The following is a 144179-nucleotide window of genomic DNA, read 5'->3' on the forward strand; positions in this document are numbered from 1 at the left end:
ACCCTTTCTCCATTAAGGGGTGGAGTTAAAAATAATTAATATTATTTTGTATTAATGGAGAAAATGGTTACATTTTTGTAACGTTCTCCCTAGTTTAGGATTAGTTCCTAAAGTTTAGGGGTTTGGGTGCAACTTCTTAATTCCTAGTATTGTATTTAATGACGTAATCCTTCATTGATGGATAATAGAGTGTACGAGAGTGATCTCTCTATTTTGTGAGTGTAGTCTCCAGGTGCAGGCCACACCTGAGAGCTACATCTCTTTCTTTTCAATTATGTTCACATTTTATCTATAGCATCACTTGTAATTACCAAATCATCTACATCTAATGAAGTCAGCACTACGCACCCTTGTTCACCTTTCATGGTGTAAATATTAGGGTCATTCTTGCTTCTATTGTAGCCAGCTTATGAAAAAAATGAATCAATTTTCTCATACCACGACCTCGGAGTTTGTTTTAGTCCATAGAGTGCTTTCTTCAACCTACAGACTAAATGTTGCTTTCCCTTATGGACAAATCCTTCCGGTTGCTCTAAATAAACCTCTTCTTTCAGTTCTCCATTCAGAAATGCAGACTTTACATCTAGTTGGTGCATCATCCAATGTTTCTTAGTAGCTAGAGCAATTGACATTCTGATAGTGTTCAATTTAGCTACAGGGGCAAAGGTTTCATCATAATCTATCTCTTCTTTCTATGTGTACTCCTTTGCAACCAACCTAGCTTTCAGTTTTTCTATAGTTCCATCTACATTAATTTTCTGTTTATATAACCATTTGCAACCTATGACCTGTTTTCCTCTAGGGTGTTTTACCAATTCTCAAGTGTTTTTTCTGATTATTGAATCATATTCCTGTTCCATTGCTATTTTCCATTCATTACTTTCATTTTCCTCTTTATAACTAGACGGTTCAACAACATTCATCATACTAGTTATAAACGCATTTACCCTATATATTGTAGGCATTTGGGCTTTCCTACCTGATCTCCTAGGTGGTGGGGTGGTGTATTCAAACCTTTTTTCTTCTTGTTGATGTTGTTGATGTTGTTGTTTCTATTGTCGTTCATCCTTTGCCTTTGTTTCATGTTGATCCTGATTGTTCTCTACATCTTCTTCTTCCTCAAAGTACGGAATGTCCCATCCATCATAGTGCTCATCAGTTTCTTCACTATCTTGCTCATGGAATTTAAAATCTGTACTAACAAATATCTTGTGAGTAGAGGGATTAAATAATCGGTATGCTTTATATGACGAACAATACCCTATAAAAGTACATCTAATGGCTTTTGAGTCTAATTTCTATCTTCCTTTGGTATGTGGGCAAATGATTTACATCCAAATATCCTTAAGTGTTTTACTACAGGCTTATATCCATATAAAGCTTCAAAAGGAGTTTTAAACTCAAGACATCTTGTAGGACTCCTATTTTTTAAATAAACCGCAGTATTCATTGCTTCAACCCAAAAACCATTTGAAAGATTCTTACCTTTAAGCATACTTCTAGCACATTCCACCAGAGTTCTATTGTTCCTTTTTGTTACTCCATTTTGATGTTGAGTATGGGGTACTATAAACTACTACAAAATTCCATGATCTTTACAATATGTGATGAGTTCATCTTTCCTATATTCTCCCCCTTGATCAGAGTGGAGAATTTTTATCTATTTCCCTATTTGTCTTTCAATCATATTTTAAAACTTTTTAAAGTATTCAAATGTATGACTCTTCTTACTTAAGAAATACACCAAAAAAAACTTTGTACAGTCATAAATAAACAGTAGGAAATACACTACAACTCCTAATGTTTTTGTCTGCATAGGACCACAAAGGTGTGTGTGCACTAACTCTAGTATATCCCTCTGTTTATTTTCTATTCTAACAATGAATTCTTATCTATGCATTTTTCCTAAAGTACAAGCATCACAATCATTATGTACTTGCTTTAGCATAGGAAGATATCTTACCATTTCTTTCGTCTGTAATAACATCAAATCATTGTAATTGATGTGGCCGAATCTCTGGTGCCAAAGCTCTTCTATAGTCAGGCTCGCTATTGTCAATTCTCGAACTGGTGTAGGTCTCACATCCAACTTGTATAGTCCTCCTATTCAGATCCATGTAGTAATTGTCTTCATGCCATCTAGCAAATCCTTAATGTAACAGTTAGATTTTAAAAATTCAACTTTCAAATCTTGATCTATAATCATTGATACAGAAATCAAGTTCTTTGTTATGCCAAGCACATACATTACATTGTAATTTGTTTAATATTACAATAAGGTACAATGATAAAAACTTTCCCACATCCTTTGATTTGATGACTTCTATCATCTCCTAGGTAAATCTGTGTGCCTTCATTGATCTCTTCAAAATTCTCCAGCCAATGCTTGCTCCCTGTCATGTTCGTTGACATTCCTAAATCTACATACCAGATGTCTGCATCAACATTTTCATCACGATCTGCCATGAACAACCTCAAATTCTGCACCTGATCACCATTCGTGAGATGACTTGCATGTCTCCGTGGCTTCTGTTGTTCTTCATGATACTTCTTTTTCCTACACTCCCTCAAAATGTGACCCAATTTTCCACAATAAAAACATTTGGTCGTTTATGTGAACTTGCACCATTTTGCTGTTGTGGACTCCCTTTTCCTTTCTAGAAGTTCTTCGTCACCATTAATGCAAGGTCGGCACTTTGGGGCTTCAGAGTCGATCTCTTTTCTTCTTCCTGCATCAGTATACTATTAGCAATTCAAAGTGCAAGATCTTCTCTCTGGCATTGATCCCAGTGATGAACATCTGATAATCATCAGTGACACCATTCATTGTAATGGTGACAAGATTTATATTGTCCATTGTATGACCAATGTCTGATAATTTAGTTTTCAGATCCTTAATCCTTGCTAGGAATGTAGTAATCTTTTCATTCTCCTCCATTTTCATGGACATAATCTTTCTCTTGAGGAACAAAAGACTATTTGAATTTCTAATCTCGTACAATTCCTTCAGAATTCCCCTGATCTCGTTAGCTGACTTACCTTCTCTGATATGTGGTATAATACAGTCTTTCACTGACATCTTTAACATTGTCCTTGCTCTGCTTTCTCATTTCTCCCAATCTAGGACCGATGTTGATCTAGCTGCAGGCCTTGGCTCATTTCCATTCACAATCTGCCAAGCATTATGCACTTCTAGCCGAGTCTACATCTTAAACTTCCAATTTGCATAATTAGAACCATCGAGCTTGTTATGCTTGTTCATGCATGCTTCAAATATGTTGTTATTCATCTTGGCGATTTAAAAAAAAAATTGACACCTAAAAGATGTTAAATTTACCTTAGATCCGTGACAGAAATAGATCACTATTGTTTGATCTCGCAACACACACGCAAATCTCCGTGGCTTTCTTCTCAACCTTCAGACAAACTCCTATTGTCAGTTATAACCTTGTTCTTGGCTTCCCCACTCAAATTCTCTGACAAATACAACCTTGTTCTTGGCTTCCTCATGCAGTTTATTTGATTTACACGATCGTCACAGATATACGCCCAATATCCTAGACCGTTGCAGAAATACACCAATTTTCTGAGACTAGTCACAGATATACGCCCAATATCCAAGACGGTCGCAGAAATACACCAATTTTTTGATAACGTCACAGCGATACACTGGAAAACTGCGACGATTGAAAAATAAAAATATCGAGAAGTATAATAGTGCTATCGTCGCGGCCATCCACTCAAAACCTGCGATGATTTCGGTTCAAAGAACCACCCACCAGGCAGTGTATAGCTTCCTCAGCCTTGACTCTCTCATACCATGATAAAAATGGCGATGCTTGTATCAAAATGAAACCCACTGGTGAGCTCTACGAAAGCACATTAAATAGAATACATAGTTTTAGGGAAGTTAAAAAAACATCCTAAAAAATAGAAACTAATTCTTATCGTGAGGCTACATGAACCAACTCTACCTATTCTAGGATATTCTCCATTATCTTCAACATGAAATCCTATAAATTAAACTAAATCCTTTAAAACAAATTAGTAATAACAAAAACACCATGTACTCATTGCCACAGTCATGAAAAAAACATCCATCCATTGCAAACTGCGTTGTAGAGAAGCAAAATAAATCGAAACCTCAACACATACAGTATTTTTCCAAATAAAATTTGGCTGTCTATGGTAACGTGTAATGAAAAGTCCGTCTGGCATAGCTTGCATAATAAGCACGTAAAAATAAATCAGAAAAGTAAACATTCTCACGACAGTTCGAGTGCCCCATGTTCATGTAACAAAGAGATGCGTCAAGAGACAGGGTTGGTGTGGACTGAAGAGATGGTCTTTCCTGTTGGAATTTAATTACAACTGCAACAATGAACAGCTGGATTTACAGTAAATACTCCAGCCTGTTCGATGCCTTAAATTAAATCCCGATATTTTTGCACATTAATATGCATTAAAGTTTCAATTGAATTCCCCTACAGACAGCCGACTTGTTTTTTGATAGAAGAATCACCGCCTTACTGCATTAAATTCGGTGATAGGCATTAGAAGATATTCTGTAATATTTTACTGTTTAAATCAGATATGTTTTAGCATATAAATACCACACAGCAGTTCTATTTTAAGGTTAGCAGCAGATTGATAGAGAGCAGAGGAGAGCACGTAGTAGCGTGAAGATAATACTTGCCAGATAGTGAAACGCACAGTAGTGCACAACAGGAGTAGATGCAACAACGCAGCAGAGAGCAGAAAAAGGAAAAAAATGCACAGCAGTGCAGATATTTGAATGAAATTTGTTTAACAGATGTTTATTTGTGTGGAACAGAAGCGTTCCTTGGTGAATCTGTTTTGTAATAGAAGTTGTGAAATTCCCTCAGTATGAGGAAGACAAATCTGTAACAATTAGTTTATTTTTAATAAACGCAAGTTAATTTTTCCTGTTGCTGTTACACCGTAACTCAAAAAATACTTGACGTAAAAAATTTACGTTGCTGCAACACCACGAACAGCATTGCTGCAACACAAGTTACAGCAACTGAAAAAAAAAAACTGTGTTGCTAAAACACCGTTTCCAGCAAGCGATTTTCTGTTTTTCTGTGCAAAAACAGAGTGCAAAAACAGAGCAATTTTTGTCTGTCTGTTATGGAATTTATCAGAAAATTCCAACATGGTATCAGAGCTGGTCTAGGCACTCAGTGAGTCAAAAAAGAGATTGTTTTTCACTGTAGGAGCTGTAAGAAGTTTGTTGAGCTGACTTTTTCCAGCAGAGAAAGTTTTTGCTTGTTTTCATTTTACAGTCAGTATCTCTTCTTTACCAATACTGGTTAAGATGGCAGATGCTGGAACAGGTTTGACAAATTCCCAACTACCACAGTTTAATGGGAAAAATCACAGTTATTGGTCCATAACAATGAAAGCATTGTTTGCTTCTCAAGGAATATGGGAGCTGGTTGAAACTGCTATGTTGAACCTGTAGATGCAACAACACTCGCTGCTTTGACAGTAGCAGAAAGAGACCAGTTGAAGGGCGACAGAAAGAAGGATGCCAAAGCCCTCTTTTTCCTCTTCCAATCAGTACATGAAAGTGTTTTTCCGTGGATTGCAGCAGCAACAAAATCTAAGGAGGCATGGGATATTCTCAAAACTGCCTATCAAGGCATGGAGAAGGTGAAGACTGCAAAGTTGCAGATGTTGAGGAGAGACTTTGAAAATCTCAGCATGAAGGAATCTGATACAATAGATTCATTCTTCACTCAGGTTATTGGCTTGATAACCCAGATAAGATCTCATGGTGAGATTCTTGAAGATAGAAGGATTGTAGAGAAAATCTTAAGATGTTTACCCTCAAGGTTTGAATCTATTGTGGTAGCAATAGAAGAAACAAAAGATCTCTCACAATTCACGGTAGATGAGCTGAGTGCTTCTCTTTTGTCATGAACACAGACTGAGTAGAGGAATAGATTCCTCTTTTGAGCAAGCATTCAAGACTCAGATGTCTTTTGGCCAAAGAAGAGGTCGAGGCAGAGCAAATAACAGAGGTCGTGGAAGAAGCCAAAACAGAGGCAGAAATTACCCTGCTAGCACAAGCGGAAGGAGCTGCAATCAGAACCAAGCTGAAGGTTCGAGCAAACAGCAAGCTCATGGACAAAGGTATGACAAATCCCAAGTCCAATGTCATTATTGTAAAAAATTTGGGCACTACGCCAATGAATGTAAGAAAAAACAAAATGACATGAATAATAGGCAGAATGCTAATTTTGCAAATGAAGAAGATAAGAACCCAAAGAACGTGCTGTTAACATGTAACATAGCACAAGACAAACAAGAAGATTTTTGGTTCTTAGACTCAGGTTGTAGTAATCACATGACTGGAAATATTGCAATGTTTGCCAATCTGGATGAAAATGTGAAATCTGAGGTAACAATAGGGACTGATGATAAGATAACTGTCAAGGGTAAGGGCAGAGTCAGTATTCGAGCAAAAAATGGAGAACAGATGATTGTGCCAGAGGTATACTATGTACCTGGTCTGAAATGTAATCTTTTGAGCATTGGACATCTCATAAACAAAGGTTACAACATGTTCTTCAAAAATGATTTGTGTACTATCAGAGACATACCTCCCAGTAAGAAGATCATTGCACAGGTGTAGATGACCAGCAATAGAATGTTTCCTCTCAAACTCAGGGCAGATTTGAAGGAAGGCAGAACTATTGCGGCTGTAACAAAAGAAGTCTTTCAGGAACAAGTGAAAGATGTGAATTGGTTATGGCACTTGAGATTTGGACATCTCAATTTCGGAGGCCTGAATCTGTTGCACAGAAAGGGAATGGTAAAGGGATTGTCGTTGATTGAGAAACGGACAGCCTTTGTGAAGGCTGCATCTTGGGCAAGCAACACAAAGAAAGCTTTCTAGCAGGAAAGAGTATAAGGGAAAAGAACCCTTGGAAATTGTGCACTCTGATGTGTGTGGACCGATGCAAATACCATCATTTGCTGGAAATAAATATGTTTTAACCTTCATTGATGATTACACCAGAAAGACATGGGTGTATATGCTGAAACAGAAGAGTGAAGTGTTTGAGAAATTCCGGCACTTCAAAACTCTTGTTGAAAAGCAGTGTGGGCATTATATCAAAGTGCTCAGAACAAATAGAGGAGGAGAGTACATCTCCCAAGACTTTCTGCATTTTTGCAGAGAGAATGGCATACAAAAGCAGCTTATCGCAAGGTATACACCTCAGCAAAACGGTGTTGCCGAAAGAAAGAATAGGACCATTCTTTACATGGTCAGAAGTATGTTGAAGGCAAAACACTTGCCGCATGAGTATTGGGAAGAAGTTGTTACTTGCGCAGTTTACATCTTGAATAGATGCCCAACTAAAGCTGTCATGAACAGAATACCAGAAGAGGCATGGAGTGGTCAAAATCAAACTATCACTCACATGAGAGTATTCGCTTGTGTGGCATATGCACATGTACCGGATCAGCTAAGGCAAAAGCTTGATAGTAAGGGGGAGAAGTGTGTCTTTGTTGGCTATTGTGATGAGTCAAAAGCATACAAACTCTATAATCCATCCACCAAGAAGTTAATAGTAAGCAGAGATGTGCAGTTCATTGAAGATGAAGCTTGGGATGGAAGCTTGGAAAAAACAGTGAATGTGAAGACAATTTTATCTCATGAAGAACAAGAGGAAGGCATAGCAGCAAATAATCCTTCCTTGGTGGCTCCTCCTCCACCACAGCAAGTACAACAAACCACACCACAAGCTGGAATTCGAACAGCCTTGAGAAGTCAAGGAAGGACACTTGTTGTTACACCACAAACAGCTGTTGCTGAAACACCACAGGGATCAGATATATCCTCAAGTTCGGATGGAACTCCAAGCACACCAAGAAGACCAAGATTCAGAAATCTGAATGAGATTTATGAACAAGGAGAGGTAAGTAACAATACCGGTCTGAATTCATTATTCGCTTTGTATTGTCATATTGATGACCCAATCCATTTTGAAGATGTTGTAAATGAAGATAAATGGATTGAAGCAATGAATGAAGAAATTGGTGCAATTGAGAAGAGTAAAGCATGGGAGTTAGTGGACCTCCCTAAAGGCAAGGATGCCATTGGAGTTAAGTGGGTCTATAAGACCAAAAGCAATGCTGAAGGCAAGATTGACAGGCACAAAGCAAGACTTGTTGTGAAAGGATACAAGCAGCAACAAGGCAAAGACTATGATGAAACCTTTGCACCAGTAGCAAGGATGGAAACAGTGAGAACAGTGTTGTCTATTGCAGCACAACACAAATGGAAGATTTATCAGATGGATGTTAAATCTGCATTCCTCAATGGAGTGTTAAAGGAAGAGGTTTATGTTGCTCAACCTCCGGGCTATGAAGTTGAAGGCCAAGAGCATAAAGTTTGTAAACTGAAGAAGGCTCTTTATGGGCTGAAGCAAGCTCCAAGAGCATGGTATAGCAGAATTGATGCTTATCTGATTGAGAATGGGTTTGATAAGTGTGATGGTGAACCCACACTCTACATAAAACAGAATGACGGTAAGATTATTATTGTTGTTTTATATGTAGATGATCTGATTTTTACTAGCAATGATGCTTCTCTCATTGCTGATTTTAAAGCAGTCATGAAGAGTGAATTTGAAATGACTGACTTGGGCTTCTTAAGATATTTTATTGGAATTGAAGTAGACCAAAGTGAAAATGGTGTTTTCATTTCTCAAGATAAATATGTAGAAGCTGTGTGTTGAAGAGATTTAACATGTAGAACAACAAAGCAGCTGTGACTCCAACAGTAGTGGGGCTGAAATTAACCAAAGAAGACAACAACAAATATTTTGATCCAAAACTGTACAAGAGCATAGTTGATAGCGTTATGTACTTGACTGCAACTAGGCCGGACATTATGCACGCTGTGAGTTTAATCTCCAGATTTATGGAAAGACCGAAAGAGACTCATTGGTAGGTAGCCAAGAGGATTCTAAGGTATGTGAATGGAATGAAGGGGTTTGGTAGTTTATACTCCTCTTCTGAAAGTTTCATGTTGACAGGTTACACTAACAGTGATTGGGCTCGAAGTGTTGATGATAAGAAAAGCACATCGGGATATGTGTTTCATATGGGATCGAGAGCCATCTCATGGGTTTCCAAGAAGCAACCAGTTGTGGCTTTGTCAACAGCAGAGGCAGAGTATGTGGCAGCAACAGCAACATCATGCCAAGCAGTATGGCTGAGAAGAGTTCTCAACGATTTGTGTCATGAACAAGAAAAGGGCACAACCATTTACTGTGACAATAGCTCAGCAATAGCATTGTCTAAAAACTCTGTTTTTCATAAAAGAACAAAGCACATAGACACCAAATTTCACTTCATACGTGAATTGGTTAACAATGGTGAGATTGTTTTCTAGCATTGCAAAACAGAGGATCAGCTTGCTGACATCTTGACAAAACCATTAGCAAATAAAGGTTTTGATCATTTCAGGAAATGTCTGGGTATGCAGCAGTTGAAATTAAGGGGGAGTGTTGGAATTTAATTCCAACTGCAACAATGAACAGCTGGATTTGCAGTAAATAATCCAGCCTGTTCGATGCCTTAAAGTCAAGCCCAATATTTTTGCACATTAATATGCATTAAAGTTTCAATTGAATTCCCCTGCACACAGCCCACTTGTTTTTTGATAGAAGCATCACCGCCTTGCTGCATTAAATTCGGTGATAGGCATTAGAAGATATTCTATAATATTTTACTGTTTAAATTAGATATGTTTTAGCATATAAATACCACACAGCAGTTCTATTTTAAGGTTAGCAGCAGATTGATAGAGAGCAGAGGAGAGCACCCAGCAGCGTGAAGATAATACTTGCGAGATAGTGAAACGCACAATAGTGCACAGCAGGAGTAGATGCAACAGCACAACAGAGAGCTGAAAAGGGAAAAATGTACAGCAGTGTAAATATTTGAATGAAATTTGTTTAACAGATGTTTATTTGTGTGGAACTTAAGCGTTCCTTGATAAATCTGTTTTGTAATAGAAGTTGTGAAATTCCCGCAGTATGAGGAAGACAAATCTGTAACAATTAGTTTATTTTTAATAAACGCAAGTTAATTTTTCCTGTCGCTGTTACACTGTAACTCAAAAAATACTTGACGTAAAAAATTTACGTTGCTGCAACACCACGAACAGGGTTGCTGCAACAAGTTACAACAACTGAAAGGAATACTTTTTGATTTATTCTTTACCCATAGAATTTGTGATGGTGTAAGGGCGATATTAGAGTGGTAAAATATTACTATAAGTTCGTATGAGTTTTTTTTTTAATAATGCGACCAAAACTAATCACTAACTTGAATGTTGGATGGAACCCATTGATAGTCACACAATTAGTTGTAATTAGCATTGGACTTCTATATGATATCATGAACCCATTTATGTATATCTTTCATTGTTTGAATAGATATTTTTGTTTTATTTTCCTCATGCTAGATGTGGGAGGACTTTGTAAATAATATGTAATGATAAAATATATAACAATGGTAGCTAGTGGCTAGAACTGAAGCACACCTAAAAAGAGCTATGGTCTATGGAGTCCTGGAGACCACTAATATTACTATTTTAAACATATGGAAGGCTGCCAACCCATGTACCTTGATTTTTAGAGTTGTCTACACATAGGACATGCATAATCATTGTATCAATCCCTTTCATTTATCCATTTTCTTTGGGGCATAAGGAAATTGATTTGGTTAGCTTGATTTCCTTGAGAGGCCATGTTGGACCCAAAGGTACTCAAAAAATGTTGTACATATCATAAATAATAGTCCATGGTATGCCAAAATAAATCCAAACACGCTCAAATAAAATTTTAGTACTTATCTGAGTTGTGTAGTCTTATTACATCATGTGAATATGGCAAACTTAGACAATTCATTGAGAATCATGAAGAAAAAATCATAAAAACTTTTGTTGGAGGAAAAGCATAACATGAAATCCATGGAGATTGACTCTCATGGCTCGTTTGTGGTAGTTATAGTAGCATACAACAACTTGTTGATGAATGGTTTAGTGATCGAATAGGTAGTGTAAGATCTAGTTGGCGTCTTTTGAATGATTTATCCAATAGAAATTATTTTGAATTACTACTACAATATTCTCCACATTGAAGTGCCTTACCACTTACCTCTAATGTTCTTAAAATTGTATTTATATGCTCACTTGAAGGAAGGCCTAGATAGAATAAGAGTGCATAGAAATGGTGGAAGTGTAGAAGCTCTTTTGGTGTTTAATAAGGAGTAGTGAAGTCAACGTACTATATAATTGTGTGGCCACCTAGAGGTCTAATGATGATGGGAGTTAAGCAATGTGGTTAATGACACAAATTTTCTTGCATTACCATGAAACTAGGGTCATATCCAAGAGCTCGTCACAAGATTTCGAACGACGAAAATGACACCTCAATCTAACATCTTATGCAAAAGTTATGACCAATCAAAGTTTTGGTCAAGTAGACCCCTTGTCTAAAGTTGTCGTAGTGCTGACTAAATTTGGAAGTTCAGCTAAATCTATCAACGCGGCTAAATTTGGCGGATATTAACAAGGAAACAATTTGGCACTTTTCGATGAAGGTTTTCGATGGCCAGGAGTTATGAAGTTTTTGTCTACTTAATTTTTTGAGTGACCCCAAAATTTCGGCCAACGAATTTTGTCCATATTTTCTAAAAATAAAAAAAATTACCATATTTAAAAAAATGATTATTAATATATTATGTTTATAACAAAATTTATAAGAAAATCATATAAGGTCAAAAAAATGTGGATTTTTTAGACCAACGAATATTATATGCACCTTATATATATTATGGGTGGTTGTTTGTTATATGGATAATACCCATATAAAACGATAAAATGTCAAAAAACAAACATAATCACATTCCTCAATTAATTAAATTGAAACATACTTGGGTATTTAAAAAGGTTTAGGTCATTTGTTATGTAATGAACATTTGAAATATGGTTATAACCATATACATATGGTTACAAAATAATCCAACAAATACGTTAAGGTGGGAGGAGCCCATGCGGTTTGACACAGGGTAAAAATTATATTAATATCCACATTTTCCAATGAACAATAGGCACAACATGGTAATTATCGTTGGCCTTGTGCATATAAACCTTGTTTTTTCATTCATACAGGACAAAAATCTCATGGGCCGTGGAGGAACTGTACAAGGATTTGAGCGCATGAAGGGAGCGTAGCCATGAATGTGGGGACCATGACAAGGGTGGAACTTTGTCGGCACAAATTTGAAGACAGATTTTCTGGAAATCTTTGCAGAAATATTCCTTGTGGAATCATGAAGAATCTAAAATATTCTCTTGATCTCAAATTTTCACAGTGACAATATCATGGAAAATTTAGACTCAAACAAACGAGAATCTCCCCAAGAGTTTTATGGCATGATCAATTTTTGGATTTGAGCAGCAAATTTTCAGCCAGCTTGCAAACATCCATTACAAATGTTTAAAGAATAGTCTTACAAACATATACAAAGCATGCGTGAGAATGTGCTAGCTTGAGACAGACTTTTGAATTATGCAAAAGTTCCAAGACACATTTGTATACCATAAATCACTAGCCCTGGTAGTGGGACATTGGAGACACTCCTCGCTCCACAAGGAATAGACTATAGACTCTCAAGCCTATGTCCTTTGCTCATACAATGAGGGGGTATATATAGCCAAGGGGGATAAATGACCCTTGTGACCCTTTGACTTCCCTCATGAATATTTGACTCCCTATGAATTTTCAACTCACATGACTCTTGAACATAATATGTGCGTCTCTTGGAATTTCAAATTACATTAAATTTGATTACAACAAGTATGGCCCATAGTATTGATGTGGCTAAGACAACTCATGACACAACCCGATATGACACTGCTGACATGTACTAGCTGACTGTGTTGTTCGTGTCGAGTTGTTGTGCTGCTCAATGATGGGTGTGCTCTCTGTGTAATGTGTCTTCACCTTCGCATGGAAGAGTGTGTGGGGTCTTCGATGGTCTTGGTTTTGCTTGATAGTGCTAGTGTATGTGTCCCTTTCGCTTGCTGCTCGATGTGCTTCATGTGTTTCTTCAACTGCTAGCAAGTCTTCTAGCATACACTCCTTCTTCATCTCGTTCATCATTTCACCATGTTTCATTAATGTACTTGTTCTTGCAATCACTCATGATGAGACGACATCAGATCCATAGATATCCTAGTCTAACATGATGCATTGTTTTTCATTTCAGTGCAAGTGATCAGGACAGTGACAAGCCACTAAAACTGCACAGAGCACAACTCAGGCCAGGATGTGAGGGAATAGAGAAGTGTTGGGAAAAATTGCATAGATTTCACTGGGAGGCATATTTGCGTAGTTTAGGAAAACAGTGGCTACAACAAGGTAGAACCTAGCTGGGAGGTTGAATTGTGCAATTTCTGGGAGGAAGACAAGGCAAGGTGTTGGGGAACTGCTGGGCATTTTTGTGTAGTTTTATAGACAAGGATTGGGCAGGTCATTCAGGGGTCCATCTGGGAATGTACGTAGTTTCTCCGAGGAAGATAGAGAGGGAAACATGAGGCACTGGAAAACATTTCTGTTCAATTTTCAAGAGTAGGATTGGATCGGGCAGTGGGGAGTTGCTAGTCATAACTGCACATTTCTGAGAGGTTGTGTTGGACAAGAATGTTTCTGGACAATTTCTGGGATGAGCGTAGAGCAAGGAAATAGGGAGGTTGTGAGTTAAAACTGCACAATTTTTAGAGGGACTGCAGGTCATGCTAGCAGAGGGCTTGTGAGTCAAATCTGAACAATTCTCAAAAGGGAGTGTAGGTCAAGCCAGTAGGGGCCTACCATTCAAATCTGTGCAATTCCTTGGAACAGTGCAGTGATAGGGAGTAGAGGCCTGACTCACATGACTGCACAGTTTCTGCAGAGAGCGGAAAGTAGGCAACTTCTGTGCAGTTTTGGGGAGCAGTGCAGCCTCATCTCACAGTGTAGTTCAGGTTTTTTGGTAGAATAGAGAGAGGTTTGATGAGTGATGCTATGGGAAGCGTGGAGTGGATCGGACTTGGGGACAACTTCTGCACAGTTCAGGAAGAGAATTGGTTAGCTCACTTCCAGGATTTCGCAGGTGCAGGTTGCACCGGAAGAAAACCTCAAGCTCTGCGTAGTTCTGGGAGGTAGAGCAGGGTCACTGAGAGCTGAGGTTGCACAGTGCATCCCATTCGGGGTTTGGTTGAAGGAGGGTTGTCTGGTCGAGAGATTTCAGGAGAAATGCCTAATGTGAGAGCAAATGAACTTGTGCATACATGACATAATACATTGTGATCACACACTTAGCTTGACTCCACGATAAGACACCTCAAACCACAAAGACAACATGCACTCAGTGAGACTGACATCAAGGTTATGAGCAACAAGTGTGACACATGAGATATATCTTCAAATTACTATGACGACATTTGCACAACAGTGCATGAAACTTTGTGTGTGAATACGACCGATGTTCACAGAGCGAAAACAACCCATACACACAAAGGCAAACTTTCAAAATTGCCTGAACAAACTCGCAAGCATGACATAACAATCAAAATGCCAAAGGATCACTGGTGGTCGACTAAGCAAAAAGGGTGTAAAGACTCGAGAAGAGATCATAAACTGGGCCCGAGTGTTTGCACCCATCAAGGGGAAAAACCAACGAAGCCTCTAAAATTTGGATGCGGGCCAAAATTTTTGGAAGGTGTTTCAGTCGGTACAACATAACCATAGAAATATTTTCATAAAGAAGAGGGTGTTACATATATAGTCAATTCCTTTGACCATATTGATCCCCCTAATCCCCCCGACCAGTTAATGGATGGTCCCACTAGATGACCACTCAACCAACTGTACATTATTAGTTAATAGATTACAAGGTTAATTCTTTTGCTAGTGGATCACTCAATTGACCATCTTTAGAGGATCCAAAGATGTGGCTAACCATCATACAATTTAGATACTCTAGTGTGCAATTTTGTACACTAATTATTAATAAAAATCAGTCTAGATTAATCATAATTTTGGAACTGTTAACACTCTGTTAATTCCTTTGAAGTAATAAGAAGGAAAAACCAAAGGTAATCACAATCCACTTTTGGAGATCAGGACCTAAACTTCCAAATGCTCAGAGAGGGCTCTCTCTTTAAATTTTAACTTTGTTTTAGTTAAGAATGTTTTTAGGATGGTTGTGATTGTTCAAGGGGTTTTTGATTTTGTTTGAGATTGGGTGGTGGCATCTTTTTAGATAGATGGATAAATTGATGCCTTTTAGACCATTGGGCTATGGAGTCAACTAATAAGGAATAAAAACTAGATTAACTCACTAAAGGGGATGCTCCAAGGGCAAGATAGCAAAGTGTATTTCAAATGTTTGAGACAAAGGGGTGAAGGGTTTCACTCAGGTTGAGAGAGCAGTTAAGGATTCTCAGAACTGGATAATGAATGAGGAATGAAGGGGTAATCAATGATCAAAGGGCAATTAAGAATCCTTTAACTTGTATTATGATTTGTTAAATCTAAATCAAAGAGAAATTAAGAATTATTTAATTTAAATATTAGAAGGAAAAATTAAAATTCTTAACTGTTAAGATAGAGTGTGATTAAACAAGTTATGAAATATTATTCCAGTTAGAACATTTAGATTGAAAAACACATAAGATTATGAATAAACTTTGATAAAAATGACAATAACACATGAAAATACTTGTCTGATATTCACTCAACACATGAATCCTTGGAAAAGTCTAATCTTTATTTATCAATCCAGCTTGCTCGCTCATCAACTGATACAATAACCTTCTGGGCATTCTTGATCAAAAAGTCTATAGAAATGTCTAATAGAATCCGCCCTACATACTTCGAATTGTGAAGTATTTATACAAAAGTTCATTAAAAAACATCTCAAACTAATTTGAGATTTAATCTAGGAAAGAAAAATATCTTCTTTCAAGAAGATAGAGACAGATATTGAATTTTTTCATGTTGTCCCTTTTATTTTGGTACTGCTGGCTTTTATGCTTTGATTTTTAGCCCTTTATGTTGCTTTTTTGTTTGATCATTCACGCTGGAAGCTTCATTTACTTTAGGCTTTCATCTGATACACTTTGACCCTGCTGATCTATCTTCATCCTTTTACCATGTTGTTTTACTTTTACTATACATTAACTTTTTTACTACATATTTTTGTAGTAAATTAGTTAATTTCTCCTATGTTTAAGCATCAGGTAATTGCATTTTTAGCATCCTCCTATATATTTCATCCTCCTCAATATATTTGACAAAAGTAGGCTTATTGATAAACAAGTGTTTTACTTCACGCTGGAGGTAAAACAAGCTCTCAAATGTCTGGTAGAGTACTTTGCATGTTGACAATGCCTTCATTGATGATGTATTCACCTGATCCTTTGCTACCTCTCTGATTTTCTTGTTGTAATCCTCCTGTGTCGTGAGCTTGTCATTTATCACTAAGGGATTACATAATCCCTTCTCTCTCAAAATTTGGAACTTGGCCATAAATTTTTTAATAGCTATCTGCATATTCTGACACTCATCCTCCAAGTTTTGCATTAAGTTTCTCTTGGAGAGGACCTTTCTAACCTCCAAAATTGTCTCTGTTTTTTCCTATATTTCCAATTCCTGAAGCTCATACTTATTTTTTCTGTTAAGGAACTGGATAATTCTGGTAGTATCTTCTGGCATTTTTCCTAATTATTCCTTTACTTTCTAGATGGCCTCTGTGGCCAGCTTTATCAACTCTACTTTCTGAAAAATTACCTAAATAGATGGCCATATATCATTGACCGAGTCAATGATATTGGCCCATAGTTGTTCCCTAGACTGCCCAAGGGATTCTTTTAGTGTCAAGTCCTTTTCCAAGGCTTTCAATCTTTCACTCATCCTAGCAGCCTTTTGTACTTCTTCCTCATGCATGAATTTAGCAAGCTTGTAATCAGTTTCCAAGCTTGTCACCTTTTCTTTGAGCTTATGCATCTCTGTTGTCTGTATGGACATTTCTTCCATAACATTAACCAAGTTTGATGCTTCTTCGCCTGATGTACCTGTTGCTGATGTAGATTCTATAGAAATTGGTTGTGTTGCTGCCATTGGAGCTATGGGAGCCAATGAGGCTGCCACTGTGGAAGGAACAACCATGGTGACTACTGGGATGACATTCGTCGAGGTAGTTCCAAGATTAGTTTTCTTAAATTGGATTAGACTATCCAATTCCTTTTCTGTCTCTGCCAACTGATCATTTAAATTAAGGACTAAGTCCATCAACTCTTCATGCCTTGTTTGGCTTTCCAAGACTTCCTGTGTCTAAGGGTGCTACAACTGAGGTATCTTCAACTGTTCCTTGAGTGTTGCAATGCCATCATTCTTATTTTTGATCAGTTTTTCAGTAGCTTTGATGTCTTTGGGATCATGTCCCAATTCGATTACAAAGTCTTCCAAAGACTTGATTCTGGTGTCTTTGGCCTGTGGGGAGGCCTTTTCCAACTGATATTTGGTTGAGATGTTATTCAATGAATTCTGCAACTGATGGGAAGCTATGGCTTTTCTGTTATGAGTGGAGTAAATCATTTCTCCAGCCTGTTTTTGAAATTCAATTTGGGCGGGATGAATATCCCTTGCCAATACCTCAAAATCAATCTTCTTGAAATCTGTCGATGTCCTTGGTTGTTGTATAGTTGGCTTTATGAAGGACATTTGCATCTTTCCTTCCTTGATGTCAAAAGCTGACATCAACCTAGTTTGATTGGTGGGTCTAAGTTTGAGATACTATGCATAGGATTGTGCCTTTAATTTCTCATTTCTCATTTTTATTTCTTTGAACCTGTCCTTAATGTCCCTATCTCTCTCAGTAGGTTTATTAAATGAGGATACTTCTACACTGAGTTTCCTTTCTAAAATTTGAGTCTCTGATGTAGATGGCTCCCGTGTTTCTCCAGATGGAGTTGTGCCCTTGCTCATGTCTAACTCAATATTAGTTATTTCTACAGAGCCTTTTATGTCTTCCTATTCTAAAAGAGGATTGTGTCTTAGCCTTTTGCTCTGGCTGACTTCATATTGTGCATTGGATGTGTCCACACCTGAATTGGAGCCTCTGTCTTTGTTCCTTTTGGGATTCTTTTCCTCATTCTAAGGAGTCTGCAAAATAGTAGGAGTACTCGTGGTTCCTTCTTGCTCTGGTACCCATAGGAATGAGATTTCATCAAGCTATCTCTCTAAATCAAACAAGGTATTTTCAACTTCTACCTTTGTATTGTCCCTATCTTTGAAAGTGTTTTCAAATCACTCAGATTGATTGGCATATCTTTCTATTTCTAGTATGGGGTGATGAATGTAACGTCCCAATTTGACCTTTTTCCTTAGTTTTGTTATAAACCCCTGGGGGTCATATCTCCACATGAAACTATTTTGGAACTTCATTTCTTGCAGAATTTGATCTGCTTCCTGCCTTGTTTCTCTAGAATTGCAAATGAAAGGGCCTAAATGATTTTTGACCTTGAACTGAGTTCCTTTCTTGGCCAAGACAAAGTTGAATTCATAAAAGCTCATTATTTTCCTATAATACTCTAGAGCAAATAACCTCATGGGGAGGTATTTGGACAGTTTGTATGGGGCAAGCTGGCAACCTTAGATTCTTATTTTGATGCGATTTTGGTAAAGGTACCAATCTCCTACCTTACTTTGCTTGGACAATTGGAGCACTCTTTTGATCTCTTGGCTTATTCTGGGAGGAGGACTTCGTGTTAACATGGTCATGACTAGATGGACAAAAGAATCAGTAAATTTTTCATGCATCCTTTCAACTATGAACTGGGCATAATTGTAAAAAGTAGCAGGAGGGTTTCCTGGGGTGAAAATGGACATGAAGGCTAGGATGAGCTCCTCAAAAAATTCATCTATGGTATATCCCAGTATACATGATATCATAGTTACAATTTTCTTTCCCCTTTCAAAGAAAATGGCAGAAACATATGGAGGGGCATCTTTAGGAATGTGTTGCTCTTCTACAATGAATGTTTGGAATATTTGGGCAAGTCTAGATGGACTCAATTTGGTGTACTGGTCTAACAAATCCCCAATGGAGAGTGGCATCAGGTTTGGACCTGGTTGGACTTGCAACATCTCATCGATTGATGCAGTTGTAATAGTAAACAAGACATTTTGGTCAGGGGGCATTATACCTCTCTGGCTTGGAATGTAATAGGCATGGCACATATGGACAATCTTAGGAAATATATGTACTTGTGGAAACCGGTATTTGGGAAAATTTGAGTCCAAAAGGCCAATGTCATCAAAATGGTTTAGATATCTGTCCTTAGTCAAATAATGAATTTTGAGCAGGAGTTACTAGGCACTTGTGTCTTTGATTTGAAAATCCATGTCCGCTAGGGGAAGGCGGTCAAGATCCAAATGGGGGGTTGTGATAGGTTTGACATCCATGGCAATGGGGGCAGTCATAATTCAGTTCTTGTGGATTTGAATTTGGCAATATATGTTTATATTATAGGTTTTGAAGGAAACTTGGAAGCTGTCAGAAGGGTTTGGTCACACGATTTAACTTTTTAAAGTAATTTTACTTAATTAAAACACTTTAAAGACTGAGCATTTTCAAATTGAAAGGGTCTTTGGTAATTTGTTTTCAAATACATGGAATTTGGGTGAATTAACTTCAAATTCAGTGTTCTCGGCAATTGCAGAAGGTTGAATGAGCTTTGCTATGGACTGAAAGCTTGGTTGGGGTCTCTGCAACTTCTTTAGGATCGAAATTTGGTGAATTTAGCTTTTGTAGGTGTCGCAATGGTTTACAGAGGTTTACAAAGAAAATGAGCGAGAAAGGCGAAATAGGGCTTCTCGGCCTTTTTATCAAGCAACGATCACCTTTTGGCTGGTAAATTACAAATGAATAGTGCGTAGTTTTTCGGGTTGGGTGGGGAGGTGGTTTCCCAAGACATCGTACCACGTTTTATGGAGGAAATGGTATTTTGGAGGGGTAACCCAATCTATCTTAGCGATTGACACGTAGCAGGTGGGGGGCTGGGCAAAACAACTTTATTGGGCAAGTAAAGGTCAGACATCAGGTGAACCTGATACAATTATGGACCGTTGGATGTGGGCACTGATGATCAGATGAAAATCAGGTGACAAATGTGTGCGGATGAAATAAGCATAGGTTTCGGGGGACCCAATGCTTTAATCCTTGGCAGTTTGGGATTAATAACGAGTTAATCATGGATTTAAAAGATCGGGCAGGGCTTAATGATGGGATCACTTTAGCTTTACCAAGAAGTGGTGAATTAAGTGGGTTTTCTCGGGAATATGGGGTAAATGTATTGTTTATAGCTAAACTACGGGTTGGGGTGTTATATAGGGGATTTAATTATATACGGGAAACGGTATATCGAGAGCTATAGCATTATGTTAAAAATTAATATGAAATGAGCGGAGTGAACATACCCCTAAGCATAAATGTAGTATTTTCGCATTTTATTCACATACACTTCATACTTAGGATAAAATCCTTTTGTGGGTATTTTGAATGAAATGGAATTTAACATGGGGTTGTTTAATCTTCATAGGCAAATGGGGTTTAACCTTAGGAAAAGGCGTTTTATTAGGGTAATGAAGGAAATCAATTTATGATGAGAATTCTAACACTTGATGTCAATAAGTCATTAAACCGATGGTCCGGTCCCACCAAAAGTCAGAAAAATGCTCTAAGCCTTTACGACTTGAAGGATTTTCAGTACTAGAACTTATTTGTTGATGGGGAAATTAGTAAGTAAAGGGTTGAAATGAATGAGGAGGAGTTAATTAAATGAACTTGTAAACCATTGTTTTTGTTTTCTTAAATGCTTATGCACGTTGAAAGATATGATTAAGCATGATAAATGAGCTTTTGTTCAATCAACTTTATATTTCAGAAACCTTTTTTTCTACTTACCCATTACTTACCCTAACAATTTATCTTCATTTATTTGTGTGCATTTAGGCCAACAAACCCTTATCATTTTCTTTTCTTTTATAAAACAAACTATATACTTCTAACCTTATATCATTCGAGGGCTCAAGTTAAACTAATGAACTTCTTTTATTTTCTCTACCTATCTAATAATTTTTCAAGATTACACTGTTTGGGTAGATTTTATTCTCTCACTATAAAAATAAAATTCAAAGCATGAAATAGTCAAGATTAAGCAGTTTGACTACTATGGGTTGTGGCATGTATGACAAGCTACACACAACCATTACTTAAGACAATAAAGCAGTAAAATAGTAGTGGCATTTAGAATTTTGTTTTTTGAGGTTTATATATTTTCATTTTGTTGTCTTTTCTTATTGTTTTTGTCCTTTGATATTTCTTTTAGGACATACACTTTTTACATTTTTTAAATTTTTAATATGGAAAGCATTTGCAGAAAACAAAGGTATGTACCATATTACAAGGCTCAACACTGTAAGACTCTAACAGGATCTACCAAAAGTCAAAGGGGATAAAATCTTATGAGGTCCAAACATCTTTTAGAGTGAAAAAAAATTGATCCCTCCCTAGTAGATCTGAAATTAAGATAAATCTAGCCTAACTTCTATCCCTTTAAAACTACAAAATATCACCCATTATATTATCATACAATCACTAACCTATTACATAATTTGAACTTTTTTAGGTCTCCTTCCATTTTCCCTATTTGAATTTCATAAAACTTGAATCTATTAAAATTGATACGTCAAAAATTTATTTCATTACCGTAATCAATATTGCAAGTCATTTGATTAGTCCTAAAATGATAAAAATGGCAATGTTTGTATTAAAATAAAACCCACTAGTTATCTCTATGAAAGAGATTCTGAACCAGGAGAGTCTGGCTCTGTACAACGCTCTACATTGTTCATCAACATTACACATTAGATAGAATATATATTTTTACGGAAGTTAGAACAACATCCTAAGAAATAGAAACTAATTCCTATCTTGAGGCTACGTGAACCAACTCTACCTATTTTAGGATATTCTCCATTATCTTCAATACTCCCCCTTAATGGAGTATGGGTTCACATATGTGCGTAACATCTCCCTAAACATTTGAAGCTTGACCTTTCCAAGAGGCTTAGAGAAAATGTCTGCAACATTATCACATGTATTACAATATTCTAGATGTATTTCTTTAGATTTCACTTTGTCCCTTACAAAATGGAATTGAGTATTAATATGTTTAGTGTTTTTATGAAACACCAGATTGTTGGCCAGCATAATTGAACTTTGATTGTCGCATCTGATTGTTGTTGCGACTGTCTATTCTTCCCCAACATCTTGGAGAAGTCTCGCAACCAAACCGCCTCACACGTTGCTGCACACATGGCTTGATACTCTGCTTCTGCTGAGAACAAGGAGACTGTGTTATGCTTTTCTTTGCTCCATGTGATCACCTTGAATCCAAGACTGAATGCATAACCTATTATAGATCTGCGATCATCTACATTTCCTGCCCAATCTGAATCTGCAAATCTTGCCAATCTAACATCAGAAGAGTCAGTGTAAATAATTCCCTAATCTACAGTACCTTGTAGATACCTCAAAACATTCTTCACTACATTCCAATGGCTTTCAAGTGGCTTAGACATAAATTGGCTTAACACACTGATTACATAAGCCAAATCAAGCCTAGTGGTGGTTAGGTAGATCAGTCTCCCAACCAACTATCTGTAAAGTGTTGCATTCGCTGATTTTGAGCCATCTTGACACTGCAATTTGATATTCTACTCGAATGGTACTGGTGCAGAGTTACACCGATCCATTCTAAACTTTTCTAACAGGCCTTTGACATGCTTTGCTTGAGACAAAAATGTTTGACCTAAATCTCTCTAGATTTCAAGACCTAAATAGTATCTGAGTTCATCGAGATGCTTCATCTCAAACATCTATGACATCTTCTACCCGATTTCATCAATTAGATATATAGCAGTTAGAAATAATTAATATTATTTTGTATTAATGGAGAAAATGGTTACATTGTTGTAACATTCTCCCTAGTTTAGGATTAGTTCCTAAAGTTTAGGGGTTTGGGTGCAACTTCCTAATTCCTAGTATTATATTTAATGATGTAATCTTTCATTGATGAATAATAGAGTGTACAAGAGTGATCTCTCTGTTTTGTGAGTGTAGTCTCCAGGTGCAGGGCACACCTAAGAGCTACATCTCTTTCTTTTCAATTCTGTTCACATTTTATCTTGGTATCGAAGCTCAGATTGGGTGAGCCTGATCTTTTGTCACCTTTGTGGCTAAAGTGCCTTTGTAGCTAGCTTACCTGTGTGGTAGAATTGCCTGTGTGGCTTGAAGTGCCTTTTTGGCCGTGTGTACAAAAGAGCTCTGTCCTCAATTGAGCAGGTGGACTGCAGAACACCTGGCTCGGACTCGGATATTTTTTTTTCTGGGGAGAAAGGATATTGGCATGTTTTTTGCACTGACAAAAGTGTTAGGAGGGGAATTGGCACAGATTTTTTGGGATTAATCGCACTAGAGCGCCAGAACATCCAATTGGCGTGGAATTTTACGGATTAATCGTGCCAGCAAAACCGATTTTTAATTGGCGCAGATTTTCCGCTCGGGAAAGCACCGACACAAAGGGGATTTTTCGCTCCGGAAAATGCTGATTGAGGACGTGCCAATCTTCCTTCAAGGGGATCTGTGGGAAGCCTCAATTTCGTTTGGCAGTTTGCAAGGGGTGAAAATCGGCGAAGTTGCAGACCTATCCAGGAGAGGTAGATCGGATCAATTTTGATCAGATCAATTCTTTGGCTGTATTGGAAACACCAAATTTGCTTGTTGGAGCGGGATTGCCAAACACTGTAGATCGGTGGCAGAGGTGACAGATCAATCTGACAGGTATTTTTTTTTGTTGTTGGGTAGATTCAGAATGAGTAATACGATGGAATATTACCTTAACGAGTCTGGTAAACTTAATGGATGTAACTTCACGAATTGGAATTTTAAGATCCAGACCTTGCTCGAGGGTTCGAATGCTTGGTGCATAGTAACAAGCGATGAGCAGAAGCCGAACGGAGGGCCACAGGAGAGAAAGATTGGGAAAAACGAGAGAACAAAGCCAAAGTATTGTTGAAGATGTCTGTGAAGGACAATGTTATTGCGCACATCAGAGACTGTAAAACATCCGCGAACATCTGGATGAAAATCAAAAGTCTGTATGAGACGCAGAATACAAGACGAGTCTTGGCACTTAAAAGCAAGTTATTTTCGATGAGGATGGACGAAAGGGAGATTGCTACTGCATTTGTTGCACGAATTAAAGATGTGAAATATGGATTGGGGGCCATCGGAGTGGCGGTGTGTGATGAAGATCTTGTTGCAATCACAATGAATGGGATGCATGATGATTTTTAAACGTTCATCACTGGAGTGTCGGCAAGGGAGAAAGCACCCACATTTGATGATCTCACTGGGATCTTGCAGCAAGAGGAGGAGCGGCGGTAGAACTTGAACCCCCAGAGTGATGATCTTGCGCTGATGGCGAAACGATGATCATCCAAAGGAAAACAATCATAGCAACAATCAAAGCAGAAAGGAGGAACATCACATAAGAATCTGCATTCTCATAGAGGTATGCTTGCAAATCATTCGAAAAAGAAATGTTATTATTGTGGAAAGAAGGGCATATACAGAGTGAATGTTATAAGAAGTAGGCTGATGATGCAAAGAGGAGGCAGGCAAATGCAAAGCACAGAGGATACTTTGTTGAAGAAGAAGACTTCAATCATGAATTTCAACTGTTCACAGTCGACTGTGCCCTTTCAACATCTAATGAAGATGACATTTGGTATGTCGATTCTGGAGCATCCTCTCACATGAGAGGTAAAAAGGAATTTTTTGATAGTCTTGAAGAAAGTATAAATGGATCAAAAATATATCTAGGAGATGATAGTGGATACGAGATTAAAGGTCATGGGGTGATTTCAGTTAAGTTACCAAATGGAAAAATTAGTCACCTTACAAATGTTTTATATGTACCTGGAATTAAGAAAAATTTGATATCTGTATCCATGATGGCTGACCAAGATATGCAAGTCGAGTTCTTCAAGACTCATTGTGTGATAAAAGATTGCAGGAATGAAATAGTTGCAACAGGAATGCGAGTTGGAAGCCTATACAGACTGGATGCAAAAAGCATACCAAAGCAAGCCATGGTTGCAGGAGGATCGACAGCCGAACAACTCTGGCATCAGAGGTTCGGTCATTTGAATTTGCAGGACCTCATGTTATTGCAGAAGAAAGGTATGGTCGAGGGACTCCCTATCTTTCATAATATTCAGTTAAATTGTGATGGTTGTGCCTTAGGAAAAATGCATAGAGAACAGTTTCTTGTGCATGATAGGAGGAAGGAAACAGACATTTAAGAACTAGTGCACATTGATGTATGCAGACCTATGCAGACAAGGTCGCTAGGAGGAGCATACTATTTTTTGTTATTTACTGATGACTGCACTAGACATTCATGGGTTTATTTTTTGAACAAGAAAAGTCAGACTTTCCAGTGCTTTATAGAATTTAAAACCTTGGTGGAAAAACAATTTGGTAAGAGTATAAAATTTCTCCAATCTGATCATGGGGGAGAATACAAGCTAAAGGAATTCATGAAATTCTGCAAATCTCACGGGATTGTTCAGCAGTATACAGTGCCACACACACCACAACAGAATGGAGTTGCAGAGCGCAAAAACAAAACCTTGGTGGAGTGCGCAAGGAGTATGCTACAAGGTAAGGGTCTGTCTAATAGTTTTTGGGCAGAGGCTATCAACACTGTTGTATATTTGAAGAACAGAAGTCCTACCAGGAATCTTGGCTTCAAAACCCCTTTTGAAGCTCTATATGGATTTAAACCAGCAGTAAACCATCTAAGAGTATTTGGGTCAAAAGAAATTAGACCCTAAAGCAGTTAAATGCATCTTTGTTGGTTATGGCACATAATTTAAAGCATATAAATTATTCAATCCTGAGTCTCGTAAGACATTTGCAAGCAGGTATGTATTGTTTCATGAACAGGTATAGGAAGGGAAAGATGACGTTGGTGATGATTGGCACATTCCATTTTTGTTGGAGGAAAGCAGTGAGGATGAAGGAGAGTAGGAGCAAAAAGAAGAGCAAAAAGAAGAACAACAAGAAGGTGATAATCCAAGCCCAACTATAGCAGAAGAAAACAAATTTGAGGTATGTCCCATACCAAGGAGATCAGGTAGGAAGACTCAATTACCATTAAAATTGAGAAACTATGCTTTGATGTCAAAGGTTTTGAATTTTGTAGAACCCTCTAATTACAAAGAATCTAGTCAATTTAAGGAATGGAGAACTGCAATGAATGAAGAGATGGAATCAATTCTTAGAAATGATACTTGGGATTTATTTGAGCTGCCTAAGAATAAAACAACCATAGGATGTAAATGGCTTTTTAAATAAAAAATGAATGCAGACGGAAGTATAAAGAGGTTAAAAGCTAGGCTGGTTGCAAAAGGATATTCACAGCGGGAAGGTATAGATTGTGATGATACTTTTGCACCTGTGGCAAAGTTAAATACAATCATAATGCTTATTTCTTTAGCTACTAAATGTAATTGGGAATTAGACCAGCTTGATGTTAAATCTGTATTTTTAAATGGTGATTTGAAAGAGGAAATTTACTTAGTACAACCAGAAGGATTTGTAAAGCAGGGGCAAGAACATCTTGTTTGCAGATTGAAAAAGGCTTTATATGGTTTAAAGCAAGCACCCAGGTCTTGGTATGAAAAGGTTGATTCTTTCTTTGTAGAGCATGGTTGCCATAGAAGTTTAAATGACCCAAATTTGTATACCAAGTACAATAATCAGGGGTAGATTATTTTGATTTCTTTATATGTGGATGACATGATTATAATAGGAAATGCAGATGATTTAATCAGAGGAATCAAAAGGCTTATGGCACAAGATTTTGAAATGAAAGATCTCCGAAGCCTTCACTATTGTCTGGGATTAGAAGTATGCATAGATACTGGGAAAAATTTTCTTACCCAAGGGAAGTATGCCAGAAATCTGTTGGAAAAGTTTGGTATGGATCAATGTAGATCAGCAGCGACACCTTTGCAGCAGAATCTGAAATTGAGCAGTGATGATGGCACTAAGGAGGTTGATGCCACAATGTACAGACAACTGGTTGGCAGCTTGATATATCTTACAACGACCAGACCTGACTTGGCATACACTGTTAGTGTGTTGAGCCAATTCATGTCGAAACCACTTGAAAGTGACTGGGTAGCAACAAACAACAAGTTGAGGTATCTTCGTGGTACTGTTAATTATGGTATTTTATACAATGATGTATCTGATGTTACTCTAACAGGTTTTTCAGACTTAGACTGGGCAGGTAACCTGGCTGATCAGAGGTCCATCACAGGTTACGCATTCAACATAGGTTCCGGGGTCATAGCTTGGAGCAGCAAGAAGCAGAGTATTGTAGCCTTGTCTTCATGTGAAGCTGAGTATCAAGCATTATGTGCAGCAACGCGTGAAGCGATCTGGTTGAGAAGGCTTGTAAAAGATGCAGGAAAAGAACAGAAGAATCCCACTTCCATCAAAAGCGACAACTAGAGCATCATTAAATTAGCATACAATCCAGTGTTTCACAAAAACACCAAACATATAGACACTCAGTTCCATTTTGTTAGAGAGAAAATACAGTCAAAAGAAATTGTTGTTGAATATTGTAAAACTTGTGACAATATGGCTGATATTTTCATAAAGCCTCTTGCATGAGTGAAATTTGAATTGTTTAGAAAGATGTTAGGAGTCCAGGAGAACCCTTTCTCCATTAAGGGGTGGAGTTAAAAATAATTAATATTATTTTGTATTAATGGAGAAAATGGTTACATTTTTGTAACGTTCTCCCTAGTTTAGGATTAGTTCCTAAAGTTTAGGGGTTTGGGTGCAACTTCTTAATTCCTAGTATTGTATTTAATGACGTAATCCTTCATTGATGGATAATAGAGTGTACGAGAGTGATCTCTCTATTTTGTGAGTGTAGTCTCCAGGTGCAGGCCACACCTGAGAGCTACATCTCTTTCTTTTCAATTATGTTCACATTTTATCTATAGCATCACTTGTAATTACCAAATCATCTACATCTAATGAAGTCAGCACTACGCACCCTTGTTCACCTTTCATGGTGTAAATATTAGGGTCATTCTTGCTTCTATTGTAGCCAGCTTATGAAAAAAATGAATCAATTTTCTCATACCACGACCTCGGAGTTTGTTTTAGTCCATAGAGTGCTTTCTTCAACCTACAGACTAAATGTTGCTTTCCCTTATGGACAAACCCTTCCGGTTGCTCTAAATAAACCTCTTCTTTCAGTTCTCCATTCAGAAATGCAGACTTTACATCTAGTTGGTGCATCATCCAATGTTTCTTAGTAGCTAGAGCAATTGACATTCTAATAGTGTTCAATTTAGCTACAGGGGCAAAGGTTTCATCATAATCTATCTCTTCTTTCTATGTGTACTCCTTTGCAACCAACCTAGCTTTCAGTTTTTCTATAGTTCCATCTACATTAATTTTCTGTTTATATAACCATTTGCAACCTATGACCTGTTTTCCTCTAGGGTGTTTTACCAATTCTCAAGTGTTTTTTCTGATTATTGAATCATATTCCTGTTCCATTTCTATTTTCCATTCATTACTTTCATTTTCCTCTTTATAACTAGACGGTTCAACAACATTCATCATACTAGTTATAAACGCATTTACCCTATATATTGTAGGCATTTGGGCTTTCCTACCTGATCTCCTAGGTGGTGGGGTGGTGTATTCAAACCTTTTTTCTTCTTGTTGATGTTGTTGATGTTGTTGTTACTACTGTTGTTGATGTTGTTGTTTCTATTGTCGTTCATCCTTTGCCTTTGTTTCATGTTGATCCTGATTGTTCTCTACATCTTCTTCTTCCTCAAAGTACGGAATGTCCCATCCATCATAGTGCTCATCAGTTTCTTCACTATCTTGCTCATGGAATTTAAAATCTGTACTAACAAATATCTTGTGAGTAGAGGGATTAAATAATCGGTATGCTTTATATGACGAACAATACCCTATAAAAGTACATCTAATGGCTTTTGAGTCTAATTTCTATCTTCCTTTGGTATGTGGGAAAATGATTTACATCCAAATATCCTTAAGTGTTTTACTACAGGCTTATATCCATATAAAGCTTCAAAAGGAGTTTTAAACTCAAGACATCTTGTAGGACTCCTATTTTTTAAATAAACCGCAGTATTCATTGCTTCAACCCAAAAACCATTTGAAAGATTCTTACCTTTAAGCATACTTCTAGCACATTCCACCAGAGTTCTATTGTTCCTTTTTGTTACTCCATTTTGATGTTGAGTATGGGGTACTATAAACTACTACAAAATTCCATGATCTTTACAATATGTGATGAGTTCATCTTTCCTATATTCTCCCCCTTGATCAGAGTGGAGAATTTTTATCTATTTCCCTATTTGTCTTTCAATCATATTTTAAAACTTTTTAAAGTATTCAAATGTATGACTCTTCTTACTTAAGAAATACACCAAAAAAAACTTTGTACAGTCATAAATAAACAGTAGGAAATACACTACAACTCCTAATGTTTTTGTCTGCATAGGACCACAAAGGTGTGTGTGCACTAACTCTAGTATATCCCTCTGTTTATTTTCTATTCTAACAATGAATTCTTATCTATGCATTTTTCCTAAAGTACAAGCATCACAATCATTATGTACTTGCTTTAGCATAGGAAGATATCTTACCATTTCTTTCGTCTGTAATAACATCAAATCATTGTAATTGATGTGGCCGAATCTCTGGTGCCAAAGCTCTTCTATAGTCAGGCTCGCTATTGTCAATTCTCGAACTGGTGTAGGTCTCACATCCAACTTGTATAGTCCTCCTATTCAGATCCATGTAGTAATTGTCTTCATGCCATCTAGCAAATCCTTAATGTAACAGTTAGATTTTAAAAATTCAACTTTCAAATCTTGATCTATAATCATTGATACAGAAATCAAGTTCTTTGTTATGCCAAGCACATACATTACATTGTAAATTTGTTTAATATTACAATAAGGTACAATGATAAAAACTTTCCCACATCCTTTGATTTGATGACTTCTATCATCTCCTAGGTAAATCTGTGTGCCTTCATTGATCTCTTCAAAATTCTCCAGCCAATGCTTGCTCCCTGTCATGTTCGTTGACATTCCTAAATCTACATACCAGATGTCTGCATCAACATTTTCATCACGATCTGCCATGAACAACCTCAAATTCTGCACCTGATCACCATTCGTGAGATGACTTGCATGTCTCCGTGGCTTCTGTTGTTCTTCATGATACTTCTTTTTCCTACACTCCCTCAAAATGTGACCCAATTTTCCACAATAAAAACATTTGGTCGTTTATGTGAACTTGCACCATTTTGCTGTTGTGGACTCCCTTTTCCTTTCTAGAAGTTCTTCGTCACCATTAATGCAAGGTCGGCACTTTGGGGCTTCAGAGTCGATCTCTTTTCTTCTTCCTGCATCAGTATACTATTAGCAATTCAAAGTGCAAGATCTTCTCTCTGGCATTGATCCCAGTGATGAACATCTGATAATCATCAGTGACACCATTCATTGTAATGGTGACAAGATTTATATTGTCCATTGTATGACCAATGTCTGATAATTTAGTTTTCAGATCCTTAATCCTTGCTAGGAATGTAGTAATCTTTTCATTCTCCTCCATTTTCATGGACATAATCTTTCTCTTGAGGAACAAAAGACTATTTGAATTTCTAATCTCGTACAATTCCTTCAGAATTCCCCTGATCTCGTTAGCTGACTTACCTTCTCTGATATGTGGTATAATACAGTCTTTCACTGACATCTTTAACATTGTCCTTGCTCTGCTTTCTCATTTCTCCCAATCTAGGACCGATGTTGATCTAGCTGCAGGCCTTGGCTCATTTCCATTCACAATCTGCCAAGCATTATGCACTTCTAGCCGAGTCTACATCTTAAACTTCCAATTTGCATAATTAGAACCATCGAGCTTGTTATGCTTGTTCATGCATGCTTCAAATATGTTGTTATTCATCTTGGCGATTTAGAAAAAAAAATTGACACCTAAAAGATGTTAAATTTACCTTAGATCCGTGACAGAAATAGATCACTATTGTTTGATCTCGCAACACACACGCAAATCTCCGTGGCTTTCTTCTCAACCTTCAGACAACCTCCTATTGTCAGTTATAACCTTGTTCTTGGCTTCCCCACTCAAATTCTCTGACAAATACAGCCTTGTTCTTGGCTTCCTCATGCAGTTTATTTGATTTACACGATCGTCACAGATATACGCCCAATATCCTAGACCGTTGCAGAAATACACCAATTTTCTGAGACTAGTCACAGATATACGCCCAATATCCAAGACGGTCGCAGAAATACACCAATTTTTTGATAACGTCACAGCGATACACTGGAAAACTGCGACGATTGAAAAATAAAAATATCGAGAAGTATAATAGTGCTATCGTCGCGGCCATCCACTCAAAACCTGCGATGATTTCGGTTCAAAGAACCACCCACCAGGCAGTGTATAGCTTCCTCAGCCTTGACTCTCTCATACCATGATAAAAATGGCGATGCTTGTATCAAAATGAAACCCACTGGTGAGCTCTACGAAAGCACATTAAATAGAATACATAGTTTTAGGGAAGTTAAAAAAACATCCTAAAAAATAGAAACTAATTCTTATCGTGAGGCTACATGAACCAACTCTACCTATTCTAGGATATTCTCCATTATCTTCAACATGAAATCCTATAAATTAAACTAAATCCTTTAAAACAAATTAGTAATAACAAAAACACCATGTACTCATTGCCACAGTCATGAAAAAAACATCCATCCATTGCAAACTGCGTTGTAGAGAAGCAAAATAAATCGAAACCTCAACACATACAGTATTTTTCCAAATAAAATTTGGCTGTCTATGGTAACGTGTAATGAAAAGTCCGTCTGGCATAGCTTGCATAATAAGCACGTAAAAATAAATCAGAAAAGTAAACATTCTCACGACAGTTCGAGTGCCCCATGTTCATGTAACAAAGAGATGCGCCAAGAGACAGGGTTGGTGTGGACTGAAGAGATGGTCTTTCCTGTTGGAATTTAATTACAACTGCAACAATGAACAGCTGGATTTACAGTAAATACTCCAGCCTGTTCGATGCCTTAAATTAAATCCCGATATTTTTGCACATTAATATGCATTAAAGTTTCAATTGAATTCCCCTACAGACAGCCGACTTGTTTTTTGATAGAAGAATCACCGCCTTACTGCATTAAATTCGGTGATAGGCATTAGAAGATATTCTGTAATATTTTACTGTTTAAATCAGATATGTTTTAGCATATAAATACCACACAGCAGTTCTATTTTAAGGTTAGCAGCAGACTGATAGAGAGCAGAGGAGAGCACGTAGTAGCGTGAAGATAATACTTGCCAGATAGTGAAACGCACAGTAGTGCACAACAGGAGTAGATGCAACAACGCAGCAGAGAGCAGAAAAAGGAAAAATGCACAGCAGTGCAGATATTTGAATGAAATTTGTTTAACAGATGTTTATTTGTGTGGAACAGAAGCGTTCCTTGGTAAATCTGTTTTGTAATAGAAGTTGTGAAATTCCCTCAGTATGAGGAAGACAAATCTGTAACAATTAGTTTATTTTTAATAAACGCAAGTTAATTTTTCCTGTTGCTGTTACACCGTAACTCAAAAAATACTTGACGTAAAAAATTTACGTTGCTGCAACACCACGAACAGCATTGCTGCAACACAAGTTACAGCAACGGAAAAAAAAAAAACTGTGTTGCTAAAACACCGTTTCCAGCAAGCGATTTTCTGTTTTTCTGTGCAAAAACAGAGTGCAAAAACAGAGCAATTTTTGTCTGTCTGTTATGGAATTTATCAGAAAATTCCAACATGGTATCAGAGCTGGTCTAGGCACTCAGTGAGTCAAAAATAGAGATTGTTTTTCACTGTACGAGCTGTAGGAAGTTTGATGAGCTAACTTTTTCCAGCAGAGAAAGTTTTTGCTTGTTTTCATTTTACAGCCAGTATCTCTTGTTTACCAATACTGGTTAAGATGGCAGATGCTGGAACAGGTTTGACAAATTCCCAACTACCATAGTTTAATGGGAAAAATCATAGTTATTGGTCCATAACAATGAAAGCATTGTTTGCTTCTCAAGGAATATGGGAGCTGGTTGACACTGCTATGTTGAACCTGTAGATGCAACAGCACTGGCTGCTTTGACAGTAGCAGAAAGAGACCAGTTGAAGGGTGACAGAAAGAAGGATGCCAAAGCCCTCTTTTTTCTCTTCCAATCAGTACATGAAAGTGTTTTTCCGTGGATTGCAGCAGTAACAAAATCTAAGGAGGCATGGGATATTCTCAAAACTCCCTATCAAGGCATGGAGAAGGTGAAGACTGCAAAGTTGCAGATGTTGAGGAGAGACTTTGAAAATCTCAGCATGAAGGAATCTGATACAATAGATTCGTTCTTCACTCAGGTTATTGGCTTGATAACCCAGATAAGATCTCATGGTGAGATTCTTGAAGTTAGAAGGATTGTAGAGAAAATCTTAAGATGTTTACCCTCAAGGTTTGAATCTATTGTGGTAGCAATAGAAGAAACAAAAGATCTCTCACAATTCACGGTAGATGAGCTGAGTGCTTCTCTTTTGTCTCATGAACACAGACTGAGTAGAGGAATAGATTCCTCTTTTGAGCAAGCATTCAAGACTCAGATGTCTTTTGGCCAAAGAAGAGGTCGAGGCAGAGCAAATAACAGAGGTCGTGGAAGAAGCCAAAACAGAGGTAGAAATTACCCTGCTAGCACAAGCGGAAGGAGCTGCAATCAGAACCAAGCTGAAGGTTCGAGCAAACAGCAAGCTCATGGACAAAGGTATGACAAATCCCAAGTCCAATGTCATTATTGTAAAAAATTTGGGCAATACGCCAATGAATGTAAGTAAAAACAAAATGACATGAATAATAGGCAGAATGCTAATTTTGCAAATGAAGAAGATAAGAACCTAAAGAACGTGCTGTTAACATGTAACATAACACAAGACAAACAAGAAGATTTTTGGTTCTTAGACTCAGGTTGTAGTAATCACATGACTGGAAATATTGCAACGTTTGCCAATCTGGATGAAAATGTGAAATCTGAGGTAACAATAAGGACTGATGATAAGATAACTGTCAAGGGTAAGGGCAGAGTCAGTATTCGAGCAAAAAATGGAGAACAGATGATTGTGCCAGAGGTATACTATGTACCTGGTCTGAAATGTAATCTTTTGAGCATTGGACATCTCATAAACAAAGGTTACAACATGTTCTTCAAAAATGATTTGTGTACTATCAGAGACATACCTCCCAGTAAGAAGATCATTGCACAGGTGTAGATGACCAGCAATAGAATGTTTCCTCTCAAACTCAGGGCAGATTTGAAGGAAGGCAGAACTATTGCGGCTGTAACAAAAGAAGTCTTTCAGGAACAAGTGAAAGATGTGAATTGGTTATGGCACTTGAGATTTGGACATCTCAATTTCGGAGGCCTGAATCTGTTGCACAGAAAGGGAATGGTAAAGGGATTGTCGTTGATTGAGAAACCGGACAGCCTTTGTGAAGGCTGCATCTTGGGCAAGCAACACAAAGAAAGCTTTCTAGCAGGAAAGAGTATAAGGGAAAAGAACCCTTGGAAATTGTGCACTCTGATGTGTGTGGACCGATGCAAATACCATCATTTGCTGGAAATAAATATGTTTTAACCTTCATTGATGATTACACCAGAAAGACATGGGTGTATATGCTGAAACAGAAGAGTGAAGTGTTTGAGAAATTCCGGCACTTCAAAACTCTTGTTGAAAAGCAGTGTGGGCATTATATCAAAGTGCTCAGAACAAATAGAGGAGGAGAGTACATCTCCCAAGACTTTCTGCGTTTTTGCAGAGAGAATGGCATACAAAAGCAGCTTATCGCAAGGTATACACCTCAGCAAAACAGTGTTGCCGAAAGAAAGAATAGGACCATTCTTTACATGGTCAGAAGTATGTTGAAGGCAAAACACTTGCCGCATGAGTATTGGGAAGAAGTTGTTACTTGCGCAGTTTACATCTTGAATAGATGCCCAACTAAAGCTGTCATGAACAGAATACCAGAAGAGGCATGGAGTGGTCAAAATCAAACTATCACTCACATGAGAGTATTCGCTTGTGTGGCATATGCACATGTACCGGATCAGCTAAGGCAAAAGCTTGATAGTAAGGGGGAGAAGTGTGTCTTTGTTGGCTATTGTGATGAGTCAAAAGCATACAAACTCTATAATCCATCCACCAAGAAGTTAATAGTAAGCAGAGATGTGCAGTTCATTGAAGATGAAGCTTGGGATGGAAGCTTGGAAAAAACAGTGAATGTGAAGACAATTTTGTCTCATGAAGAACAAGAGGAAGGCATAGCAGCAAATAATCCTTCCTTGGTGGCTCCTCCTCCACCACAGCAAGTACAACAAACCACACCACAAGCTGGAATTCGAACAGCCTTGAGAAGTCAAGGAAGAACACTTGTTGTTACACCACAAACAGCTGTTGCTGAAACACCACAGGGATCAGATATATCCTCAAGTTTGGATGGAACTCCAAGCACACCAAGAAGACCAAGATTCAGAAATCTGAATGAGATTTATGAACAAGGAGAGGTAAGTAACAATACCGGTCTGAATTCATTATTCGCTTTGTATTGTCATATTGATGACCCAATCCATTTTGAAGATGCTGTAAATGAAGATAAATGGATTGAAGCAATGAATGAAGAAATTGGTGCAATTGAGAAGAGTAAAGCATGGGAGTTAGTGGACCTCCCTAAAGGCAAGGATGCCATTGGAGTTAAGTGGGTCTATAAGACCAAAAGCAATGCTGAAGGCAAGATTGACAGGCACAAAGCAAGACTTGTTGTGAAATGATACAAGCAGCAACAAGGCAAAGACTATGATGAAACCTTTGCACCAGTAGCAAGGATGGAAACAGTGAGAACAGTGTTGTCTATTGCAGCACAACACAAATGGAAGATTTATCAGATGGATGTTAAATCTGCATTCCTCAATGGAGTGTTAAAGGAAGAGGTTTATGTTGCTCAACCTCCGGGCTATGAAGTTGAAGGCCAAGAGCATAAAGTTTGTAAACTGAAGAAGGCTCTTTATGGGCTGAAGCAAGCTCCAAGAGCATGGTACAGCAGAATTGATGCTTATCTGATTGAGAATGGGTTTGATAAGTGTGATGGTGAACCCACACTCTACATAAAACAGAATGACGGTAAGATTATTATTGTTGTTTTATATGTAGATGATCTGATTTTTACTAGCAATGATGCTTCTCTCATTGCTGATTTTAAAGCAGTCATGAAGAGTGAATTTGAAATGACTGACTTGGGCTTCTTAAGATATTTTATTGGAATTGAAGTAGACCAAAGTGAAAATGGTGTTTTCATTTCTCAAGATAAATATGTAGAAGCTGTGTTGAAGAGATTTAACATGTAGAACAACAAAGCAACTGTGACTCCAACAGTAGTGGGGCTGAAATTAACCAAAGAAGACAACAACAAATATTTTGATCCAAAACTGTACAAGAGCATAGTTGATAGCGTTATGTACTTGACTGCAACTAGGCCGGACATTATGCACGCTGTGAGTTTAATCTCCAGATTTATGGAAAGACCGAAAGAGACTCATTGGTAGGTAGCCAAGAGGATTCTAAGGTATGTGAATGGAATGAAGGGGTTTGGTAGTTTATACTCCTCTTCTGAAAGTTTCATGTTGACAGGTTACACTAACAGTGATTGGGCTCGAAGTGTTGATGATAAGAAAAGCACATCGGGATATGTGTTTCATATGGGATCGAGAGCCATCTCATGGGTTTCCAAGAAGCAACCAGTTGTGGCTTTGTCAACAGCAGAGGCAGAGTATGTGGCAGCAACAGCAACATCATGCCAAGCAGTATGGCTGAGAAGAGTTCTCAACGATTTGTGTCATGAACAAGAAAAGGGCACAACCATTTACTGTGACAATAGCTCAGCAATAGCATTGTCTAAAAACTCTGTTTTTCATAAAAGAACAAAGCACATAGACACCAAATTTCACTTCATACGTGAATTGGTTAACAATGGTGAGATTGTTTTCTAGCATTGCAGAACAGAGGATCAGCTTGCGGACATCTTGACAAAACCATTAGCAAATAAAGGTTTTGATCATTTCAGGAAATGTCTGGGTATGCAGCAGTTGAAATTAAGGGGGAGTGTTGGAATTTAATTCCAACTGCAACAATGAACAGCTGGATTTGCAGTAAATAATCCAGCCTGTTCGATGCCTTAAAGTCAAGCCCAATATTTTTGCACATTAATATGCATTAAAGTTTCAATTGAATTCCCCTGCACACAGCCCACTTGTTTTTTGATAGAAGCATCACCGCCTTGCTGCATTAAATTCGGTGATAGGCATTAGAAGATATTCTATAATATTTTACTGTTTAAATTAGATATGTTTTAGCATATAAATACCACACAGCAGTTCTATTTTAAGGTTAGCAGCAGATTGATAGAGAGCAGAGGAGAGCACCCAGCAGCGTGAAGATAATACTTGCGAGATAGTGAAACGCACAATAGTGCACAGCAGGAGTAGATGCAACAGCACAACAGAGAGCTGAAAAGGGAAAAATGTACAGCAGTGCAAATATTTGAATGAAATTTGTTTAACAGATGTTTATTTGTGTGGAACTTAAGCGTTCCTTGATAAATCTGTTTTGTAATAGAAGTTGTGAAATTCCCGCAGTATGAGGAAGACAAATCTGTAACAATTAGTTTATTTTTAATAAACGCAAGTTAATTTTTCCTGTCGCTGTTACACTGTAACTCAAAAAATACTTGACGTAAAAAATTTACGTTGCTGCAACACCACGAACAGGGTTGCTGCAACAAGTTACAACAACTGAAAAAAAAAAATGTGTTGCTGAAACACCGTTTCCAGCAAGCGATTTTCTGTTTTTTTGTGCAAACACAGAGTGCAAAAATAGAGCAAATTTTGTCTGTCTATTATGGAATTTATCAGAAAATTCCAACATTTCCTGGATAGCAGCATTTAATGGATCGATCATCACGGATGATGTTATGAAGATATTCGCGGTCGGTGGACAGATAAACCTTTTCAACAGCACCCCTCCCTGGCGGGATAAGCCCTAGAAGATGCCAATTTTCTGCATTTACTTCGTTTCGTTTGCTTGGACTGTAGTGTAAGTATGGATAAATCGTCAGATTTCAATAAATATCACGAAATAAAAGTAGAGCAGTTTGTCACAGCCACGGTTGTTTGTTGGTGGAGGGGCATCTTTTCTAAATTTGCGTATACTGTCTATTTCCATAATCCCATGACCGAACCGAGGAACCAATTTGAAGACTTCGTTAATTGTAACCCATTATTTTTCAAGGATGAAATTAATTTTTTCATTAATCCCTTTTTGTCAATCTCTGTATCGTTGGTACAATAAACCCATGCATCCCTACTGTTGCCTTAGAATACGTAACAACACCAGAAGCTGAAGATTGGCCTCACGAAAATTCGGAGAAATGCGGAACACATTATTATTCAATGTCCATTAAAAAACATTCGAAAAGTGACAAGAATTTTGTGATCGTTCTGTGTAATGTCATTTCACTGGTCGTTATTTCGCAAAATGATGAATGATGTCCTACCGATTTCCTAAATTCCACCTCCATGAGATAAGTATCTGTTCTCACGAGATAAGTATCCGTGTAAAGAGGAGAACGAAAAAATAGAACAAAACATAATCTTAGGAATTCCAGTCTTGTAACTTTTAATGACAGTCGAGATGCTTTTGTTTTAATTATGTTTGTAATAATTTTAAAATGGATTAGAGTAATTTGAATTTTTAATTAGATTAGTCTAAACAGTCGCATTTTTTAACGGAAAATGTTGGTTTTCTGGTCAGAATTTTAAAAACAACTTACTTCACATTACTTTGATCAACTATTGAGGCACTTTTTAATTTTAATTTATATTTTATCCAGGTGTGTTCAACAAAATTGTCTCGCTAAATAATTTTCATTGAGAAGCTATTTATCATTAGAAAAATCTATAATTTTCCAGGCTCGTAAAGCTGGAAGAGTATAAAGATCATGACGTCATGGTTATATGCCCTTCTTATACACTCCACGTTGTGGATTTGCTGGTGCCTTCTAAGAAACCTCTCCTGCAAAATAAGATATTGGTTCAAACAGCGAAAGATCATCCATGCCTAGGAGAGTATCTTCTTGGATATTATCCAACTAAACATCATGATCCTTGCAATTTTCAACTCTTTGACACTGTAAACTATTTGCAAGATTTCTTCCATCTTGCTTTTATGGTAAACTATTTGCGAGATTTCTTCCATCTGGCTTTTGCTTAAAGCATACTACAAATTTCTTACATTTATTATTTATTATTTATTATTTATTACTTATTGGTTTTGTGTGTAATATTTTTTCAACCAAATTTCTTTGGAGTAGTTTTCAGGAATATATAGTTTTGTTTAGGATGGGACCACAAGATTTGTAGTGGTCAAACTTCGCCACTTAACCAGTCACCAAACTTCCCCACCTAACTATTATTATACAAATTGTAATTAAGCCCAAACTAAGTACCACGACAATCAACATTCTCCTACTAACTCTTTAGTGGAAGCCCATTTATCTCATTAAATTTTCATAATTATGACCCGTCGATTTGCAAGCTCTTCCAGTAGGCTTTCTCCATAAACAACAAAAATTAATTATAACAGCAAGCAGCAATTAGGACGAGCCAGTATTTCAAAACACCACAAAGCGTTAAAATATGCCAGCTAATAAACTTTCCGATTTGCAAGCTCTTCCAGTAGGCTTTCTCGATAAACAACAAAAATTAATTACAACAGCAAGCAGCAATTAGGACGAGTCAATATTTCAAAACACCACAAAACGTTAAAATATGCCGGCTAATAAACTTGCTAAATAGCAAGTTTATTAGCTGGCATATTTTAACGCTTTGTGGTGTTTTGAAATATTGACTCGTCCTAATTTATTTGATGGGATAGTAAGACTCAATAAGCATGGCGAGTAGATTTATTTTTTACAGCAACTTCATTTAATTATGAAATAGAAGAACAAGTTGTTATGAATGCTTTCAAGGAAAGCCACATCTAAGATCATGATTTTTTGGAACACTCATTTATATTGATCACTTCTCCCATACTCCATATAAATAGCCATACATAGAATACTCTAATGTGTCATACAAAGCATAGAATCGTAGAATATGAAGAATTTAAAAGGTGTTTTTGTACGATAAGTTTTTGTAAAAAATGTTGATGGTAGGGATGAGTATCATTTGGTTTCTCTATAAGCCGGGCAAGTTCCATGTTTCGAAGAGTGAAAGATTGTAGATTATCAAAGTGGCTAACACTTCTAAATTTGCAATTGATTTTGGTGTTGGGAGATATATTACGTTATAAAGATGTACATTGTCCATTAGTATAGATTACAAGGAGATGTTCTAGATACATGTAGGGAAAATTTTAAGAACCGTTCTAAATTTATATGTATAATAAATGGGCCAATCCCCTTGATACATAGTAAAAATGGAAGGCGATTTTATCAATAATATAATATGTATATATATATATATATATATATATATATATATATATATATATTTGCGAATCTCTCACCATATTATATTATCTTGTAAAATCAAGGTGAATATTTTGCGGAATTATAAAAATTTATAAGAACTTGGCAAATCTCACTAAATAATAAAGGCTTTGTAAAGGGCTAACAAAATTCATAATGAGTATTTCTTGTAATGACTTTAGGTCTTGTTAAGCAATCCATAAAAAACCAAAACAAGTATATTCCTAGGTCAAAACCCTAGCAATAGAAGGGTTTTAGGTTTCCATAATACTAGTAATAGAAGAATAAGGATGGGGTTTGTTTATTTGTTTTTTCATGTTGGTATATCATCATGTTGCTATTATTTCTAAAAAATGAATGAATTCAATGGTGTTGGATAGGTACAAACCAATTCACTTTAGCTTTAAAATATCTTTATCTTCTAACAAATAACATAAAATAAAAAACGTTGAGTATTAAAATTGTTTTTCGTTTTCAACATATCATTCATGAATAACAAATTTGTCATGTGTTTGTTACATATTCTTGCTCCATGCTTTTATGTATTTCTTACGTAGTTTTCATTCTTGATCACTCTCTACCTCAAGTGAAGAAGAGTTAATTAGGAAAAAAATTCCATGTAATGGCACTCATGACAAACTGAAACATGTAAATCCAGATGTTATCATGGTTGGCAGAAGTAATATTGTTATGGGACCTTCATTCTAGAGCCTAGAGGAAAGTAGCAAAACAAACTCATCCTCTTATTGTTTCTTTTGCAAGGGTCATCTCCTTGGGGCCATATGAATTCCCCTCTCTCTAATCATTCTCAACATTTTATATTTTCCAGCCAACAGTAGATATCAATGTTGACTATGTAACTAGCTATTCAACCAAAAAAAAATATCTTTCATACATGCAATCCATATTTATGCATTGCTTTCCAATTAACTTTTAATGCACTGTATTATAATTCAAAAATTAAGCAAGAAAAAACCATTTTGTAAATGCACAAGGGGTTAACTATTACTTGTTTTATTTATACTAGGTGCATGGACTGTCCAGTTAAGCAATCGTTGCATAATTCATGTCAATTCGCAATCCTTATGTCAGAGCTTTATGACATTGATGATAAAATTTTGATCAATTGATATTAGTTTTAAACAAAAAATCATATTGCAATTCCCACTAAGGAAGTGGGGAGCACTTAATAAGGAAGGATGATAGATTCCCCATCTTTATATATCAATAGGTGTCTATCTCATTAAGTGTGCAAATTTTTAACAACTAGCTTAATAATCACCATTGCAACTTCACCTTTATTTTGTTCTTCTTTCTTTCTAATTGCCCAAGGTGGCCATCGAATTGACAACAGGACTAATGTGTGACCACGTAAAAAGGTATTTCGATTGTTGCCTAGTAATTCAAATGTGGTATGTATGACTAATGTGCAAGCATATAAAAATATATTTCAAATATATACAAGTCCAAGAGGTTAAATCAACTATTTGTTTCCAATATCATTCGACATTTGGCTAGTTCTATGCCAATAGGTACCAAAATCAAATCTTCCTAGATGAAACACATTAATCAATGTTACAAGTTTACTAGTCGTATCATCCACAAATATGGTGTTGTCACTTGGATATGTTCATGTGAATTTCCTCAAAAAAAATCAAATATATATCCAATTCAAAATTAAAAAAGACATATACATACACTATACATCATTGATGCCTTGATTCACTCTATTGTTTAACCCATTTTAATATTTCCTCTTACTCCGTACTGTGAATGTAATCTTGGTAGGATTGGAGGTTTGTGAATCTTACTGTTGTTGAATACAAGAAATTGTGCTTCCAATATCTATTTCCTTGTGATATTTTGTTGAGTTGGTGGTCAAAATTAGATGTATCAGTTATATGTAAATTTCTGAGTAATGAATATATCAAATTGGACTATTTTGGGGCTTCAACGGTATGCTATGTTTTCACTATTGTAAGATAACACCTACATCATCATCTATATGATGTGTTTCACAAAATTTCTAGCTAAATTATTCATTGAAAAACTCTGAAATTTGTGGTCAATTGGCAAGTTTTCTTGTTTGGAATTTTACACCTAGTTATAAGCAATCAAGTGAAAGCAATACATTGATGATCAAAACAAGAGCATTCAATGATTGCATAAGGTTTCTATTTAAGGTAGCTAAAGCCAATCACTTTAGGGAACATGCACCTAAACTCAAAGGAGCAACTCTTCAGGTAACATGAACCTAACCACAAAGCAACTAAGAGGGCACCTAACCACAAAGCGACTAAGAGGGTCAATGCTTTTAAAACTTCACACAACTTGATCATAACCAAAACAACTTTAGCAACGAGACATGTCAATCAGCAATGCAACAATGTAAGAACCTAAATTTAAGCATAATTTCTTACACAAACAAGAGAATTCTACATTCGTGGTCGAAAAACAATGATCAACTACTTAGCCAACCTCTTCTGAAGAAGCACATGATCACATGAACCAACGAGTAGGGATCATCTCCATCATAATCCAAAGTGCTCAATAATGCAGTGATAACCATGAGCAAACAACACCACCAATGAGCTATCCATGTAGATCAAGATAATCACAGAGTTCCTTCATCATCGATGCAAAGATATGGTGCATGAAATCCATTGAAGAAAAGGCATCAATATCATAGAAGATACCCTTATTCTCAACAAGGCACCCCTAGCATTCATTCAACACGGAATAAAATGTCACTAAAAGCCTTTGTAAAACCACCAAGAACAAGTAGGTTTAAATTTTGAAATATAACTGCAAAACAATGATGCCTCCCAAGAAAAAAACGTGCTTCAAAAATGGAGTCATGAGTATATATCATATTTCAAATTTTAACATGACTTCCTTCTCATCAGCAAACATCATTTATATACAACATTTCACCTTTTTCTAAGGGCTAGACTTTTGAGAAAAGTTTCGTGGTTAGAATCCCAAATAAGCTTCCTTTTTCATGGTTCACCATTGGAACCTTGCATGATTCAAAGCAAGGGTTCCATCACCATTGAGATGTTATAATTAAAACCAGCATAAAAACCTCTTGAATATCATATCCTCTACACATCACCATAACAACTAAATACTCGCACTATAAAGCATAGAAAACCAGATTGCACAATATTATAAATACCCCATCGATAAAAACAGATGGAAAAGAATTTCAAATGATCAGTCATATTTGACAATCGTAAAGAACTTAATTTCCAAATAAATTTTTCTTCAATAGCCTTGAAGAACTAGAACCACCACAATCTAGCTACACCAATGTTGCAAATCCTTAACAAATGTGGCATTTTTTTTTAAACAGGTATACTTGATCATGTTACTTATACAGGCTTCCATCTAGTTTACCAGTCTCCAAAGAGCAGTTCACTGGTGAGATGATGCTTGCTACACTACAACAGGACAATAATATTTTTATCCCCACAGCTAATATACAAGTCAAGGTACAAAAACTAGATCTTTGAAATACTCTTACTCTAGAGCACTACGAGCAGTGATGCATCCACTGGGATCTAGGCACATCATTTTTTGGGAGGGAATATGGTGGCAGAAAAGCAAAGAAACAAACAGGAAAGTTGTCAACATTAAGAAAAATTGTTACCAGACATCCTTTGATCATATTCCAAAGAACAAATATAATGTTTGTCCTCACCAAGAGAATATCAATTCCTGTTGGCTCAAGACCTAGAACCACAGTTGCCAAATCCTGTTGAATGCAAAGCAAGTGAAGAAAGTTTTAAATCATGCATGAATATCACCATGTCTCCTGTTGTCCCTTAGGAAACCAATTTCCAGCTATGTAGAAATTGTGCCTAAGACATTAATAATCTATTATGCTTGTCACTTATATCTCTGTTCAATTCCTTATTTGAAGAGTCTGAAGAACATGACCTTAAATTCTCAATATTTAGATGAGTTGGAAAGTTTCGAAATGCCATGAGATGTTGAATATGAATGTGATGAGAGGAATATGTAAGTAAATTAAAGACAATATGCTATGTTTAATAGGAAATATTCTCTGTAATCTAGAGGAAACATATGAAAAGAGGTTTTAAATATGGGAGTGCCTTTAAGGATTTTAACTTCATTTACATCAGTAAATAAATACCAGTTGCTTCATTACCATATTTAAAAATATGAATAAATAGAAATGACACACAATTGAGAAATAACAAAATCGTACCCAGCATGTATGGAAACTCTTGATTTTTATATTAATCATCAATTCACTATGTACAAAATAGTGTTGTCTCCAGGTTCTCCAAAATTTGGCCCCCCTTTTAGGGATTTTTCTCTCCCTCTTGGATTAACTATTGAATCAATTTTAGAAATTTATTTCTCAAAACAGTTAATAAACAGCTTTCATAACAATTATAAAAATATTTCTTATTTGAAATTATTTGAAACTATTACATATATAAAAATTCTATATGTATATGTATATATATATATATATAGAGATAGGCCTTATTCTCTAAAATAAAATCATGCCCTCAACATATACATTTTGGGTCTTTAGGTATACGCATTTAACATGCGGTCCCAAGTCTTTGCATCCGAGGGTGAATATCACCATGCGCCCCAACATTTTTCGCGCATATGTCACTTATCAAAACCAGAAACTACTTGTGGGAGTACCTCTGGTGGTTTTGGGAAATAAGGATGAGTAATGTAGTAATAAATATTGACCTTCAATATTTTGATAAGTGGTTTGGGAAAAACCAACCTCGAAGGCACTTCTTCAGATAAATCCCATGTGGTTTGTGCTGCGAGGATTCCGTTGATTTAGGACATTGTTATCACAAGCCATCGATTTGGAAACTTGAATGCTGCTCAGTTATCCCTTCGTTAGAGGTCTACCGAATTTCAGAATAGGTAAAACAGGGACCAGGCTCATTTGCCTAGATGACACTTATGAAGAAATTCCTCTGACATTAACATCAGACCCTGAAGACAATGCAGATGATGGTTCTTTGGTATCATTTACAATAATTTCCAACACAAATTAAAGCTTTTCCCCTACAATCCACCTGATTAGAAGATCAATCAAAATTTCCTAAATGGATCTTACTTGATTCTCGTGGATAAGAGTCTTATAGCGCCAAACATTTCACCCAAAAATAGGTTTGTCGATGAGTTTATTTGTGAGGTTAGAGACATGCCAAAATCAACGTTTTCGATGACTTAGGTTCCCTTCACAATACTAGTGCCAAATCAAATCATTTCCCATGTGAAATTTGTTCAACTTGTCTATAAACAATTTCGCTTGTTGACTTTCCACTTTTCCCTTTTCTCAAAATCGAAAAGACAAATCAAATTCGAGTGATCATACATAGTTTGCAAGGTGTTTTTATGAAAACTAGTGTTTGAAAGAACTCAAAAAATATGTGAAACCTCTTTGAATTTCTGGAAATTTCCTACGTTGAAGCCAATTAGGGCCTTTTTTCACAAAATCAAGATCGTGGATTTTTAAAATTTGTCTTTGTTTGCCAATAACAAGCAATCAAAATTCACCTACTGAGCCACCTACGAAAATTGTTTTATCGAGTGGTTGCTTTCTTACGTTCATTGGCATCATATGATCTTTCATATCAACTTTTACATTAATGAAATTATCTATAATGTATGCTTCCACGGATGTCCTACTTGACTGCTTGATGTCAGTGGCATTGTTCGAGAAGGAAACTGGCTTCACAAAACAGTGTAAGTCCAAAGCATGCGTATTGGGTAAACATGTTTTCGCTAGTCATGTCATCCAAAGATCTTGTATGAGATCCAATATTGTTATCTACAGAAGCATTAGCACTTCCTGAAGGATCTAAAATTCCACTCCCATCATAGTCTCATGTTGGATAAGAATAAGCCCAATGATTCCACTCTTCGGCTAGTGGTGACTGCGTAAATAAGGACCTCCTGTCGACTGCCATTATGTCAACTGGATCACCTTCAAATCGAGTAGATCCTACTGTTGGCTCTATCCTATCGTCTACAAAGCTATTTGATTCTGATTCTCCTACAATGTTATTATCGCATTCATCATTATCATTTGTAAATAAGTCATCATCTAAAGAAACCTCTGCTTCCTCATCAATGAATAGTCGGGCAGAGAACTTTGAATAAATTTTTCTGTTTCAGCAGTGCTTAAATGCCAATATTCACTACAACTATTCCTTATTTGAGTGACCAGTTCTATGTAGTTAAACTTTTCATTGTAAAGTTGTCCGACTTCACTATTTCTGGTTAAACATCAGAAGAAATAACAAAATGATTCTCTCATCTTTGACATTTTAGCTCTGACAAAATGACTTACAACATCTCCCATATGTATTTCAAATGGAAATAAAACTTAAATGTCCACTAAGTTCAATAGATAAAAGTAAATGTTATTAATGGGATGATCTATGTAAGAATAATTGTAGAGCTAATTAAGATCAATGATGCTTGGCCAAATTAAGATCCTTGCTGAGTGTTCTCAAAAATTTATGCAATACAATGGATCCCAAACTTCCCTCTTCTCAAGCCCATAACTTCACCCCAACTTCCGTCACTTTTAAAGATCTTGCAGTTTCACCTTGTATAAGGCCCAAAACATCACACATAGTCTTAATCATTAATCATATCAAGAAGCTCTCTTCTAACCTTCTCTAAAAGGGGACTAGACATTAATTTATGAAATCACCATTTAATGTACTACAAAAATTCCATTATTTGCATTCAAAAGGGAGAAAATGCAACTCACAGATGCATCAAACATGGAAAATAATACTAGGAGCAACAGACTTGTGTGAAGTTCAAATGAACTAGAATCACAACAAACCCCTCATAGTCATTGCTCTATTTATGGAACAATTTACTAGTAGAATAGTATTTCATTTGTCACTTGGAACACGCATTGAAAGTCAAGTGGATGGATAAGATCTTCTGGGACTTCTATACTACACCTTTTTGAAAATTGGTAAGGTGGGACCTCCTGGAGAAGTTTTAAGCTAGTAAGACTTATTTTTGTTTGGCTAGTGTACTAAGGGCCATCTACCATTATTGAACTATTTTTTAAGATACTTTAAAGTTTCAAGTAAAAAGGGAAAATAAACGACTGCTCTTTTCCAGCATACTGGAAAACAACAAAAATAAGAGCAATCTCTGACTCTCCAAAAACACCAAAAAACTCATTAACAAAATTCCTACACCTTTGTCTAATTGCAAACACATCTAATTTCAATTGGGTCTAGCTCCACTAGTTCGGTGGAATGATTGTTATCCTCCCTACAATGGTTCTATTCCCACCAATGACATGTTGATATGGCCTTTGATGCTAAGGAATCTGCTTAAGCCTGGGTGCCATCCTCAGAATGAGAGAAAGTTCCCTGGGTTTTCTCGAGATATATTTTGCAAAAATATCTTTACTCAATTGGGTCTAGCCCAGGAAATTGAGGTGGAATGTTATCCCTCCACACCCAAGACCAATTATCACAAGTGAAATGTTGAACTCTTAATGAATGTATTGTTGATTGCCCCGAGCCCCAAAGAATTTGGGTTTACCCTGGATACCATCCTAAGATAGAGCACCTGATGCAGGATCTGGAGATAAGAATAGATGGATTTTGCTTTAATTTTGACTGGATGAAACGTGAAAAAATCATCAATGTTCATGGAATATACTATGGAGACAGTGCAAGGATCTCTCCACTAAATTTTAAAATAAATAAAAGCACATTTGGCCCGAAAAGTAGCTTTGTTAAAAGGAATAAAGCTAAACTGAGAGGGTTTTGTTTGAATGGTATGACCTAAAGATATGTCTATATGCTACCCATCCATGGAGAAAGGCTAAATATGAGACAATGTCAAGTGTGCATTATAAACATAATAATCCAAAACTCACGATTCATATTATAGGCAATGGTGTCGCCCCTGCCTTGTTTGGTTATCCCATTGATCCCTTATCACCGGAATCTCCCCCAACAACTTGAACGCATGCACTAAGTTTTGCATGTGCTAACCCTAGGCCTCAATAAAAAAATGAAAAAGGTATGAAGCAACATCCTGCTCAACTTTTGGATTAAATCTGTGCATCCTATGCCTAGATCTAAACACGCATATGATAATGAGGAAGGAATAAGGCGCCAATGGGGAGGCATAGGTAATGGGAATACACCTATAATAGGATTTTTGAAGATCATGCTAATATGTCACCCTTTTGAGACGTTGTTGACTCTGCTCATAACATAAAATATATTGCATAAATTCCAATGTAATTTTAAAATAAAAACACAACTGATTATTCAATTAAATACTACCCATGTATAGAGTAAAACAATAAAGTCTAGGAAGAAATTTATAGGTTAATCTGAGACTTTGAGACATTGGTAAGTTGTATTACCACAACTGGACCTTATTTGAGACTTTGGGGGCCCTATTTGAGACTTTGGTAAGTTTTATTACCATAGCTGGACATAGCTATGATTTACACTATTGCGTGGAGGATAAATGAACCCTTTGGGACTAGTTAACATAAAGAACAAGTGTGAAGAAATTGTGTGCATCAGTTAGGAGCCCTGGACGAGTTTCACTACCTGCTGTGCATGTAATCTGGGTAGGATTGGAGGCTTCTAAATCTTGCTATTGTCAAATAGAAGAAACTATGCTTCCAGAATCTATTTCCTTGTAATATGGTGTTGAGTTGGTGGTCAAAATTATATGTATCAGCTGTATGTAAGTTTCTGAGTAATGAATATATCAGATCAAACTCTTTTGGGGTTTCAATGATATGTTATTTTTTCACTATCATAAGATAGCACCTACAGCAGAATCTATATGATGTGTTTGAAAAAAATTCTAGCTGAAATATTCACTAAAAAACATAGAAATTTGTGGTCAATTGGGAAGTTTCCTTATTTGGAATTTTACACCTAGTTATAAGCAATCAAGTGCAAGCAAGACATTGATGATCAAAACAAGAGAATTCAGTGATTTCATAATGTTTGTATTTAAGGTAGCAAAATCCATTCACTTTAGGGAACATGCACCTAAACTCAAAGGAGAAACTCTTCAGGGAACATGCACCTAACCACAAAGCAACTAAGAGGGTCAACGTTGTTAAAACTTCACACAACTTGATCATAACCGAAACAACTTTAGCAAGAAGACATGTCAATCACCAGTGAAACAATGTAAGAACCCAAATTCAGGGATAATTTCTTACACAAACATGAGAATGCTACATCCGTGGTGGCAAAACAATGATCAACTACTTAGCCAACCTCTTCTGAAGAAGCACAAGATCACATGAAGCAACGAGCAAGGATCATCTCCATCATTAATCCAAAGAGCTCAATAATGCAGTGATACCCATGGCTAACAACACCAATGATGAGCTATCCATGTAGATCAAGATAATCACAGAGTTACTTCATCATCAATGCAAACATATGGTGCATCAAATCCATTGAAGAAAAGACATCAATATCATAGAAGATACCCTTATTCTCAAAAAGGCACCCCTAGCATTCATTCAAAAAGGAATACAATGTCACTAAAAGCCTTTGTAAAACCATTAAGACGAAGCAGGTTTAAATTTTGAAATATAACTGGAAAAAAATATGCCTTCCAAGCAAAAAACATGCTTCAAAAATAGAGTCACTAATATATATACAACATCATTTATATACAGCATTTCACCTTTTCCTATGGGTTCGACTTTTGAGAAAAATTTTGTGATTAGAATCCAAAGTAAGCGTTCTCTTTCATGGTTCACCATTTGAACCTTGCATGACTCAAAGTGAGGGTTCCATCACCATTGAGATGTTATCATAAAACTAGCATAAAAACCTCTTGAATATCATATCCTCTACACATCACCATAACAAGTAAATACTCGCGCTATAAAGCATAGAAAACCAGATTGCACAATATTATAAAATACCCCATCAGTAACAACAGATGGAATAGAATTTCAAATGATCAGTTATATTTGACAATTATAAACAACTTAATTTCCAAAAAAAGTTTTATTCAATAGTCTTGAGGAACTAGAGGCACCACAATCCAGCTACACCAATGGTGCAAATCCTTAACAAATATGGAAAAATGGTTTTTTTTAAAACATGGTATAATTGATATGTTACTTATACATGTTTCCATCTATTTTACTAGTCTCCAAAGAGAAACTCACTGGTGAGATGATGCAGGCTACGCTACAATACGCCAGTAATCTTTTTATCCCCACAGCTAATATACAGGTCAGGGTACAAAACCTAGATCTTTAAAATAATCGTACTCCAGAGCACTATGAGCATTGATGCATCTACTAGGCTCCATGCACAACATTTTCTAGGAGGGGACATGGTGGCAGAGAAACAAATAAATAAGTAGCAAAGTTGTCAGCATTAAGAAAAATTGTTACCTGACATCCTTTGATCATATTCCAAAGAACAAAGATAATGTTTGTCCTCATCGAGAGAAGATCAATTCCTACTGGCTGAAGACCTGGAACCACAGTTGCCAAATCTTGTTGAATGCAAAGCAAGTGAAGAAAGTTTTAAATCATGCGTCAATATCACCATGTCTCCCATATGTATTTCAAATTGAAATAAAACTTGAATGTCCAATGAGTTCAATATAAAAAAAAAGTAAATGCTATTGATGGGATGATTTGTGCAAGAATAATCGTAGAGCTAATTAAGATCAATGATGCTTGGCCGAATTAAGATCCCTGCCGAGTGTTGTGAAAAAGTTATGCAATGCAATGGAACCCCAACTTCCCTCTCTTCAAGCCCATAACTTCACCCCAACTTCCCTCACTTCTGAAGATCTTGCAGTTTCACCATGTATAACGCCCAAAACATGACACATAGTCTTAATAATTAATCCTATAAAGAAGACCTCTTCTAACCTCCTCTAACGGGGGAATGCAAATTCATTTAGGAAATCATCATTTAATATAGTGCAAAAATTCCATTATTTGCATTCCAAAGAGAGAAAATGCAACTCACAGATGCATCAAACATGGAAAACAATACTGGGAACAATAGACTTGTGTGAAATTCAAATGAATTAGAATCCCAACAAGCCCCTCATAGTCATTGCTCTATTTATGGAACAATTTACTAGTACAATAGTATTTCATTTGTCACTTGGAACAGGCATTAAAAGTCAACTGGATGGATAAGATCTTCTGCGACTCCTGGACTACACCCTTTCAAAAATCGGGAAGGTGGGATTTCCTAGAGAAGTTTTAAGTTAGTAAGACCTTTTTTTGTTTGGATAGCGTACTAAAGGCCATCTACCATTATTGAACTATTTTTAAAGATCCTTTAAAGTTTCAAGTAAAAAGGAAAAAGAAACGGCTGCTCTTTTCCAGCATACTAGAAAAAAGCAAAAATAAGAGCAATATCTGACTGTCCAAAAACACCAAAAAACTCATTTCCAAAATTCTTTCACCTTTGTCTAACTGCAAACACATATGATGTCAATTGGGTCTAGCTCCAGTGATTAGGTGGAATGATTGTTATCCTCCCTACAATGGTCCTATTGCTGCCAATGACATGTTGATATGGCCTTTGGCCCTAAGGAATTTGCTTAATCTTGGGTGCCATCCTCAAAATGTGGCAAAGTTCCCTGGGTTTTCTCGGGATATATTTTGCGAAAAGAATTTTAGTCAACTGGGTCTAGCCCAGGAAATTGAGGAGAAATGTTATCTCTCGACACCCAGGAACAATTCTCACAAGTGACATGTTGACCTCTTAATGAATGTATTTTTGACTGCCCCGAGCCCCAAATAACTTTTTTTTACCCTAGGTACAATCCTCAGAATGAGAGGAAGTGGTAGGATATATATACCAAAAAAAAATTGTAAATTGGAGCTAGGGTGGGTGGTTGTGAGGAGTGTTAACCTTCCAACCCAAGAGCAATTCCCACAAAGTGACACATTCAACTCTTGATGACCATATTGTTGTCATAGTCTTCACTCCTATGTTAACAAAGCCTCAAACTTCTACAGAATCATGTTTTCCCTCACCTCATGGGGTTTCAAGCTCCTACTTTTCATATAACCATAAATTTTCTCTTTTATAGGTTTTCTGGTTTTTTATTTCAATTGCTTGTTGGTTTTTATAATTTTTCCCTGATTTTCTTTTTTCAGGCCCTTCTTGAGTTATTGTTAAGTACAACTTTTGCAACACTGGTGCAAAATATTTTATGATGTATATTAATGAATTTTAGTTGTACCTTGTCAAATACAAGGCAAAAGATCTTGGAACATTTCTGAATTCTACATTAAGAAAACTATAAGAAAGGTCCATTATTGCAAACTTTTCTACATAGCTCAAGGTGTCTACTGTAGTTGTAATATTGTTGCTTTCCAATTTTTGATAAATGGAAAACATCAATGCCCTATTTTTGTAAATCTACATCAGTCTAAAAAAATCAAAACATTGCAATAAACTCATTTCTAATAGATCTCGCATGTTTCCAATGGAGAAATTAGGGCCAACTTCTCTTCATCTTTAATCTAAAAACTATTTATATTCCTGTCTAAGGTGAATTTTATGGCTTCTTCAGTGCAACAATAGAAGGTATTAATGATTTTGCCTTGTTGTAGATTCCTCACTCTTGTGCGTATTTGATCTTGCTCTAGATTAGTCTTTCAAGCTATTTATGACATCACTCTATACTTGAAGTCTGGAAGGTGAGTTTATGCAAGGCTACTTTCATTACGACTAGAATGGAGCAACATTTCTCGACTTAAGCCTACTTTCTTCCCAGGATATGTTTCAAACGACACCTGTAATAGCATCACATATTATTCTAGCAGTGAGGCCCCATGAACAGTACTCTGTGACAACTTTGTTAAAGTAAATTTGAAGGTGACATTGGCATGAGAAAAGTCACTTATATTCATTAAAGTTACCAGCAATATTCCCTAATCTTATATAGCATCTCAGGCCTCCACATGAGCACTAAGTGATCTACTTTAAAATGGTGACTATGTAGTGGTTTGAGAATTGGATTATGCCAACACTTTGGAAACTCTTTTCAGGAGATAGAAACAACTACTAACAACACTAAGGAAGCCATATGTATACCTCACTTCGAGACCTTCTCTAAGAATTTTTTGTAATTATACTTCAACCAACAGAAAAGGTATCATGCCAACATTTTAAGCAATACTAGTTATGGGCTTGGATCTATTGACAATGGCAGAAAAAGAGCCTATTTATGAGTAGTTGCAGCAATCCACTTGGAATAGTCTATATTGTGTAAGGATGCTCTCATTTTAAGAAACACTCATGTAGCAGCCAAAATTTGTTCCACTTTGATAGGTGTTATTCACATCGCTTTGAAAAATGTTCTTGGACTAGATGAGATCCGGTGGCTAGAGAAGAAAAGCTAATCAAAGAAAAATGTTCTTGGACTAGAGTGTGTGTGAGAGAAAGGGATCAAACTAAAATAGAATCCAAACTGAAGTAGAATCTTCTCTACTTGGAGAACTAACTACCTTTCTGCATGATTGTAACTCGCCCATTACCTCCCTCGCCCACTTGATACTCCTCCTTTCTCCAAGATAAACAAATTGTTAATCTAGGTTGTCATTGACATCAATATAGCAGTGTTTGAAATGGAAAATTCTTTGATACATGATTCCCCATTGATTCCCATTGATCATAATGCTCATAGTGATGAAATTTTGATATATGATGATATGATGAGATGGAGGACACAAGTGGATTGAACAGAAGGAGGTCAATTGAACAACAAATGACGCAAGAGGTCAATTGAACATCAAATGATGCAGGAGGTCAATTGAAAAACAACTGAATATTAGGAGGTCAATTGAATAGAAAATGACGTAGGAGGTCAATTGAACAACAGGAGGTCAATTAAACATCAATTGAACAACAAATGATGCATGAGGTCAATTGAACAACAATTGAACAACAGTTGAACAACAAATGATGTGGTATATGCAGTAAAGAAACAGGAGAAAGAAGCCATAGAGTATGATGAAGAGTTTATCGAAATCCATCAAAGAAACAAGTCATCAGGGCAAGAGAAGCAGGTTATCACATATGCCCAAGGGTAAGTGTTATCAAAAGAACAAATAGCAACAATGATAATAGAGGAGTAAAGAAGAACACCTATCAAAAGAGTAGGGTTAGGAAAGTATTAACTTCCTTGATCGTGGTTGAAGTCCCGCACTTAATCCTAGCCATAGATCTCATAGTCAACCCTTAGATCACGGTCAACTGCGGGGGTTAAGGCTATTTTTAATCCATGTGCCAGTCAAAGTCTCGCAAACCGTTAATTGCGATAAGGCTATCGACCCAAAATATTTATTAACAACTGTTTAATGTAATATCGCATCCACAGTATCGCAAGTTTCAAAGGGATGTTAAAACCTCTGATTGCGATATAGTTGTGGACCCGATGGATTCATTAAAAATAGTTCATTGAATATCGCATCTGCTCCATTGGAAGAGAAAGCATGTGCACACTTGTAAAACTTTCGATTTTTTATGAAATTGTGATTGTGCAATTAAAGGTGATGACATGGCATGTGGGACCTCCATATGGGTAACGTATCTTGGGCATCTATCACAAAGAAGAGGTAACAGTTCAAAAATTGTGAACTTGAAGGAACAAAGGAAGCTGGAAGGTCAAGCAAACAAAAGAAGAAGTCAAAAGGTCGAGAAGCCAAAGGTCTTGCAGACGATGAGGGTACAAAATAATCTAAAGATCGAGTGAGAGAGTAGTAAGCAGAAGGACACAAGTATGCCATAGGTTCAGCAGGACAGAAGGAAGGTGAAGGTCCAATAGGACAGAAGGAAGCCGAAGGTCGAGCAGGACAGAAGGAAGTTGAAGGTCCAGCAGGACAAGAGGAAGCCAAAGGATGAAGAAATTCTGTTGATTCAGTTAATTTTTGAAAGGATCGGACCTAGGATGAATTAATCAAGTACATAATTCAACTTCAAGAACAATTCTGTGAAAAGGAAAAATAAGTTTTCATCTGACATTGTTTGAAGGGAGCGGTAGCTAGCACCAACATTGAAGTGTTTGTGAGTGTGTTTCTGGGAAGTAAGAGATCGCGATAGCAAGAACAGTGAGAAGCGGTCATGCTTGAAATAGTTACCACAACAGTAAAGAATAGAGACTTGAAAACAGGGAATTTCTTTTTTGAATAGATTGAGGCTTAGCACAGATATCTTGTTGGAAAGCTTCAACAAATCTTGGAAACATTATTGGAGATCATGATGCCTATTTGAATCATCATGAGGTAACTTTATAGCCTCTGTTAGGGCAATATGAAGAGTTGTGAAGACTCCTTCATATGAAGACGGGTTGTCTTTGATGTAGCAGTGATGGTGTAGATAGACAGAATTCAGTGAAGAAGATGTTGGGAGCAAAGAATAACTACCAGACATATCTAGACAATATATAGCAGATGGTTGGAGCCCTTGGGGTTGGTGCCTCAGAATTGGAAGGATTGGTGTCCTTGGAGTTGGTGCTCCTAAATCCAAGGTTGGTGCCTTGACAAGACAGGGTTGGTGCCCTGGAGGTTGGAGCCTCACAAAATGTCCAAGTTGGTGCTTGGCAACTTGTTGGAGCCCTCTGTACATTGTACTTGATTTATTGTAAAGATTATATTAATAAAATCATTTATTCTTGTTGTTCATTTTGTGTTCTAAAATATAAATGATTTAACTGAAAAATACAAAGATCGAAAAGGAATATTGATTCACCCCCCCATCAGTATTTCCAACAAAAACTTAATTTCATGCTAGAAGTATGAGACCTGCTCAAAATACCCTCATGTGGAGTGCACCTATTCTCAAATTGTTGTTTTTATATTGCATGTGTTAACAACGTTCCAAGTCGATTTTACAATGAAAATATCATTCTATGCATGCTCTAAACCAATTGGCAATAAAATAGAACATCCTCTATTAGAGTGCAACCTTTCTAAAGTATCGGCTTCCTTCTAGTTATGATCACAAACCTGTTGGCAATTACGTACACTGATGTAAAATAATGACTACAACCATAGGATGAAAGTAGGTTGTTCTAAATCACATCCCTCCCTCATAATTGTTGTTTTCCTTTAATAACCCAAGAAATTTGTTGATAAACATCTTGATTAGAGGGTAGAGCACTAGTCCTCCATGGATGTGACTCATTTCCCTTTTTAATAAAGTGAATATATGCATAAGATAAACAACGAAATCTTGTGGGAGGACAGGTTGCACTCATTCTTATTTTACTTGAGTAGGAGGGTGAACTCCAATATTATGATACATGCAATCTACTTAATGGAAATCTCCAATATTAGGATATACATGCAATGAAATATATGTGGGAGATTCTTGTTTGAATTAGAATGGAAGCTCGGGCTAAGAATAACTAGAGGTAAGTGTGTAAAACTAGCAATAAATCTATTCTAGATACAGTGTTCCACCCTAGCCTAGGAATGACATTTTTAAGGGTTCACATGTGTGCATAAAAAGCACCTCACCTCATCTCAAACCTCGCGTTACACTATCTGAGAAGATCTTCCATGAGGTCAAGTATTAGGGGGAATTAGCTCTAGGGGAAATTATAATTCGCCCCTATAGAACTCAGCTAAAGCTATAGAGGTATAAAGTCACACGTAAGCATTATCCATAGCAACATATGGCAAGGCTCCACAGGGATTTTGAGTCATCATTTTTGAGTGAGATGTGTGTCCAATCATTTCATTGCAATTCTTCAATCTAGCTTTCATACTACTTGAACCATTGAATCTGGCTTCATTGAATATCCCTAACCCTAACCCTAACCCTAATGTAACTAGTGGATATCACCATCACGTGTGGATAACACTGCTTCAAATTCAATACCCAGTAGGGTAGACTGAACATATGAACTCATGCACCCAACACACTTAGAAAATTGAAACCATTCAAAAAATAGACATTCATGCATGCCCTCCCTTGTATGGGTAACCATGCCTTCCTAATTGAAGACAATACATTCATACATGTGCCTCATCAAGTGATCCTACTAAACTACTGCACCTCCATTAGACGATCTCTTATGGCCCCCCTACTAAACATCAACCTTCCTCTGTAAAAGTTGGAATGTATTTATTGAAGGATGATGTTGTTGCCGAAAGAGAACAACTACCAAGAAATAGGTAAAATATAAGACTACCTCCACTCTTGTATCAGATAAAAGTAAAATTGTTGTCAAATTAAGCAATATTGTTAAGCAATTTTCTCTTTGAGTATTCAGCGAGCCAAAAATGAAAAAAGATAATTGAAATTTTCTTTCACTTAATGAAATAAAGAATATAGAAATGATTTCAAAGTGTTACAATTATATGGGTAATATATTATATCATGTGTGGGTACATGGAGTAGTTAAAAATTAGTCTACTTCCATAAACTCAAATGGAGTACAACTCTATTACAAGGCCTAGTTTAAGGTACCAAGTGACCAAGAGGCCGAGGTACCAAGTGCAACATCTAGCTTAATCATAGTAATATTCATTGGCTTGTAGCAATCTTCTTTTGGAAAGCAACTAAAAGTGATTTATTATGCTTTGAATTTCAAATTCTTGTTAAAGGATCAAGTGGTGGCCGCAAACAACAACTCAAACTGGGTGATCTCAGAAAAAAATAGTTTAGTATTTCCAAGACAAAACAACATTACTGATGTATCTCTAAATTCCATGAAAATAAAACAATTTGATGTATTGAAATTAGATTAGGAGACTAGTAAAGAGGATCAAATTAACTGATGTTATGGCCATACCATTATATCCATTGACGCTTCAAGTGAAGGGACTCGGCAACACCAACAACATTGAGTGCCCTCCAAGCATTGGTTATCCAAGATAATGTAGTCCTTGTGGTTTGTAGAGATTCTTCTTGATCTAACATCGGGCTCTTCAAGCCAACTCTGCACAAGGTCATTACAAATGTAAAAAATCAGAAAGACACAAAATTTCTAGTAAATATGACCAAAATAAGAGCTAGTGCAAACAATTTTCACAATCCTGCTTTTGAAATCCACATTATAATCTCCTTAGCATTATGATCAGCTGTCATTGTTCTTCCCAGGTCAGCGAAGTCAGCTCCACCTTGAGAAAGTGCAATTGCATAAAGGGAATGTTGGTCTCATGCCAATAGGTCTCCTACAATGAATGTGCAGGAACCTAGTACATAGGCCATTTTTCTCTTCGCTTAGCTACCTAGGGCTTATTTCCCTTTCCAAATATCAATAATTCTTTTCCAAGAAAACATAAAATAAGAATTATATCTCACTATATTCTAAAAGGTGAAGATGCTGAAATCATGCCACAAAGTGAAAGGAAATCAAATATCTTTCCTCAAACCACCAAATATAAATAAAAAAAAACAATAATTATAAAAATAAAACTAGATATATCGATCTATGCATGAAATGAGTCAAGCAACTAGAAAAAAGCTGACCAAAACAAACTAGAAATTTCAAACTTGACAAAATCCGCTAACAAGCAGCAAACAAACCGCTAAAATTTTCTAAGATATTAGAGCTAGATATCAACACAATTTCATGTACTTGAATAAGCCCTTTGTTGCTTGGCGCTAGACTTCTTAAATTAGTTATTTATCATTTAATACTAGGATACTCTCCATGTGAAAAGAAATAGGTCCCAGTTTCATCAAATTTGACTTCATTTCCAATCAGAGATCAAATCCAAAGGACACTAACTCATTACTCTAGGATGGTGCTAAAGTTAAATACACAAAATAACAAAATATAAAGATATGATAAAAAATAGACCTTTAAGATTGTATTGGTCAAGTGTGACAAGGACACCAATAAAGTAGACTAGAGAGATTTATAGAATGTGGTAGTTACTAGTGTGTGTCTATTGTGCGATTAGTGGTATGGTGGAGAGACCTACAAAGAAGGGAAATTGGTCTCGAGAAAGTATAGTAGGGAGATCCATAGAGCATTTATGTAAAAGGAACATGAGAAGTGGTGTCTTCAAGTTGGGTTACGTTATGGTAGAATTTTGTTGGTGATAAGTGGTAAAAAAACACTTACATCAATAGGTAAAAAGTAAATTCGGGGCATGAGTTGGACTGACTCATGTTATCTCATCCCTTAATGGCCCTAACGACATGTGGTGACCCAAACAACTTATTACCTGAAAGACTTGAAAAAATGGTTGACAAATGAATGACAAGAAAAGGCTAACAAATGACTTGAAAGTCTTGTTAAATTTGTTATTTATCATTTCATAATAGTTGGACACTATCTATGTGAAAAGAAATAGGTCCCAACCTCATCAAATCCAGCTTTATTTCCTATCACAGATAAGAAACAAACAATGTAATGATTAAATATGAAACATCAATATTAAAATAACGTGCACCAAAGTAATGTCGCTGCAATGTTACAATGAAAAATACAAATATATAACCTATTTTTACCTGAATTTGACATATAGTAATCTTGCATGATCAATGGAACATGTATACCAAAATAAGAGTCCTAGGGTATTTCAATTTCCTAGTTCTCATCTTGGTCCTCATTTTCTAAATTGTGTACATGATCTTCTCCAAATGAACTATCATTATGAGCCTCCAAAACATTATGTTCTATGTCAAGTTCATTAGAGAGATTTGTTATATTGTTTTCTCCCCTTCTATCACAATTTGATCGCCAATGAGTTAGCGCTCTTTCATATGGAAAATTGTCAATGTCATACTTTGTTACATATAATCTTAAACATGTATCCACATGTTTATCAAGCTTGTTCCTCCACTTCGACTTCAAGAATGATAATGCACTAAACATTATCTCATCCTCCATTGATCCCAAAATCGCGGTTTGACACAAATCCGCTAATTTGAAATATTTTGATATGTTTTCTTGCTGATATTGGCTAGCACTTAAAGTAGTCCATAATCTTGTTATAGCACCATTTTCATTAGGATTCTCCAAAAAAGGATATTGCTTCCACATTGTTTCAACAAAGCGTCCACCTTGTTGATACAATTTTGATGAATCTAAAATACCTTCAATTTGTTCTCCATGTATCAAGACTTTCTTGCAAAAATGGTCTACTGAACATTTTAATCTTTTTTGAAAATTGGTTTTTAAAGTTCTTGGAGATTGAAAATTGTTCCAATATTGATGGTATACCACACACATGGCCTCCAACAATTCATCTCAAGGAAATCATTCTCTTTTCTCTAATGATAGTGATCTTGCAATTTCTATCAAATTTTGTCTCACTGAAATCACAATATTATCAAATTAGTCTCTTCACACGAGGCAATCTTTGGCGAATCCTGTCTTACTAATATAATGAAAGCGAACCATATACCCACGCACTGTGATACATAGTATCCCTTTTTCATCAAACGTCAAATAATTTTCAGTATTTTCTATATTGATGATCTTAGTCCAACTCTTAAACTATGGACCAGTAAAAGAGTCTAGCACCATATACAAATTATCCAATGCAAGACATGCTGACTTTCTTGCATTTATGTATCCCACAATATACATTGTGTGATCCAGAGACATCTTCATGAGGACATTCATTTCATGTAGCATAGGAAGAATTCCAGCCAATGTCAATAATGTCTCTATATTAGTTAGTCGAGAAAGAAGATCTTGAGCTTTGTCTACATTGTAGCGATTTTCATACGTCAACCCTACCAAAGATTTGAACTCAGTAAATAGCCTTTGAGTGGGTCCATTTAATGAAATCCATCTTGTATCAACATCTTTTAGTAGTTTTTTTCCATCTGTAATGCCATATGCAAATTGTTGAAACTCTAAATATCGTTTGGGACTACGAGAAAAGTATGCATGATTCTCATGTGTAAGATCTTCAACTTTTGAAACTAATGGAAACTTTCTTACTATTTTAAATGCGAGATTCATCCGATGAGAAATACAATTAATATTAAGCATATATGCTGAAGTTGATAGTTGTAGCCTAACACAAAGGCGATTCCTTTTTCCTTGCATTACTGATGCTCCATCTGCTCCAACACATACCAACTTTTTTGCAACCATTAATTGATCCATACCACTTTCCTTCAAACCTTTAAGAACAAGTTCATAAATATTTTTAGCTGTAGAAGTCTCTCTCATCTTTTTAATCCCAAGTAGATAGGAATGCCTAATATGGTCATTAACCATATAAATGCTCATGCAAATCCATGAAGTATTATCTATAGCCGTAACCTCATCCAAAGATAATTCCAAAAACCTAGCATTTGCGATCTTCTCTTTCAAATCATCTTTTTCTACTTGAGCTAGATATCTTGCCCATCCCCAACCACTGGTTACAAACCAATGAGAAGATGGAAAGTTTGGTAGTTGAAGAAAAGATAACAATTTCTTGTGATCTAGATAAGATGTGAAATACAGTGCTCAATTGTATCGTCTTGGATAAAAAACTTCTTTCCATCGTCTTTTCAAATAAAGATATGATGGTTCCTATGCTTGCCTCAAGTTTCCTCTTACTTATTAAATTCTTCTGCATATTCAACATGTCGACATTCCTCAGAAGATTTCCATCTAACAATAGATTTCACTTTACTATTTACAATTTTCTTTTCATACACCTTTCTTGCATGCTTTTGTACTGTATCTAGCTTCATATGAAATTTCACTACCTTTTGAGTTTTCCAATTACATGCAATATATCTAACTTGTCAGAAAACCTTGTTCTCATTTGTAGAAGGTATTTCTTCAATAAATGGAAAACTTGAGACCCAATTTTCTTGGGACCGTCTCCCTATGGCCCACTAACCTCTTTTCCTTTTCAGTGAATGGATTGTGTCACCTTCCAAGGAAAAATCTTTAACATTTTCATCACCAATTTCTGTTGAAACTATCACGAATTTCTGTTGAAACTACATTTATCTCACCCTGATCACTTGAGGAACCTATTATTTCATCCATCGTATGGATATCAAATGCATTTCCACAAGAGTAAACCTCTCTCTCAGTAACATATTGTTCAAAGGAGATTGAGTCATGAAGAGAATGTGTATTTTTGGATGGAGCCTTTTGAAAGTATGATAATACATCCATTTGCCTTGATGGTTTCTTCCCACGATTATCTTTTGACATCTCACTAAATATTCCACAAGTAAAATTTCAAATCAATTTTCAAACTTGCATCAATAGTTTCTAAGTGTTGAGATATGCTTCATATTCACTTGATCATAGAAAATAGAATTGTACTTTGCAAAAGAATTGTTGAGTCAACATTGAAAGAACATATATCAGAAATTGAATTTTGCGGCAAAATGGAATTTAAAAAAAATTATTTAACAATGATAATGGGAAATTATTAACTTTTAAGACACAAAATATAATAATTCATTTGTATAACATTGAAACAACATCATCCTTGTAGGTCTATCTTAGTAATTTTGGTTTACTAGTTTGGCTTTAGACAAATTCTATTAGAAAAATTAGTGACTCTTCGAATTTTGTACAGAAAATAGAATATTAATCCTCATGGATTTGAATGTAGGCATGATCTAGCATGAAATCCATTATTAAATGAGTAAATTTCATCTGGATTTGTTGTAGAATTACCTTGTTGCTTTACATTTATGTAGCCATCCATCATGCCAAGAAGTGGGTGAACCAATGAAATTTGCATGTGTTAAATAGGAATTCTATGTGAGAATTTGTAATTCCATCTACAGTTTGCATCACGAATCCCATCTCTTCAATAGAAATAACACTTTTATTGGTTCTTACTAGTTTAACACACTTCTCTCTATCTCGATGATTTTGGGTTTCTAGGGGCCATAGTAAGCGGGGTCTGTCACACAACTTTTGCTCCCTTAATCCAAATATATATCACTTTCACTCCCTAATTCAGATATATATGAGCTTTCACTCCCTTAATCTAGATATATCAGAGCAGGGATGGATAGATGTGAATGTCAAATGAAAACTTTGTTGCACACGTAGTTGTCTTTATTTTTGGTTGTGAAGAATAATTTGATTTATATATAATACCACAACATCCATTTCAATATATGAGCAGGGATAAGATATTGGCCTCTGCATATATTTCACCATTATGAGATGGGAATTTGTGTATGTGGATGTTTTTGGATGTGAAGAATAATTTGGTTTATATCTCACTGTAGCAATTTCAACTATGGCTTGACTTTACAAATTGCATGCAGGAAGGAAGAAGTTATGTCATGTATAATATCCCTTTTGACCTTAAATGCATGAATAATATCCCCAACCTTCCTAAACGCATTTAAGGTTGGGTATAATTTCTCCAACCTTCTTCGACCTTAGATCCAATACCATGTTGAGAAATCAAGGCTTATGTGAATTAGGGTTTGATTCCTCTTTCTTGATAATTACTTGTGAATTTTGTTGGCTTCTCTTACTTCTTAGTTTTTTTATCTTTCATAAAGAAATTACCAAATTATATGTATATGAGGATCATAAGAATAAGATACACAATATGGAGGCACTTGGCTAGGGAAAATTCACTAAAAGGGGAAAACCCGGTCAAAAACTCTTCCTTCAGTAGATTCAAATAAAGATGAGACACTTCCAAACTTCTTAGACCTAGACAAAGACCTCCTCCAATAACCAAGTTAGCCCTTCCCTTCAATAGATGCTCCTTATCAAAGTCTTCAAATGACAACCTCCCAGTAACAACTTATGTCTACAATTTCGCACCCCCAACAGTAGAACTTCGACCCCCAACAACATAATTTTGGATTTGCAGTAGCAACAAATTTTCATCCCCAACAACTTCCTAGAAACTTCGCATGTGTGAGAGATAGATGCAACACAAACTCAAATTAGGTCTTCCCAACAAACTTTGTCCTTCTCCAGCTACTTCACTCTATTCCTGCTTCTCTTCCTTTAAGATCAAACTTTATGAGTGAATGTGACAAATGGATCAAACTTCCTCTCATTATATAGCCTTTTCACTAGGTTTAATTGCCCTAAGTGGGCCGACTTCATGGGGATAGGGACAACTTGGTGTGGAGGTGACAAATTACCTATTTGACTAAAAAATAATTCTTTTTACATGATACAAAAGCCCATCAAGAGTCTAATAAAAATGTCAATGACTCTAATGACTCAAGGAAAAACCTAGAAGCCTTCAATGGAGGCTTTGACTTAGAAAACTTTGACCCAAGCATGAAACCCATGCTTTAATAAGTCATTTTATTTTTACAAGTACAATTTATGAAGACCGAAGCTAGTTACATTCTTCAACACAACAAACCCTTAATCCATTAACCCTAGATTAGAAAGGCAATGTAGTTTTTTAATTGGAAATACAAACCATGGGATGAACCACCATGTGCCATAAAACCATGAAAAGAAAATTTTTTTCCATAACACACTGAAAATCAATTCAAACAACTACCCAATGTTTTTTAGTGGTGTTTCTCCTGAACACTTGTCTAGGTAGAGGTACTACCACCCCCCACCCCCCCCCCCCCCCCCCACCTCAAATCTCTCAGCCAAGGGAGGCCTATGCCTCACCTATGACCCCTTTGAATGGGGGGGATTCCAGCCCCCATAGACACCCCCCCCCCCCTTGCTATCTCTAAGAATGAATCGTCAATGGGGATAGTCATAAAAACAATATATAGCATACCTAACACTTGGTTTTCCTTTTGGATGAGTAGAGATAGACTAGGAAGATTCAAAACTTGAGGATTTAGCCCGAGGTTACTTTACTTTTTCATTAGTTGCTTGTTTTAGTGAGGGATATTTAATATCATTAGGTAGTTGATATTTAACAAAGGAGTTGACTAAGGTAATCATAGGGCTAGTGGTTTCTTATGTTTGCTTGGCAAATTGGCAATCCCAAAGGTTGGCCTTTTTTGACATTCTCCCCATCCGTCATCACAAGGTTTATCTGAGGTCGAGGGATGTCATCTATGCTAAGATGAGGATACAAGGGGGAATACTCAAGTTTCAATTTCAATTGTAGATCATTATTTATAATAGAATCATGATAGAACATAACATGCCCAATTGATTCCTACAAAATAGGTGTTTGGTATATTATTGTTTGCATGTTCTTTTTCCTCTTTAACAATAATTTTGACAAGGTTCCACATGGACGTCATAATGGAAATGAACAATAGAGACAAATAATGTATAAGAACATCAGTTTTAATGATGGTAAACCAATTATATAACACTTGAAATCTTAATATCTAGTGGGTATGAGTGAAAGGAAGGAAGATATGTATATACACCCCACTTATAAAACTAAAAAAATACAAATGGTATACATAACCAACTAAATATGGTTATAATATGAAAATAACCAATATCATCAATTAACAGGTAAAAGAGACATGCATTGGAGCTAAACTTGGATATAAGGAAAATAAGGTATGCTACAGGCAGAGGAAAGTAATGAATGGAAAAGCCCTATTTTATTTTTATTTTCCTTTCAGTTCCATTAGTGATAAGGCATACAAATATATAATATGGGTGGAAGAGAATGGATGAAAAGATTTTGAGCCATCAAAACTTCAATAATGAATAAAACTATACATATTGTGATCTACATCTACAATTAGAAAACATAATTGGCATGCCACTTAAACCTAGGTTACAAGTTCTCAAGCTGCCTTTTTTGCCTCTAGGGCTGGCTAGACAATTTAAAACATGGGCCAAGTGATAGGGTAATATGGAGAACAATCAATTGCTCTAGTCACTCAAGAGAAAACCAGATCCAGGGAGGGTAGCCCTGTATGATAGGGAGTTGTACTGGAAGGAAATAATAGCTAGCACGTATTGTGTTTTGAAATTCTAATGAAAGAAATAATCTCTACACAATAAATAATAGAGACAAATAATGTACAAGAACATCAATTTTAGTGATGGTAAACCAATTATATAACACTTGAAATCTTAATATCAAGTGGGTATGAGTGAAAGGAAGGGATATATGTATATAAACCCCACTTATAAAACCAAAAAAATACAAATGTTATACATAACCAACTGAATATGGTTATAATATGAAAAAGACCAATATGCTCAATTAACATGTAAAAGAGACATGCACTGGAACTAAACTTGGATATAAGAAAAATAAGGTATGCTATAGGTAAAGGAAAGTAATGAATGGAAAAGCCCTATTTTATTTCTATTTTCCTTTCAACTCCCTTAGTGATAAGGCATACAAATATATAATATGGATGGAAGAGAATGGATGAAAAGATTTTGAGCCATCAAAACTTCAATAATGAATAAAAATATACATATTTTGATCTACATCTATAATTATAAAACATAATTGGCATACCACTTCAACCTAAGTTACAAGTTCTCAAGCTACTTTTTTTCCTCTGCAGCTAGCTAGACAACCTAAACCACGGAGCTAGTCACAAGTTAATATGGAGTACATTCAATTGATCTAGTCACTCAGGAGAAAACTGGATCTAGGGAGGGTAGCCCTGCACAATAGGGAGATGTACTGGGAGGAAATAATAGCTAGCACCTATTGTGTTTTGAAATTCTAATGAAATAAATAATCTCTCCACCATAATGCACTTGTTCGATAAAGGGCTCATGTTTCTTAGGCTGCGCCCAACTTAGTAGACCACCATCCAACTTGGATTCTCTCAGCGAGCTTCCCATCTAACAAGTTCTCCAGTGAACAAGCTAACTCCTCCATTTTTATTTATTCTATTTCCATTTCAACTTCGTTACAAGGAATGGAGTATTATCAAGTACCTCCCACTGTCCCGGATGGTATTCATGGTTCTACCTTTCCCTCAGCAACCAGTTGATTGAATCGTCTTGTTACCCGTATCTTGTTCTTTTTTTAAATCCTTGAACTTTTGAAGTCTACCACGACATTAGACACTCGAAAATCCTGTTAAATTCATGTTACCAATATTATAGTATCTCGACTCTTTAAATTTCCCTCTAAAATGGTTGTAAAATAATAGTATTCACTGGAATCCACACTAAAAACTAAGCCTGAGAGCAAGGTGACCTCCGAACTCCACTATCAAATGTTAAATGCCTACAAATTAATAGACAATACTCACACATACACTAATATCGATTTGTGAATTGAATTTCACTTGCAAACAAACAAGAGCAAGGTTGTGGTTTACCTGGAATGCCAAACCCCTTCAGATTCTGATTCACAAATCGCCAAGAAATGTAGGATTCTGCACAAAATGTATACCTATTGCTGGTTGCAATGAGTCACCAAGAAATGGAGTATTCCGCACAAAATGTACACCCTAGTCCCCATGAGGCTTATTTCTCTATGGCCTGCTCTCTGTTTAAGTCACTTCACCTGCTACTGGTCAATGTTTGAGGTTTCTTTTGGCCTCCTCTAGGGCTTCGACCCCCACAGACTCTTGTGCAAGTCCTGAGTCCCTTGGCTTCCTACAATGGGTAGATATGAGGCTGTTAGGCCACATTCTACTCAGAATACCTTGATTCAATCAAACCACTATTCAGCTCAACACTTTAGGATCTTGTTGAGTGATGAACCTGAATACGAGCACCGAAACTAGATCAAAGTGATGAGTTACAAAGTAAATTCGATCATGATGCTTGCCCAATTCAAGGTCCTGGCTAACACACTCCTACTACTTACTTCTTTACCTTAGTCCTAGCTTCTTTGCTACAATCCTATGCAAGTGATTGGTACTGGTATGATGGGTAGGAATTGTGAACAGAAATCTGAGGACCGAAACTATACACCATGAACATTGAAAACCCGATTTGAAAGAATCATATTTGTGAACAGAAATCTGACGACCAAAACTATACACCATGAACATTGAAAAATTGATTTGAAAGTAATTTTATACACCATGAATCCATGAAAATAGGGAGCTGCCCTCCATTTGAAAACAAATCTAACCTCCTAGGACCGAATCGAACCTCACGCACCACTCCCAAACTAGAAAAACCAAAAACGGGGCTACTACAAATGAATTTAACACTGTAAATCATAAATATGGTGATTTTAAGGGAATAAAATCTCCCAAACCAAGTGCAAATCTGAAAATTTGGGGATTTTAAGAGAATGCAATTTCCCAAACCAGGTGAATCAGGCCAAATGAAGCTTCACATGTTTTGTCCGCCATTTTTTATTTTGGACTAAAATCAAAAAATTAATATTTTTTAAATAAAAATGGGGCTAATTATATGAATAGGGTTTTTAATAAAAATTTCGCCCTTCTTAAATACAAAACCCATCAAATTTCGCCTTTGGGCTAAAATTCGCCCCTAAAATTTACCATGGATACGTGCTTTACTATAACGACAAACCTAGTAACAAAAAAGAGGTACATACCATCCCATAAATATTCCTACTAAAAATTTGCACGGAAACTCCATGGATTTTATGGGTGGTTTTCCCATAAGCAAGAAGGGACAAAGCCATCTATTTGTGGTAATTAATCAAGTCGATAAGATATATATTATCTTTCCTTTTAAAATAACCATAGGGGAATGTGATATATCATATATGTTTTTAGAAAGGTCTAATTTCACTGTGGGATACGAAGGATTATCATCATAGATAGAGATACTAAATTTCTTAATCCCCTTTATACTATAGTCTAAGAGAAAATGGACACTAATTTAAGGAATCCAAGGCCATGCATGAAAATCTAGCTTAAAGTTAGTGCTTTTATAACAAAGTAGTCCATACCATTACTAGTACTTCCCATTTTAAAGCATGATCTAAGTGCTTTGTGCGTTTTTTGTTAGCTGTTGTAGATGAGAAATAAGGAGGAGTGACAAAAGATGCCACATGGGAAGAGATAAAGGAAAAATATCATTGGTAGGATGCATTTGCAACTATAGGAGACATTTAAGAAGTCATAGGAGAGGTACAAGGCCCAACATAATTAGCACAAAATTGAAAAAAAAATCAAGGGGGGATACAATGTTTGCTTATAACTCGGCAATGAAAGGATACAAGGTCACAATAAGAATATGAAGGTTCTATGACTTGCTCCCTTTGAAGTGTTAGAAAATGTAGGTGATAATGCCTACATAATCAATCTACGCGTGTATCTATCTCCACTGAAATCCAAGTACATCAAATGAGAGTTATTAAATGGGTATTCAAGTCATTTCATTATGATGGACAATGTCACAAATTGAAGTAAACAAGAAATTTTAGTGGTGACTTCTTGTAAGTAGTGGAGGCAAGGGTTTTCAAATATTAGCACAATTGATGGTAGTGTGGATATTGATCTCTCCTTGTCAACATTGTCAAAACCAGTAATAGTCTCGATGTAATTTTAGTGTCAACCAACTGTATTGAAAACCATGATTCATCATTACTTTCACTAAGAAGAGAAAATTATAAGCATTTTTAATGGGGAAGAAATAAGTGTGAAACATAACTCATGTATTTTAGTTGAAATTTATATAAGTCCCCGTGTTCTTTAATTATGAAATACTTAATGTAAATACAAATAAATTATCATTAAGATATTGATTTTGAATATTAAATATGTATTAGAAGGCATTCATCTATGACACTTGATTTTTCATGTAGTCTAAATAAACCACTTAATGTTTTTTATCAATTAATTGTAATTAGTTTTGTATAAGATATATCTTTACTTACATTAATAGCTTTATTTCAAAAATAAATTACAATTATAAACTTATATGAATACATATACCTAAATGAAATTCAATAAATAACTTTTGAGTCTTGTTGGATTCTATGAGATTATTTTAAGTACAAATAGTTTATTTAAGAATTGAAATCTACAAAATGTTAATATTGATGGGAAAGGCATGTCATATGGTGAAAAAAGTTTAAAGGCATCCATTTATGGCCCATCTCTTGAATGAGCTTAAATAGTCTACTTAATGCTCATGGTGAAGTCATTAATCCATGTTTTATTAGAAAATTCATCTTCTTTACATAGTTTTTTATTCTAGAAATAGCAATTTCACATTTATACATTCATATTAAACCACATGATAGTTAAATAAAAATCAATTAATGGTTTCTTAACTTATTGGCTTATATGACATGATTGCATACAGGAATAATTGATTTAATAATGCATAGTTAGAAAAAATTGTCAATTCAAAATAGAATAAATCAGTTAGAACTCATAAATAATTGATTTTAAATTATTAATTTTCTAAAAATATATATTTTTTACTTACATTGAAATCTTTATTTCAAAAATAAATTCCATTTATACACACATACATACTAAATATAATTTAATACATACTCGTCTTGTTGGTTTCTATGAGATTATTTCAATTACAAATAATTTATTTAAGAATTGAAATTTATGAAATGTTAATAAAGGTGGGAAAATCAAATACCATATGTTACATAAAGTTTAAATACATTTATTTATGACTTGTACCTTGAAATAACTTTAACAATCTACTTAACATTCATTACCAATTAATTATTCCATGTGTTGTTGGGAAAAGCATTTCATATTACATGGAGTTTTATTTAAAAAAAAAAAGTGTCACATTTACACGCTTAGATATATGGCTTTATATAGACCACTTAAAACTCATTAGCAATTAATTATAATTTGTTTTGTAAAATATATCTATATCTATATATATATATATATATATATATATATACTTACATTAAGAGTTACATTTAGAAAATCCATCACCTTTATGAACTTCTATCAATGCATATAGCCAAATAGAATTCTTCAACTCATATTGGATTCTATGAAATTATTTAAACCACAAATAAAATATTTAAGAAATGAAAATGAAAATATGCTAATATGGATTAGAAAATCAATGTCTTATGGTGCAAAAAAGTTTAAATACAACCATTTTTTACCCATGTCTTTAATGAGTCTAGATGGTCCGCCTAACACGTTAATTAGTTATTCCATGTTTTATTAAGAACATAATTTTGTTTTTCATGGAGTTTTGTTTCAAAACAATACAATATGAGATTAATACAATCTTAATAAATTCCATGATAGACAAATAAAAGTCAATAAATGGATTCCTTATTAAATTAAATGAGATGAGATGATTGCATATACAAATAGTTGATTTAAGAATATATGAAAAAAAATATGGGTTAAAAATTGAATGCCCTACAATTTAACGAGTAGTATTCACTTATGAGCCATCACCCATTAAGCCTAAATAGTCCACTTAATACTTATTATCAACAAATTAAAAGACGTATTTTTCAAAAAAATGCATCATAGTATACTCATATTGATGGACATAACTAAGTACAAGTCAATAATATAATTCCAACTCAAGTGATATGATTTCAATTTATTTAAAATACAAATTTACAAAAAAATGACTTTAAATGATGAAATTAGATGCCTTATAGTTCAAAAAGTTCAATGACATAATTCATCTGTGATAGTGTCTAATCAAACCTTCATAATCCACTTATCAATCATTATCATCATGTATATTTTCTTTTAAGAAATGAAAAATTATTTAAAATATATTTTTTATCTCAAAAATTACATGTCACATTTATGCACTTATATTAGTGCATCTTATATGTAAAAAATGAATAACTGACTTTGTGCCCTGTTGATTTTCAATATGATATGATTGCAGTTACAACCATTAGTTGATTTAAGCATATAAATTTATGAAAATTATCGATTGAGAAATCACATATATTATGCTTCAAAAAGATCAAATCATTTACCTGTGACACATTTATCATTAGCCTTAATAGTGAATAATGCATTGTGAATAGTGTATAATGCACATAACATTTATCAAGTAAATTATTATAATTTGTTTAGTAAGAATAACACCTTTGTTTGCAAGGAGTTCTATTTCAAAAATTATATTTCACATTTATATATGATTATTGATACATAAACGTAAACATAAGTCATTAACAATAACATGCCTCGATGGTTCATGTAAGATAATTTGAATGGCAAACAATTCATTTAAGAACACACGCACGCATGCACAAACATCTTAGACAAAAAATCTATACAACAAATTCATTGCAAAAACAATTATAAATAATAAGAAATATACATATTAATATAATTGGCATCCCATATATTTCAAAAAATATAAAATCATACAAATTGATTCAACAAAAACTATGTCCAACCCCGGATGCGGGTGATTGAAATAGTTTTAAACATGATTAGACTGGGGTGGGGCGGGGCAGCTCGACACCTGCCCACCCAGTACAAGGTGTTAAATTCTAGTGAGGGGAGCTTCATCTGGCATGCGCACGAGTAGGTGCATACAACCTCCCCTTCAGGTGATCTGGGCTCATTCTATCTGCCCACTGCAACAGATCCTCCCTTCACACGCTGTTACCTGCATGAGATGATGGCATCAATCAATGAAGAAGTTATGGAGGTGGTTGTTTGTGATATGTTGGGCAAGTTTAAGTGGGGGCAATGCCCTGCGCTCAAGCTCTTTCCTTGTCAATTGCTTGTCTGGGTTCATCCCATTGCCTCTGTGCGAACTCTACTTCTCTTGGATATTTATGAGCCTTCGACTAGGAAGCTCTGGCTGGCCCTTCAAGGACAGCTTCCCTGGCTCATTCCTTCCCATGGGAGGGCTCTGGGTCTGAGTCTGCAGATTTTCGAGTGGGTTTGTTATTTTGTTTTCCCTGTCTTGGGTGCCAGCTCTCATGGAATGAGTCTACACATTTCTCTTACTGCCTGTGTCCCTTTGTTCCTCTATTCTGCCTTCTATATAGTTTTCAATTTGGGAGAGAGGTGAATTTTCTTGGGTAACCCATCTGGTATTCTCAAGCATTCTCTCGGGCCCCCGCATATCAATTTCTCTGAACTCCAAGCGCGTTGCAACTTATACATTACCCCCTCTTCAATGGCTCGTTTACGACAGAGAATGGGGTGCCGCAGAGGGCAACCCCGGCGCACTCTAACTGGTTCCTACTCGGACTCGCCCGCCCCCACCAGCGAACTCTTCACTCGTCGTTATCTGGGCCTCCATCCTCGACAGGCTCAGCCATTTTCACATTCAGTAACTCCCTACACCGGCCATGGATAACTACTCATATTTTTGTGTTTTTTTATGAAACCACTCAGCTGGAAGGCTCTAACTCCCATCCGGAGGGCTCGGGAGCAGTTGCTGGTCCCTCCTCTGCAATTCACTTTGGCATTGGAGTAGCGCCACTGCAGGCACAGGAAGGCCCAGGATGCAGCACGCAGGATGCTGAGATGGTTCCAACAGATCCTGGACCCTCCAATCAGGTAGCTTCTCTTGTTGATGACGTGCCAGAGTTCGGTTAGTGCCAGATCATGGAGGAAACACCTATTGACTAGTTTGTTCTCGCTGACGTGGGTTTGTCTTTTGGTTTTTTTCATGGTTCATTTCAGTCATGTCGACGACAGTTCTGATGTAGAAATGCAAAGGTTTGCCTATGTTTTTGTTGTTTTGGGTTCATGTGGTTGTCCAGATAAGATCCACCATGTTCCCCTGCGTGGGCTCTGCTACTGGTTTCACATCTGCTTTCTTGGAATTTTGGCTGTTTTAAGAGCTCTGTAATGACTACAGTCCATATGTAAATATTTTTTCTTCTTTTTAATAGATTTAGCCTTACTCAGAAAGAAAAAAAAACAAAAAAAACAAAAACTATGTCCAAAATGTATTGAAAAATTGGAATGTACTTTTCAACAAAATTATAAAGGAAATTATCTCCATCAACTACAATGAAGTACATGTTCTATTGAACATTCGAATGTACTCATGTTTTTGTTTGATACGATGAAGTGCCTTAAGAAAGGGGAATAAAACTTGCAAAAGCCACATATCTTGCTCTTTTCCTGTATATGATTTTATCAAGATGTGGTTTGATTGATATCTGATGAATTGAGAAGTATGATTTTTTGTATCTATTAGCAATACATTTGATTCTTCATAATTATCTCCATATTGGGACCACACATCAATCAACTTTTTCTCATAAAATTGTCTTGTTCTCCCTGCTTCCAATTTTGTTTGCAAATGACAATGAGACCTGTCCCATGCAAATTTAAATTCCTCTATATCAATATTTGATTTTTCAAGTACTTTTCGGATGTACTTGTTAGTGACATTTAATGTCCATATTGCAACATCATAATTTCTTAAGCAATATTTTAATACTTCTGACTAAAAAGGCCTTAAAAAAAAGGACCTATCACCAAACTGCCAATCTGGTTCTCTTTGGATATGAAAATTTTGTTCATCTTTGGTGTATGATTGGAAGAATACTCCTTCCATTTCAGATATCAATAACATCTTCTGACTTGTAGTAATGCCCATCTGCATCTGCACTGTAACCACATGGATGATATTAACATATCTTCACTTCAACACTTCATTGCTTAAGGACATAAAAACCTATCATTTTAAAACTGATGTTAATATTTATTATGAATTATTTCCATTTGTATGCTAAGGTAATTTTACAATGAGTTCATAGTATCACAAAATACAAATACAATTGCCCCATTAAAATGAACAAACAAATAGTATGTTTACTTTATACATACAACCTAATACCTTTATTTAATTTGTATGGAATAAAACTCTTATAAGAATGCATTGACCCACCATTTAAATCAATGATTTTAAGACTTATAATGATTTATTTATTTGCAATTGAAAAATATAATTAAAATGGTCTAGTGCAAGTAAACAAACTAATTATATATTATTTTTCACATACAATATAATACAATTTTTAAATTTCAAACCTAATTAATAATATGTTAATTTATAGAGTTTCTACCTTAGCTTCTTTTGGTGCTTCTTTTAGTACAAATTGTATGTTTATTGTTGGTGCTACATACAACTTAATATAGTTTTTCAACTTATATGGAATAAAAAAGGTTATAAGAATGCAATGGGTCATCCTTCACATTACTAATTTATAAGAGGTATAACAATAACTTAAACCACATTTAAAGCAAATAATTGTAATGATCTAATTAAAACAAATAGACCAGTTATCTATTAATTTTACATACAATGTACTCCATTGTAAAAAAAAGTTATAGCATGGGAAATTTTGATATGAAAACATTAAATGACCATTCATCTCACCAAAAATAAAGAAAATAAAAATATTTTATTTTTGGTAATGACAAACCAAATCAACAATTCTTTTATTAGTGTTGTGAAATAAAAATAATAATTCATGATGTCATACTTATAATAGCATGAAATAGACATCAATAATCTTAAGGTACTTCTAAATGTAATTGAACATCCTTCAAAATAGCTTGCACATCTATAGCCTTGTTGAGTTTATGCAATATTCTCCATAGCCCATTGATCAACCAATTATCCCCTTGATTTTCTCCAATGAATTTTGGGGCAAGAATCACATTTTCTTTTGGATTCTCTTTCACTCTCTCAATTAAACAATCAACTATAATAGTATTGGTTGTGTCATATTGGGTATGCATTTCCCACACCTTTTTCAATGATTTAGTGTGTATAACTTTCGTTGGATTGTCAATGACCTTATGTCCCTTTTGTGGTTTACAGTCTGAAGCAGTCCACTTAAACAAAAGTTTATCTTGTAATGTTTCTGAAACCAACTTTTTTAGAAATCTTTTTGTGCTTTGTTTCAAAGCTGTCGTCCAAATTGCAATGTCAAGAGATTCATTTTTGAAACACATTTCAAAAAATGATTTTGCATGTGGATGAATCCAAAATATTTTTTTCTCTATTGTGTAATCAGCATCAGCTCCCATTTTCTCAATATGCCCTTTTTTTGTTGCTTCATCATCGATGCTATGATAAAAAATGTCCTTTAGTTCAAAAATAACTAGTTTCTTTTCAGTTATTTTGGCTGCAACACAATGGAAAATAATCTAGTCAAACCATTTTATTCATGTTACAAAAATTACTAAAAAAATTGTTGAAACGATACACCTACCTTGAGAGGTTTTCGCGCTTTTTATAGATGAAACAATAATTTCTTTTATCATCTTGATAGAACCTGGAGTAAACATATTAAACCTTCAATCAAATACCAATTGTACTTCCTATTAAACCTTCAATCAAATACCAATACCAAGAAAAACATTAGTAATGCAACCTTTAAAAAGAAAAACACACACACACACACGCCTTTAACATTATTTTGATTGTTAATTTTATCCGTTTTATTTGTTCCTATAATAAAAATATACAACATTATGGTAGTTACAAGAATTAGAGTTTGAAGAATAATAAGATAAACAATAAGACAAGTTATAAGTATCTGATATGACATTATCTTCATATTTGTAACATTGCACCTCATCATCATATTTTTTACCTTTAGCTGTCTCCAAATTAAACATATAAAATATTTTGAATTGTGAAAATTAATAGAATCATTAAATAATAAGGAAAACAAGTGGACAAATTATAAGAACCTGATGTTATATTTTGTTCTTGATTAAAGTTTTGTTTAACTTTCATTTGATCAATGTCTTGGTCCTCCTTGCTTGTCGCTATAATAAACATAAAAAAATGTTATAAATTGTGACGATGAACAAAATTCATTAAACAACTATACAAAAAAAGAATCATCTATAGTCGTCCATAATAATATTTTGGTCTCGATTGTAGTTTTGTGGGACAATCCCGTGGTCATTATATTCATTCTCTTTATTTCCAACTACAATCAACATATGAAATGATATGAATCACCATAATAAAAATAATAATTTAGAATAATAACAAAATAAATAAAAATGATAGAGTTATGTTGATTAATACCCATTTCTATCTCCATCGTTCCATGGTCATTGTCTTGATTAATTCCATTCATCTCATAATTCCCTGTAATAGTCATCCAAAAATGTTATGAATAAGGAAATTAAATAAATTGAAAAATTATCAAGAGAAAAAACCAAAAAAATTATGTACCTGGTATGATAACTTGTTCCTCTCCTCCTTCTCCTCCTATTTCCATCTCTATACCTTTTTCAACATCATGAGCACTATGTTGATTATTTTTTTGCTTCCCACTTTCATCATTCTCTATTTTAGAATCTCCATCATTAATTATTTTAGTAAACACTTTGGATGTACCAATCAAACCATTTTATTCATGTTACAAAAATTACTATAAAAATTGTTGAAACGATACACTTACCTTGAGAGGTTTTCATGCTTTTTATAGATGAAACAATAATTTCTTTTATCATCTTGATAGAACCTGGAGTAAACATATTAAACCTTCAATCAAATACCAATACCAAGAAAAACATTAGTAATGCAACCTTTAAAAAGAAAAACACACACACACACACCTTTAACATTATTTTGATTGTTAATTTTATCTTTTTTATTTGTTCATATAATAAAAATATACAACGTTATGGTACTTACAAGAATTAGAGTTTGAAGAATAATAAGATAAACAATAAGACAAGTTATAAGTATCTGATATGACATTATCTTCATATTTGTAACATTGCACCTCATCATCATCTTTGTTACCTTTAGCTGTCTCCAAATTAAACATATAAAATATTTTGAATTGTGAAAATGAATAGAATCATTAAATATTAAGGAAAACAAGTGGACAAATTATAAGTACCTGATGTTATATTTTGTCCTTGATTAAAGTCTTGTTTAACTTTCATTTGATCAATGTCTTGGTTCTCCTTGCTTGTCGCTATAATAAACATAAAAAATGTTATAAATGGTGACGATGAAAAAAATTCATTAAACAACTATACCAAAAAAGAATCATCTATAATCGTCCATAATAATATTTTGGTCTTGATTATAGTTTTGTGGGACAGTCCTCTGGTCATTATATTCATTCTCTTTATTTCCAACTACAATCAACATATGAAATGATATGAATCACCATAATAAAAATAATAATTTATAATAATAATAAAATAAATAAAAATGATAGAGTTATGTTGATTAATACGCATTTCTATCTCCATCGTTCCATGGTCATTGTCTTGGTTAATTCCAATCATCTCATAATTACCTGTAATAGTCATCCAAAAATGTTATGAATAAGGAAATTAAATAAATTGAAAAATTATCAAGAGCAAAAACCAAAAAAATTATGTACCCGGTATGATAACTTCTTCCTCTCCTCCTTCTCCTCCTATTTCCATCTCTATACTTTTTTCAACATCATGAGCGCTATGTTGATTATTTTTTTGCTTCCCACTTTCATCATTTTCTGTTTTAGAATATCCATCATTAATTATTTTAGTAAACACTTTGACAATTAAGAAATATGAACAAAATATTATCCAAAGTATTATAAGAAAAAAAATGAATTGTAGTACCTGAATTTTCCAAGAAGTTAATGGATCCTAGATTTGATAGTTGAAAAGATTTGTAAGTATTTAACATGATTGTCCTTTGTGTCTCTATTTGCACAACACATGAAATTTTTCTTCCATATGTACAACAGGCCTTGATTAAATTTGTCCCCGCATAAAGAGAAATGACCACTTTTGCATCACTACATTGTTGGTGTTTTTCCAATAAATCCATCCGGAAATCATAATATCTCTCATTTTCGTCGAATGTGTCTTCAAATGTGTGAGAGTATTTGATACCCTCCAAAAATTTTAATTTTGAAGTATAGAAATTTATAGTAAGAACTATATCATAACTATAATTGTTTTGGGACTTATATTCATAAATGCCACTAGTCATTTTATAGTTGAACTTGGAGTTCTTTATGGAAATTTCCAAAGACTGGCGTACATCATTACAAAACCAAATTTCTACTCAGAGAACTGTAGTAAAGTCATTCCTCATTTTTCCGATAAGAAATCAAAAAAATTGAATATAATATCCCTTGTGGGATTGTTCTTTTTACAAAGCTAGTGTATCCAAAACAACAACGTCAATATGTAAAATTGGTTGCAACTGACATGGAAAAGAGTGCAAAAGTGTTGAAAAAAGATCAGGGCCGCCAAAATGACAACCAAATTCAAAATTGATGTCAACTTGTTGAACACTTATTGATCCATTTATTATTCTGTCAAGGACTCCACATGCTTGCTGAGAAAGGGACTCTATCTTTGTATTACATGTTCCTTTGACATAAGTAGACCCCTCTACCGTGTTGCAAAAATTGGTAAATATGATATCATTAATTTCATAATGCTCAAGAATGTTGAATGTGGTAAGAGTCATCTCATTCAAGTTCTCATCATGACTTTGACAATATGTAACCATTGCATCCAATATTGTTCTGTTGGTTTTCAATTTAGAATAATAATCTTTTAATTTGTGGCATTCGATGGGTGATTATGTGGAATAGAAAACCAAATGGTTCCATCCAATATCTTATCTACTACTGAAGCAATTTCTTCCATGGTTAATCCCTGAAGGGGCCAAAGAGTAGTTGTTGTCAAACTGTGTAGATTATTTCTCTTGTAGTTCTCAAAATCAAGTTGGCTTGGAGAACACTTTAATGTGCCTAGTTGGTAACAGTTAAAAACAATTCCCCATTTATCCCAAATAGGTTCCTCAGGATATAAGAGAATTTTTTTATCAAAAAAATTTGTAATTGGACAGTCGAAGAATGAGCACAACATTTCATCATCAACCTGATAAAATAAGAAATATAAACTAATAAGAACTCAATGTAAAAATGAAACTAAATAAGTTGTTATCAACTAATGAGAATTCATTATAAATATGAAAAAATATGACTTATATTATCAACTTTAGTCATTTATCTAGAATAATAATAGATACAATAATAAAATGTTAAATGCAAAAATAATTAAAATTACATACCTTATCTTCAGCCGTCTTAGAATATCCAATCCTCCTTTTCTTTAATTTTTCATTGGAAATTAAGAAATTCCTTGCCGAGCGCACACAATAAATATATGGAGTTTTGAAGAACACCTTATTTGCAGAATTTAATTGACAACAAATGCGGATCACCTCAATGGGTTCAACTGATGGATGCAAGAATCGAGCATTACGTTTTTTATATTTTTTTTCGCTTCTGTAGATACATTATATTTAGGATTTGTTAAAATTTCTTTCACTGCTTGAATGGTGTGTTGACCATCAACTATCCAAAAATTGATATTCTTGGAATTTAGATCTATCTCATTTATAATTTTGATAGAGTTTACCAATGGATGAGACTCATTGATGTTAAATGGAATCAGAAGAGCATTAGGTAATGAGGTTTGAAAATTTTCTAGGAATGATTTCACTAATACTTAAAAATTTAAATCATCTTGTGATCTTAATTTGAACACTTTAGGGGCTTCTATACATCTTTCAACAACAACTTTTCTACTAAAGGAGTTTCAAAATAGATAGCAATGCTTGAAGGCTTCATGAATCTCATCACATTGATTTGCAAAGTTTGTTGTCTGATATTCAACTTTCCTAGTTTTTGAAATTCTGTAGTGGGCTTGAAATCACTTTCTGTTATGTTCTCCTCCAAATCAGATAAATATACTCTTCTCAAAGCAAGTAATTGAGAATCAATTTTATCATCTGGTATTTTATCAAGAAATTTACCTTTTTGTTGTAAATGAAGAAGTACAGATGATGTTTTTTTACTTCTTACATAGCGATATCTCATAATGGTGGCAATGCGTTTTAAAAGATCTGCGCAACTATTTAGTCCAGATTTAGATAAGCTCTCATAGTTATCCAACTTGAACATTTAATTCTTTATCGTATTTGTTGAATCAGTACATGAAGCTTCAATCAAATCTGGTCTAAAATTTGTATACTCCACTTGACATGAAATTAATTTTACCTCATTTTCTTTAATCATTTCCACTTGAAAATCAATGTCATTTTCATCGCAAGCATAGCAATTAATTATTATTCCTAATATCTCTGGTTCTTTTCCATCTATTGATCCAAATAGATACATATAAGGAAACATATTCAAGGGAGCTTCTATTTGGATGTACCAATCTTGCACAAACTCACATTTATTAGATGTATTGTATTTTTTAATCATTTCAAAAGTAGAAGTAGAAGGTGTTATTGATACTGCCATTTGAGTTGAACAACTTTTCTTTTTCTTAAGTGATAGTTGTAACATTTCATTTGCTTTAGGGCCAACCAGTTCTACAAATAACAACAAAAAAATATTTGCATGAATAAAAATGAAAACATAATTTCAAATATTGTCACATAATGTTCTTTTAAATATTGAAAAATCACGTAATCTAACCATTTCTAAGAGAGTGTACATAAAATATAAAATCACCATACCAGTTGAAGGAGGCATCATTTGTATATCACTTACTTTTTGTTTCTTCTTCACTACTTTACTTTGAATTTCAGGCACACCAGATTCCACATTTTCTAGAAAAAAAAATATTATGGAATACATAAAATACCAAATATTATTAAACAACCTTATAATACATGATTTCCATTCACATGCACAATAATAAATGAGTACATATTTTAATGCAATTTTACTATATGACACCAAAAGTTATCACCTGGGTAAAATTGCTAGGAAAAGAAACCACCTAATCCAACCATTTCTAAAAAAGTACAAAAAATATAAAACCACCATACCAGTTGAAGGAGGCATCGTTTGTATATCACTTGTTTTTCTTTTTCTCTTCACTACTTTACTTCGAATTTCACGCACACCAATTTCCACAGTTTCTAGAAAACAAAATATGGAAGACATGAAAAACCAAAATAATATTAAAGAACCTTATAATACACGATTTCCATTTACACGCACAATAATAAATAAGTACATATGTTATGCAAGTTTACTATATGATTCCAATAGTTATCGCCTAGCTAAAAATGCTCGGGAAAAAAAAAATTACCCATGTTGGTATGGGTTTTCCTCATTAAAACACCACTCCTAAGGCTATTTCCATGGTTTTTATTAATCAACAGCCAGTTATTAACATATTGTCTAACGGTTGTAACAAAGTCTAAACTAATTTAAAATTTTCATACCATTTAAAGAATTTGGTGTCGTGTTTCTTGAATTTCCTTTTTCCTTGGATGCTTCCTTTGAATTCTCACTAGCCTCATAGTCCATGGTTTCTGAAAATAAAGTAAAATATTACTATCACAGTCTTGAATTATTGAAGAAAATATGAATTTATAAATACTACAACTACTCGCATCATTATATGTGTAACAAAATGAACAAGAACAATAACAAGTGTAGAACTCACAATAATAGCTAATCAAATGTAGAACATGTGTTAGATTTCCTCTTAGTGCAAACTCAAGCTCCTAGAAACATTGTAGAATGAGAAATCTAGCAAGTGCTAGATTTATGTCTACCATAAATACAAGTATGTTTCTGACAACAACATTGTAGAGTATAAGAATTCTAGATTGTGTTAAATTTTCTTCCAACACAAACACAAGCACATTTTAGTTTGAAAGAAATCTAGCACATGTTATATTTCCTTCGAGCATAAACACAAGAACATAACAACATTGTAGGACTAAATAAGTCTAATGTGTGCTAGATTAACAACATTTCAATGTAGAATAAAATCTAACATGTGTTAGATTTCCTTTTAGCGGAAACTCAAGCACATAGAAACATTGTAGAGTGAGAAATCTAGTAAGTGCTAGATTTATGTCTACCACAAATACAAGCACATTGCCAACAACAACATTGTAGAGTATAAGAAATCTAGCTTGTGTTAAATTTTCTTCCAACACAAACACAAGCACATTTAAATTTGAAAGAAATCTAACACATGTTATATTTCGTTATAGCACAAACACAAGAACTTAACAACATTGTAGGACTAAATAAGTCTAATCTGTGCTAGATTAACAACAGTGCAATGTAAAAGAAAATCTAACATTTGTTAGATTTCGTTTTAGCACAAAATCAATCACATAGAAACATTGTAGGGTGAGAAATCTATCAAGTGCTAGATTTATGTCTACCACAAATATAACCACATTGCCAACAACAACATTGTAGAGTATAATAATTCTAGGTTGTGTTAAATTACCTTCCAACACAAAGACAAGCATATTTGAATTTGAAAGAAATCTAACACATGTTATATTTCGTTTGAGCACAAACACAAGAACATAACAACAATGTAGGACTAAATAAGTCTAATGTGTGCTAGATTAACAACATTTCAATGTAAAAGAAAATCTAACATGTGTTAGATTTCCTTTTAGCGCAAACATGAGCACATAGAAACATTGAAGAGTGAGAAATCTAGCAAGTGCTAGATTTTTGTCTACCACAAATACAAGCATGTTGCCAACAACAACATTGTAGACTATAACAAATCTAGCTTGTGTTAAATTTTCTTCCAACACAAACACAAGAACATTTAAATTTGAAAGAAATCTAACACGTTATATTTCCTTATAGCACAAACACAAGAACATAACAACATTTTAGGACCAAATAATTCTAATGTGTGCTAAATTAACAACATTTCAATGGTAAGGAAAATCTAACATGTGTTAGATTTCCTTTTAGCACAAACTCAAGCACATAGAAACATTGTAGTTTGAGAAATCTAGCAAGTGCTAGATTTATGTCTACTGCAAATACAAACACGTTGCCAACACCAACATTGTAGAGTATAAGAAATATAGCTTGTGTAAAATTTTATTCCAAGACAAACACAAGCACATTTAAATTGAAAAGAAATCTAACACATGCTATATTTCCTTCTAGCACAAACACAAGAACATAACAACATTGTAGGACTAAATAAGTCTAGTGTGTCCTAGATTAACAACATTGCAATGTAAAAGAAAATCTAACATGTGTTAGATTTAATTTTAGCACAAATTCAAGCACATAGAAACATTGTAGAGTGAGAAATCTAGAAAGTACTAAATTTATCTCTACCACAAATACAAGCACGTTGCCAACAACAACATTGTAGAGTATAAGAAATGTGGCTTGTGTTACATTTTATTCAACACAAACACAAGAAGATTTAAATTTGAAACAAATCTAACACATGTTATATTTCGAGCACAAACCCAAGAACATAACAACATTGTAGTACTGAATAAGTCTAATGTGTGCTAGATTAACAACATTGCAATGTAAAAGAAAATCTAACATGTGTTAGATTTCCTTTTAGCACAAACTCAAGGACATAGAAACATCGTAGACTGAGAAATATAGCAAGTGCTAGATTTATGACTACCACAAATACAAGCACATTTCCAACAACAACATTGTAGAGTATAAGAATTCTGGCTTGTGTTAAATTTTCTTCCAACACAAACAAAAGCACATTTAAATTTGAAAGAACTCTAACACATGTCATATTTCCTTCTAACACAAAGACAAGAACATAACAACATTTTAGGACTAAATAGGTCTAATTTGTGCTAGATTAACAATATTGCAATGTAAAATAAAATCTAACATGTGTTACATTTCCTTTTGGTGCAAACTCAAGCACATAGAAATATTCTAGATTGAGAAATCTAGCAAGTGCTAGATTTATGTCTACCACAAATACAAGCATGTTGCCAACAACAACATTGTAGAGTATAAGAAATCTAGCTTGTGTTAAATTTTCTTCCAACACAAACACAAGCACATTTAAATTTGAAATAAATCTAACACATGCTATATTTCCTTCTAGCCCAAACACAAATACATAACAACATTGTAGGACTAAATAAGTGTAATGTGTGCTAGATTAACAATATTGCAATGTAAAAGAAAATCTAACATGTGTTATATTTCCTTTTAACGCAATTTCAAGCACATAGAAACATTGTAGAGTGAGAAATCTAGCAAGTGCTATATTTATGTCTACCACAAATACAAGCACGTTGCTAACAACAACATTGTAGAGGATAAGAAATCTAGCTTGTGTTAAATTTTCTTCCAACACAAACACAAGCACATTTAAATTTGAAAGAAATCTAACACGTGCTATATTTCCTTCTATCACAAACACAAGTACATAACAACATTGTCGGACTAAATAAGTCTAATGTGTGCTAGATTAGCAACATTGCAATGTAAAAGAAAATCTAACATGTGTTAGATTTCATTTTAGCGCAAACTCAAGCACATAGAAACATTGTAGAATGAGAAATCTAGAAAGTGTCAGATTTATGTCTACCACAAATACAAGCACGTTGCCAACAACAACATTGTAGAGTATAAGAATTATAAATTGTTTTAAATTTTCTTCCAACACAAATAAGCACATTTTAATTTGAAAGAAATCTAACACATGTTATATTACCTTCAAGCACAAACACAAGAACATAAAAAAATTGTAGGACTAAATAAGTCTAATGTGTGCTATATTAACAACATTGCAATGTAAAATAAAATCTAACATGTGTTAGATTTCTTTTTAGCGCAAACTTGAGCACATAGAAACATTGTAAATTGAGAAATCTAGCAAGTGCTAGATTTATGTCTACCACAAATACAAGCACGTTGCCAACAACAACATTGTAGAGTATAAGAAATCTAGCTTGTGTTAAATTTTCTTCCAACACAAACACAACCACATCTAAATTTGAAAGAAATCTAACACATGCTATATTTCCTTCTAGCACAAACACAAGAACATAACAAAATTTTAGGACTAAATAAGTCTAATGTGTGCTAGATTAACAACATTGCACTGTAAAAGAAAACCTAACATGTGTTATATTTCCTTTTAGTGCAAACTCAAGCACATAGAAACATTGTAGAGTGAGAAATCTAGCAAGTTGTGATGGATTTCTCACACAAAACAATCTCATCCTCATCTCCATATCCCTCCACTTACTCCTCCCCATCAAGGAGATGCATATACATGTTTATAAACCACATGAAGTAAATTGTCTCTCTGACTTGTGTGAAATCCTGGGTCTTTGTAAGATTTCCCAAACTCTGCAAATAGAACAAACTCTAACATTATCATCAAGAAATTAAATCCCCCTCTATGCTCACTAAATCTAGAGTTAAGATGGATCTAAACGAAAAGCATGCACCTTAGAAATTTGATCCTTTTGTAGGCTCAAAATAGTTTAGAAGATTTTAATTTGAGGGCTTAGATGATTCTTATCAATAATTTAGATAAAGAGTCTTACTTTCTAGTTAACCAATTTTTTTTCCCGGAATTTTGAATCATGGTTAGAAAAAAATTGTAGTATAAGAAATTTAATTCACGTTCAAGACTTTTTTAACTCCATGTAAACATAAGAAAATTCTCAATCATGATTCTACTTCTCATTCAAGAGATTATTTAACTCTAAGCAAATATAGTAAAATTACATAGCTACGCCAAATTTCATTTTAAACTATGTTCTCTGTCTTATTTTTTCACCCATTAATATATATATATATATATATATATATAAATGAAATAAAATAAAAAACTCTTATATCTTAATAAAACATGCTTGTGCCCCGGATGCGGGTGACACTATGGTTGAAGGCGAGGAGCCACATGGAAGCCATGTGTGGCCTCAAGCCTAAGACAGGCATTCAATGCGAACCGCTGCCAAGGAATATAAGTGTGGGTTCAGGTGCGATCATGGACGACAATTCAATGCACTGTCCCGGGTTTAGGTGCAATTACAGAGTGCAGTTATGGCATGCAGAGTTCGAGGAAAAGATGAGGAGCTTAAGAATGGTGAGGGGGTGGATTGCAATGTGTTGGTTCGCGCTCAGAAACTGGAGTTTGGTCTATGGTTTAGGGAGTGTGCATCTGCTTGGTCTATGGTTCACGGAGCTACCGCTCACGCCACTCCTCTGTCAATTGACTGCTGTATCAAGTCTGAAAGGGTGGGTGGAGGGCGCTTCAATTTCCCCAATTCCTCCTATTCTGCTCTGTTCTTTCCCCCTGTTATTTGTGGAAAAATGGTCAGGCCTCGACAGCGCCTTCTCAGCCGTCGAGGCTCTAGCCGAGGTGGGTCTTCTCATCCCTCAGATGCAATTCCCCAATCCTGCTGTTGTCGATGACTTTGCCATCGAGTTGCAGAAGCCCATCCCATCCAATCGAGCCAATTCTTGGACTCTAGAAGTCCAGATTCGGACTCGGCACCTCTACCTGCGTTTGGCACTGCCGTCTTCTCTTTCAGCAGCTCCCAGGAAAAATCCCGCATCAACGCCCATGTCTCGGTCCTTTTCCTTGAAGAACCGCAGGATGAGGGCGAGGAACACCCCAGCAAGAAGATGCACCAGGCAGGAAGCTCAAGGGATGTCAAGGGATCGCCAGAGGCTGCCCCAGAGCACGCTGTCAATCCACCTCCGTCTCAGGCAGTGCCTTTTCCAACGAGGGACAAGAAAGAATCGGACCCTCTCCCTGAAGGATATGGCTGGTGCAGGATCATCGAGGAGGAGCCAGACGATTAGCCGTCCTTTCGCTCAGCATCACTCACTCAGACGCTGCTCAGGTCCACCCATGATTTACTATGTTTGTTACAATGGCCTACTGTATGTTTTTGCTGTGTATGTATGGTTCGAAAGAAATCTTGTTGAATGCTTTTCGATGCCCCTGCGAGGGATCCTAATGAAGGTCTCTTTTTTCTTTTTTGAGCCCCTGTGCGGGTTGTCAATTTTTGCTCTGATAGCACCTCGGTGGTTTAAAGCCCCTGCGCGGGCGGTTTGTCTCAGTTGCGGTGCCCCTGCGTGGGCTGCTCTTTCTGATAACTTTCAGTCCAAAGTGCCATCCGTGGCCTTTGGCAGTATGACTCAATGACTGTAAATGTTTTCCTGTTCATGTATATAATAGAATAGCATAGTTTTAACGAGAAAAAAAAAATAAAACATGCTTGTGGGGGCAATTCAATTAGCAGTTGTCATGTTATGAATTATTATGTAAACTATGAGATTCAAGATTCAAAACCCCTCTGGGTCAAACCATAGACCATAAAAAACCAACCATTTTAAGGATTGGTATGGCCAAGATCAGGTGCAATACCTTAGTGATTTTTACAGTTTAAAGAACCATGGGTTGCAATTTCCTAGACCATACTCTAATCCCTTAAGTAATGGACATGTTAACACTATTGTGTGTGGGGTTCTTAGCATGTCTATTACTTAAGGGACTAGTTTGTGGTCTAAGAAATTGTGACCTATGGGTATATAAACTGTCAAAAGCACTTAAGTACTGTCGCTAATCTAGATCATACCAACCCTTAACAAGATTGATATATTTTATGGTTTCTCCTCTCAACTACCACAAATTTCAAACCTTGACCACCTTACAAAACCAAACCCTCAAAATCTAGAACATTAAAAAATTTACTTTAAAGAAAAACTAACTTTAACCTACTTTTATACATGACCCATAAATAATAAAATATAACAAATATTTATTTATAATAATTTTTCATTTTAAAACTATTTTTTTTAATAAAACATTACTTTTCTTATACCTTTTATTAATAAATATTATATCTTTAAAATGTTTTCGCTTGAGTATAACAATATTCAATTCCCCTTCATTACAACTCTAAACTTTCTCTAATTTTAACCATATATCTTGATTAATATTATGGTAAAGAATTGGCCATAAAAAAAAAATGTAGTTAGGCATTAAAAAGATATATAATTAGGATATTTTCAAAATTTTATTTTGGATTAGTTCTCTATATTATGAGTGGGAATCTTATTAGAATTTTATGAAATGATCAACCATTGAAATAGTCCTAGAAAAGTGGAAATTGCTCTAGGCATAGAGCTGGGAAGGCTTGCAGTAAGAAGATAACCACATATGTTGGTCGGACAACCCTCAAAAGGTGAGTAGTGGCCGTAGAAAATGATGTATGACTAGAGATACACATGGTTGCATACGCAGGAGGGACTATGTACGGTTCCAATATTAGGAATTACTTTTAGGCATGGGTGATCCTCGAAGCATGGGACCATGCAACTCGTCATTTGATGTTACATGATGGACCTATACACCTGAAACTTATGGGTTGAACCTTAATAATAGTTTACATCACATGAAATTTGACATGGTTAGTTATATGTGTGCATTTTGATCTCTCCATGTATATGTTACGTAGAATCAGAATTATCTATTTTATAAATATAATAAAATAAATATATTATAATTTTTTAATAAAATTTGTAATTTATTTTCGTATCTAGAGAAATTAGAGAAATTGGTAACGGGTTAATCTCATACTTATGTGATACAGATAGCATCTCATATTCATGTGAAATAGATAGGATTGATTTAAATCATTATCATTATAAATTCTAGTGGCGTATGTATGTTTTTTTAACACATAAAAGAAAATTAGAGAGAAATGAACACTAGAGCTCATACCCATGTGACCTAGATAGGATCAATTCCAATTGCTATCATTATAAACTCTAGTCGTGCATGTATGTCTTTTTAGCACATAAATGTAAATTAGGGAGATTTGAACACTAGACTTCCTCACACATAATACGTCATTCACATAACCATTTCCTCTTGAATGTCTAGAGGCTTATAAGCATGGAAGTTTGATAGAGATTCTACTCGCAGTCATGCTTGAGAGCCCCCTAAAGTGCCATGACCACCATTTCCATGTTGGCAAAGAGCTCGCTAATGAGTCATGGTTGTTGGAGGTAGCAAGATGTCGCAAAGTCTAACAGAGGGATGGGAGGGAAGCTACATGAGACAATTATGAAAAAGATAGGTCGTGATAACTTTCTAAGCAATTTTCACTAAGGACGAGCTCGGAGCTAAGCCTTTTCCATCAGAAAAAGTCGCTAAGGAGGGGGGGGAACCAATGATGTAGACAAAAGGAAACCCACCCAAGAAACCAGATAGGAATGTGAGTGCATGGTGGGAAAGGGAAGCAATAGGAGTAGGTGTAAAAGTGTTAACTAAATCTTGAGCTAGTGGCCAAGGATGAAGAGCATATTGGAGTGAACCCAATTCATGTATATGAGCAGAAAAAAAAATAAAAATCATGCCAAAGGGCTTCTTCTACACTCCTTGGGAGGCGAGGTCCCATAAATTCACTATGATGTGGTGGCATGAATAGGAGGGAGGTGGTGAGAGGGCACATCAAATCCAATAGGATCTATTTAATTCCCATTATAACACCCCATCAGGTTTCAAAATTACTAGGCGGTGATTTCTTGGCATTCTTTAAGGGAGTGTATTTTGATGAATAATATTCAATATATAATGGGAGGTATAAATTTCGAAAGGGTCATCCATATTATAAATAACAAATGCATTATAATGTAATTTGAACCATTTAAATTTAAAATTCTGAAATTCCGCCAGCAATTCAAGCGGTTTCTTTCTCAGCCAAGAATGAAAATGGAGCACTGCAGCTCTAATTTTGTAGGTCCCATAGAAATCAAGGTATCAGATTAATCTTGTTTGGACAGAGGATTAATAACATAGCAGGAGATCTAGTTCTGTTCTGTATTCCTATTGCATACACCATGAAAGAAGGAGAGGCTCTAGACCATATCAGTTTAGGGATGTTGTTCATGTCTCGGCTTTAAAGAGCCACCACAGAATCGAATTGCTCCGTGTGGAATCGTTGGGTACCTAATAATTTCCACCTCTGCATTGACGAGTGACATGAATTGGAGTCTTCCGAACTGAAATACGGCATTTCAATCTATTTATAGAAATTATCACGACCCGATTGTGCTTTTACTATTTTTATTTTCCCTATTTTAAGTTCATCTCTTGTATTTGAGATCCCTCCCGTAATGATCATAATTCCCAAGTAATCTTTCCCGGCTCCGGTAATGAGCCGACAAATGTTTGGAAACAACGGTCACGGCTTTAATCGAGGTTGATGTTGTACAGTTGTTGAGGTTGTACAGTAGTTGTGAGGCATCTCTAGCTTAGATGTGTATATTAGGGATGCATCGATTTGATGGACTTTCCAACATTGAAGTGCAAGAATTACATCATAAACTCTTCATTGAGGCTAAACGATCCCCAATTTTACAAAAATGAATATGGGCTCTTTTCTATCATTCTAGGTCGGCCCCTGATATACGTATGTATTGGCCTTAGCAATATGAAGAAAGGAAATCATAACAAGGTGCCACTGAATTACATGAGGAATGGCCTAATTCGGATCTCCAGTTAGCTGATTCTGTGAGATTATATGCTACAGGTGTGCAGTATCCATACCAAAATGAACCTTCAGAGGCTAAGATTTTTTGTGGAGTATACCTGCTTCCAGGGTTTATCAATCATTCATGCATTCCATCTGCATCGAGATTCTACATTGGGAAATACAATAGCTTGTTTATGTTATTATTTCCACAAACCCCAACAATCCGATTTATCCCCTCCCAAGCCCCCTAATAAGAAGAAGAAACAAAAAACTTGAACTACCTGCGACCAACTCAAACTATTAGTTGCTTCTAGTCTCCTTGATTATTAAATGTGTTTTGTATTTTAATATATTGCATAGACACAAACTTTTGAGAGCAATTACCTCTCCAAATTTCATGTTTTTCATGATCTACTAGTATCACTCTAGCAGTTGGGTGTTCATAAACATATGATGTGGAAATGTATTCTGATCATATTCACTTTAGAAGTTGCATTCATGGTTGTTAGCCATGTTTTACATTGTCCAGTGACTAGAGCTTCTTCCCTGGTCATCTCAATTTCAGCACTATGATTTTATGTCAGCCTTGATCACAATTCATTGCAAGATGCATTTTGGGTCTGTGTCAACCTTTCTTATCTTGGATAATGTGTCTTTCTTATGTAAATATTTATGCTTTTCTAGATGTGCTCTGCTACCTATTCTTACTTCATGATGTCAATTTAATATTGACTGAGGTTTTGGGGTTGCAACACTTAAATCATTCTTAACTTCTCACTCAAGCAATAGTCTTTTCATCCATTTGTAATCTATTTTTTCCCATGTTTCTAGAAAGCCCCTTTCTTTGGTGATTGTCGTGTATGGCTATATAATTCTTTCTGATATTTACATGTCAATCCTTATTTGATTGTTTGTTCCAATATATAAATCATGAAGTCAAATCTGCATAGGTAAATGTCTATTATAGTCATAATCTCATCTAGTGTTTTAAATCACATTTATTCAGAATAAGATAGGACAAGGTGAAGCAATTAACTTATCAGACATCAACATAAACCTTTTGGACCATGCATTTCCGATATGTATATCATGATTTTAAGTACTCACTTGATCCAGAAGGTGATATGAAAGATCTCCCATTCTATCATCAATAATACCAAAATTTCCATGCACATGAATATTCAACAGAAACCCTAGAGCATTCAAGTAAACCTGAGAACCCAAAAGACAACTGATTGCAAATGAAAACCAAGAGAGAGTAATCTTACGAATATCTTAGACCAGGTCACTCTTCCAATTTAGCAAAAATGGAGAAAGGTTATAGTAATCATGACGTGTGAAGGATCAACATTCTCTCTTTGCAAAGAAGCCAAGATATGGGAGTCATATATATGGAGCACTTTACTCAAATGTGCATGGCCTTCCAAGTAACATAACGCTAGATGCCACCAACTGTGAGTATACTTGGCACCCTAAAATATGTCAGTGCATGATCGAACCAACTTTGCAAACTACCTACCATCTGTAATGTATGGATCACCGAACATTGATAGAAGAAGGAAAAGACTACTTCACATGAATGAACAGCAAGCATTCCATGAATCCAAACATGTTTTCATAAATTGGGCTGCCTCCTTAAAGCAACATTCAAGATGAAACACATGACATAATTGTACCAAAAACTAATGGAGATCAAAGACATGTTGTAAAATTATTAACACAAATAAAGTAGGTGCTCCCAACCAAAACAAAATACTATTTTTCAAATGCAATTCAAAAAGTAAGCCATCAATCTTGGATAAAAATTTAAAATACAGCATGCTAAGTGTCTCCTGTTTTATGGCACACACCACATGCTGAGACCATGGGTCATCACTTTCGATTGTCAAGCCTTTCCTTGAAGCCAGTTCTGCATCCCCCATTCACCCAACCTCCAGTAAAGAAAATGAAAGCATTTGATATATATAGTTTTCACCTTGATTTGCTGGAAAAACCTGCCTTGATAAGTCAGAATCTATGAATAGAAAATCTCAAACTCTTCCTTTGGAACTTCTTCCTTAGCTTAAAGTGAGAAACGAAAGCCTACTAAGATGACAATAGGTAGCTTGTGTAAGTTGCCTATGGGGTCTTCACCCTTACAGTTAAGACTTTTCCACCAAGTGAAACTTTGGGAGGTAATACTCCCTCCTGGAAAGTATATCTTTGTTGAGTCTATATATCTCCATTGATCTCCTTCAATTTACCGGGTTTTCCTTCTTGGAATAATCTACTTGTTATGTCTATGTTTATGTCATTTAGTTTCTTTTTGATCTTGTACTCATATTACATTTCATTTCATCTTATTTTTTAGTATTGCTAGTTTTGACTTTTAGTCATCAATCCTTTTGACCTTTTTTGGTGTTTAGTGGACACCGATAGAAATTTCAATTTCAATCTCTAAACTTGGCATAAATTATAACTGTGTTCTTGGAAATATTGAAAGGGTTTTGCATTTCAGGCCTGGTAGTCCTCAATCTCAATGGGTGTCAATCCATTATGTGGTTTCTAGATTAGGAGGCATAGGCCTGTGACACTTAAAAAAATATACTAATTCTCTATTGTGTCCTTGTTGTGTACTTGTTTTGTATAGGAAACAACTTTATCAATGTGCTACACCATATCATTTAGAAAGCCAAACCCACAAAAATATTCAGGAGGCTTTACTCGTTACCATGCTTCTTCCTTGACATAGGTTTAGGTTTTTGTTCCTGTATACAGGAAGAAGGAACATGACTAGATTAATCTTTTGGATTTGGTGCTACAATCAAACAAGACATTACTTGTAGAGTACTGTAATAGGTTGTGAATGTGTTTTATGTTGCATGTGCATAATTGCGAAGCCTTTTTGTGACACTGGTGAGGGGTGCATATGCAAGCAGTTGTAACTAGACAACATAGCACATAAAAAAATTTGGACATGTTCTCAAGGTTCATGCTGTTACAACTTAAAAAAGCTAACATAAGGTATCTATCAGCTTAAGCTTGACAATAATCTAAATCTTCCAGTCGATATCTAGAATTTTAATTTCTTTCCATTGGTAGGGACAGATTTTTCACTTGGAAGAATAGATCTAACATCGCTTCAACATCTTATATTTTAAAGCAAGATGGATAATCAGTGATCATGTGTTTTGTATAACTTCACTCTAGACACCATGGGTTATATTAGGTTATTAACAAAATTATAATCTCTTCCGACAGTAAAACATTTATAATCTCTAAATCTCGTATCTTTTCCTTCAGTACTCTGGATGAGTGTTGTTGTCACCAAAATCCCCACAATTTAAGCCCAGCTACCTCCTTGATGGCTATGAGAAGATTCCTTTAGAATACCTTACCCAATCAATAAGATCAATGCCTTAAATTGGATCTATGGGTGAAACAGAGGAGTTAACTATTTGTTGTCCTATTGGCTGACTATGTATGAATTAAGGTGGGTACTTACTAATAGATTATGATGGTCACCTTTTTATAGGACTTTTGTAAATTAATACATGTAATAAGAAGTGGCTTTTTAGGTAGGCATATAAGGTGTCAAGTTTGGAAGTTGAAAGGTTAGTTTTATGAAGTTGCAATTGAATATAATATTGACATCTAAAAACATATGTAACCCTACAAGGGTGGATGAACCTTCCAAATAATAAAGTTAATATTACTATTAGTCTTGCAAAGGGAATATATTGCCAACACTCCAGAAATAAACTTATCTGAAATATAGAGGAAGATATTGGAAATCATTGGAAAATATCAGCACACATAAACTTGGACTGAAAGCTCAGAAAATATTGGAAACATTGGCACCCTGAAAAACTCAGGAAAAATTGGAAATATCAGAAGAATTTGTAGATTTTTTCAAGATTGATTATTATCGTCTCTTTTTCTCTCTATTTTATTTGTACATTATCTGAAATTTGAAGTTTTAAGCAAATGATCTGCATACATAATTTTGCTGATAAAATGCCCAATGGCAAAAATTAGAAGGGAATCCTTTGTAGGAAACTATGAGTGTAGTTTTGTCTTGCACGCAACTACTAGCATTCCATACCGTATCTTCTATTTTCATAAGTACAATACTAAACTTGTGCTAATCTGCAGGACTTACAATGCAAGTTCCAATTATACATGATCAAGTGTTTAATGTATATCATTGATTAGATAAACTAAATTCTCACGGACACTTAAAAATGTTAAAATTTTTTGTTTTGGCTGTGTATGTCAGTGATGGTCTTGTGGACAGAAATATGCTTATTCTTAGCCAATGGGTCATTTTCTAGATCAGCTGTAGTTTTTGTCTAAATTTGAAATTCTTGCACTTATTTAGGATGGTTTATTTTGCGATTACTTCTAGCTTTGTTCTAAATTTTTAATTACTGTAATGAAAATCTGAGCTATGCACAATCCGTTACTCAAGGATAAGTTGGGGTAGAGCTAGTTTACTTTGTGGTAAATTGCGACTTTCATTCTTTACAAATTTGTATTAAATGCTAGATATGATATTTTAACTCTCACAAAAAATGTATTAATATTGACCATTTTCACACAGGTTTTCATCTTCTTGACATTTTAATTTATTGCATTATGGGACTTGTTTCTTCTCACTCCATGTTCAACCAATTGTGTATATTTCTTAACACCTTTTTGATTAGAAGTTGGTATTTTTCCTGTCATTATGGCACGAAGAATGGCTTCTAGATCTTTTGGCAGTATGGGCACTTACATTTACTAATAAGTTTTCCATGTTCGTGATTGCAATGAGGGATATGAAAGCTGGTGATGAGATCACTTTTCCTTACATCTCTGCAATCCACCCGTTTTCAGAAAGGAAGAAGATGTTTGAAAGAATGGGGCATTCATGACTGCTACTGTAGCATATGCAAATTTGAAAACAATAATGGTACCCAAGATACCATATATTGTGTTAATAGCTCTGAGAGTTTCCCATATCTAATCAATGAGGGTGTATCTCTTTGACCTATTTGCCAATGATTTTCTTTTAAGCAATCCACAAAGTAAAGTGGATCCAGATATATGCTCCAAGAGGATCCAACTTCCAACTTTTAATCTGACTATTTGTTAAATTAAGCTAATACTTAAACTAGTTCCAAAAAAATATAGCAAAATCAAAACAATCATTGAGCACATTGTTCACATTCATTTAGTATGATTCTATTCCTACCCACAACTCTGTCAAGTTTAAATTTTATCAATCGGTAAAAGATTACAAAATAAGCTGTCAAAACTGGGCAGTTCTACAAACCATCCAAATACTAACAAAAAGCCACTGGCTAAACAGAGAGTCAAACACAAAAACCACGAGTCAAACATTAACCTCTGAGGGTCTCAGTATGCTTTTTTTAGATGAAGGGTCTCAGTGGCCTTACTCTATATGTTGTTTTGTGTAGATGCATCCCTGTCTATATCATAGGCCATCTTTCTGAATACTTGAAATCTGTAGGTAGATAGGCGATGGATTACACACCTCAAACAAATATGGAGATCAATTAGGAGCGTCCCAGAAGCAGGGTGATCTTCAAGATCTAATACCCACTTGGTGGATTTTGGATGCATGAACATTGAGCAAAGAAGTACACATAATCATAATCTTCAAACCCAATCAAAGCTAAATAAAAAGGGAGCACCCAATACCCAGATATTTCTTATAATGACTTACAACTTGCTTTACTGTGAGAGAAAAATTAAAATGGAGCTTCTGGGGATCAGAATATGTATCTTCCGGAATAACCAGCTTGTTTTAGATCAAAATCCCGTAGAATATGTAGTATCTTTTGGAATAAATAGCTTCGTTTGGAATAACCAGCTTCCCTTAGATCAAGGTTTTTAAAGATAAAACGGGACAAGGACCTTCTAGAACAAGAGAAAAAGATGAAGAAAGAGCAATTATAAAGACAGTGGAGTGAAAAACGACTCTCGGAATGATTTGGAATATCTAAATCCCCAGAATATGTAGTATCTTCTGGAATAACCAGCTTCCCTTAGATCAAAGATTTGAAAGATAAATCGGGACACAGACCTTCTGGAACAAGAGAAAAAAAATACGAAGAAAGAGCAATTATAAAGACAGCAAAGTGAAAAACGACTCTCGCAATTATTTGGAAGCTCGCCAAAAGAACAGGAGAAATTTTTGAAAAATGGGGTAGAAATCCTCTGCATCTAACGAATCCACTCAAAGGGGATAACCAAAAGCCTTAACAAAGGGTAAAGGAAGATTTAAAGATATAAAATATTAAATTCAAGCTCAATTGTTGCCTATTTGAGTAGGGTAAAAAATAATTTAAACTCCAGTTGTTGCTATCGCTCACCTAGATTTCAAATTCCAAAAGACATGTTCAACCCACCCATGTATACAGGCTAGGCTATATGTTGCAATTAGGTTGTTGCTATCACTCACCTAGATTTCAAATTCCAAAAGACATGTTCAACTGACCCATGTATATGGGCTAGGCTATATGTTTTAGTTAGAGCCAAATACAAATCCTCTGGGAAATAGATATTTGCAGTAACAATTGCTTAGCCAGCAGGGGTATCTCCTGTGAGCTTATGAAACGTACTTATTCATAATTATAAATTTCATGCCTGCTACATTTTATGTCAGTCACTCCTATATTTTATGTCATTGTTTTCATTTATTGATCCCACAACTCAATAGATCAATTGGTAAATATTGTGCTTGTAGCAGTAGCTATTTAGGGTTTGTAAGTGAGGATGAGGATGGAAAGTTAGATGACTAGGAGTCTGTAGCTATTATGGAACCAGCTCAAGAAAAGATAGAAAATATAGATCAATGCCTTAGAATTCAACCTCTTCGAGGGGGCAACCTCCTTTACATTAGATAAATGAACAATTCTTGGATGATACAAATGACAAAACCTCCTTTCTATATATAGGAGTCTAAGGAGTCACAATATAATCCAGCCGACCTAACAATAATAATATAAAGCCACAAAAATAACAATAGAGGGATTCTATGGGGCACAGAAATAACAATATGGGGGTAATAGGGGCACAACAATATAAATAATGGGTATAACTACAATAGTAATGGCGTAATAACTAGTATTATAGGGACCCAGCATGCCCCTCTCCTTCAAAAAATTGATGTCCTCAACGCTTGAGCAGTTCTGGATACTTCTGCATAAAATTCTCATCCTCCCATGTGGAATCTTCAATAGATAAGTTCTTCCACTTGATAAGATACTCTGAAATTGATCGATTTCGTAGCTGTCGAGTTCTTGTTTCTGTGACTGCTTCCGGTTCCAATATAATTTTTCCTTCCTCGTCAAGTTTTGGCAATATTGTTTGAACTGGGAGCTTTTTGCCTATAACCTTCTTTAAACATGAAACATGGAAAACTGGGTGCAATCGAGAAGCTGCAGGAAGCTCCAATTTGTATGCCATAGTACCAATCTTTTCCAACACCTTGTACGGACCATAATACTTTGGTGATAATTTATTATCCTTCTTAGCTTGCTTTAGGGACATTTGCTTATATGGTTGTAGCCATAGGAATACCCAATCACCTACATCAAAACTTCTTTCACTGCGATGTTGATCTGCCTGTTGTTTCATTCTATTTTGTGCCAACACGAGGTTATCCTTTAAGAGTTGGAGGACTTGTTGTTGATGTTCGATGTGATGTTCCACTGCCTGAACCTTAGAATTTTCTCTTAAATATGATGTGATTGATGGTGGTTGGTACCCATAAAGTGCCATAAATGGGGTCATTTTTGTTGCTGTATGGAAGGAAGTGTTATACCACCATTCAGCCAGAGGCAACCATTTGACCCATTGTGTCTGTTTATCAGATACAAAGCAACGAAGATATCCTTCCAAACATTTGTTTACTATCTCAGTTTGCCCATCAGATTGAGGATGATAAGATGAGCTATGAGCTAACTGAGTACCAAGACAAGAAAATAATTCTGTCCAAAAATTTCCAGTGAAAATGGGATCTCTGTCACTTACAATAATCTTTGGGTTTCCATGTAGCTTTTGAACTGTTTCCATAAATGCAGTAGAAACTGTACTGGCTTTAAATGGATGTGATAATGCACAAAAGTGTGCATACTTGGTAAGTCTGTCAACTACCACCATGATGACACTCTTTCCCTCAGACTTGGGTAAACCTGTGATAAAATCCATTGAAACCTCCTCCCAACGTTGGCTTGGAATGGATAAAGGTTGTAATAGACCCGGTGTCTTAATTGTTTCAACTTTATTTTGTTGGCAAACCAAACATTCCGCCACAAACTTTTGAATATCTGATTTAAGGCCATCCCAAAAAAATTCCTTCTTAACCCTGTGGTAAGTTTTTAAAAATCCTGAGTGCCCTCCTAAGGGAGAAGTGTGCAATTCCATAAGAATCTTTTGTTTTAGCTGGGAATTCTTACAGAGGTATAAGCGATCTTTGTACCATAACGAATCATTTTTCCAGCTAAATGTATCAGAAGTACTGGAATCTTGTTGTAGCTTTCGAATAAGTGCCCACACTTCTTCGTCATTCTTCCATTCCTCCTTTGCTTCGTTTATCCAATCTGGTTGGATAATAGAAATGGCACACAACAATGCTTCCACATCCTCATCCTTTCTTGAGAGTGCATCTGCCACCACATTTTGCTTCCCTTTTTTGTAGATGATTTCAAAGTCATAACCCAACATCTTTGTGACCCACTTTTGTTGCTCTTCAGAGGATAATCTTTGTTCTAAAAAGTATTTAAGGCTATCATGATCCATTTTTACCTTGAAGTGTCTTCCCATTAGGTAGGGTCGCCATTTCTTAAGTGCATGGAGTATTGCCAACATTTCCTTCTCATAAATAGCTTTGCTTAAAAACTTTCCCTTGATTGGACGACTTTCAAAAGCAATGGGTCTTTCATCTTGCATTAGAACAGCACCAATTCCATTTCCTGAAGCATCACATTCCACAATAAAGGTTTTTGTGAAGTCCGGTGTAGCTAAGACCGGTGCTTGGCACATTGCCTCTTTAAGATGTTTCAAAGGCCTTTGTTGCTTCCGGAGTCCATGAAAATGAATCTTTCTTCAATAATGTTGTTAGAGGTGCTGCTATTCTCCCATAATTCTTAACAAACTTGCGATAATACCCTGTCAACCCAAGAAATCCTCGCAGATGCTTTATGGATGTGGGGATTTTCCATTCCTTAATGGCTTTAATTTTGCTAGGGTCTACCTTAACTCCTTCATGAGATACAATATGACCCAAATATTCCACCTCCTGGACTCCAAAGAAACATTTGGATCTTTTTGCATATAATTGTTTCTCCTCCAATAGTTGTAGCACCTTGTCAACATGTTCAACATGATCCTTCCAAGACTTGCTGTAGATTAGTATATCATCAAAAAATACTAACACAAATTTTCTAAGGAATGGTTTGAAAATTGAATTCATCAAACCTTGAAATGTTGAAGGTGCATTGGTAAGGCCAAAAGGCATGACCAAAAATTCATAATGACCCTCATGAGTTCTAAATGTCGTTTTCAGAATGTCTTCAATCTTCATTCTGATTTGATGATATCCCGAACGAAGATCCAACTTGGTGAAGTAAATTGATCCATGCAATTCATCCAGTAATTCATCAATGACAGGAATGGGGAACTTATCTTTAATAGTGAGCTTGTTGAGCTCCCTATAATCTGGACACATGCGCCATGATCCATCCTTCTTGTGCACCAATACTACTGGAGCTGAGAAAAAACTTTGACTCGGTTGAATTATACCAGCCTCTAGCATTTCTGCAACCATACGTTCAATTTCACTTTTTTGGACATATGGATATCTGTACGGCCTGATGTTTGGAGGAACACTTCCTGGAATCAGATGAATAGCATGATCATGATCACGCATAGGTGGGAGACCTTTGGGAGTCTCAAATACCTTGGAATGATTGTCCAAGACTTTTTGGAGATCTGGAGAAATAGATGATTCCAATGTGGAAACATCTAGCGAACATAATTGTGCAATTACACCTCTTTGCTCCTTTTTTAGAAGCTTTGTCATGCCATTAGAGCTGATTATCTTTCCTGGTTTCCCTGCAATACCCCTTAATTCAACTTCCTTTCCTTCCACAGAAAATTTGATGAAAAGTTCTTGAAAATTAAAAGCTATTGTACCCAAGGATTGTAGCCATTGGACTCCTAGTACAACATCAGCACCTCCCATTGGAATGGAAAGCATTGGGCTAGTCAATACATATTCTCCCATGGATAGCTTGATATTATGGCACTTTCCAGAACAATTTATTGTTCCTCCATTTGCAATCATCACTTGACACTCTGGTGCTGGATATAGGAAGCAATTCAATTCTTTTGCTACCCTACAATGAATAAAATTGTGGGTGCTTCCTGAATCAATCAACACTATTACCTTTTTCTTCTTGATTTGTCCTTCTATCTTGATGGTTTGAGGAGTGGTAATTCCCGCCAATGCATTACAAGATATGGTTGGATTTATTTGTTCTTCATCTAGGCTTTGTTCCTGGAATATATCCTCTTCTTTTGACCTTTCTTGCTCCTTTTCTTCTTCCTCTTCACAATCTATGTAGAATAATTTCTTCTCAGCACACTTATGACCTTTTGTGTATTTGCTATCACAATTGTAACAAAGCCCTTTTGCTCTTTTTTCTTCCAATTGTTGTGGTGTCAACCTTGTAGGTTGTGGAAGACTATGGGCAACAACACTTCCGTCTTTATAGTTGTGAATGGTATGCTTCCTAGTTGCCATAATTTTGCTTTCCATTTTTCTTGCTAACCTGAATGCCTTCTCTAATGAATCAGGTTCCCAAAGGCGCACATCATGTTGGATATTATCCTTTAAAGACCCTATGAACACATCAATCCTATGCTCCTCTGGAATATCTTTTACCCTTATGTTCAATTTTTGGAACTCCTCAATGTGCTCCATTATTGAACCCTTTTGTTTGAGACTTATCAATTGGCTAAAAAAAGTGTTGCTTTTTGTATCCTCATAATGTGCTATCAATTCTTCCGTAAAAATTGCCCAAGTGATAAATTGTTTACGAGAACAAAGCCATTGATACCATACAAACTGATTTGGTTCCAAATATAAAGTTTCCATACGTACCTTTTGTGTGTTTTGCACATTATTTAGATCGAAGAATTGCTCCATCTGTAATATCCATGTGGCAGGATCCTTGCCATCAAACTTCCTCATATCGATTTTTGGAACATGGTGAGTCTTCGATCCAACATTAGAGTCTATGGAATCATGATTAACATTTCTTTTGCTCTCATCATGAGTTTCCTTTAGTACTCTTTCACCCTTAGTGACCATTTCTTGTAGCAACTTATTCATATTTATCTTCAATTCTTCTATCTTATCATCCATGCCATCAATTTTAGTGTCCATGCCATTTACCTCAGCTTCCATGCCATCCATCTTAGCTTCTACACCTTTCTTTAAACAGTCCATCTTAGCTTCTACACCTTTCTTTAAACCATCCATCTTAGCTTCTACATCTTTCTTTAAACCATACATCTTAGATTCTGTTCCTTTTTGTGCAAGGGACAGTTGTTGCACTTGGTCTTGTAATTTCGATATATCATGTTGCATTTCTTCCTCTTCTTCATGAGTCATGCTAGAGCTTTCAGGTTCCTTACTAGGTGTTTGCATTTTCTTTCCTCGGGGCATCAGTTACCGATAATAATGCTCTACTATGCTCTTTGAATTCCTTCAAAATAAATTTTCAAACCAAGCTTAAGCAAAAATTTAAAAAAATCTACACACCTTTTTTCACTTTGTAGGAGCTTGATATTGCCTATGACGTATCTCTGTACTTTCCAATCATCTAGTTCTGAAATTCTGACCTGTAGTAGCTCTCTGTGTCCTCTTTCCAATGCCACCAGTCTGATCCAAATTGGATTCTCCAAGAAAGAGTTATGCACAATCTCCCAAGATGACCTGATTATAGACCTTTCCAGAAGAGTGAAATTGTATGAAGTGCCACGTGTACACTTTTCGACCTTTGTTTCTGAAAAAGATATAAAAGAAACTACATTCCGTCCTCTTTCTGTACCTTCTTACGAAATTTCAATCCGATCCCCAGAGAGAAAGTTATGACGATTTTCCCTAGGTCACCTATTTTGAATGTAATTCAGGAGTCTGTAAAAAGATCAACTTCCTCAGAGCATATCTCCGCAAATATCGTGCGAAAAGATCTGAAATTTGGACCCAAGGTTCACCGTGATTTCTTCTCAAATGGGTTTTTTTTTCGACTTCTGAAATGTCACAGAAAAAATTTATAGCGAAAATGCCACGATGACCTGTTTGGAGCACCGAAACCCTAGAATCCAAAGCTCTGATACCAAATGTTATGGACCAGCTCAAGAAAAGATAGAAAAGATAGATCAACGCCTTAGAATTCAACCTCTTTGAGGGTACAACCTCCTTTACATTACATAAATGAACAATTCTTGGATGATACAAATGACAAAACCTCCTTTCTATATATATGAGTCTAAGGAGTCACAATATAATCCAGCCGACCTAGCAATAATAATATAAAGCCACAAAAGTAACAATAGAGGGATTCTATGGGGCATAGAAATAACAATATGGGGGTAATAGGGGCACAACAATATAAATAAGGGGTATAACTACAATAGTAATGGGGTAATCACTAGTATTATAGGGACCCAACAGTAGCTGATGCCCTAAATATTTTTGAGGACTCTTTGAAATTGCTAGGAGAAAAAGTGAGGGAGGAAATACCCACTATTGCTCAGTTTCAAATCAAAATTTGTTATTCAATGAAAGCAGAAAACAAGGAAATTCTAAAACCACAGTGCAAAATCAAGCCCGTAATGATTCCAAATCCTATCTCATTGCCCAGTCTCTCTAAACTGCACAGCTTTCTAACACAATCTGGGAGCCTATATGCATGCGTATCAACTAATGAGACTAAACAAAGCGATCAAACCTATATCAACTAAGCAAATTGCAAATACTTACAGCCCACGATACCTATATCAACTAAGCAAATTGCAAATACTTACAACCCAGGATGGACAAGTTCTGTGTAAAAGTATTTTTCATTAACAGAAAAAGAGAGTATATTAAAAAGACATGATGGAAACTGTTTAAAAAAAGTGCACAAAGGTAATCAAAATTACAATCAGAAGTAGGAAAAAACCTGTATTTTGCATGAACTCTCACTTCCAAAAGGGAAAAATCTGAACCAAAAACTTGTGCTGCTTGTAAATTTGAAGATTTGTTCTTCTGAAAATTAGATAGAACCCTGTATGTAAATATCTTTCTTGTGAATTTGTAAATTTACGTACCTTATTGCTTTTGACGATTCACTGGGTGCATTAATGGAAGTAAATTTACCAGCTCAGAACTGCCATATTTATTAATTCATTAGAGCCCGAACTGTCTAATGAGATCAGATTAGATATTAGATGGAGTGGGAATCAACACTTAGTTTACTAACTACTTTCACCTAGTTCAATAGCCTATATTCACTGACAAAAACGTGCATGTAGATAGATATCGGGTATATGAATGAAAAATTTGAAATTTTAAAAAATCATGTATATTTTTTATATATGGAAAAAATAGTGTTGGATCGAATTATAAGTAAAAGTTCAATAAGCATGTAATGAAAAATCTAATTTTTATTTTATTTTTATTATTATTATTATGTTAAATAATAAATTTAGTAATTATTAAAAGGAAAAAAAAAAGATTTTTCAAAAAAAAAATTAGTTTATGTTAAATAATAAATTTAGTAATTATTAAAAAAACAAAAAAAAATAGATTTTTCCTTATTTCAAATAAGGAATTAGTTCAAATACATAATTTAGTAATTATTAAAAAATTAAAATTAGAATTTTTTTTTATTCAAATAACGAATTTAGGAATTTGTTAATTATTTATTATCTCTATTTTTCTAGCAATATATACTTGTCTCATATAAAACCTGCTGCAATAAGTTTAGTAACACCCTTGAAATAATATTTACTCTCATTTATTAAATATTTTGTATTTCCACTTTTCAACTTCAGTGACAAAGAAATAATAAATTTAGTTAACAATGAGTAAAATCCATCAAAAGTGTTGCCTAAGGTCATAGTTATTTGATCTATTACAGATGATGAAACTATTAGTGAAATGAAAGATTTCAATATGTGACATAGTAATCAAGATCATTTATAGAAATTCTTACCTATAACTATTCATGTGATACATAACTTTGGTTCCATTACAAGAGATATTGAATAATTAGGCCATGTTCATTTTAGCAATGATATAAACAATAAGATGGGATCCTAGAATTGTAAGTAAAAGTTCAATGTGTATGTAGTGAAAAATCTAATTTTTAACTTTTTTTATTTAAGTTAAATAATAAATTTAATAATTATTAAAATAAACAAGGAAGAGATTTTTCTTTATTTCAAATACAGAATTTAGTAATTATTAAAAAAAATAAAAGTAGATATTTTTTTTTATTCAAATAAGGAATTTACGAATTTGTTAACTATTTTATATTTCTACTTTTATAGCAATATATACTTGTCTCATATAAAACCTCAAGCAATAAGTTTGGTAACACCCTTGAAATAATATTTACTCTCATTTATTAACTATTTTGTATTTCCACTTTTCAACTTGAGTGACAAAGAAATAGTAAATCTAGTTAACGATGAGTAAAATCCATCAAAAGTGTTGCCTAAAATCATAGTTATTTGATCTATTACAAATGATTAAACTATTCTGAAATTAAATATTTCAATATGTGACATAGTAATCAAGATCATTTATAGGAATTCTTACCTATAACTATTCATGTGATACATAACTTTGGTTCCATTACAAGAGATATTGAATAATTTGGCCATGTTCATTTTAGCAATGATATAAACAATAAGATGGGATCCTCGTTTCTTGTTTACAAATTCTCATTTTGTATAGTCTAAGAAAAGGTGTTTTATTTGACCTTTGGTATTATTCAATTTGATATTGTAGCTTCTCTCTTATACATATTTATTTGCTTCTTGTCAAGCACGTGGTAGTGCTTTGCCCACATGTCATCATTAAAAAGTGGCATATCAACTTCCATGATAGCTTACCTATTCAATTAATTTGGCTATTATATCCACTATCAACCACTTGGGAAATATCACATTAGTTTAAAACTTGCTTACTTGGTCTTCACATAACCAAACAATGGGTCATCAATTAACACAGTTACATTTCCATCATCTACCTTATCCATCTGCCAGATCACTAAGCCGCTATCCCCCTAGGACACTTAATGCTCTATACATACTTACTGTCTCGATACTCGACACCTAACATACAGATGGGCTTGTAGATTAAAGCCCTAATGTCTCAATACTCGATATCTTGAAAGGCCAATGGTCGGGCTATCAAGCAATCAGGCCCTCGGAAGAGGCTAAAGAGTGTCATTGATACTAATTATCTGATATATTAACATCCAAAAGCCCATCATCCATGTCATCACTATATGGTTACCACCTAGACATCACCTCAGTGCCTAGTCAACCTTCCATTTCCATGTCAACATGCCACATCACTTGCCACATTGGTATGCCATGTCATCTATACCCACATTGGTGCCACATCATAATGAGATGTTAGCATGTCAAACCAACTACCACACAATTGATTGTGGTATCCCCGGATCCATGTCCACTCACCACATCATTACTCTATCGATACCAAGGTTTCTTGTTAGTGACTAGTGTCCTACTTACTAATGTCTACTACCCAATATTGTGATATTTTCATAGGTTAATATACCAAGAACTAATACATTGCATTAGTGTTGGTTGACCTCCAGGTGTCCTTAACACAGTTAGCCCGAAATTTGACCTCTCGATGGACTATAGTCCCCAACCATCAAGTGAGTGTCCTTGAACCCTTTATCTCCATGAGCTAATGGATAATGTAGGGTGATATGCTAATATCGAGGACATGTTTGACATGGCATCTAGGTTAGTTGGGGATTTTTGCACAATTAGGTGATCGGGAGCACTATTTTCCATCATTATAAACCATAGGTATATAGATGGTGTATGGGTGTTAATGTGAGGATAATTTTGCCCCAAAAGGATGGCTTTGTTTGGGTCCTTGGACATCATCTAAGGAGAAACACCATTATCATCCTAGGGCCTAGTATGAGTGGTTTTTAAGGCTTAGTAATAATACAGACTATGCACATGGTACAAAACCACCCCCAAATACCTCTAAGGTGAATAGTTGGCCTAGTGGTGCTCATGGAGACCATCTAAGGGATCATTCTTAGGCCCTTGAACATTTTTCGAGGATGAAAACTAGTCCCTGAGGGCCTAAAAGAGGTGTAAGATAATGCTAATGGTCCATGTATAAGCTCCCAAGCCACTTCAATACAACACCTACAAAGCAAATATTTTCCCCATGTATGTTGTATGGACAATGTTTATTTCCCTTTAGTGGTTAATTCCTATTGAAAAGTGTTTGAAATTTTTCATGTTATATGTTGATGCCTATTGCTACACTTTTTATCTTTCAATCACTATTCTTCTAGCAATATATACTTGTCTCATATAAAACCTCAAGAAATATGCTCGGTAACACCCTTGAAATAATATTTACTCATTTATTAAATATTTTCTATTTCCACTTTTCAGCTTTAGTCACAAAGAAATAATAAATCTAGTTAACAATGAGTAAAATCCATCAAAAGTGTTGCCATAACAACAAATGGTTGTACAAGATTCTCCAGCTCCTCATATGGGTAATGCGGGGAAATGGTAATATGGTCCTAATAACAATGCGTAGGTCCTCATGTTAATTCTCACATTTATTTTACTATGAGAGAAAAATCATATGACCCTCCTGAGTCAAGTTCTACTTCTAAGGACTTGACCACCCCTTTCGCTTCCACTAGATCTCTCATATCAGATAAGCCTATGGAACTGCTATATCACCCACCTAACAGTGTATTCCAAAAGTTAACAAACAATCCTTATGTGTGGGCTTCCCAATATTATAGTATTATTGAAGAGTTAGTCGAAGCATCATGTGTCATGTCTTCCTTAGAGGATTTTTAGTCCTGCCTCATGTAGCACAAATCCTTATTGACTACTATTAGAGAGGTAGATCCCTTGCAATATGACTAGGATCATTTTACCACATGGGTTGTCACTCTGCCTATTGAACATGACTCCCTAATGACGAATTTCCTATGGAAAAATTCATCATGGAGGTTATGGATTCACCTATTGACAATCCTAGGGAGATTATGCAGCTTGATACCTCTAGTCTCCCCAACTGGGAAAAAGTAGAGATTGGTAAACTAAATCTTGAATTAACCTAGGGGGCATTTTCTCAGCCATCCTTGGAAGTGTCACCCATGGACCAGGTAACATTTTGGTTTCTAATGTTGAAATTTCCAGTGAATTGTCAAACACACATCTATCATTCAATGAGTTTCTTGTCAACCCTTTATCTCTTCATAGTCCTTGTCATGGAGCCACAATAGCTCACAAGACCACTCACATTTTATGTCCTCTGGTTATTCCTAATAACACTATGATTCTAGGTTTTCCTTGTTATCATCAATCTTTTGGAGTCTCAGTTAAAATTTGTATGGCATGGCCCCATCATGGCACACCATATGGTACCTCAACTCCTCCCTAAGTTCATGTACGGGAATCCTTTTCTTGTGTCCAAAATAGGCACACACTGCCATGATTGTTTTGATTGAGTTGTGATTGTACCTTGTACATAGAAGTGTGTGTGTTGTTTTGTATCCTTTTGGTTTGATGTGTTATGCGAGAACTTTTCTACTATATAATTTTTGAGAAAAAAATACCAAAAAATTCTAGGGAATGAAATATTCTAGAAAAAATATATGGGTGTTGGTTAGAAATGACTAATCTGATGCTTTGAATGCCAAAAAATGCACTAAGTATGGATGTTGGTTAGAAATGACTAATCTGATGCTTTGAATGCCAAACAATACACTAAGTATGGATGTTGGTTAGAAAATACTAATCTGATGCTCTCAAAGCCAAACAATACACTAAGAACGAATGGAGGAGGGATATACCTAGTGTTGAACCAATGTTCATGCTCCAACAAGCTCAAAATGAAGAGCCCAATATGTGCAAAAGGGTAAAAAGCATAATGATGACTACAAATAAATATAAGGAAGGAAATTGGTTGATAACACTTCACATTATTTTCTTATGCCATACATAATACACTAGGATTATATTTAAAATATAAATTTTTTTTTCTTTGCAAATACTAAATTCTATGAACTGAAAAGAAGAATATTTTTACATGGAGTTGAGGCCTCAGAGATCAGAACTCGAGGGCACTCAACACAGTAGAACTGCCCCCTTACAAAAAGAAGTTGGGGAGACCAGTTACATATAGCTAGAAAACAGATATAAAACCTAGAGGATGACTTGTATAGTGAAGATAGAGACATTGGCAATAGAAAGCTTAAATTCTTTGCAAACCAGCCAGTATGTGAACCACCACTTCCCTGGAGGGATGCCAAAACAACAGGCCATAAATGTTGAACCTTGACTGTGAGCGAAGATGCCTGTAGGTGGTCATCTATGCAGAATAAAAAAACAAAAAAAAAAGAAGCAGTCCCAGGTGGCGCTAAACTTCCTTAACCTTACTAGGAGTCTTCTCTGTAACCAGACACGCACTGCCAATCCTCAGACTCTCATTGCCATCCATCTCGCTGACAGGGTTCACCATGGAGTGACTTGTGGTGCCAAGAGTCCCTTCCCCATCAACTGGGCTTATGTCTTCAAGGGGCAGAATACCTTTAGGAGTTTCCTCCTGACCAGACTTATCACTCTTCCAATTCTTCGAGCTATCTTTATCCATGGAATGCTCACTGCTTTGGGAAGGATCAGGTGCGATGCATACCAGAGGGGAGATTTGATTTTCTTCTTCTGAAAGGATTATAGTAATGTGAGCAGTAATTAGAGTTCTGTTAAAATTGCTTTGACATTTAAAATGCGTGGTTTGGAAAGTGCTATTAGGAATTGGCCTGTGCCCAGAGCTCAAAAGTGGCACATCCTCATGAGAGGGGGGAAGATTAATAGGCGACTGCTCAGGTTCCACAGAGTGACCGGCGGTTGAGTGTTTGCTGCTTCCATGTTGCCCCCTAGAGTGACTCCTTTTGCCCTGTCGAACCATTATGAAATATGAAGGGTAGGGCGCAGAGAGACCAGAGACAACAATAGAGGGATGGTAAAAATGGCACAGATACCGAATTCAACACACAGAGAAAGCCCAAGATGGAGACACAATACTTCCAATGCTGAAGTCAAGAACTGTGGAGAGCTTACCCCTTAAAGCCATGTTGAACCTCTTCCAGAGATACAGAGAGTTGGCCTGGAGCTTGCCTCTGTTTGCAAGTATCAGCCCGTCACCATAGACCACAGCTAACCAGGTCCCAACACAGTAAGACTGAGCGCAAGGTGTGAGGAAAACATACAGGATTGACATGATTATAACAACCATAATGTTGCGTTGAATAGCACACTCCATAAATGTAGATATCCTATAGAATCTAGCCTTAATAACTCCATCCCTCTTACGCAAAGTGAAGTCCTGGGAAGCCACGCTGCTCTGCAGCTGGCAGTACCGAGAATTACTGTTTTGCATGATGAACATTTAAAGCCACTGTGCCACCCGCATCCGGGGGTATTTGAATTATAAATTAATATTAAGTATAAAATTTATTATATTTGTAGCATGTTGAGAATTGGGAAAGAATACACTAATCTGCCATGCATTTTAAATTTAGTGATTAGTCGAAAATTGTGTCGAGTTTCCTGGAAGTGTTAGGGTTTGCAAGAGTTCACGGGAGTTTCCATGGAAGCATGTAGGGAAGTTTCCATGGAAGCATTGACCTACATCTTGGGTCTAAGGGTTTCTTTACGGTAGTCTTCACAAATATTGAGGACAAAGGCAAAGTGTTTGAAGGAGGGCCCTACTTCTATGGATCAACAGGCCTTTATATGCGACCGTGGATGATGAACTTTGTACCTGAGAGAGAAACATTCACTTCTATCCCGGTCTGGGTAAGACTCTACTCATTACCCCTTTATTACTGGCAAACAAAATCATTATCTGCTATAGGAAACAAGTTAGGGCATTTTGTCAAAACTTCTGAAGCTACCAAGAAGGGTAAGTACACTTCCTTTGCAAGAATATGTGTGGAGATGGATCTCTTTGGAGCTCTTCCGGATGAGGTCATTTTAGAAGTTTTGGATGAAGAATGGGTACAAACAATTGACAATGAACATATTCCTTTCAGATGTCGAAAATTTCATGAGCATGGGCACCTATTTAGAAACTGCCCTCTCAGCAAAATAGAGAAGAAAAGTAAGGCGAACACAAAGAAAGATATTGAAGGCTTTCACGAAGTGGTTCTTAAAGGAAAAGGGGGCAGGAGGGGGCTAAAGAAACAAAAGATAGAAGGACCACAGATTAATCTGAATAGGTTCCAAGTTCTGGAAGAAGAAGAAGAGATAACAAAGATAGATTAGGTAATGGAAGGAAGCCCAGGGGAAAAGGAGAAAGAGGAAGACACAACTCAAACACAGGATAGTATCAAACAGAAAGAGACTATGATGAGTGATGCAGAACCAGATATGGACCAAGAAATGACCTAGAGTGAGATGGAAACAGAGGATCATGAACTACAGGAGATTGTTGACAGGGAACACTTAGATCTGGAAGGATTCTTGAAACAGGGGACCATGAGTGGGGTAGACTCTTTACCGCCAGAAAAATTTAATAGGGTACAACAACTGTTCCTATGGAAAACTTAGGCTATAGGGGTGGACAGACAAGGAAAAAGTGAAAGGCAGGGAAACGAATGTGTGAAAACCATGAAAAACACACCAAGATTATCTCCCAGAATTCCAAGAAAGAAAAGAGGCGGGAAAAGGCAGAACGAGTTATTAATGGAATGTGGAAAGCTAATGATAGATTCAGGTAAGATGAAAGATCTAACCAGCTACTCCTTTACAAATCTTTAATAATGAAGTTTACATCTTGGATAGGTGCACTTTTCAATTTTCCAACTTCTCCTTAGCATCATTGCCATCCAATATCACGTTTAGCATATTCATCTTCACATTACATTGTTTCTTGTAGAAAAATAAGTACACTTGTAGCAGTTTGCAACCTGACTTCAAAGCTTGCCCAAATGCACATGAAACACATGATTTTCCTTAATGCTCTATACATACTTATTGTCTCGATACTCGACACCTAACATACAGATGAGCTTGTAGATTGAAGCCCTAATTCCTCAATACCCGATATCTTTAAAGGCCAATGGTCGAGCTATCAAGCCATCAGGCCCTCAAGAAGAGGCTAGAGAGTGTCATTGATACTAATTAGTTGATATCTTAATACCCAAAAGCCCAACATCCACATCGTCACTATATGGTTACCACCTATACAACACCTCGGTGGCTAGTCAACCTTCCATTGACATGTCAACATGCCACATCACATGCCACATTGGTATGCCATGCCATCTAGACCCACATTGGTGCCACATCATAATGAGATGTTAGCATGTCAAATCAATTGCCACACAATTGACATGCGGTATCCCCGGGTCCACATCCACTCATCACATCATTACTCTATCGTTATCAAGGTTTCTTGTTGGTGACTACTATCCTACTTACTAATGTCTACTACCCAATATTGTGACATTTTGATAGGTCAATGTATGAAAAACTAATACATTGCATTAGTGTTGGTTGACCTTGAGGTGTCCTTAATACAGTTAGCCCGACATTTGACCTCTTGATGGACTATAGTACCCAACCATCAAGTGAGAGTCCTTGAACCCTCTATCTCCATGAGCTAATGGATAATGTAGGATAATATGTTAATATCGAGGACATCTAACCTAGACTAGGTTAGTTGGGGATTTTTGCACAATTAGGTGATGAGGAGCACTATTTTCCAGCATTATAAAACATAGGTATATAAATGTTGTATGGGTGTTAATGTGAGGATTTTCCAAAAAAGGATGACTTTTGTTAGGGCCTTGGACATCATCTAAGAAGAAACACCATTATCATCCTAGGGCCTATGAATTCTTTTTAAGTTTTAGCAATAATATAAACTATGCACATTGTACAAAACCACTTCTTGGTGCCTCTAAGGTGAATGGTTTATAGAATGCAAATGTGTTTTTATATAATTTATAGGATGCATAGGTTAGTTAATATTATGTGGTTTGTATTAATAAAATAAATGGGAAAATTAATAGAACTGCTGGCAAATGAACATTTAAAAAATTATTATGACGAAGACTTTTCAAACAATTTTGTGAGAAAATTCAAATTTTTTTGGGAAAATTCAAAATTTTGTGGGAAAATTCAATTAATAGAACTGTTGAAAAATGAACCTTTAAAAAAATATTATGAAGTATACTTTTCAAACATTTATGTGAGAAAATTTAAAATTTTGTGGGAAAATTTAAAATTTCGCTTATCTCATTGGCTGGGCTTGGCTCGAATCGACTGTTCTTATCTCCTTGGCTCGAAGTCCCACCGCCTGAACATTCTCTTGCAATGATTGATTAAGGTGTCGCTGTCAGGGTTCACACCCAATAGGAAAGCTTATTTTTTGAACCAGCTGTCTTATATTGTTATATGATATTTGGGAAGTTGGGCTCTAAATATCCGATATTCAACGATTTGGGAAACTTTTGAGCAGACAGATCAGTGTGCTTTGAGGAGCAATAGACAAGACAGGTTTACCAGCTCTGCATTTACTGCTATTTTTTCTGTGAGGTCGATCTTCCATAGTTTTTTCCTAAAACAGGTATGTGTTTTAGCTTTCTCTTTATTTTCTTAAAAAATAGCTCCTTGAAGATAGGGTGTAGAAACTGCAGGCAAAATTTTCATGTATGTTTTAGCTTCTGGGTCCTCTCTAGTGCCATTTCTGCCTCCTCTGTAGCCTCCTCTATATCCACCTCACGCACCTCCTTAGTTGTTCCTATGGCCATCTCCTCAATTCAAAAATAATTTCTTTTAAATCATTTTTCAATTGTATGGAGGGCGCAACAGTTGTTCCTGGGGTTTTTGATTGTATGGAGGGCACAAAAGTTGTTCCTGGGGTCACCTCTTCAACTCGAAAATAATTTCTTTCGAATATTTTTTCCATTGTATGGAGGGCACAACAGTTTTCATTAGTATTAGTATTTGGAGGGCATTTCTCTGCTGAGGCATACCATCCCACTTTCTTTGGTTATCAAAGAGTTTTCCCTTGTCAGTTCCTGCCCTGCAATCATCTTTGACATTGCTCGCATGCCCATCATAACTGAAAATGTGCGGATGAATTCAAAGGCATCTCCACTTCCCCTGAATTGCTTTTGTTGTTTGCACATCAAATCAAAGGCTTGAGGAGATGATTGATCAAGAGGGGGCACATGTACGCCTAGTGCCGATTTTAGTGGAGATTAAGGAGGGGACCCTCCGCTCTCAGTCTTTTGTAAAGTTATGATTATGCTTAGGGAATATGTTATGAATCATTAGGGGAGATGGATCCTTTGGGTAAAAAACCTTGACAAATTAGATCTCTTTTGTGGAGAGTAGAGTGAAGGTTAGCCATTTTGTCTGTGGACGGGGAAGATTTGCGATCGCACACACAGACATTTGAATTCCAGAGATGGAAGTAAAAGAGACAGGGACCATAGCAGAACGAGGAAAGTAGAAAAGACGCACAACAAGCGATATCATAACAGAACAAGGAAAGTAGAAGAGACAGGGACCATAGCAGCTTCCTCCCACTCTAGCGAGAATCATTACATCCTGTCGTATACCCTACCGGATTCCCAGTCGTTGCAGATTTTGTCATAAACTATCATCTCAGGGTTAAAATTATATTAAAACACCCATGACTATTGACCTTCCAAAAAATCATAAAAAATCCGTTCTTGGCACTTCTGCACTTGCTAAGACAGCGATGAAGGAAAAAATACTGGTTGTGGCTAAGCAGTATATGGATATCTACACCAAAACCCAAAACTAGGTGAATCTAGTCGATCTTGTATTGCAAGACCTTGATAGGGGTATACTGATTTTATCAATAGGATACATGTGTTTGTATAGTTTTTTATTGTCTTAATCATATGAATTAAACCAGAGTACAAGAATATGGGTTTCAATGCTTTGCAACTGTTGAGTTCTTGAGGCTCGGTTGCGACTTGGAGAACTAGGAATATTTTGAGAAGAGTATATATATTCTTTTCAATCGATGTCCTTGCCTTGCAAGACATTGAGAGGGGTATATAGATTCTTCTCAATGGAAAACAGTTGTCGTTTGTGTGGTTGTTTATTATCTTGCCATTTATTCACATATTTTTGTAATATGTAAAAAGTTGCAACCCCATTAAATGACACTTACATCGCTAGAATACACCAGTGCTACCTCTAGAGAGATAAAATCATATGCGTTCATCTGATTCCTCAGTGCTCAAGATACTGGCCCATTATATACACATAATCGAAGGGAATATTCTTTGCTTTGACAAGTGAAATAGCCAGTAAACTCAAGGCAGCAATATCAAGATAAGTCCATATGTGCTACATTATTAGATTGACTTGGTAAAATGATATCTTGTTGCATGTTTAGATTGTTGGGGCTACCTTTAGATTATTTCTTTTTGATTTTACAGACTTTAAACACATACCCAACCCATTTCCTTGTAAGCATTACTAAGCATAGGATGATAATATGGAGCATTTTCTTGGATCGGATTCCAGATTAGTTATTTCCTCTGCTTTTGGGCATATGTAAAGTTAAGTGCATTTTAATGGAATGTGATTGCTTGTTTCCGTGTTAAGATATTTTCAAATTTCCTTGCTGACACTTTCACATCAATGTAAGAGAAGTCCTTATAATCAAATGGGTATTTATCCCAAGAGTTTATTCTTGTGCATTATCACACTTTCAAGGCTTGCATATGTGCCATAAATCATAGACAAGTACCCAGACTTGGAAGAAAACTCAAAGTTAGAAACTCTTTTGACAGCGTATAGGTCCTCCTCATAAGACAGTTGTAGAGACTTCTCCCTTCAATGTGGTTGGGCTTTAAGACTGCGGCTAAGACGTGTTAGGTCTCCTTACTTGAACAACACCTAAAACACATCCTTTAGGACTGTGTATTGAGTCTCTTTCTTATTGTGGATTAGGGGTTCATTTAGGCTCCCTTTGACTGTGTCTTAGTTGTGAATAGAAGAATGCAGCTAGGGCTCTTTTGGAGCTTCCTTTGATAGCATATGGAAGCCTCCTTGCTGTGATGAAGAGCCTTCTATTTGGGAATCGAAGGAGCCTCTCTTCACTGTGATTTAATCCCTTTAGGACAGCATATAAGGCTTGCAACTAGGGCACGCTGTACAGAAACTAGGGCTCCTCCAAGGCTGTCCTAAAGGGATCTTTAGATCAATCCTACACCTCTTGACGAGATTGTCCTGTTGTGCCACTGCTGCACTATGTCATGGTTGTACTGTTGCGCCACTGCTGCACTATGTCATGGCTGTCTCATTGTACTTTTCCATACCATAACAACACCATGAATTTGCCACACTAAATACTAGTTGTCCCATGTTGTACCATTGTACCATTGTTGTCCCATTGTGCACTATATGCCATTGACCATTGTTGTCTCATTGTTGTAACATATGCTGCACCATACTGCACCAAGTTGCCTTTGCTGTCCCATTGTTGTATCATTGCAGCACCATGTAGCATTGTTGTCCCACTGCTACAACAGACATCTTGTTGTCCATACTGCTGCACCATTGTTGCACCATACATATTGTTGTCGATTCTGCTGCACCATTGCTACACCATACATTTTTTTGTCCATACTACTGCACCATTGTTGCACCATACATCTTTCTGTCATCGATAGTAATACTATGGTCCCTCGATAGTACTACTATGGTCCCTTACCCCATTTCCCTGCTCATTAATAAGATGAGATGTACTTCCAATGAGTCTCAGATTGCATGGGTAGGATTCCTCAATAAGGGAACTGATTATCTGTCCCATAGGAGAACTAATCATCCTGGCTCACAAGAGAATGAATCATCCTATCCCAAAGTCACCTTGGGGTATTACAAGGGAAAGCTAAGCTATTCATCTTGTACACAGTGCACCATTAGGGGAGGGTGAGTCGCCCTATGGTCGTGTGCTGCTCCAGTAAGTACCCAAAGCCCCTTAGTTCTCCCAGAGCTCAATGCATGCAACATGCAGGACCCTTATAGGAAGGTCTCTCAACGATTCTAGGTTGTTCGAGAAAGTCACAGATTTGACCTTTCCCCTGGGCTTTGATAAAATGTTTGCAACCTGTACATCAGTCTCAATGTGATGGAGCCTCCTCGCTCATCGACTTACCATATTCTAGATAAGGTGGTATCTGATGTCTATCTACTGGAGCAATTATTGAATACAGGATTCCTCAACAATCGAATCCCCCCCTAGTTGTCATAGAGGATCACAGTGGTATTCATCATGTGTACAAACAACGCACTAAAGAGCTTCAACAACTAGGCAGCTTCACACGAGATCATACTCGTAGCTATGTATTCGGTCTCGGCGGTGCTTATAGCAACCGACTTCTGCTTCTTTCTCATCCATGATATCGAAGCATAATCCAAAGAGAACTAGCACTGAGAAGTTCTCTAGTGATCCTCCCCATTGCCTACCCAGTCAACATTCGAATAATCATGCAGCTTCATATTTCAGGCTATGAATCTCAATGCATGAGAGATTGTGCTCTGAAGATATCTCAAAATATTCTTGGCACCAATCTAGTGAGGCTCAACCTAATATGAGCTCACCATGCTAACTGCAAAACATATATATGGACGAAAGTTCACCAAGAACATCAATGAAAATGCATTTATGAAACTTAGAGGCATTTCCCAAATTTGGTCCAGCATCATCACAATATAACTTCTGAAAGTTAAGATCCTCGAGGTAGTCATGGTCTTGCAGTTTACCATTCCACATCCGGAATCCAACTCTCTCTTACTTTTGCAAGTGAGAGGGTTTGCACCTATCAGAAATAGGTCGTTCTTAGAAGGTGTCGGTATGAGAGGTCTATCATCCACAATCTTCAAACAATGGTCTGGATTGGCTTCATTCTTAGTGAATCTCAACTTCATCTAACAATTATCAATCCTCTCATATCAAATCTGGGGTGATTTGCTTCAAGCCATAGAGGGCTTTCTTCCACATGCATACATGAGATTCTCGATGAATCTCAAACCCCTCGGGTTGTTCCAAGTTATTTATTTGCGGTAGCACTGAATGTGCTCAAGCCACGAAATTTGGTGGAGAGTTGGAACACATGAGATGTCCAATACCCAGAAAGGGTTTGGGTAGATTCTAAACAGTTCAGGAGATATTAAAATAATTAGTATTTTTAATATGGACCCTAAGTCTAAACTTAGGGAAATTAAAATATTAATGTGGAATAATATGAAACTGTGTTAGAATGGTCCAAAAGACAAGGATCAAGCCAAATCTAAGCTTACTCGTTGATTAGGGCTTAATCTCGGCTGTTGATATGTCAATGAGAAAAGTATAAGAGGAGGCTTGAGGGTCACTTGGAGAACACAACAGATGATCAAGCATTCTATTCTCTAGAGTGAGGTTTGCTAAGAGAGATAGAATCAGTGATTAGGAGAGAAGTTGAGGGGCATTTGAGTACAGAGAGACAGAGAGGCAGAGATAGTGATGGGAGAGTAGCAGAGCAGCTAGAGGAAGTGACGCAGGAGCAGCCAGTGCTCACGTAGGGCCATGCAAAGGCAGCCAAGTGTTGCGCAGAGCACCAGAGAGGCCAACGTATTTGATGCAGAGGCCCAGAGAGCTGACGTAGGGCCTCCTGGGGCTGACACAGGCCTAGATAGGCTGTCACATGGCCAACGTTGGGCAAGGAGAGGCTGACGCAGTCCAGATTGGGCAGACGTTGGGGTTTCAGTGCAGTTCTGTGCTGAGGAGCTGCCGGAATGATTATCTAGGGTTTCAGCTAGGAGACCTGTCAGAAACTGTGAGGTATTACTGCTAAGGAAATTCTCTGTTGGGTAGGCCAGTTTTGACACCCAGATTGTACTCTGATATTGCTTAATAAAAAAAACCCTCAGATAGCTGCACTAGTTTTCTTGCATTGGGTTTTTCCGGGGACATTGGTCCAAAAATAATGGTGTCATATGGTGTGTTTGTTTTTGTTTCTTTTAGTAGCCTTTTGTGTTACAAAAAACACGTATTATACTCCATTTTTCTTCAACTAGCCTTTTGATAGTAATATAATATGTGGCAAACCTGGTGTCACAAGACCTGAGCAACTCTCTATATGCATTATTCTTGTACAAGCTCAATGTGAGTTGATGGTTAAATATGAAGTGAGAACTTTGTTTCCCCCTCCGAACTCTCTCATTAATCCACAGAAACTTTGCCAAGTCATGTAACAATAAGTCAAGACAATGAGCAGCACAAGGTGTCCAATATATTTTTTTGTATTTATACATGATCATTTTTCCTGCTCTTGGGTTCGAATTTTAGGTTCGGTGAACCTGAAAAAATTTCAAATTTTTTTTTGAGGTTCACCGAATTTCGAACCTGAACCTTCAAATTCAGCGAACCTTGTGACATAGCCTACTACATGAGGGGAATGGTCCCTTTGTAATATTTTCCTTCGGTACATCTCAAACATGTACCTTCATGCTCCTTTTGAATTCAGGATTCCCAGTCACCATCTGACTCACATCGAGTAAGGCCCCACAATAAGTAGACCTTTGGTGCTGTAGATGAGATGTGTCAACTAACATGGTCCCCAATGGACCATCCTGCAACTTGGTACAAATTTCCAACACTAAACCCATGAGTAAAAGCGTCTTTGAAAATTCTATTTTCAAACACGTACCTTCCCATCCATTAATGCCACCCTGAAACCTTTGACTTCCTTTGCGTAAATGGACACTAGGTTCTTAAAAGAGATTCTGTAAATGAATTGAGTTACCCTCATTCAATTGAGGGATAACATTTCCTACACCGTTTCCGGGATAGGTGGCATCGACTCCAAGTATAATCCCATGATTATTTCTTACCAAATTCAAGAGAGCACCCTTCTATTCGATGAAGTGCCTTGAAGCACTATAATCAATAAGCCATCCTCCCACAGAATCTAAAGGAGAGGGACAATACAAAATAACGCTCCTTTATCTTATCAGAAACAACATTTGATTCTTCATACCTGGGGTTCCTTGCTTTCCTTGAAGAGTCAGTCGTTTCCTTGATGACCTTCATTATTTGTCATTCCTTCGATCATTGAAGATGTCCCTGGAACTACTGTTAACTTCATCAATATATGTGTCCTTGCCATTTGTACACTCCTTCGCATAATGTTCGAACTTATTGTAATCTGCCTTTCCTTTCACCCTGAGATCCAGACATCCCATTGAAGTGATATGTAGGTAGGCCATCAGGAGCTTCCCCTGTGCCATTCTGATGATATATTATGCTTCCACTTTACCCTTGGTGAATTTGAAGAGAGATGAGGAATCCATGGATCCTTTTGTCCTTTCCCAACTGCCTTTAGTGATTGCTCTTTGACTCATGATTGCGTATAGGATAAGGGATTTTCCTTTCATGATTGCATATAAGATAAGGGTTTTTCCTTTCATGATAGCAAGGGCATTCCATGTGTAGAGCACTTCTTATAGGATGATGCTGAGGTTCCATCTCCATTAGTCAGTGTAGCGACTAGGTTTGGGGCATCTCTTCTCCTTAGACTTGCGGCTAGGGTTTTTGCCTTCATCTCCATGGCTGCATATTACTACTTCTTCATAGGGCAGCGTTTAGGGCTTCTCCATAGGGAAACGTTAGGGCTTCCTTCACCGTGCTAGATCTCCATTTCCCCCCGCATCTAGGGCTTCTTCATTAGTGTAGTGTAGAGCCTAGGGCAGTCCCTCTATAATAGTTCTATAATTGGTCACTTTTGATGATGGTGATCCTCTTGAGAATTCATTCTCCACACTATCAAATGCATATATTGGATTAGGTATAGAGGAGGAGGATGATGGGTGAGACCACAATGGTAATACACAAATTCTAATGATTATGGCATCGAGGACAACAATTGATAGTCATCGGCTATGAGAATCTTCCATCTATGGTTCTAGTGTCCATGCTATTTTGTATTTTCCATTGGCATTCCAATCTATAGTAGCATTGAATCAATATCTATGTTGTATGTTTTCTACATTCTGATTTTTATGACTTAATGAGAAGACCACAGTTTGTGGTTCTAACTTCTTGTGTTTGCCATTTGATCATCATTGATGTAGTACTAGTAAGTACTAGTTGTATGATTGAATTTGTATCATGTAAGTGTTCTAGTTTCTAAATTCTAAAATAATTGAAATCCTTATTGTCATGTTTTTAGATTCAATGTTTCTTGTCTCACATATGAGAGATGAAACACTTGGTATTACCTTCTATTGGCTATTTATTTGGTATTTTCCACTGTAAATGGGTTGTTGTTATTTGGTTGCTTCAAGCTGTTCATGTGTTGTAGGTGTAGAATTTTTTTGCTAACAAAATTCAGAGTTGATTTGCCTCCCAAACAAATTATTTTTTGTGTGTGGAATTTTTGATTTTTTGATCTTATATGTCTTTCCATAATATTACAAGTGTCCACAATGAATGAAACTCTGTGATTTCTTGTTGGGGTTGCACATTCTCTAAGCATGCTCCTATTTGGATTGTAGGAAAATCAAGGTTATGGTCTTGAATACCAACATGATTGGACCAAGAACCAATAATGTATGTCTAAAAATAGACCTTAGGCATCACAAAGGACACACCTCCAGTCATATGATGGTCTGATAATTGATGTCAAAGAATTTTTAAACTCCAGTATCAATTGTAGTTGCTTTAGTTTCTTAAATAGTTTCTTCTCCTGTGATTGGGTGCATAGTTATACTTATCTATTGATCTGATTTTGTCAAAATTTGGGTTCAAAAACTATCTTGAATTCATGTCTGGAGGGATATAAAGATAGTGGTCACTACAAAAGGTAAGTTATTAATGGTAGGTGTTTCCCATATTTTAGAAATTTTGATATAAATCTTGAGAGAAGCTTTGTATCCTAAATTGAGTGGGGCTTTAGGATTGAGAGACTTGGGGATCATAAACAAAGCATTGGGAGGGAAATTATGTTGGGATTGACTTCGGGTTAGAAATGAACTCTAGAAACAAATATGGGATATGAAATATGGTCACTCTTATCAATTGAAAAAGTTGCAAGAAACCAAGCATCCTCTAAGATCTTCCATATGAAATCTGCCAGAAGCCAACTAGACCTTAATTCAAAGTCATGTTTTTTGAGAGACCTGGAATGGTCACACTAGTGACTACATTATTCTCAAAAGAATCTTGCCAATAGATGCCACAATTGAGGGATTGTTAATCTTAGAGATTTAATAACATTTACTTCAAAGCATCAGGGTCTTACTATAGAAGAATTTTAGAAACTGATCCCCTAGGCTATGGAAGGAATGGAAAATATTTGAATATTGGCAATCAAATCCATCTTTCTCTCCCTAGCCTATTTTAGCTCATGAGCTTCAAAAATGAAAAATATCCAATGCTCTGGATGAAGACAAACTCTGGTGAGGTTCTCAAACCAAAGGGATGTTTACTCTCAAGGAATCCTACTCTCTTATAGTTGGTCATCAAGACATCCACTAGGATCCCATTTGGAAGAAAATCTAGACGAATGGTGTTTGCCCATGGTCCTCAATTCCTTTGGCTAGTTGGATGACGTAAGATCCTCACATGGGATCAAATCAGGAATAATGGATTTTAGGGCCCCTCACTTTGTACTTTATGTTGGAATTATGAATATTCTATGGAGCATATATTGAATGTATGTCCTTCCATTGAACATATTTGGATGCATATTTGACTGCCTTTTGGATCCTTGTACTATAACTTCAACAGTTTTTTATACTTGTACTCCCTCATAGATCCAGCATATTCAATAGTCCAGTTAAAAATAGAGAGTGGATTATTTCCCTTAGTTTTGTCATGTCGATGCTTTGGAATGAAAGGAAAAATCAAATATTTAAGCAAAAGAAAGAAAGGACAAAGTCATGGTCTACATCAAAGTGAAACATGGGGGTTACATTACTCCTACTCAAACTCACAATGAAATGCTGAGGTGCCAAGTGTATTACCATGAAAGTCTACAGCTCCCTTACTTTCAGTGTCTGTGAAAATAGGATTAGTTTAATGAACTATATTTCTGTGACCTCAAAAGTGTTTTTAGGATTTAAATTATCAGCAAGCAAAGCGTGATCTTCACCATACTTTTCATATGGTTGATTTTCTTTGCCTACCTTTGCATGTTGTATATGTACTTGTATGTTTCTTTGGTAGAGATTTCTCCTCCATGAGAAAGACCGCCTCAAGAATGCCTATCTACCCTCTTAGACAGAGCAATATCTTCATGATAGAGATGAGATCTGTAATTTTCCCATTGGACATTGAGCTCCATCAGAAGAGCCAAATTTTCAGCATGTGGCCAACTGGAAGAGAGGGAAATGATAGATTGTTGGCAGCCAATATCAGCAAGAGTGAACAACTCATGCCCATGAAGAAACTGGATGATTGGGGGAGGAAGAATGTGATTCCCATCCAATCCAATGATTACTAAAATGGATTACAACTTCCTTGTAGGATGTCTTTCTGAATAGTTAGTATTATATTGTCCATATTTCTAATATACCAGATTGTGTTGGAATTTTTTCTTTTCGAAGCTATCTTATGAAAGTACTTAGTATTATTATCTCCCCTAGAAACCCAAGTCATTTTTATTTTTAGTCTCCATTCCTCTGCCTGATAATTTAGAGAGCTCCAATATTGTATTTTTGCTTTGTTCAGATAGGAAATTAGGACTTGTAGGGTCCATCAATTCTGAAATCTCTTTATCTATAATATAGAACTCCCGAGAGAGTGTCTTCTTGCACTTAATGATGCATGTCTTAACCTTTGACTTTAGCCTGTGCAGTTTTTGAGTGACCTGATACATCATTTTAGTTTTCATTATCCCTAAAAGCCTCATCCAAGATATCTTAATCAGGTCCACTAAATATTTATCTGGTAGCCATACTTGATTGAACTTGAATGGTAATTCCTTGGCTTCTTGTTCACCATTCCATTCCAGAAAGATTGCCTTATGATCAGAAACTAAAATTCCTTGGGGCAGAAGCAGATGCAACTCAGTTTCTTGAAAGCACAAGTGGATGTAGAAGGATCGAGTTTTTTACATATCCTATGGGGAATGAGCCTGCCAAATCAAACAAGAATCTAAGAGAAACGGTTCAGGAGGATGATGAAGTAGGAGATGGTGAAGGGGGTCTGGGAGGAGAAACAATGCAACTTGAAGAGGAAGAACAAGCTCCAATGGAATGGGTGAGGACAGACTTAGCTAGTGAAAATCAAGGGGAAACATTAAACACCAGGACTAGTGTTGAACCAAAAAGATTACCTGATACATATAATAGTGGCCCGCATTTTCTGAGAACATCCCATCCTATTGGAAACTTGTTAAATGGGGAGAGGCAGAGTCAATCTCCTGTTAGTCAACAGCATAGAGATGAGATAGATGCTAGAAACAAGGGAGATAAGCATTCGATAGCAACAATTGATCTATTAGCATTAGAGGTTACTGGTAGTTGGGAAGTCAGTACAGATGGTTCAGTTCATGGCAACAATGAATCTCTTTGGAGTGATGATAGATAGCCAGGGACAAGAAGGATTAGTGATGAAGGAATTGATCAAGATTTTGATGCTAGTCAGATTGTAGCAGCAGGTGAGAATATTAGGTCCAGGCAAGATCTACTATTAAGTAGCTTGAAGTGTCAAGAAACAGTGCCTGAAGATGCAGTGGTAGGAAGTCAAAATTCTCCACCTCCCAAGTTAGCTTCTCAGCAAAGTTATGAGCATCAATCTTTGAATGAGATGCTTGATATTGTTGCCCCTGATTTCAGGCAGCTTCATGGACTTAGAAGAAATAACGAAAATTCTCCTGACACTGAAGAAGATACTGAAGGGGAAGAAGATGATAAAAATCATGATGATGATGACATTGAGGAGGGTTCAGAAGAAATAGAGTCTGAATAAGAAACTATATTTCTATTAACTCTGGATGTGTCTGAACACATGCCAAATGCTTCTCCTGTCATGGTAGTGCAACTGTTATTTGGTAAGCCATGCCATTATTTGGTGTTTCTATGACTTCCATACCTAATGGTTTGAAAGTTTGACTACTGTAGCTTGGTTGAAGCAATGATCCATGCATGATAATGCCCATTAGATGTATAAGTGTGCTAAGCTTTTGCTTGGAAGGTGCTGAGAAATCTTTTGGCTCTCGGAACATTGCGATCTCTTGTATAACTGTAGATGAGTTCCTATTTATTGACTATTATTCTACATAAGTAGAGTACACTTTGGCACTTTGGTGCATAAGCACCTTGACTCTGCCTCTGTAATATTAATTATAAAATTCTAGCAGACAAGATCTGTGAGGAAGTGCTCCAAATTTCTAGGAAAACATCATATACCATTTCTTAGTAAAGTAATGCAAACAAATAACAGTGTTTTTTTTTAATAAACTGATGCAAACAAATAATAGTTTATATCTATCTATCTATATATATATATATATATATATATATATTTATATATATATATATATATATATATATATATATATATATATATATAGATATATATATTTTTTTTTATTTTTTTTTTCTGGGCAAACGAATATATGCATTTACTGGGAACTAATTACAACTAACAACCAAAGATATTACCTGAATCTGAAACCTTCCACCTTTTCTTGCTAAGCAACTATTTATCTGTTGATATTTCTTCATCCTTTTTCATTCTCATTCATCTTGTTCTTCATTTCTGTGCATGATCCTTCTTTCCTGCTCACTTTGTCATCTTAATTGCTCCATCTTAGTCATAAGCTTCTCTTCTCATTATTTGCCAAGTTTCCCCATCCATATGGCCTCTCTTGGGAATCTATTTCTTGAGTATTAATTCCTAGAGTCGACATATTGTTATCCTCTCTACTACTATTGTTTATAGGAACTTATTCTAGCGTAGGCACCTACACTTCATTTGGAAGCTCCCAAGGGGCATGTTCTTTCTTGGGAAAAGTATGATTGTGATTTATGCCTATAACCTTACCATACATTTTGATGTCATCCCAACCAAGTCTACGTAGGAATTTTGCTATTAGATGTATGGTATTATGGCATCCCAAACATCTAAAAGGGATTCCCCAGTAATCCACTCGTTTTATGATAGATTGTGTACTCTAATAGATATCAAGGGTAGCTGGGAGACCTTCTATGGAATCTGGTTCAATGAAAAACCATGCTACTCATTTTTCCAGAAGGCCAGCACACCCTTCATCGACATAATAGAATTTTCATATCTTATTGGCAATTTCCATGATTTCCTTCTTGGTCCATAGTTCCAGAGGAAGGCCAGGGAGTTTAACCCATATGTATTTTCGCTGGGGATCTTCTTTAATAGGATTAAATCTGACCGTCTAGTTCTACAAGCATAAAAATCCCCCACCTTTCACGCATGAGATTGAGCCAATCCTATATGCATCTTCCACTGTCATGAAGTGGAATCCAAACCAACTATTGAGGAGCATTCTTACCTTCGGTCTATTTCCAACAATACATAACCAACATTTCTGCACCCATTCTTTCATTTGTCCACTAGACATCCTAATGTGTTCCCAATGGCCCACCAATACCTTATGCTTCATCTTTACCACATTATCCCAATATATATCAATACCCATAATGATTTTTTGTATCTGTTCCTGGTTCTTGATCGATTTCTTTTACGTTTGTCTATTTTTTTTGGATTGGGTTCCATTTGAATATTCCTTTCCAAGATATATATCTAAGTCCTCATGTTGGGATGTTTTCAACAGGCCAATGGATGTGGGAACTTGATTTTGTCTTCCCAGTCTCTCTGCAAATTCATTTTCTATGACTATCGATACTTCTATAATTTTCCTGTCATCATAAATCTATTCCATAGAAAAATATTGACCAACCATGTCAATATTGACTATTAGAACTGCATTACTTTTTAAAGCCAACGAATTGGTCAGCACAATGCTACTACATATGGGTGAAAATAAAATCCAAATAAAATATGAAAGTGTGACCGATTTTATTTGTAGTATAGAACAAAGGCTAGTCGGTTAATCTCCTAAAACAAGGTGTTAACATAGTCTGTCGAGAGGTACATTTTGCATTAGGATAACCCCTAGACTGCTATCTTTTTATGAGGAAGCAAAAACACGGAAAATTTTTTGTTAGGTAGGAATACAACTTGTCAATTTGGTCTAGCTTGAGTGATTAAAAGATAAGTTTGTTAGGCTCTCCACCATTTCATGGATTGATATAGTGATGAGACAAAAGAGGCTCTCTCTTAAGACGTGACTAGGTGATTCATAACAGTTGTGGTGTTGGTGCCTTAACTTAGCCAGAAAATGCCAAAGCTATATTGATGCACAAAATTTATTACTGAATCTACCTCAGAGTATTCCATAGTCACTGAATATGACATGCATGGTTTTACCAAGGAGGCCCTAAACTTTTGAACAATGAAACTTTACATTGGTATCCTAGCAGTAGCTGCATTGGTCTTATTAGCATTACACCACTTTTAATATGGGTCTTCACAAAAGAGAATCACCATTAAACTTTGTTGATTTGTGTTAAAAAGAAACATAACACGCAATAGATTTCTTTTGGCATGCAATGTTGTTGTTGGTAGTTTTCTTGTATTTGTGCCACATGTAAATCTAACATGTGTTAAATTTCTTTCACCTTGCAATATTATTATTGGAAACGTGCTTGTGTTTGGGCTAGAAACTATGCTAGATTTATTTTTCTTTGCAATATTGTTATTGTCAATTTGGTTGTTTATGATAAAAGGCAACCTAGCAAGTGTTAGATTTCCTTCACCTTGGCAATGTTATTGGAAATGTTGTGCTTGTGTTTGGGCTAGAAGTTGTGCTAGATTTCTTTTGCTATGCAATATTGTTGTTTTCAATTTGGTTGTTTATTATAGAAGGAAATCTAACACGTGTTAGATTTCCTTCACCTTGGTAATGTGCTTTTTTTTGTGTTAGAAGTAAATATAACATGCACTAGATTTCTTCTAGCATGAAATGTTGTTTTTGGTAGTATGCTTGTATTTATGCTACATGTAAAGCTAGCACGCGTTAAATTTATTTTACCTTGCGACGTTGTTATTGGAAATGTGATTGTGTTTTTTATAGAAGTTGTTGGATTTGGTTTTCCCTACAATGTTATTGTTGGAAATGTGCTTTTGTTTGTGCCAGAAGTAAATCAAGCGTATGCTAGATATCTTTCACATTGCAATGTTGTTTTTGGCAATGTGATTGTGTTTGTGCTAGAATAAACTTTAGAATGTGTAAGATTTCTTTTACTTTGAAATGTTTTTGTGAGTAATATGCTTCTATTTACGTTAGAAGGAAATTTAGCATGTGGTGGATTTCCTTCACCTTAGAATATTCTTATTGACAATGTGCTTGTTTGTAGTAGAAGGAATGATATTGATTGTTAGCTTTCATTTGAGGAAACAATGTTTCATTACATACAATATTACTACCATACTATTTTAATTTTTGCATCTATATTACTTTTTTGTAAGTTGTGTGTTTTTGTGAAAATATAAAGTCACACTTTACATGGTTCAACCTTTCAATTACAAGTTACGATTTAATTGTTGTTACAGAATTGATACAAGCTACAATGGAAAATATAATTTTGGCAAAAGGGGACTATGTTGATCTCCTTATTAATGATCAAGTCATTGTGTTAGGAAGGGTTGAACCTGCAGAGTCTGGAACTTATTATGTTGGAGAAAGGGTTAATGTTGGTTATGTTACAATTTTGATAATTGATGTAACTTGACCACATTTGATTGATGAGGATGTTAATGAAGGGGACATACATCCATGGAAGATCAGGGATTTGAGACACAACATAGGTAAATCAAAATATTGAAGAATGTGTTATATATTATTGATAGCATAGGAAATGTTTTTTTTGGGTAAATACTAACCTTATTTACATTCGTTTATAGGTGCAAGTGTTTCTTCCACATTTTCTATTGGAGCCAAGGTAGATCTTCTGCAACATGGAGTGAAGGTGGGCGAGGGCTCCAAATTCAATACAAAGCTTGGGCATAAAGTGCATGGAAAGATGGTAAAGAAAGGATGCATAGTGGTTAAAACTGAGAACGTGTTAAAACATAATGCTCCTCTACCACATCCAATAGGATTTGAGCATACACTTGGGGGTGGATTAGAATCTTATGAAATTTGGCCAGAATCAGATTTGGAGCCTCACTGTCATGATCATGCCACAAATATACCCCAAGATAGGGTTAGATTCATATTTACAAAGGTTTCTCTTACACATCAATGCATGGGAACAAGCATGTGCATTGCCAAAGGAATTCTAGTTAATGTCCGCGAGGATGACATTGTTGAGGGTGAAACACTAGGTGAAATGGATTTTGGTGTTTTTCTAGAAGAGATAGATGGAAATTGTGAGATATGCAAAATTGGGGATAAGTCTATACACTGTTTGGTTAGATGGCCAATAAATAAGTTGGTGGACAAAAAAGGTGTGATATTAAGGGTTAAGGAAAAGTTCAAGGAGCCACCTAAGGAAATGGTGATATGGGATGTTATAGAGGACACAAATCCCTTAAGCAATTGGGATGGGTTCTTTTGTAATGAAAAAGATAGAAACTCAATTGATATGCATGTAACAAGGCCATATAAAAGGATTAAACGAGTTATGGCTACAAAAAAAATTGTAAAATGTCAAACAAAAATAGATGAAGAGAAAGAAATTCGAGTTTTGGCAGCAGATGTATGTTGTAGAAAAGATTGTCTTCAACATGTGGATAGGAAGGCCATTGTAGGTGCTAGAAGGGATATGAGACAAATAAATAAAAATGGTATTAGATAATTTGTCTTGAATTCACTCATTTCAAACACAGTCATGTCAAAGGGCCATGGCCATTGACATGGCTTACCACCTATTGCTAGAAATGTAAAGGACATGAGATTTAATGGGAATATTATTTGTAAGAATGCATGGTATAAGATACATAAAATTCCTCAAAGCACATTCTATAACTAGCAGCATTATTTCCAACATGGACAGATCAAATATATTCATGGTAACAACAACACATGCAAAGCAAGAGCTCACACAGTGGCAACCATAGAAATGATGCACAAAATTGTAATGGATAATTCATACTTTTCACCAAACCAAACACGTCAAATTGAAGAAGATGGAACATCTGCTCCTTTAAGATTGCTTCCTTCGACTTACACACAAAATTCTTTGTTAAAAGAGATCAATGAGGCTCTTCAAAAGCTCAATTACCCAACAATATCACAGTCAACAATGAGCAAGATCTGGAATACTAAGTTTCGAGATGAGGCATTTTCAAAGAACACCAACTTCAGTAAATGTAGTGAATGTATTGTGTTGAAAGCACAAATGAAGTCAGCAACTACAAAAGAGTTGGAAGAAAAGGCACGAGGTAGGTTGAAGAAACATAACAAGATTGTTATGTGTGGAAGATATTGCAACTATGCCCATAGAATTATGTCAGAGCAATTTCCAAAGTAGTATTTGAGCATTATCCATGATAAAATGGACAAAACAAAGACTTCAATCCCAATGCTATGTGTCAAATCAAAATCTATTGTAGGAGCAAATTTAGGTTTGTCATTGACAGGTATGCTTACACATGGGCATAAGGTAGGAGGTTTTGGTCATTTCTCCTTACCATTTGTCCATATAGGATCACAATTTACTATTACATCTCTTGCAAAGTGCTTAAGGGACCTTGAAGACCCGTAAATGGATATGTATGGTGATCTACTTTATGAAAGTGGAATTTCAAGAAACCCACTTACAAATGCATTACTTGACACCTTTATTTACTAAAAATGTCAAGGGTACAAAGATGATTTTATATCTTCTGGAAGTTCAAAAAGTCCAAATGTTGATTTTAAACCTCTTCCTCCACATTTGTTGTTACAGTTGGATAATGCAGCAAGTGATAATAAGAATCACTATCTTTCCATGTTTCTATCGCTTTTAACTGCACTTGGTGTCTTCATCACTATTGAGGTTGGGTTCTTACCTGTGGGGCACACCCATGAAGACATAGATGGAACCTATGGAAGAATGTCTTCCAACCTAAAAAGTAAAGATATTTATTCCTTACCTGAAATGATGGATACATATCGCACAATTGAAGAAAATCGAGTATTTCCACCTACACTTATTGACAAGGTCTATGACTTCAAAAGTTTCCTTAATGGATACATCAAGGAGGGAAAAAATGCACTAGTTGGACATCTTAATGTCGAATACTTCCAATTTCTTGTACTCAATGATGTTCCAGTACTAAGGTAAAAAGAATCAATTAGAGATATTGAGTGGTCAGAACGAGTTGAGTTATGGAATATAGATGATGAAGGCCGACCTATAATCCCCATAGGGAAGCCATCTTTCATAGCTTCCAAATAGAATGATGTCTATTTAAAAGAACTAAAGGAAGGGATAACATCATACATAAAAATGTGGAAAGACACTATTGGGAATGAGGATTCACTAATTGTTACAGAGGAATGGAAAAATAAAGCAGTGTATTGGGAAAAAGTTCTTGATACATTAGATAGAATCTATAATGATCATAGAATAATATATGGAAGTGATTCATCTTATGAGGATTTTTGGCCCAGGACAAGGCACATTGTTGATGTTGATCGTAATGCACTCCAAGTAATGTCAAGTATTATGGATGGAGATTTTGATAATGTGATAGATGAACCAAGATATGTTGGACCCAAATCCAACAAGACGAAACCAACTTTCAATCCGATGATTGATGTTGAGAAAGGAAAGATGTTGCTAGTTAGATCGGGAAATGAGGATGCAGGAGAGATGATTTGGATGGCCAAATAAATCTCAAATATCTTTAGGGATAATGAAAGTGAGAATCTTCATGTAAAGGTTGACTGGTGGAAGCCTATGTCAGGGAAATACAATGGAAAATTTTTAGAGCAATATTGGGTACCAAATCCTGATGACACATAACTTGGCTCTATTCCAATTAATACCATAGTGTGGGCATGGATGCCAAAGAAAGAACATTGCAAGAAGACCAAGATAAATATTTATGGTGTAGAAGCCATTCTTGATCTATTTGAGCGAATATCTTAAGAGTACGTTTATATGATTCATGAATGTAATTTTGTTTTAAAGGATCTATTAATATACATTCATACACACTTTTCCATATTTGTATATCAAATGTTCTCTTCGTATTCTTTTTGGAGGAGTTTTATATTATTTAATATTTCAATGTAATCATGTGTTATACAAATTACATGACAATGCCATAAAATATTTAAGTTTTCAAAGCTTTATTTGACCAACATGACTTCTCACCATATCAAATATGCATAATCAAATTCAATAATGCACTTAAAAACATCTTCTAAACTCGGTCTATTAAAAAAACAATGGAGTACCTAATTAGTATTTTATTTAATATAAACCATTTAAAGACTTAATGAATAAATGCTAGACACTAGATATAATGTTTGAGGTGAGTTTTCCTTAATTTTCCTTATTATAATTGATATAAATCAAATTCACTATTTTGTTACACTCTAATTTATAAAAAAAAAAAAAAATTGATCATTGAACAACACAACTAGAATTATAAAATATTTCCTCTTATAGATTTTGAAGTGGTGCCAACATTCTACTAGTATAATTAATTTGTACTCAACATAGGAAAAATAGTTAGTGTCAATTTAAAATGATCAGTAATAGTAAGAAAAACAATATTAGTATATTCTTAAATAACTTTATAGGTAAGTTTTTTTTTTTTGCAAAATCTATTATTCACGAGTCAAATTTAATACATAAATATAAATGTTAATGAGAATAGAAATAATGTAAGGAATCTAAGTTTTAGATGAATATTATTCACGAGTCAAATTTAATACATAAATATAAATGCTAATGATAATAGAAATAATGTAAGGAATCTAAATTTTAGATGAATGTTAATATGTTCTTTTCAATATAATATCCTTAAACACTACAAGGATATAAACTAAACATTTGTAATAAATATCCTAGTCAATTTTCTCTCTTTCCTGTTGTATTTGAAAATAATCAAATTGTACTACTTTGTTACTATTCTAATTCATGATTTATTTTGATCATTATGGTCAATAATAGTAAGAAGAACAATATTAGTATATTGTTAAATACCTTTATAGGTAAGTTCTTTTCTTTGCAAAATCTATTATTCACGAGTCAAATTTAATACATAAATATAAATGTTAATGATAATAGAAATAATGTAACTAATCTAAGTTTTAGATGAATGTTAATATGTTATTTTCAATATAATATCCTTAAAAACTAGAGGAATAAAAACTAAACATTTGTAATAAATATCTTAGTCAATTTTCTCTCTTTCTTGTTGTATTTGAAAATAATCAAATTGTACTACTTTGTTGCTATTCTAATTCATGATTGGTTTTGATCATTAAAATGATTAATAATTGAGATGTGAGGCTCATTTTACAACTCAATATGTGGGAAAAAATAAAAATTATGTTCTAAATAGAAAAATAAAAGAAATGAATATTTTGTAAAGTAATTAGAAGTATATAAAATGTGTGAATTAGATGTTTAAATTTTATACTTTTCAAAACATTTCAGCTAGAGATATAGAGAAACTATTTGAAGATTTATGATAACTAATTTATGTCAATATCAACTTCATATATATCTATATATAAGAAAAAAGTTTTTTATGGTTAAAATTTTTATTTGGTCGTATATATACTCTACTTAGCATTCAAAAATACAATTTCAACAATGAAAAATAACACATTGTATCTTTCATTCAAAATATTTGCACGTGAAGAAATTTGATACCTACATCTGCAATTAAAATGGACCTATGATGGTATATATTGGACACATTACTATGATCATTTGTCATTAAATAACTTTATACTTAATATATAGCTTGCATATTAATCTATTATTCATAAGTAAGCCTCAAGTTTTAAATTTAAAAGTACAAATAATAAATAAAAATAAATTATGCTACTACTCGCATTCAACATTTAATTTGATCTTAAAAAAATATTTTCTCCTCAACTCTAAAAAGGTGCAAACTTCCTACAATAGTATGTAATTATGATGGTGATAATGATGATTATCATCCACTAAGACCAAATAAGATATATAAGAAGGTAAAAAGATATTACTAAAAGTTATTTTGAATTTTATTGTTATGCTGAAAATGCATTAAAAGAAGTGTTTCAAGATCATCGTAATTTTGTTTAGTTAAAAAATCAAGAAAGTTGGTAGCGTCACAAATATTTTGAAATTTAATTCCAATATGAGTATAAGTTGGATTATCTATGAGAGTTTTTTAATCTTCAACCATATTACTAGTGTTGCAAAGGTGATAGACTTTTAAATTGTGCTAACACTCCTTTAGTAATAATCATAACTTAACGCATACATGATATGTACTATATCGGATTCTAATTAAATGGGTTAATAATAGTAACATACACCATTATTTTCATAAAATAATATTAACAAACTTATATTTTCATATAAACCATAAAAAATATTAAAATAGTTAATGTAAGAAATCCAAATTAAGATGTGAAAGATTTGCTTTTGCAAGTTTATATAAATTTGTTTTATAAATTTTATCATGATAATTTCACACAAAAAATGGTGAATATCTACATTAAATTAGTGAACTAAGTGACTTTCTAATTCCTCATTTTGAAAAAACTGAATTTAGTTAAAGTTCTAAATAATGGTATATATTGCACACATCGCTAAGATGTCATTAAATAACTTTATACTTAATATGTATCTTGCAAGCCTCAATCAACTCTTTTATCAACATAAAAGTACAAATAATAAATAAAAATAAATTATGCTACTACTCACATTCAACAATTAATTTGATACTATTTTCTTTTCTCCTCAACTCCAAAATGGTGCAAACTTCCTACAATAGTATGTAATTATGATGGTGATAATGATGATTATCATCCACTAAGACCAAAAATGGTATATAAGAAGGTAAAAAGATATTACTAAAAGTTATTTCGAATTTTATTGTTAATATGCTCAAAAAGTATTAAAAGAAGTGTTTCAAGATCAACATAATTTTGTTTAGTTAAACAATCAAGAAGGTTGGTAGCGTCACAAATATTTTGAAATTTAATTCCAATATGAGTATAAACTGGATGATCTATGAGAGTTTTTTAATCTTCAACCATATTATTAGTGTTGCAAAGGCGATAGACTTTTAAATTGTGTGAACACTTTCTTAGTAATAATTGTAGCTTAACACATACATGATATTTACTATATCTAATTATAATTAAATGGGTTAATTATAGTAAAATACACATCATTATTTTCATAAAATAACCTTAAAAAACTTATATTTTAATATAAAACATAAAAACTATTAAAATAGATAATGTAAAGAATCCAAGATTAAGATGTGAAAGATTTGCTTTAGCAAGTTTATATAATTTTTTTTATAAAGTTTATCATGATAATTTTTACACAAAAAATGGTGAATATCTACATTAAAATTAGTGAACTAAGTGACTTTCTAATTCCTCATTTTGAAAAAACTTAATCTAGTTAAAGTTCTAAATTCTAGATCCATTGAAAACTTCCAAATTTAATGGAATATGTGTTTAAGGACATGTTCCAAAAATATAAGGAAAATTGAAGAAGTAGGACAACAAATCAACCGGAGTTACTTGGATCACAAGGAGACTAGAACAAAGAAATAGGAACTGTAGGAAAAGGAGGAAGGAAAAGAGGAAGGAGACCTATGAGTGAAACCATTCAAATGGTATGAGATATGCTGGTAAACTCAGCGAAATTGGTACCAGTGTTGGAGGTCTTCCAACAACCCCTCAAACTTTTGAAATGATTATCACAACCTGGAATATCATAGGGTTAAACAGTAAGGGAAAACAGAGGCATTTGAAAGAGAGACTTAAGAGAGATAAACCAAGCATTATGCTAATCCAAGAAATAAAAGTACAGGAAAGCAAGCTAAAGGCAGTGATGAACAACTTCAAGCCGTATTATGAGATCATTGGTCAAGACACAATAGGGAGTGCAGGTGGAGTTATCATCCTTTGGAACCCAGAGGAAGTCCAATTTGAGGACTAGACCAGCACTCCCTGCATCCTCTCAGGAAGATTTACACCCTTAGGATCCCAAGATTGGATTCTGTTATCAAATGTATATGGACCCCATATTCAGAATGCATGGAGGACCTTCCTTCAGAACCTAACAGTTATGAGATCCATGTAGCCGGAGTCCCCTTGGATTGTGGACGAAGATTTCAATATGATAAAAGATCTAGATGAGAAAAGGGGCAGGCTCAAAAGAATAGAGATAGACATGGAAGCCTTTGGAGACTGGATAGAAGATCAAAGACTTGTATACATACAGACTATAAATGGAATAAATACATGGAATAATAGGACGGGAGGCAAACACCAGATCGCCTCTAGATTAGACCAATTTCTCCTATCTGAACATATTATGAACTGGGACATCTTCATTGAACCTGAAATCCTACCGGGAATGGGATCGTATCACTGGCCGATCAAAGTAGAAATGGACATAAAAGCCAGCCCAAAGAAAAAGCCCTTCAGATTCGAAGCATTTTGGCTCTGGGACAAAAAATTTATGAAGAAAGTGGAAGAATGGCGTAAACAAAGCAGCCAGAGAGGAAGAAACGAAATTCAAACTTTTGAAATGAAACTGAAAGAACTGAAATGGAACATCAAGAAATGGAACAAGGAAGAATTCAGACACATTCTCAAGGATAAAATGATGCGAGAACAGAAGATGGAGCAAATCCAACAAGAAATAATAAACACAAGGAGAAGTGATGACTTGGCTAAAGAGGAAGGAATCCTAATAGGGAAGCTAGAATAATGGCGAAAACAAGAAGAAATCTTATGGCGGCAAAAATCCAGAATAAAATGTTTAAGGGAAGGGGAGCGGAACACAAAGTTTTTCCACCAAGCAATGATCCAAAGAAGACAAATAAATTGAATCTTCTCTATTAAAAATGATGCAGGAACAAGAGTGCTGGAGCACGAGGAAATAGAACAAGTATTGGTACAACATTTCAGGGATCTCCTCACGGAACCAGAAGTCGACCGAGGAGAAGCTATTGGAAGAATATGCAATGAGATCCCAAGCAAGATAACTAGGGAACAAAATCTGGCCTTGATGAGCGCAGCAACGCTAGAAGAAGTTGAAGAGATAGTGAAGGGAATGAAAAAGAATAAAGCCCCAGGTCCTGCTGGATTCACAGTGGAATTCTATGAAGATAGCTGGGACTTCATAGGCCAAGACATCCTGGATGTAGTGGAAGAGTCAAGAAGGAAGTAAAAGGTAAATACAAGTCTAAACTCAACCCTTTTATCTTTAATCCCCAAAGAATCTAAGTCTAAAGCTCCCTAGGGTCTTAGACCAATTGCCTTATGTAATGTGATATACAAGATCATTGCCACCCTTGTGGCTAAAAGACTCAAGACTCTGCTATCGAGAATCATATCCCCGGAGAAAACCGTATTTGTTGAAGGTCGGCAAATCTTGGACGGGCTACTAGTCTCTCAAGAAGTGGTTCATTCCTTGAAGGTAAAAAAGGAAACAGGTATGATGATTAAACTTGATCTTTCTAAAGCTTGTGATAATTTGAATTGGAATTATCTGAGAGAAGTGTTAAGAGATTTTGGCTTCTATAATATATGGATAGAATGGATACAAGCCATGATCTCTTCAACCAATTTTTCCATCCTAGTGAATGGTACCCCATCCCAACCCTTCAGAGCATCCAGACGTCTCTGTCAAGGGGACCCTCTATCCCATTTCCTTTTTATAATAGCTATAGAAGGTTTGGGAAAATATATTAAAAAAGAATGTAGAGAAAAGAAGCTTAAAGGGATAAAAATGTGGGGAAACAACCTTCCTATAACCCATCAGCAATTTGTGGACGACATAATGTTGTTCTGTAATCTGTCCCTCAGAGAAGTCCATAGGATCAAAGCAACCCTAGGCCTTTTTATGACAACTTCAGGCACCCAAATTAACAATGAAAAATCTTGCACCTATTTTTTCAACACTCCGAGGAACATTAGAAATTTTTTGACTAGAACCTTGGGATTCCGCTCAGGGGAGCTTCCTACCAGATATCTTGGAACACCTCTAGCTTTAAATCCCTTGAGGATTTTAAATTGGCAGCAAACCATTTATAAAATAGATATAAAATTAGAAAATTGGTCTTTTAGAACCTTGAACTTTGCAAGCAGAGAGGTTCTAGTAAAGGCAGTACTTCAATCTATCCCTACTTATCAATTATCAGCAATGGAAGCCCCAAAAGGAGCATGTGCAAAGATGACAGAGATTTTCAAAAAATTCATATGGGGAAGTCAAAAGAATCAAAGAAAATGGTCCTTGGTATCCTGGAAAGATTTGGTGAAAGGAAATATGGAAGGAGGTTTAGGCCTCAGAGATCCCTATGTTTTGAACCAAGCAATGGGAGCCAAGCTGTGGTGGCGTTGGCTGAATGGAGGAAACGACCTATGGAAAAGAATATGGATGAAAAAATACAAGATGCCTACAAAACCAGAGGAAATACTCAGGATAAGGGATACACCAAAAGGGTTGACAATATGGAATCTAGCCAGGCTCAACAAAGACCTGATAACTCAACATGCTTTTTGGGAAGTCAAGGATGGTAGCCTAGCACGATTCTGGGAGGAGGCATGGCAACAACGGGAAAAAATGAATAACTTACAGGCTCTAACGGATATAGGTCATGAAGCAGCTGGAAAAGGAATGCATCTGGTTAGGGACTTCTAGCAAAGGGATAGCCAGGATGAAGTTTGGAGAATCTGGAGGAAACCCGAAGAATGGATGGAACAAGTAACAAGAGAGAAAAAAGATGCATACCAAAAGGAAATGCAAAGAAGGAGAATTCCCATAAGATCAGGACCGGACATTTTGAGATGGGGATACAAAACAAAAGGAAAATTTTCTATTAAAGAGGCTTATCAAATTCTAAGCACTAATGGACCAGAGGATCTGGAAAATACTTGGGAACAAATATGGAATAGTAACTGGTGGCCGAAAGTAACCCACTTCATATGGCTGGTGATCAAAGGTAGAATCTTAACCTGGGACCAACTCCAGAAGGGAGGCTTTCAGGGCCCCCGCAGATGTCCACTATATAAACAAGAATAAGAAACTGAAGAACATTTACTTAACTCATGCTCAGAAGCCCAGCATCAGTAGGAAGAGGTTAGGATGTTGTTTGGAAAATCTAATAGAGATCAACAAAGCATCAAAAACACTATTAAAATTTGGGGAAGAGGTCAATTTGTGAGCCCAGTGGTTCGACGCGCTTGGAGCTTGGCAGTGGGGATGAATATGTGGATGATCTGGAAGGAACGAAATAGAAGAATCTTCCAAAACAAAGAAATGACAAAAAACCAGATATGGGAAAAAACCTTAAGTCATATCCGAGAAACCATTCTATCGGACAATTGGAATGGAGAAGACTGGGAGGTGACATAGGAAGAGGAACAGATTCTAAGGAGACTAAACCTAAACCAAGGTATGATTGCCCCCCAGTTATGGAAAGAACCCAAGACAAGGCATAATGACAATATGCATTTTTCTTGTCCTGTGGCTGGATTCATAAAGCTAAACTTTGATGGCGCCTCCAAAGGAAACCCAGGCCCAGCTGGGATGGGAGGTCTGTTCAGGGATGATCAAGGAAGAACAAAATGGATATATGCAGACAATGGTGGCTTCATGAGTAACAACGAGGCAGAACTGATGGCAGTTCGACAGGGTTTACAAATAGCCATCAAAAATGGATACAATAACCTAGAAGTGGAAATTTATTCCCAGCTGGTTGTTCAAATTCTCAAAAAACTAAATAATGGAGCATCTTGGGACAAAGTTTCGAAGAGCTGGAGAACGGCTAGCCTCATCCAAGATCTAGAAACTATCCTAAGGAGATTTGAATATATGACGATCAAGCACGTTAGAAGAGAGGCTAACAGAGCAGCGGACTTCCTGGAAAATTGGGGAAGCCAAGAAGAAAGAAGGAAAATAGATAGTAAATGGAAGAGGCACAATAAGGACTCAGATCTAGAACAGCTAAGTATGATTCTCAATCAGGACAATCATGAAGCTATGACCCAAAGGTAGTAGAGACAGAGGACCCCGATCGGGATGAGAAACAGGATGGTTGAGGAGGATAGGTGTGATAATTACATGGTAAGGAGTATTGGCGGTGGCTACAGGCATATAACCGCCCTCCCAAACAAAATAATGATTACCAAGCTAGCACACGATACAAGGAACCGGAGTGGGAAAGGTGGAGTATGGATGATTAGAAATAGTGGACGTGGCAAAGGCAGAACGAGCAGGACGATGAAAGGAAATTATATGAAGGTGGCGGATGGCAATAGAAAGGGCACTCCAGTCGAGACAAAGAGGGAGCCGAGCTTGGTGCAACCAGCAGGAATTACTAGGAAAGCTAGCGTTCTCGAGTATGTGCTATTTAAAACTCCTATTTTCTTATTATCCAATCCCGTAGATAGTATGGATATGCTAGATTACAGTGAAATCCTTGAAAATAAGAAGGGTCGGATCAATATAAGCCTACCCTTGGTAACCCACTGTGAGAGCCTGATGGGTTGGTCACAGGAGGTGATTCCCGGGGGAAAGGAAAAAGACAGCAGGGATTGCAGTTTTGGGGAAGTAGTAGAAACTCAAAACAATAACCCCATGGTGGGAGTAGAAGAGAAGAGGGGTAGCGGGGACCTGAAGATGAAGGCCATGACCCAATATCTGACCCAAATGACAGAAGGATTAATCCATCTTTTATACTGTGAGAATTGAGACCAGAGCCAGACTCAAAATAATGAAGGAGTTTATAGCAGAAACATAGGAGCCTCCAAAAAGAAATTGGTAAGTGAAGAAGGCAATAAGAAGTTTAAAACACTATCTCCTGCAATTGATGACTGTGTACAGGAGAAGAAAGGGAAAAGAATGGCACGAATGGGTCGTGGATGAGGATGTGGAGGTAGGGGCTTCCCTAGGCAGGGCAACCCAGAAGATAGGCAAACAGATGACCAAGGTAATCATCGCCAAGGGAGAAGGACCACCCAGTCAGTGGTTCAAGAAGCAACACAAACCTATCAAGAAGGAACGAATAAAGATATCAGAAGGATAATTAAAAATTTAGAGTCTGAGGTTCTGGAAGAACAGTCCACGGCAGAGACAGAGGAATGGGCGAAGATGATCAGAGACCCAGGAAACACGAGAGGGAGGTTGACCCTATACAGGTAGTCCCTGCACATATACTGGGTTCTCAAAGGCCTTCTAGTGAAAGCTATGGAACAAGTTGCAAAATAAATGGTAGAAATAGCCAATGGGGTGCCAAATTTACAAAAGGAGATGAAAAACTTTTAGACCATTATGATCAGGCAAAATGACAAACTAGAGGAGATGGCTCAGGTTCTGGCCCGGTCTACGTGCATCCACACCACTCAGGAGGGACGAATGGACATCCCAATGGATATTGACCAGAACAATGGAACTAACAAGAAATGAGGCCATGAGGACCTGTTGTAGTGTTCTAAATTTTCCTTTTTACTATTTGTATGCAATTCAGTAGATTAATAGACAGTTTCTGGTGTTTAGTGCACATAGCCGCTATGGAGAGACTTGTAAAATTTTGCTTTTGGAACGCTTATAGTAAAATAAGGTGGCCAACAGACCTGGTTTCCCTACAGAGTAGGTTGAGGCCACCAAAACAGTGTATCTGGTCTTCTTGTTTAATATAAATAGAAAAGAATGGCACCATCTTTACCTAACAAATAAATAAATAAAAAAATAAATTATGTGGTTTTTCCGATAAAAACATAAAATTTCCCCAAATTCATCTATAAATAGTTGAGATAGTAACAAAACTAACCTTTAAAATGTGTAAAACTCCTATTTAATATAAAGCTCTCAGTGAATGTGCTATCTATGATAATGCAGCTCCTTCATAGCTCCTCCTCAAAATCGCTCCAAACTTTTTAGCAAGACCTAGAAGACTTGATGTGATGTGATGAATAGAAACGATGAATTTTATTTTATGGTGATGATTGTGGGAATGATTTATTGTTTCTTGAATGTGGGATTAAACTTAAAATTAAAATAAAATAATTTATAGTTAATATTATAGCTTTAGGTTAGTTTACATGCATTATGGGATAAAAAAAAATAGTAGATATAAAAATTAATTTACTTACATAGTCGATGTTAAATAATTTAAATAGAAAAAATATTTTAAGTTTCTATCAATATTTTGGATAGAAACTAGGGTGAAATTTTCCAAAACCAAAAGTTTAGTAATATGTTTTCAAGTAAATTATAGATGAAAATTTTGGAAGGAAAAATTTAAACATGAAATTTTTGGAGGGAAAATGTTCAGCGAAAGTTTTTGGGGACAAAATTTGGAGGGAAAATTTTCGGCGAAAAATTTTGTGGGGAAAACTTTAGAGGGAAATTCTCAATCTCTAAGTTATATATTGTCATTGGGAGTGAGTGCATTTGTATCATTCGACATCTTCTGGTTGAAGGTCATGGATTCTTCTGATAGTGAAGTTTTTCTTTCTTCAGCATCAACATCTTCGTCATGCAACAACTCTATTTATTTTGATGAATATAATAGGAATTCTTTCACTATGAATAGAGAGACAAATTTTCCACTTGG

Source organism: Pinus tabuliformis, chromosome J (assembly GCF_031772625.1).
Source record: "Pinus tabuliformis cultivar Carrire ecotype Pingquan chromosome J, CPIR1, whole genome shotgun sequence".
Classification (NCBI taxonomy): domain Eukaryota; kingdom Viridiplantae; phylum Streptophyta; class Pinopsida; order Pinales; family Pinaceae; genus Pinus; species Pinus tabuliformis.